Here is a 144,179-nt window from a genome sequence, read left to right on the forward strand (position 1 = left end):
ATCCTTCACTTTGAGAGGCTGGTCTCTCCATTTCTTCCTCATCTTGGCTTTAAGACATCCCGACTAGCATAGGCTTTCTCTCTTTAGATTGTTGGCTACCCTTGCTCTACGCTTAATTAAATAGTGAACAACTTTATCAAAACATCTAGTATATTGGTCAGAACTCAAGCACACGGTGAATATTAATTTATTTGACTTGAAACAATGTCTTATTTCGATTTTAAATAAAAGGTTTCTCTGCTAATCAGAGTTTTAAAATGTTTACCCAGATTATGTGTCAGCTTTAAAAAAGAAATTTCATGGACTGGAGGCATTTGAGAAGTTGGAAGGAACTTTAGAAAGCCAGGGCATGAGACTGTGAGCCAAGTTCAGCCTGTAGACATGTTTTATTTGGCCCCTGTGGTATTTTAAAACTATTTCGATTAGTTGCCAACATTGAAAAATCAAGCAGTTTCACATAAAAATCTGGATTTCTGGCTTTTCTTGGAAAAATAAAAAATAAAGGGGTAAACCTGGCCATGTTAGGCCTGCACAACAGCATGGCACATGTGGGGGCAGGCACACCTCAGGTTGTCAAAGCTACAGGAGCCCCTGACCCTCCCAGCTCCCACCACCACCAGGCCTTTGAGTCTATGATTCCTGAATACATTCAGTCCTTGTGAGATTTTTCTAAAGAAATCATTACTGCTCCAAATTCAACAACTGACTAGTTATCAATTTCTCAATTGTTTTGACTCAAATGCCAAAAATATTATTTATCAAACAGAGCTAATTACTTTAAAATTTCAGAAGCTTGGGCAGCCCCGTGGCTCAGCGGTTTAGTGCCACCTTCAGCCTGGGGTGTGGTCCTGGAGACCTGGTATCGAGTCCCACGTCGGGCTCCCTGCATGGAGCCTGCTTCTCCCTCTGCCTCTCTCTCTCTCTCTCTCTCTCTCTCTCTCTCTGTGTGTGTGTCTCTCATAAATAAATAAATAAAATCTTTTTAAAAAATTTCAGAAGCTTTTCTGGTTTGATGGCCTTCTCATGATGTACTTAGGCTTTTTAAATATGATTAACCGAGAGAGGAGCTAGAGGAACTACAGTTGAACAAAGACCAATCATATCTAAAAACAAGAAAATGAGCTCTGAATCATCATTCTTATTTTTTATTTTATTTTTTAAAGATTTTTTTTTTATTTTTAGGGAGACAGAGACAGAGAGAGAACAAGCAGGGAAGGGCAGAAGGAGAGGGCAAGAGAGAACCTCAAGCAGGCTCCACACCTAGCACCAAGGCCGATGTGGGGAGGGCTCTATCTCACGACCCTGAGATCATGACCTGAGTTGAAACCAAGAGTCGGTTGCTTGACCAACTGAGCCACCCAGGTGCCCCTCAACTGAGAGATAGGTTTTAAAAAATGATGATTCAGGGGTGTCTGGGCTCCAGCCCTGCATCAGACTTCATGCTCAGCGAGGATTCTCCTTAAGGATTCTCTCTCCCTCTCCCTCTACCCCTCCCCCAGCTTGCACACATGTGCTCGCTCTCTCTTTCTCTCTCACTCAAATAAATAAGCCTCAAAAAACAATCTCCCAGTTGAACTCTGACTTCCTCTTTAAAATTTTTTTTCAGGGGCACCTGGGTGGCTCAATCAGTTAAGCCTCTGCCTTTGGCTCAGATCATGATCCTGGGGTCTTGGATCGAGCCCTGCATCAGGCTCCCTGCTCAGTGGGGAGCCTACTTCTCCCTCTGCCTCTGCTGCTCCTCCAGCTTGTGCCCTTTCTCTTTGTCAAATAAAGAAATAAAATATTAAAATAAAAGAAAATTTTCTTTCATTTCTCTCTTTTTCTTTGGAACCCCTGTGATTTACTTACATGTCAGGGTAACAAGTAAGTTAGCACTTAATCATTTATTCATTCAATCAATATTTATTTGAGCACTTGGTAGATGCCAGGGGCTGTTCTAGGCATTTGGGAGAGCACAGAGAACGAAGGAAACAAAAACTCCTTGTGCAGCTCACATTCTCGGGGGAGAAAGAGACAATAAGCAAATGAACAAAATTAGTTTTAATAGTTACAGTCACTGTGAAAATATAAAAGGAAGATCTGTGACAGTGACCTGAGGCTGGGTACTATTGAGATTGGGTGCTTAGAGAAGACTTGATGGGAAGGGACCAGCTATATGAGGTTGTAGAGGAAGATTGTTCTGGGCAGAGAGAAAAGCAAGTGCAAAATCCCTGAGGTAAGCTAAGCTTATTGCGTTTGGTGAAAGAAAGGCCAGTATAGCTGAACCACAGGGAGAGGGGGAAGCTGGTAGGAGCTGTGATGGGGAAGGGAGGCAAGGGCCAGACATGCAACGCCTTGTAGGTCATGGCAAAGGGTTCAGATTTTATCCTGCTTTAGAAGCCATTGGAGGATTTTCTATTACATCGGTCATGCCTTTAATTTTTTAAGTCTTTTGCAGAAGATTGCACAGTGCTAAGCATATAGTAGTAGCAAGTGAATAAATACTGATTCATCGACTAATTAGTTATAATAATATTATAATAGCATTGTATTGTGACTACACTTATCATGGTGAGCATTGAGTAATGGGTAGAATTGTTGCATCACTATGTTGTACATCTGAAACATCAACTATACTTCAATAATAAAGAAAATAAATATGTAAATTTTGAAATGAAAAATAGCCAACAACAGCAAAAAACTGAAGTGATTCCACTGAGATCTGCAGGCTGCCCTCTCAGAGTTCTAAACTTCCCATTCACTGATTTATTAAAAGTGACAGGTTCAAGAAAATCCTGCCCATCTATGATCAAACATCCCCCTCAAACGATGACATAAGTCAATGGTGAATCATGACCCAACACCTCTAAAAACATTGTATGAGGGGCACCTCATATGAGGGTGACTCAGTGGAGCATCCGACTCTTCATTTGGGCGCAGGTCATGACCTCAAGGGGATGAGATCAAACCCCCTGCTCCAGTCAGGCTGTGTGCTCAGTGTGCAATCTGCTTGTCCTTCTCACTCCCCCTGCTTTTACTTACTCTCTCTCTCTAATAAATAAATAAAATCTTTTTTTAAATAAATAAAATCTTAAGAAAGAATATTATATGCAACAATGAGGAACACGGAAACAAAAAGAGATCTATCTATGCCAGCACAGTGGAGTCTGAGTGCCTGGGCTTAAATACTCACCACCTCCACTTTTTTTCCCCAGAACCTTCTACAGGTTTATTTGTACAAATAGCACAGGAGGACAGCAGACCCATGCAGAAGAAGCCCAGGGGTTACAGCAGTCCTTCCATCCTTACACTGGCAGACAGAAGTGTCTACACTGGAGTCTTTGCGGGGGGCCTGGGCACCGTTGGGAGCCGACGCTGCAGCTGGAGTAGGAACCAGAGCAGGAGTCACAGATGTGGCCTGAGACTTAGTTTGAGCCTTGGCCTTGGACTTTGGCCGGCAGAGCCTGAGACACTTAGCAATGCGGGCACCAGCACATTTCCCTAGCTTGGGGTGAGCAATGTAGGCAAGTCAATTGAGCTTGCAGCTGCCACCCTTTGAAATCTTGGGCCTAATCTCCTTGGACTTGACGAGGGTCTTGATCACCTCGGCAGGTTCATTCATGGCCTTGGCGTTGAGCAGGTTGGCATTGAGTCGTCACTGTATGACCCTTAGGAAGTGGCTTAACTTCTGTGAACCTTCAGTTTCATCATCTATGAGACAGGATCATATACTACCTTCTTCATAGGGTTACTGCAAAGTTTCAATGAGATGATCCATGTAAAGTTCTTAAAACAACGCCAGGCACAGGGTAGTCAACAAACATGAACTATTCTTCTTTCCTCCTTATTCCTGCCTTGCTTTAAAAAAAAAAAAAGAAAAAAAAAACAGGGTGCCTGGGTGGCTCAGTGGTTGAGCATGTGCTTTAGGCTCAGGTCGTGATCCCGGGGTCCTGGGATCGAGTCCTGCATCAGACTCCCCACAGGGAGCCTGCTTATACCTCTGCCTGTCTCTGTCTCTCTCTGTGTCTCAAATAAATAAATAAATAAATAAATAAATAAATAAATAAAATATTTAAAAATAAATAAATAAGCCGGCAACCTCAGCCTCCCTCCTGAGTGTGGGAGGCCGCATTTGGGAGGAGAAAAAAATGTTTTGCAGCTCTCACGGGCATTCAGGTCTGAAGGAGCCGAAACATGGTTGACCGCGCCATCTTAATATTCTGAACATGCCTGTGTTGTTGTTGGGAACTGCTCTCTCTACAGTGACATTGTTGGTGCTTCGGCCGGGAACAACTGCAATATTAATGGCTGAGGAGTCATGTTTAATTAACTTGCCTTTATCAGACACAGTGTCCACGGCTATATTTAGTGACTGAACTCATACAGAAAGCTGCTATGGAATTAGTCAGCACATCAGCCTGCAAAATATCAAAGAGCAGAGGAGGCCTTTTGTCTCAGCGTTGAACCAGAGGCTGAAAATGCATCCAATTTTAGCATTTCCAGATGAGGATAAGAAGACGGCAAACACTGTAATCAGGAAAAATGTCACGCGCGGCCTAAGGACACATCCATCAGGGGACAAATGTGGGAAGGGTGACCACATAAGTAAGCAGTCTGCCCGGAAGCCAAGAGTGACCATCACAAGTGAATTCCTGCAGATAATGCACCATGAAAAAAAAATCCAAGACTCCTGGCTACATAAGAGGTCTTAGGGAGTAATACAGAATACGGACTGGGTGGCAGGGTTGGGTTTTGGTTTTGTTTTTGCCCTTGGCTTCCAGTGGAAGGATTCAGGGAATAAAGGAAAAGCTTTTCTTCTCAGGGTGAGTTTTTGTTTTCGATAAGAAAGCTTCTTTTATTTTGAGAGTGTATATTCAGGTAGAGGTGAGGAAGGACGAAATGGGTGAGGTGAGCCCTCCTTCGAAAGATCCTAGCAATCCTAATGTATTTGAAAGGTTTTGCTGGACACAATACACATTTTTAATTACAAAACATAAAGTAAGACGAACGTGAGCTTTGACTATGACAATTTCTTATTTATTTGGGTGTCCGGAGACCCTGGACCAGGGCTTGGCACATGGTAGTTCTCAATAAATATTCATTGAACAAATGAAGGTATGGTTCATGTCAAGATTGTGAAGCAAACACACACACAAAATTCTCCCCCACGCTATTCCAAACAAACAGGAATGATCCATAAGGTCTTTAAAGATTTATTTAAAAGTACCTAACAATCGGGACGCCTGGGTGGCTCAGCAGTTGAGCATCTACCTTTGGCTCAGAGTGTGATCCCAGGATCCTGGGATTGAGTCCCGCATTAGCTCCCACAGGGAGCCTGCTTCTCCCTCTGCCTATGTCTCTGTCTCTATCTGTGTGTCTCTCATGAATAAATAAATAAAATCGTTAAAAAAATAAAAGTACATAACAATCAAATGCGTGGACCCAAACAGAAAAGCAAACTACAGTGGTTAAGCCATGAGGGGTTGGGACCAGGACTTCAAGTCCACGGGGCAATGGAGCCAGACTTGCTCAATATGTGATATAGGATTGGAACCAGGATCCCAGTGTGAGGCCAAGGCCACACTTTCTCCCTGAGATCAATGGCTGAAAGATCTCCGCCTACCCACCAGGATGGGGCCAGGATCTCCCGCCTGCTTCCGGCAACAGCTGAATCAGGAAACTCTATGTTACATGACACCCATGTATAAGTTTGTAGCATGTGGATATGGGTCTTAGAGCTGTTAAATCTTATAGAAAGAATCCTTGAGCTGAGCTGGAGGCTAACTTGAGAGGCCAGGCCTGAGACAACTGAGAAACCCCTCTCACAGGGGTGGGTGTGCAAGAAGAAAACTCCCATAGACAATCAGCTCCCAAACCAAACCTGTGACATTTATGGGAAGTTGGGCACCATGACAAGTGGTCAACAGACCCAATATCTGAAAAATAGAGACAGCAGAACAATTGAAAAACGACTTTCAAGTAACCTGTATTATATCTTCACAGACTATATCGTGTTTGTGAGATGCAAAATACCATCTGCAGTATGCTACCTTTTGTGTAAAAAAAGGGGGGATACATATTTTTCTGCTAATGTCTGCAAAATATATTTTGCAGGAAGGATAAACCAGAAATCAAGAAAATTGATCACCTAAAGGGAGTAGATGCAAAGAGAATGCAAGAAAGGGCAATGGGACTCTTCTGAGTATATTTTTGTATGTCTTATCTGTTGATTACATTTATATTTTATATATTCAAAAAATGGATTTAAATGAATGAGGAAAAAAGCCCTAAAATTCAATATAAACAAATAAATTAACCCAACTTCACAACACATTGAAGACATGTACTCAGCAGAAGAAAAAAAATTTAGTCCAATAACTTTTGACACGGTACTCTCACTGTATGCCTTCAGTGGGATATATTATATAGATTTTTAAAAATAGCTGTAAAGCAATCTTGAAAAATTGTATTAGGTTTATGACCGGTAATATATTGCTGTAACAATTCTGAAGCTGTTTTGTGTGTTTAATTAGATGGAGCAAATAATTCAGTAATTTGGAAACAAGTACATACATTGGGTGTCAGGGTTGTCACCATGGGTAAAGGGAAATACAAACTATATCATGGGGAAAGGAGAGGAAGAACCATGTGCTGTTAGATCAAACACAGCTATTAGCATTAACTCATGATTTAAAAATATTATATGTCTATTAAAAGGTCCTGGAAGCAATGGCATCCCAGTTGCCATGAGCACAGAGAACCTAGATCTTGTATACTAAATACCACATGCCTCAAGTTGGGTTCTCTGGACACAATGCTGGCATGGAGTTTGAAGTACAGGATATTTACAAGGCTGGACACCTGGGTGGCTCTGTGGTTGAGCATCTTCCTTTGGCTCAGGTCATGATCCTGGGGTCCTGGGATCAAGTCCCACATCAGGATCCCCACAGGGAGCCTGCTTCTTCCTCTACCTATGTCTCTGCCTCTCTGTGTCTCTCATGAATAAATAAATAAAATATTTTTTAAAAGAAAGATATTTACTAGGGCTCAACAAATGAATGAAGATGGAGAAGGAATCAGGATTGAGAAGAGAAACAAGATTCAGGCCTGAGAAAGAAAGCTTCCATCAACCCAGCAGGTAGCTCTGGAGCTGCATTTTGCCCTCACAGAAGGTCCTACATTAAGTTGAAGAGCCAGGTCTTCATACCACAGTCTCAATGATCAATGGACCTGGGTTGCCCCAGGACGGGAATGCAGTTAGGTGAAATGGTTCTGCATCTGAGGCGAACCCTGGAGGAGCTGACAGCTGGAGGCACCCCACTGACCACACTCCCTACAGTTGGGCAGCAATTCCTCCTGGGCAGCAAGTCCTTTCCTTTCCTTTTGTTTTAAAAGTAAGCTCCAAGCTCAGCGCAGAGCCCAACGTGGGGCTCAAACTCACAACCATGAGATCAAGACCTGAGCGGAGATCAAGAGTTGGATGCTCAATAAACTGAGCCCCCTAGGTGTCCCAATGAGTCCTTTCCTGAAGGGTGATCTGTACATGTCCATGTCTACCATACTCTTCCCCACTAAAAGGGGCTAGATCTCCTTAGACAACTGACTCATTCTCTGTCCAGGGCAAGGAAAGAATGAACGGAGCCTGGAGTATCTTCTTATGTCAGAAAGCAAGGAAATGCTCAGAAATCGATAGACTATGTAATGAAGACATAGGAGCCAGAGGGAAGGGGCCTCCACTAGATGCATTTGGGATAATTTGAGCATCAAAATGAATAAGGACAGGAATGGATTGTAACACACTGAATAATAATAAAGAAAGAACCCATGAGTTCATACAGATACTGAAAAAAAGCCAAAAAAAAAAAAAAAAAGTGGGAGGAGAAGGGAAAGCTCTTATCTATAGGAGAATTCCAGCTAAGAAATGTGGAAGATGGGGCACCCTGGGTGGCTCAGCGGTTTAGCGTCACCTTCAGCCCAGGGCCTGATCCTGAAGACTGAGGGTGGAGTCCCACGTCAGGCTCCCTGCATGGAGCCTGCTTCTCCCTCTGCTTGTGTCTCTGCCACTCTCTTTCTCTCTGTGTCTCTCATGAATAAATAAAATCTTTAAAAAAACAAAAAGAAATGTAGAAGAGATGACAGAAATAGAAAAATCACCATTTTATAACGACCACGGTAATAACTGACTTGGGTGAAATTCATCAGTGGATGTGAAAGCTGTCGAGTGAAAGCAGGTTGAGGAATAAATAAGGTGTTCACACAGTCTCAAAATATAGCTTCACAGATGCCTTACTAATTACAAGGGGGGAAGGGTACCCCTACAATGGAGAAGTCTGCTGAAAACCACCTGAGCCAAGTGATCAAACCTCACATTACAATAACTGGACAATCTGACATCAAGTGCCTTCTGATATAATGCCCTAAGGACACATCTGTTGCATACTTTCCAATATGTAAATGGTCAGACAAATCCAAATTGAGGGACTTTCTAAGAAGGATAACTGATCTGGACTCTTCAAACTGTCAATATCATGAAAGCAAAAAAAAAAAAAAAAAAGGCGGTGAAATTATTCTAGATCACAGCAGACCAAAGAGACACGGCAGGCAAGGATTAATTCTCGATGGGATTCTGATTTAAAAACAGCTCTAGGGGTGCCCCGCTGCTCAGTAGAGCACGTAACTCATGATCTTGGGGTTATAAGTTCGAGCCCCACGTTGAGTGTAGCAATTACTTAAGAATAAAATCTTGAAAAAAGTCTTTAACATGGGCACTTGGATGGCTCAGTCAGTTAAGCATCTGCCTTCAGCTCAGGTCATGATCTCAGGGTCCTGGGATCGAGCCCTACATTAGGCTCCCTGCTCAGCGAGGAGTCTGCTTCTCCCTCTCCCCTGCTCTCTCTCTTGCTCACTCTCTCTCAAATAATTAAACAAAAATACTTTTTAAAAAAGTCTTTAACAGGGACAACCGGGTGGCTCAGCAGTTAAGCATCGACCTTAAGCTCAGGTTGTGATCCTGGAGTCCCAGGATCAAGTCCCACATCAGGCTCCCTGCATGGAGCCTACTTCTCCCTCTGCCTCTGTCTCTGCCTCTCTCTGTGTGTCTCTCATTAATAAATAAAATCTTTTAAAAAATATAAATAAATACAAATAAAAAGTCTTTAACAAAATAAATAAATACAAACAGCTCTAAAGGACATTATTGGGACAACTAGGGAAATTTGATTATGGATGCAAATTAAATGATATTATTATATCAATATTAAATTTCCCAAGCGTGATCTTTATACAATGGTTATGTGAGCATATGCCCTAGAGTTTAGGAAATGCATGTTTGAGGAATTTAAGGGTGAAGTGCCATGTCATCTGCAACTATAACTATCAAAAAGTTCAGATAGATAGATACATAGGAAGGTATAGATATAGACATCCATACACAGGTAAAGCAAATGTGGAAAAATAATAACAATAGATGAATCTAGGTGAAGGGTATATGAGTTTTCACGATAGTGTTCTTGCAGTTTTTCTAGAGGTTTGAAATATTTCAAAATAAAAAGTTGAGGGAAACAAAAATAAGGACAAAAGATATAATTTCAAAAGATAAAAAATGAAAATTAGCACATAAAATTTTAATAGATTATGAGACAGGAACATATAATAAGAAATCAATTGAAAAAAAGAAGAATCCAATTGGATAAAGATCAGAAAAACAATACAACCAAAAAAAAGTTGTTTCTTTGAAATGAAAATATCCATACAATTCACAAGCCTTTTGTGAGACTATCCAAGGGAAAAACAGAGAAGACTCAGATTACTAAAATCATAAATGAATGAAGGCACATCACTACTGATTTTGTAGAAATTACAAGGATTATAAGTGAATTCCTATAAAGACACAAACTACTGAAACTGACTCAAGAAAAAATAGAATATCTGAATAGAGCTATAATAAGAGATTAATAATTTTTAAATTCCACACAAAAAAAAGTCCAGGACCATATGGCTTCAATGGTGGATTTCATCAAACATTTAAAGAATTAATATAAATTCTTCACAAACTCTTCCAAAAAACAGAAGATGAGGAAATTCTCCCTAACTCAATCAAGCCAGTACCCTGATAACTGATACCAAAGCCAAACAAAGACACTGCAAGAAACCTATAATCAATGGCTCTTAGGAATGTAGATGCAAAAATCCTCAACATAATACTAGCAAACTGAATCTAGCAACATATAAACATATAAGAAATATTAGACATCTGACCGAGTGGGATTTATTCCAGGAATGCAAGGATAATTTAACATCAGAAAAACAATATACTACAACATATCAGCAGGACTGATGTAGAGTATCTGTATCAAAAGAATAAAGGACACATGATCACCTTAATACACTCAGAAAAAGTATTTGACAAAATTCAACATCTCTGCATGATAAAAACACTCAACAAACTAGTAACAGAGAGGACCGTCCTCAACACAAATCTACAGCTAACATTACACTGAATGGTGAAAACCTGGAATCTTTCCCTCTAAGCTTAGATACAGGACAAGGATGTCTATTCTTACCACTCTGACTCAACATTGTTCTGGAGGTTCTAGCCAGTGCATCAGGCAAGAAAAAGAAATCAAAGGCATCCAGACTGGAAAGAAAAGAAAGAAAAGAAAGAAAAGAAAGAAAAGAAAGAAAGAAAGAAAGAAAGAAAGAAAGAAAACTAACTCTACTTGCAGTTGATTTTGTGTATGAAAGATCCTACAGAACCCACAAATAAGCTTACCAGAACTAATAAATGAGGCCAACAAAGCTGGGGGTACATGATCAATATGTAAAAATCAAATGTAATTCTACACACTAACAGTGAACAATCTACTGGTGAAATTAAGAAAACAATTCCATTTATAACAGCATCAAAAAAACACTCAGGAATAAATTTAACAAAAAAAAGCATAAAACCTATACTCTGTAAACTATAAAACATTGTTTAAAGAAGGCCTAAAGAAATTGAAAGACATCCTACGTTCATGCATTAGAAGACTTAATTTGTGAAGATGACAATATTCTCCAAATTGATCTACAAGCTCAGTGCAATCCCTATCAAAATCCCAGCTTGTTTTTTTGCAGAAATTGACAAACATCATTAGTCACCAGGGGGAAAATGCAAAATCTACAATTAAATACCACTTCACACACATCAGCATGGCTCTACTAAAAAAGACAGACACGTGTTGATGAGGATATGGAGAAATTCGAACCCTTATACATTTCTGTCAGGAGTGTAAAATTTTAGGGCAGCTACTTTGGAAAACAGTTTGGCAGATTCCCCAAAGCTTAAAGATATAGTTACCATTTGACCCAGCAACTCCCCTCCTAGATATGTATTTGTTAACCGTAAAAATAAAACTGCCAGTTATTTTACCAGCAAACATGGGTTTCTTCAGGAATAGCACAGAGTTGCAATCCCAGAGGAGCAAGTTATGAGGAAACCATAGGCAAGCCCAGAGAACAAAGTAGAAGGAGGCTGTTTTATAGAAGAGAGGGGGCTGTTGTAAACAAAAGGGAGGGCTGTTGTAAACAAAAAGTCCATTGGAGGAAACTTGGAATTCCTAGTATTGTGACTTCTCATTGGCTGGGCTGTTTCCGGGGTGAGGAGGAAGCCTCCTTTTCTCCTGCTAAGGTAGTACCCTTATGCAAGGTTCCTCTCTTTCTGTTGGGCCTACACCTGACAATGACAAATGACTCCGTTCTAAAGAAGGTTTCCGTTATTAATTTCCACATATCCAGGAGAGCTGAGACATGTCCATACAACAGCTTTTATACAAATATTTATAGCAGCATTATGCATAATGGCCAAAAAGTAGAAACGACTCAAATGCCCTTCAACTGATGAATGGATAAACAAAATGGAATGGACAAACAAGATATCCATGGGATGGCCTGTTGTTCTGCAATATAAAGGATGAACCTTGAAAATATTGTATAATCTCATTTCTATGAAACATCCAGAATAGGCAAATGCATGGGGAAAGGAAGTAGGTTAGTGGTTGCTGGAGCTGGGAAGGAGGCGGGAAATGGAGAGACTGACCACCAGTGGGGTTTCTTTTTGGATGATAAATGTCCTGAAATTAGACAGTGGTGATGGTTGCACAGCTCCGTAAATATGCTGAAAATGAGTTAAACACTCAAGGATGAATTTTATGGTAAGTGAAGTACATCTCAATTTAAAAACAAACAGGTGTTAGCCAGGCTCCCATGGCAATCATGTTGCAATATGTAAATGTATCAAATCAACATGTGGTACAAAAACAGAACAAAAAACTGGAACTAAAGTCACAAACTACAAAAACATCCAAGTTGGGGGTGGGCGTGGGAGACATTGGGAGAAGGACAGAGAGACCTCTTACATGGGACTAAGTGATATAAATAGTATGTATGACTTCTAAACATTATGGTGGCGGGAAGGAGAGGACTATATAAAGCCATGATAGGGATCCCTGGGTGGGGCAGCGGTTTGGCGCCTGCCTTTGGCCCAGGGCGCGATCCTGGAGACCCAGGATCGAATCCCACATCAGGCTCCCAGTGCATGGAGCCTGCTTCTCCCTCTGCCTATGTCTCTGCCTCTCTCTCTCTCTCTCTCTGTGACTATCATAAAATTAAAAAAAAATAAAAAAAATTTTAAAAAAAGCCATGATATTGAGTCAAATAGAAAAACAAATACAAGTCGCAGTAAGATATATACTAATGGTACCACTAATGTACATTAAACGTAAAATCATAAAACAAAAGTAACTCATAATACTGGTTGACGCAGGAGAGAGAAGGGGCTAGGACTGACGTCAATGGCCAATATTAAATATTTATCTATAATATTTAATTCCTTTGTTTCTCAAAAGAGAGACTTAGAGTAAATGTAAACTGTTATCTGCTGTTAATTCTGAGTAATGGAAGCATGAATGTTCTTATTCTTTGTTTTTTTCCCACGTCCCACGTCGGGCTCCCTGCATGGAGCCTGCTTCTCCCTCTGCCTGTGTCTCTGCCTCTCTGTGTGTGTGTGTGTGTGTGTGTGTGTGTGTGTTGCTCATGAATAAATAAAATCTTTAAAAAAAACTAAAAAATAAATAAATAAAAATGTCTGAAAGTTAAAAATAATGCACAGGGTAATGTCCTGAATTGGATTTTCAGCCCACTTTTATTGATTTCATGTGTCATCTTGGCCACATGACATTTTTAAAACACGCTTTTTAGACTGTAAAAAAAAGGATTATCAAGGGTGCTTGTGTAAAAACGGGCATGTCGAGGTGGAAAGGTGGGGGAGGAAACTAATATTTGCTGAGTATCTATCTACACCACGTCTGACCTTGTGCTAGGTGCTTTACACGCAATGTGTAATTTAATTCCATCCTCACATTAATCCTGTGAGTCAGGTAACACCAGTCCCAAATTGCAGCTGTGGAAACTGGGATGAGGTAAATTAAGTTAAACTAGGTCACGAATATCAATGGGTATACGTGAAGAATTGCCCAGGAGTCCCTGGGCACATTCCGTTGTAAAGAAATCAATTTCTGGACTAAAATTGATCTCCTGAGAACATGGAGTCTCTGCCAGGTGGATTCTCTTTCTCACCTCTTCTGGCTCAAAGCCTTTCTCCCATTTTACAAAAGAAAGACAATCCTGCCCGCCCACCCCTGTTGCTAATCTGACTTTGGTGCATAGCCTATGGGGTGGGTGGTTGGGGGGCAGAAACCTCCCAGTACCAACCAAAGGGTACAGCCAAAATCAGGGTGTTGGTGTGGAAGAATGAATGACCCTAATCACCGCCTAACAAGCCCTTTTGCAACACAGGTGGTTTCTAATTCTTTGCTTTCAACAAAACTGCTGAAGGTGCTAATGGAATTGTCAGCTAATAAATCATTAAAATTAATTTTTGATGATAGATCGCAATGGAATTTTTGGTACATAACTCAGAAGAAATACAAATAACTGTGTGACTATGCCATGAGAAAAACATTTCATTACATTCTACCTATTTCTGTGAACAAAACTTCTTAGCATTTCTGTTTTTAAAGAGTGAAAAAAATGGATCAAAATAAAATCAATACCGAATTCTGTCTCATTCTAGTAATAGGTCATATTTATCCACAGACGCACAAACTAATTGAAAAACATCTCATCTATCTCTAGGGATACATTTTTAAAACATTCTTTGCATTGTATATTTAGATTATTTTTCAGACTTTATAAAATATTTGTTCTTTTGTCAATTGTGTACTAAGGCTAACTCTACCCAGAAAACTTTTTTTTTTTAACACATAGAGCTTTATGATGATAAGAAATTTTAAAAGTTAATTTGAACTGTCCTGGCTATATTGGTGGAATGAAAATTTGTGCAGCCATTATAAAAATAGTATGGAGATTCCTCAAAAAAAAATTAAAAATAGGGGCGCCTGGGTGGCTCAGTAGGTTAAAAGTCTGCCTTTGGCCTGGGTCATGATCTCAGGTCATTACTCTGAGCCCCAAGTCAGGCTCTCTACTCATTGGGGAGTCTCCCTCTCAAGTGAATAAATAAAAAAATTAAAAATAGAACTACCATATGATTCAGTAATTCCGCTTCTGGGAGTTAAACTGAAAACACTAACTTGAAAAGATATCTGCACCCTTATGTTCATTGTGACATTATTTACAATAGTCAATGTTTGGAAACAACCTAAGTGTCCATCAACAGAGGAATGGATAAAGAAATTCTGGTATCAAACGGAATATATGGAATAAAATGAAATATTACTCGGTCATAAAAAAAGGATGAAATCTTGCCATTTGAGACAACATACATGGACCCCATGCGCATTATGCTAAGTGAAATAAGAGAAAGACACTGTATGATCTCTCTTATATGGCAAATCTAAACAAACAAAAAACACCCCAAACCCATATATACAGAGAACTGATTGGTGGTTGCCAGAGGCAGGAGTAAGGGGTGGAGTGATGGTAGTGGTGGAGATTTTAATTTATGTTCATATTTTTGTCACAGAGAAGTACAGAGTGATCAAAAATAGACTTATAAGCATAAAATATATTACATTAGGACAACATTTTATGTGAGAAGTGGAAAGGGGAAAAGGGGAATGATGTACAATTTCCAACTGTTAAAGATCTTAATCATGTATTTTTAAAATAGCTAATGGTGTGTATGAAATGGACATTGTATTCAGATTCAATTGGACAGACTCAGAAAAGTGATGTAACCATTTTATTTTAGAATATCGATATTTACTATATACTAAAAATAACCTCCTTTGTAACTACAAGGATGAAAAAATTTAGATATCTTAGGGAGCGTGAGAGCAAAAGCAGTTTTTGTTTTTTGTTTTGTTTTAAGTTTTTTTTTTCCTTCTTGGTATAGTCACCAGCAAAATACTTTGAAGACACCTGAGTATGTAATTTGCCCTGGACCACACAACCATCAGGTGGCCAAGCTCGAATGCATGTCTGCAAGATTCCAAAGCGTTTGGTCCTTTCACTGTACCTGAGGGAGACAAAGGATTCTGTGAATGTTGGTCTCAATTAAACTTCATTCAGTTTAGAAATAATTTATTTGGTTGTTTAATAGGGGCAAGGCGCTGTGCTTGGTGCCAGTAGATATACAACAATGATGATGAAGGTATATTACTGACTTCATGGAGCTAAAAACATTACAGGAGAAATAAGCTGTCTTCACAAAATCTTTAATATAAGACTAAATGTAATAAGAGTAATAGCTATTTTGAAAAATGTTATGAGACAAGGGAGAGATTGTGTTTAGCTGGGGTATCAGAGGGGAGCTCGAGCAGATTCTGGCATCAGCTAGATGGGTCTTTGTAAAAAGGGTAGAATTTGGACCAAGTGAAGATGTGTTAGTGAGAGAAAGTAGGGAGCATTCTTTCATTCATTTATTTGTCCATGCATCCATTCATCTAAGAGGCATTGACTAGAGACATCAACCAAATATAATAAATGAGGCTTTAAAAATGTCCTGGTTGGAATAAATAAACTGTAAAAAACATTTGGGAGACATTTGGGGAATTCTGAATCTTGACTGGGTATTTGCTGATATTAAGGAATTTTAGTTAATTGCTCTGGGGTGTGATAATGACATTGCACTTCTGTTTAAAAAAAAAAAAAGAAGAAAGTTGGGGATGACTGGCTGGCTCAGTCAGCGGAGAATGCAACTCTTGATCTCAGGGTTGTAAGTTCCAGCCTCACTTTGGGTGCAGAGAATACTTAAAATAAAATCTTCAGGGCAGCCCCGGTGGCTTAGTGGTTTAGCGCTGCCTTCAGCCCAGGGCAGGATCCTGGAGACCCGGGATCAAGTCCCACATCGGGCTCCCTGCATGGAGCCTGCTTCTCCTTCTGCCTATCTGTGTCTCTTATGAATAAATAAATAAAATCTTAAAATAATAAAAATTTTATTTTTTAAATATTTTTTTACCCATTTATTAGAGACAGAGAGAGAGAGAGAGAGGCAGAGACAATTATCTCTGGATGGAATATGATGCGCTGCATTTGCTTTAAAATAGTCCAGTGTGGGGATACCTGGGTGGGTGGCACACCATCAGTGAAGACAAGGAATGTGAGAAACAGGCCAGGGTGTGGGCAGGTAGGGGGAGATGTCTAGAAGTTGCTGAAATGGTGTCAGCAAAGGAACTGCAGGAACAAAATTTTCTAGAGAGGAGGGCCCAGGATGTATTTCAAGCTCCTCCTAGACCCCAGGCTGCTGGCCCACTGAGTCTGAGGGGGAAGAAGTAGGAGGTAAGGCTGACCAGAGAGGCAGATGTGCTCACTGGAAGGTGAGCCAGGTTCCATCATGGCTACCATGTGTGATGATCATGAAATGGAGCGATCATCTGTAGGCTTGAGGTCCTGGTGGACCAAGACACTTCAATCTCATGGATTTCATTGATAGGGAAAAGTCATTGAGATGCAGGACTCGGCATTACTTTGGAAAAAAGAATCACTGACCAGAAAGAATCAGCCACTTTGGATGACCATAGTAAAAGCAATGAACTCTCTCCTGCTTCATGGTTTTGGAAATATAGTATACTGCTTTGGACTCTGGGGTCTGGAGCCATGCTGCTTGGTTTGAAGTCCTCACCCCAAAGTTGCTGAACCTCTTTGAGCGTCAGTCTTCTCATCTGTATAGAGTGGGGATGAGTATCTAATGTGAAGAGCAAATAAAATGAGGACCAAATAAAAGGACGCATATAAACTGTCTGGTAGAGGGACCTGTTGGTGGCGCAGCAGTTGAGCATGTCTGCTCATGATCAAGTCCCACACCTGGCTCCTAGGGGGGAACCTGCTTCTCTTTCTGCCTGTGTCCCTGCCCCTCTCTCTCTCTGTCTTTTATGAATAATAAACTGTCTGGTAGAATAATACACTGGTATAGTAATACCCACTTGAGGACTTAGAATCATTAGTTATAGTGGCACTTTCTGAAGAGAAGGCAAAGGACTTGATTATTTTGTATGCTTATAAATGCTTCATATTTCCTTCCAAAGGTGTTTTAAATTCTGTTGAAATCTAAGACCCTTCTCGTCTGGCCTGTTTCTTTACTAAAACAAAAATTTAAAAGATCAGATCTGAGATCATACCATCTGATTTTAGTCTGTGTAATTTATTTTTGCTTCTTAATGCTGCAAAACATTACCAGAATGTAGCACACAAGTTCAGTTTGGGCAACCTTTCTCCTTTTATTCATTTTGCTTATTCTGCAACAGTCTCCTACATATTTTAAGTGGAACAATGTGTTTCCATGACCCACGAAAGCTGAGTTCAAATCCAAGGAGATGAAGTGTTAAGAGGCAGACAGGACCCAGCCAGGGCAATGTGGGAGATCTGTGCCTTGTGCCTACAAGGAGCACATCATGAGTATCTGTGGAAGGAAGGAAGGGGGGAAGGACATGGGGAGAGGTGGGAAAGAAGGTTGGGGGCAGGAAGTAAGGGGAAGGAAAGAAGGAAAGATGGAGAAAGGGAAGGGATGAACAAAGAGATCTGGTGAAAAATGAACCATAAATAACACCAATTGAGTGCCAAAGGCTGGCCAGGAGGTTCTTGGGAGAGGGCCCTCCATTCAGAGCCCTCCATCTTTCGGTGCCTCTTGGCTACTTTTGGGCTGGATGCCCAGCCGGTATTCCATTCTGGGAACTTCCTGATTATTCAGAGCCTTCTGGGGATCAGAGTGGGGCAGATCAGCTTCTTCTTTTCCTAGCAAGTGTGAAGCTAGAGCCTCTTCTGCCATCCAGAAAGACCAAACCTTAGTGCTTCAGAGGGCTTAGAATGGGAAAAGTGAAGGCCCAAGCCACTGGTGACAGGAAGACAGAAGGGAACTTTGCAAGGGCTTATGGTCTCTCCTAAGGGAGGCCAGCACCCAGTTCGTGCACCGTGGGAGAAAACAGAAGTCGTTAGACTGGATTTGCTTGATCTATAGGTACAGGCAGCTGCTCCTACCCAGCCCCCCATCAGCACGTACCTCCATGGTCTTACAGTGGAGACCGCAGTTGAGCAGGTCGAGGGCCCATCCTCTGCCTGGTATCCAGCTCTCATTTCATCTTGTCTGGGCAGGGACTTTGGGGAGCACTTCTCTTATCAGCAGTGCCTCCCTCCTGCTTATTCCTAAACATGCACTCACCTCTTCAAATTCAAAAGAGAGATGTGACAACCTTCTGTCCTCCCAACTTGTCCCTCCTGTTTTACTCGACTTCTGTTCCCCTTTACGGTGAAAGGTCTCAAAACAATTGTCCCCACCATGCTGTCTCTACTTGAATTCCAATTTCCTCTACAAATCTGTTCCATCGAGTCCAAAATCAAGGCGATCTTTTAAAAATATAAATCACAATGGAATATTACTCAGCCATTAAAAACGACAAATACCCACCATTTGCTTCGACGTGGATGGAACTGGAGGGTATTATGCTGAGTGAAATAAGTCAATCGGAGAAGGACAAACATTATATGGTCTCATTCATTTGGGGAATATAAAAAACAGTGAAAGGGAATAAAGGGGAAAGGAGAAAAAATGAGTGGGAAATATCAGAAAGGGAGACAGAACATGAGAGACTCCTAACTCTGGGAAACGAACTAGGGGTGGTGGAAGGGGAGGTGGACGGGGGTTGGGGGTGACTGGGTGACGGGCACTGAGGGGGGCACTTGATAGGATGAGCACTGGGTGTTATTCTATATGTTGGCAAATTGAACACCAATAAAAAATAAATTTAAATAAATAAATAAAATATATATACATAAATGATATCCAGAATATTACTCAGCAGTAAAAAAGAAAGAGTGATGGATACACGCAACAATGTGGATGAAGCTCAAGAGAATTAAGCTGAGGGGGGAAAAAGCCAATCCCTGAAGGTTACATACTGTATGATTCATCTACATAACATTCAAGAAATAACAAAATTATAGAAATGGAGGGCAGAGTAATGGTTGCCCGTAGGGAAGGACCTGGGTGGGGGGAGGACTAGGGCAGTGGGTATGGCTATAAAGGAGCAACAGGACCCATCCTTGTAATGATGGAACTATTTTGTATTTTGATTGTGGTGGTGAATACATGAGCTTACACCTGTGATAAAATTGTATAGAATTAAAGCACACACCCACGAGTCAGAGTAAAAACAGGGAAATCTTAGTAAGATTAGTAGATTGTACTAATGTCAATGTTGTGGTTGTGATCTCGTACTGTAGTTCTGCAGTGGGGTAAGCTGTACATAGCATTTGTCTGTATTAGTTCTTAGAAATATATGTGAATTTATAATTATTCCAAAGAGAAAGAAATGTAAAATAAATATAAATGAAATTATGTCATGCCCTGGGATAAAGCCATTCATTCATTCATTTAAAGGTCTTCCCATTGTTTTTGGAATAAAACTGTCTGCCCATCGCCTAGGACACAGTACGAGATCTGGTCCTTGCCAATCTGTCCTTTCCAGCTTTATATTATGCTTCTCTCCGGGGCTCTGCTAGTGCCAATCACAACATCTCTTAATCCCAAGGCATCAAGATTTGCATCTTCCTACTGGCCTTCATACACCTGCTCCCTCTTTCAGGAAGGCTTTTCCTTGGATCTTTCTATGGTTGCTTCTGTCCTGTCACGGTTCCCCTTAAACGTCACCTCGTCTTTTCCTAACCACACAATCTGCAAACTCTTCTTTTCCTGCACAGGCCTTATCCCAAATTTGATTATTTTCTCACTTCTCTATCATGTCTCCCCCACTAGATTGCCAGCTCCCAGAGCAGGGTGGATGGTGTTCCGCATGACTCTGCGCTGTAGCCTCAGCATCTGGCACAGTGCTTGGCACGTGGTGAGGGCTCAGTAAACCAAATGTTGGGTGAATGAAATGAGTAGCCACGTGCCGCTTTGCCATCAGTGCTTTTCTGAGTCATGGAAAGCCCTCTGGATGGTGGCATCAGGCTTATAGATGGAGCTCCTTTCGCTCCCACCAGCTAGTCACTAAGCGGAAGGGTCGCCGGTGGGTGCTCCGACAGCGGTCAGAGTGTTCGGCAGTCCGGGGCCCAAACCGGGCGCACCCTGGACCCCGACCGCTGGGCAGGGAGTGCGCGGGTTAGCGGAGGCCCTTGGTGAGGCCACCTTCGCTAGACTCTTTGTTGCTCCCACCTCCCCGGCCCTGGCCCCGGCTGCCTGCAGTGACTCGTGACTCCCCGCGGGCCTCGAGGGCTGCAGCGCGAGGGTGGGGAGAGGAGGGCCCCGAGCGCCCCCTGCTCGCTCTCCCTGCGGGCTCCAGGCCTGAGCCGCCCTTCACGGGGGTGAGGGGAGCGCTCGCCTCCGCCTCCCCGCAGCCACCTTCCCCCGCGCGCCCGCGCCGCGCCTGCACCCCAGCCGCTCCCGAAGCGGGACACGTGGCCGCGCGGGGTGCGTGGCACCCCCGCCCCGAACCGGGCAAACTCCCGCGCGCGCGCCGCGCCCCGCAACCCCCGCGGACAGAGCCCGGGCAGGCGCGCGCCGCGCCCCGCCCCCGCGCGCGCGCCCGCCCCCTCCCCGCCTCCCCCGTGCGCCCCTCCCCTCGCGCCCCTCCCGCGCCCTACATCCAGCGCCCGGCCCAGGGGGCTCAGTCCGCAGCCGCCGCCGCCGCCGCCGCGCCTCGGCCTCGGTGCAGGCAGCGGCCGACGCTGAGACAGCTGCGCGGGCGAGCATCGCCAGGCAGTAAGCCCGCTTTCTCTCTGCGTGTGCGTGCGTGCGTGTGTGCCTCCTGCCCGCCGGCCCGCTGCACGGGAGAGCGGCCGCCCTCTTGCCCCGCCGCCGCCGCCTCGGCCGCCTCGCCTGCCGCGGCGGGTACCTGCGGCCTCGGGCCTCGGCCTTCCGGCGGGGGTGGGGGGCCGCGGGGTCCCCTCGGGTGCATGCTTCGGCCGCCCTGGGCCGGCGCCACCGGAGTGGCGGGCGTGGGGATGGAGAGCGACTGGGGAGGGAGTGGCGTGGGGGCGGGGGAGCGGGCGTGCCAGGGGGGCTCCCGGTGCTTTCTCCGCTGACGATGAGGAGCGGGGGCCCGGGGTGGGTTGGGGAAGCGACCCCTGGTTTTCCTACGGAGGCAGGCGGGCCGTGGGGGGCGGGACAAGGTGGGGCTTGTTCTCAGCCTGGATGCCGGGGCGGGGGGCGGGCTCGGAGGAAGGCGAGGCGGGGGGGGGGGGCCCTGGGCGTGCTCCCCCGGGGTGGCGGGGTTGGGGCGGGAGCGAGGGGGGGACCTTCAGGGCTTGGCACAACGCAGAGGACAGGGGTGAGGACGAACGGGCTGTGGAAGTGAGCGGCTCGCTAGGGTTTTCTCGACGGAGATGCTGGGGGGCGGCTGGAGGAGTTGAGGGTGGGGTGTAGAGAGACTATGGGGGGGCGGGGAGGGTCCGCAGCGCTTCTTCCTACTGAGGGGATGACTCGGGGGTTGGGGTTGGCGAATGGGGGTGGGGAGAGTGGGGGATTTCAGCTCCAGCGTGGAAGCTAGAGAAGCAAGAGGAAGGTTCTGTCACGTGGGTTGAGCTTTAGAAGGTGGATTTTCAAGACTGCAGGGTGTGACCTTTGCGTCTCGAAAAGCGTGAGATCCCTACAAGGTGCTGTCCATTCTAGGTTCTGGGAGGGAGGTTTCTGCTTTCGAAGTTTCTGGTTCTCTTCCATTCCTGGTGGCCTCTTCTCAGCCGTCTAGGACTAGGTAGAGGTTTGCAAATGAGCAAGGATAGACTGTGTGGTTCGTGTTCAGTGCTATGTTATTTTCTGCACTGGGGACCGTGCGAGTTTCTCAGGTTTATTTGGTTTGCCCTTTACAATAAAAACCCTGTGCCAGGGAGACCCCTTGGGAAAAGAAGAGAGAACAAGGTTTATAAGGGAGACCCCAGGTTTGTTTTTTTTAATTTCCTGAAGAGCATGAGATAAGTCGTGGTAGCATTTTGCTTGGCTTCTAGAAGAGGTAGAAATAGAATAAACGTATGTCTTTGCTGGAAGTCCTCTATATTTGTTTAAATTATTCCATCGGGATTATCTGAGGCCCCTTTGATTTGAATTTGGAATAGATCCAGTTTTCCTAATTGGAGCCATCATTTTGTAATTGCCTGTAATTCTTCCTGGGTTATCAAATCAATGGCAAGCTTATAGAGCAGCAGGAATAATTTTTTTCGTTATCTTGATTAAGACAGTTCTAATGTAGATTTGATGTTATTCCTTGGAAATGTGAACGTTTGCAGAATAGTCCCTTGGAGTCCCTTGGAATTTTGCAAAGCCTTTCCCTCCCTAGCTTATCTTCTCCAGGAACAGAACCCTCCCCGTTCTTTACACTGAAGAAGCAAGGGCTTCTGGGATGGTAGCTTTGCCTTTGGAAACTCATGCTCATATTTTCTTAAAAAGAATACATACTAAAAAGACATACGCTTTTAATGTGGTGAGGCTATATGTGCTTTGCCATTTTGGTTACATAAGGTTCCAATCTAGCCTTTACCTTCAGTCTTTAAAAATGGTTATTTAACATTTTTAAGAGCAAATATAATCTTTATGCAACAGGAAATTGGTCAGATAGCCCATGATTTGTGCAAACTGCCTCGGAATAAGTATGTAGTGGAAGGCTACTCTATAGGATCTGTAACCATATATGGGTTTTGAAATTCTATGCTTCCATTCCCCATTGGATTTTTGGAGAAGGAAAGCGTTGTGTGTGTGTGTGTGTGTGTGTGTTTTAACCAAGTCTATATTTTTGAGTGAAACTTTCAAAAAATTTGTGTAAGATTTAAATTGGTAAAATTTTTCTTGTATGGCCAGCTCATTGGAGCTAATTTAGTATCTACCAAATGAATGAACCAGTTAAATAATTATTTGTTTACTGGAAATACAAAACTGGAAATGTTTTAAGTGGAAATAGAGATTCTGGTCTCAGATTGATAAAAATGTGTTTAAATAAGCACTATATATGCACCACCTCTAACACTACCGTGAAGCACATTCTATATACAGGCAACAGTCTAAAACTAGTGCATTTTAAAAATACAATTTAAGTCTGATTGTTTTCTCTCTTATGAGTAGAACGCCACCGAGAAGGGTAAAATCTTTTACAGAAGGAAACCTATTGATGGGTGGTGGAGACTTCAGTTTCTCCAGACAAAAGGAGTAAATGGATGTCTTTACTCAGCTTTTTGAGAACCCGTTGTTTGCCCTGCAGGACTGGAGAGGGGGAGAAAAGGTGAAGAAACCTCAGAAATTCACAAAAATATTATCAAATATCTTTCTAGGTATTCTTAAAGATCTTGCTTATAGCCATTTGAAGAATAATTTGCAAATCGAGCCTTTGCATAAGAAATTGACCCTCACCGCTAAAGCTTTGACATTAAAAAAAAAATAACAGTTTGTTGAAAGAATGGAAGCCAACCTTCAGAGGCTGATGCCTGTTTTCCTGCTCTCCACCTCCTGGTTCCCTTCTGCCCCACACCCCTCCCCTTCTCCCCCTCTGGTGCCAGCAACATTGGGAGTTGAACAAATGTTTGTGCTTGCTTGAACTTTAGGCCTTATCTATTTGGCTGCTTTCCCCAACTTTTGCCTACAAAATTTTTTTGGTTAATTGAACTTTCCAGTTGTTTGGATTTGGGGTAAAAGGGAGTAGACTATAATTATTTTCTCTTAAAAAGATCTTTTCTTTCAGCTCCTGTTGAACGAGAGCAAAGAAAGGTTCTTTTTTTCTTTTTCTTTCTTTTTCTTTTTTGTCAATGGAGTACTTAATTAAGCAGAATATATGACCATTCACTTATTCAACAAACATTTACTGAGTTGCGGGCTGTGTTGGAGGCTCTGTGCTAGGTGCAGGGATACACAGTGGATAAAAAATGGTTCCCGCCTTCTGAGACAGTTATTAAAACAAAAAGCAGACTGTGAATTTGTTGTGGATAGTCAAGAGGTGTCCAGAGTCTTTTGGGCATCAGCATAGCACTTTATGTGCATCAAACATGCTTCAACCATGCACACAGTGTAGTCATTTCTTGCCAGAGAAATATTCATTGTATAAATAGTGCTTCACCTTCCCAACTAAGACATACTTTTTCATTTTGGGTCAAAACATGATTTATAAGTCATCTTAAGGGTCTTAAGGTTAACGGCCTTTTTAAAAAAGAGTAGGTTTCATGTAAAGTACATAGGACATAAGAGACTTCCTGATATTGAAGTTCAGGATTTTATATCACATCGTGCGGTAGTGAGACAGCAGCCAGGCCAGTGTCCCTGCCTGTGACTTAAAAGCATCTTATGACAGCAAATGAGGCCAAGCTAAATTATTCTTCTGTGGTCAGCTTTGGATTACGGATAATGGATGGTGGAACCCAGAAGAGTAAAGGATACTGAATAGTGGCTCTAATAAACCTTCACCCTCCTGCTGAGTTACCTTCTGAGATTTTTGTGCATTGCCCTGTTTGTGGATAGTGCTAGATCAGTGGTTTTCAACTGGGGCAGTCCCCCCCTCCCCGCCACGGGACATTGAACAATGTCTGGAGACATTTTTGGCTGGGATGAATTGGGATGCGGCATGCTGTCTAGCAGGTAGAGGCCAAGGATTTTGTTTCAACAGTCTAGGTCACCCGGGGCAGCCCCCACAACATAGAATTACCTGACGCAAAATGTCAGTAGTGTTGAGGTTGATGGAATTCCCTCCACTCAATGCAGTAAAGTGTCATTTCAGGAAGAGTAGAAAGCAGTAACTGTCTTGACGTGACATTGAATGTTTGCTGAGCTCACCCGATCAGTCTTAAAAGCGACTGGTCCTAGTACATCGACCTGAATAATTAAAAGACCAGTAAGAGGACTTTCTACGGGACTATCTACGGGACTTGCTCTGTGCCTGGCACTTCTATACATTCTATATTCTTTTCACTTTATAAATGAGGAACCAGGCTCAGAGAGGCAAAGCAACTTGCTTTAGGTCTTACAGCTGGTCAGGGTTGCAAGCAGACATCAAAATTAAGATCATCTTACCTCTCAGAAGTTCATGGTTTTTTGAGCGCAACGTCGTCGTCCCATCTCCCTTGTGGCATGCGCCATTCAAAAGGTCACTTGACAAAGTTAAAATTACTACATGTCCTATATAACCATTGAGTTTGCTTGAGAGTAATTAAAACCATGAATGTTAAATTTGATCATAACTTGGAAGTAAGTGGCCAGGAGTAGGGGGAGAAAGGGAACTGACATAACTTGAAGGCCTGCTATAGTTCTAGAAAATACACTAGTTGAATTTATACCCACTGTGTAATACAATCCTCCAGCAGCTCTGCAGTGTAATGATGCACATTTCACAGATGAGGTTAGCAAAGTAACTTGTCTAAGATTGCACAAGTTAAGTGGCAGAGTTGGGATTTGAACATAAGTCCCATGACTAAGCCACTGTGCCTTGCAGCTTTCTCTATCTTGGGATTGGTGAAGGGGGTGAGTTGTGCATGCTGTGGAAAGGTGAGTAGTAACTGGTCCTGGATAAAAAGAGATTTCAGAGGTAGTGTGTCAGATGCTTGATTATATTCAGGTAGAGAGTAGGGAGGTGAATCACTGTGCTTTACTCCACTGATGAGATTTAAGTTCAGGGAATTTGTTCTCAGGATCTACCCAAACTAAGCCTATAATTGTCCTTTTGGAGAACTTCATTTGCTATCTTACTTGAATTTTTCTTTTTCTTTTTTTCCTTTTAAAAAATATTTTATTTATTTATTCATGAGAGACACAGAAAGAGAGAGGCAGAGACATAGGCAGAGGGGGAAGCAGGCTCCCTGTGGGGAGCCCGACGTGGGACTCAATCCCAGGACTCCAGGATCACAACCTGAGCCGAAGGCAGATGCTCAATCCCTGAGCCACTCAGGTGTCCGTTACTTGAATTTTTCAAATGCTGTTTTGATAACCATGAAACTGGAAGTAACCTAATTGTATCTATATTCTCTTTTTTTAAGATTTTATTTATTTATTTATGACAGACACAGAGAGGCAGAGACATAGGCAGAGGGAAAAGCAGGCTCCTCGCAGGGAGCCCGATGTGGGACTTGATCCCGGGACTGGGATCATGCCCTGAGCCAAAGACAGCCACTCAACAGCTGAGCCACCCAGGTGTCCCTGTTTATACTCTTTCTACAGCTCACCTTCTACCTTTCCTAGGACTATTGTATAGAACTTAGTAATGACGGCGTTTGGTTTTGTCATCTTTTTAAACAATTTAAATATTTGTTTTTGCTGTGGAAGTTGTTTTTATAATTAACGTCATCAAACTCATACTTGTGTTTTCCATATGGGGGTGTGTGTTTTGTTTTGACAGCTAAATATTTATTTTAACTTTTGATGTGTTGTGATTTCAAGCATAACAAGAGGAAAAATAAAAAACAGCCCGATAGCAATCATATTCTGTCTGGCAAGCAGTTCCCCCCCCCCCCGTGGGTAGGAGGAGGACTTCATGTTTCATTTCATTTACTTTAAATTGGAAAAGAATTTTAACCATGATTCTCAAGGGCCAGGATGCTGGGGGGAAAAAAGAAATGTTATTTAGATAAAATATATGTTTTGATTTCCACATAGGTCTGAGAGCCATAGATTCTGATCATAATAATAATGTCGTGACTGGACTATAGCCAGCAACTACTGGGATGATCAGCCACTGGATATGGGCACACATTGTGATATGGATTTTGTAAAAAAAAAAACCCCATCATTTATTTTTATTTTTTTATATTTTTTTTATGATAATCACAGAGAGAGAGAGGCAGAGGGAGAAGCAGGCTCCATGCACCGGGAGCCCAACGTGGGATTCGATCCCGGGTCTCCAGGATCGCGCCCTGGGCCCAAGGCAGGCGCTAAACCGCTGCGCCACCCAGGGATCCCCCCCCATCATTTTAGAGTAGACTTGAGAGATCTGATAAAACTTGCAAGAATGCGCTAATCCTTTCAAAAAACCAATTTTTTAATGGCAGTAGTGGTACTTTTTCAATGTAGGGAAATACAGAATAGCCTCAAGAAGAATAGAAAAGTCAGTTATAACCCACCACCCAGAAATTAGTGACAGTGTTTTATATTTCTTTTTTAAATACAGTGGTGAGTTCGAGTCTGCTGCAAGATCTCCAACTTATAAATGTAGCCTAAGCTATTACTTTAAAAACTTAACAGAAAAATTTTCTGAGTTACTATTGCATCTGTAGAGAGAAGTCATGGTCCTAAGGAGTGAAATGGAAAGAGTGCCAGGGAGTTGGAGAACTATCACATAAGCTCCTTAAAATTTCTCCCCCTCCAGAATATAAAAAATAGTGAAAGAGAATAAAGGGGAAAGGAGAAAAAATAAGTGAGAAATATCAGAAAGAGAGACAGAACATGAGAGACTCCTAATTCTGGGAAACAAACAAGGGGTGGTAGAAAGGGAAGTGGGCAGGGAGTGGGGGTGACTGGGTGATGGACACTGAGGGGGGTACTTGATGGGATGAGCACTGGGTGTTATTCTATATGTTGGCAAATTGAACACCAAAAAAAAATAAATTAAAAAAAATTTCTCCCCCTCCAAATTGAGTAATAGAATTCCCATGCCAGAAAGGGCTGGCAGGACCCACTCCCCCTCATTTTATGGACAAGAAAACTGAGGCTCAAAGAGGTCGAGCATCTGCTCCTAGGTGATATAACGTGTTAACGTTGGAGTTCCAGTTTGACGTTTTAAGTTCTCTGTACATAGATAAGTTTTTATTTAAAAACTCTTCACAGTCACGAACTTTTTGTTGGCCTGTCCCTCAAAAGAACAGACTTTTATGGTGGAAGTATATTGACTATACTAAAGGATACCAAAAAGGCCAGGTATTTCCTAATTCCAGAAAATGGTCAAAACAGTCGGGAGCAAGGGTGCCTAGCTGGCTCAGTCAGTAGAGCCTGCGGCTCTTGATCTCGGGGTTGTGAGTTCAAGCCCCACACTGGGCATAGAGAGAACTGAAAAAAATACAACAGCAAAGACTTTACCAAAAAAAAAAAAAAAAAAAACTGGGAGCATTACAGGAATTTGTCCTCTTGTTTGCTTGATTGAAATTGAGTGTTAGTGGCGGGAACCGCTCCTGTGCATCTAGACCTCAGTTTAATTTCCCCTGGCTTATGGGGCAAGTAGCAAGTACTAAGGCACATCAGATCTGCCTATAGTTGCAGAAATGAAAAATGACTTTATAAGAGTTTTTCCACGTGGTAGTTTGGAAGACCACAGCAATTGTTGCATGCAAGTATTTTTTCCTTTATAAAATGGAATGTCTCTGTTAAAATCATGGGAAAAACATTTTAAAGATTCCATGTGCTTCCAGATTTAAGTAGGAAGTTAGCAAATTATAGCAAATGCTGGCAGTATGGGATCCTTAAAACAGGTACACAGAGTCCTCTTGTTAATCCGGTGCTAATACCTCCCCAAGCTTCCCTGTCTTTCGTCTCTTTCTTCCCCTGCCCTTCTTCGTTTCTTCCTGTTAGCTCCCTAGCTCTCAGTCTCTCTCTTTCTCTCTCTCTCTGTGTGTCTCCTTTGTCTGCATGTCTTTCACTCTTGGGGTTACTCTCTTTGCTGTCCAGCTGACTGCCCCCTTGCCCTTTGCTGGGCCCTCTGTATAGCCACCTCGTCCCATTCATCCACTGCTGGGTCTTCCCCTGACCCCACTTGCCAGTATTAAAGTTGCCCCACCCCGGGCGGGCCAGGTCCTTTCTGCCTGCTACGGGCCAGGCTGGGAAGCTGCTCCCCAGAGCAAGTGTCAGGTAAGGAGAGCTGGTGTCACTTGATAGAGCAGAGTCACTGGTCAACTAGAATTCCACCTGCGATGCGCAGAGGTTCCGAGGGCTGCATATACACACAAACCAGCAAGCAGGACATCCTCCCTTCTTCACAGCCAGGGCCCCAGCAAAGCTTAGAGCTACGTGAGATAATGAATATGGATTGGATACTCACTGCCAAGGGCTTACCATTTGAACAAATGAGAAAATTGTACCCTTGCCTAGGGGTGTGTTAAGTAGTTTTTTTGTGGCTGTTCCTCATTATTGCTTGCTAATGAGTGTGTGCATTGTCACTGAGCAAGCAGCTCTTCCCAGCTTCTTGGAGGACACCATATTTCTCTTCTGAAAATGGGTTTTCCTCTGTATTCAAGGCACTGAGATTTGCTTGCACTTCATCTTCAAATTGCTGTAGATATAAAATGCACAGAAAGATACATGTGTACTGGTTTCTCAATGCGGCGAAACCTAGCAAAAAGAACAATCAGAATAAGTCTTTGTTGTCAGCACTTTGGTGCTTGTCGAATTCATAATTTATTTACCCACATAAAAACTCTCTGAGTCTTATGTATATGTTCCAAGACAGAAAACGTTCCATACACACTGTAATCACAAGAATTTGTGATACCTGCAAGGGTTTAAATTGAATTTTCAGTACTAAGAAAATGATAGCTGGGAATACACAAGTTTTATTACTGAGATGATTTTGATGAGGATGGTACAAAACTAAATTTCTATATTTGATTAATTAAGACTTGTTCACTTTCAGTTTGAGAGTGTAGCTAAGGCTGCTTGACTCCTGTCAAATTTGAAAGGTGTGATTTATTAGGAAGACATCGAGGTTTGGTTTTTCAGTAAATTGCTGCCAGATCTGGTTTTACACATCATTCGTGTTTGTGAAGCTGATTGCCAGTGTCTGCCTAGGTATAATCAATCATCTGCACTTTTATGTGGCCAGGTGAAGGGAAGTAACAGGTGTCCCCCCTATGTTTCTTAGAGACCAAAGAGTACCCACAGGCACACACATACGAATCATAAAGTCCAAACTTTCTGTATCACTAAGCCAGAGTGGTGGACTCAAGACATTTGAATTAACAATTTAATGTTTTTCAACAACTTCTAAGAAATAGACTGTAAATAACTGTAGTTTCAAGTAACTACAATGATAAATTCCTTAGTGAGATAGCTTCTGGAAGCTAACGGGACACTAAGTTCCTTGTCAACAGTTCTGCATCTCCAGATGCCAGGGTCAGTTCAAATTTTCGAATTCTAGGCCCTGCTCTTCTAGACTACAAAAGAAGCTCTGCCTCTTTTAAGGAAGGAACTGGGAAGGAGTTTTGCAATATAGTAAGCACACCTAACCATTCTGAGGAAAGAAACCAAGCAGCCAAACTAATAGGAGGCAAACGTTTATACTTGCATTGACAGATCAAGCTGTCTGCCTTTGTTAGAGCCCTCCCTTTGTTCAGCTAGAACCTTTTTTAGTATAGAATTTTTTCCCTACTTTATTAAGGAATAATCAAATTTTGTATGTTTAAAGGAAACCACGTGGTGATGTGATGTACGTGTACATTGTGGAATGATCCAGATAACTTAAAGTCAACTTTATTGATTATCATTTATATACGATAAACTGCATCCACTTAAGGCATACAGTTTGATGAGTTTGGGCAGATTTATGTGCCCATGGAACCACTGCCACCATCAGGATGTAGGATATTTTTATTACTCCCTCAAAACTTTCCTTGTGCTCCTTTGACTGCACATTCTTCCCTCTGCCTCCATCCTCAGGCAACCACTGATCTGCTCTTGTGTGAGAGCCACTTTGTAAACTTAGATCCCTGCCAAGAAAGAAACAATTATGATAAAAAACAGAAAAGTGGTCTCTGTTTCTTCTGAAATAGTTACAGTATGCTGTCACATCCCCCAAAAACAGGACAAATAAAAATGGTTTGAATTTTGCTTCACACTTAAAGTAAAAATGAAAAAACGAGAGTATTTTGCATCTCTATATACTTACACCTCTAACTTGGGTATGTACATAATCAATATACAGGAAGAAATGCCTTGAGAAATGGGGTTTCAGAGGGCACTTTCTGTGAGTGGATGGTGCACCATCTTTCCATGCTCATGTGCAAAACAAGCTTTTCATATGCTAAATGTTACTTTCCCATTGACATATTGAGATGAAAGAATAATTAGGCAATATAAGGACCAGAGTACTGAGATGCACTGTGTCCCTTCATCATTTACCCCCTCGAAAAGAGTCCACGTCACTGTTCTTCCATGTAGCTGGCAGTCTGCTTCATTGCTATCGCTCTGTCCACGTAGTGTCCATCTGCCACTCATGACTGCCACTGTGTCTGCCCTGCCCCATCTTCTCTCCCCATTTTCTTCTTCCACATCTTTCCCATCTCCTGATGCTACTGCTCTTACACTGCTCATAACAAAGCTGTTTTTATAAACATCTCCAGACTGACTTGTCAACAGACTGATTAATTCCAACATGTCAGATACCATTTCAGAGGCTGTTTTTCTTACTTTTCTCTTTGTGGTACAATAATTTCTTCAGCCGCCTTTCAAGTTTGGGGCCAGGCTGGAGGTTAGAGAGTCGTGAACAGTGGGTTTTCGGATAACCAGACTTGGATGTGTTTATGAGCTATGGTAGAGATGGGCTCTGAAACCATGAAATCATTAAAAAGAAATGAATGATTGGTATTATGATCCTAGGAAACTTCCTTTTACAAAGCTAAAGCAATTACAGTCGTCTTGAGCTAAGGTAGGTAGGTACTTACTGACTTCTCAGCATGTACTGTGAAGGGTTGAAAATGTTCAACATTTGTCAACATCTTGTCAAATGCACCACACTAATGGAAACTATGGACTTTCAGGAACAGTAGTGAATATTGGCTTATCAGTTTTAACAAACTTACTATGGTAATACAAAATGTTAACAGAGGAAGTTGGGAGGGAGGTGTTAAGGAGGTATATGGAAACTGCTACTTTCTGCTCAATTTCTCTGCAAACCTAAAACTGCCCCAAAAATCTATTTAAAAATCCTTTAGAATTCAGAAATATAAAGAATATATAAAAGAAGAATATATCAGCCACTTTTTACTGTTAACTTGCAGGTAGAGGTACAGTGTTTGTTTTTCAGCTCTAGTAACATAAAGGAAGTGCTTCTCCTGGAATGATGTAATTAGTATCCTGCCCCCGCCCCCAAAAAGTGGAAGGTTCTACTAACCACTGGCTGGTTATTGGGCTGGGGCTTGCTTTATTTGCCACCATTGGGACATCATGCCATCTTTGCAGTGGAGAGGGGCCCCAGACTTAAATTCCCTGCCCTACAACCCAATGATCCCTTCTTTGACCATTGTATTTATGGTGTCACTAGCAACAGTGACAATTGGTGAGCTCATGCCAACTCTGAGCCAATATCCAGGTCAGAGTTTGATTGCTTTGGGCCAAAGGCTATCACATGGCTTGTAATAACATGGACCTAACACCAGAACCTCCATGCAGTTATTCATTTTGGCCAGCTCTCTAGGAAACCCGGGTGAAAAGGTTATGGTTTTTAAAGTCTTATAATTGGTTTCTGTATATTGAAACCGGGTGCTTATTATGAGCAACTGCAAGTATGTGTTGCATTCTTGAGTTGGCTATAAAAACAGAACATTCTAAGGGCACCTAAGCCGGCTCATCGGCTTGGTGGAGCATGTGACTCTTGCTCTCAGGGTCATGAGTTCGAGCCCTGTGTTGGGGATAGAGTTTACTGAAAAACAAAAACCCACAGAACATGTTATGGCAGGTGGTAGTAAGCAGAGGTCAGGGGACGGGTTATGAAAGGGGCATTGAGACTGAGGTAGATTAGAAGAGAAACAACTGATAAGACATCAAGGATTAGAACACAAATGAAGGTGACCACCCAAGGAATGGATACCTTAGGGATGTGGTTACCAACCACATCTATTATCAATAGAATGTATCCCATTTGGGATATGGTTGCTCATAGAACGTGTCCCATTGGGTCTATGGTTAGACTCAGAGTGAAAAGCTCCAGAGCTCCAGAGTTACTTGAAAAAAATATGAATAAAGGAGACGGTTGGTTATAGAGCTCACCTATTTAAAGCCTATTTATTTTATATATCAGAAGTAATTTTTTTAAGAAAACCATAGCTGGGGGAATCACAATGCCAGATTTCAGGTTGTACTACAAAGCTGTGGTCATCAAGACAATGTGGTACTGGCACAAAAACAGACACATAGATCCATGGAACAGAATAGAGAATCCAGAAGTGGACCCTCAACATTATGGTCAACTAATATTCGACAAAGCAGGAAAGACTATCCACTGGAAGAAAGACAGTCTCTTCAATAAGTGGTGCTGGGAAAATTGGACATCCACATGCAGAAGAATGAAACTAGACCACTCTCTTTCACCATACACAAAGATAAACTCAAAATGGATGAAAGATCTAAATGTGAGACAAGAGTCCATAAAAATCCTAGAGGAGAACAAAGGCAACACCCTTTTTGAACTTGGCCACAGCAATGTCTTGCAAGATACATCCATGAAGGTAAGAGAAACAAAAGCAAAAATGAATTATTGGGACTTCATCAAGATAACAAGCTTCTGCACAGCAAAAGAAACAGTCAACAAAACTCAATGACAACCTACCGAATGGGAGAAGATATTTGCAAATGACGTATCAGATAAAGGGCTAGTTTCCAAGATCTATAAAGAACTTATTAAACTCAACACCAAAGAAACAAACAATGCAATCATGAAATGGGCAAAAAAACATGAACAGAAATTTCACAGAGCAAGGCATAGACATGGCCAACAAGCCCATGAGAGAATGCTCCGCATCACTTGTCATCAGGGAAATACAAATCAAAACCACAATGAGATACCACCTCAGACCAATGAGAATGGTGAAAATTCACAAGACAGGAAACAACAAATGTTGGAGAGGATGCGGAGAAAGGGGAACCCTCTTGCATTGTTGGTGGGAATGTGAACTGGTGCAGCCACTCTGGAAAACTGTGTGGAGGTTCCTCAAAGACTTAAAAATAGATCTGCCCTATGACCCAGCAATTGCACTGCTGGGAATTTACCCCAAAGATACAGATGCAGTGAAACACCAGAACACCTGCACCCCAATGTTTATAGCAACAATGTCCACAATAGCCAAACTGTGGAGGGAGCCTCGGTGTCCATCGAAAGATGAATGGATAAAGAAGCTGTGGTCTATGTATACAATGGAATATTCCTCAGCCATTAGAAACGACAAATACCCACCATTTGCTTCAACGTGGATGGAACTGGAGGGTATTATGCTGAGTGAAATAAGTCAATCGGAGAAGGACAAACATTATATGGTCTCATTCATTTGGGGAATATAAAAAATATTGAGAAGGAATAAAGGGGAAAGGAGAAAAAAATGAGTGGGAAATATCAGAAAGGGAAACAGAACATGAGAGACTCCTAACTCTGGGAAATGAACAAGGGGTGGTAGAAAGGGAGGTGGGTGGGGGGTGGGGGTGACTGGGTGACAGGCACTGAGGGGGGCACTTGATGGGATGAGCACTGGATGTTATGCTATATGTTGGCAAATTGAACTCCAATAAAAAATTAATTAATTAATTAATGAAAGGGAATAAAGGGAAAGGAGAGAAAATGAGTGGGAAATATCAGAAAGGCAGACAAAACATGAGAGACCCCTAACTCTGGGAAACCAACAAGGATTAGTGGAAAGGGAGGTGGGTGGGGGGTTGGGGTGACTGGGTGATGGGCACTGAGTGGGGGGGCACTTGGCAGGATGAGCACTGGGTGTTATGCTATATGTTGGCAAATTGAACTCCAATAAAAAAATAAATAATAAAGTAATTTTTATGTATGGATCTGTTACATATACTCATCATTACACCTGTTATTAGATAAACTTATATATATGTTTTCTTGATGTCACTACATGGTTTCACTGATTGACCATACCTGTGCTCCTGCCTCTGTGAGGAGTGGCAGATTTTAGACAAGGTAGGGGAGGGCACAGAAATAAGCTCTCCCCTGAGTCCAGTCCATGGCAAGCCTTGGGGATTCCAGTGCACGATCACAGGTTAGTCTCTGCCAGTGGTGGACCAAATGAATGCACAGCCCACGCATGCCTTGTGGTCACCATCACCATTGATACCATGTTCTGCCGCTGACCTGACCGTACAGAAATTCCTGTCCATCGTAGACATGGTAAAAAAAAAAAAAACATCCAACCACGTTGCAGTGTATTTGTGTCATAGGTAGAGACAGGCTTGGTGAGTCCCGAGGCCTCTGATAACCTTGTTCCTCCCACTTGAGCTGTGGGGAAAGAGCTGGAAGGCCCTTTGGCCCCTCATCTTCTCTTTCCCCCCAACTCCTCTCTCCCTGTCATTCAGTTACTTGTGGATTTTCTGTTATGGAAAAAGGAGGACCTCAGCACAAAAACCTTGGGGGACTGTTGGCGCAGGTGTTCACACTAGCAGAGCAATGGACTTGAGACTTCCCTGACTGCTGGGTCTTCACTGCCGCCCTGGGTTGTGAGATGGGCAGTGGAGCCCAGGGGTACCGTATAAACATTTTTTTTTACCTCCACTTTGAAAGTTGAATTGGGTTCCCTTATGAAGTGACCATTCCTTCCACTTTTCACAGCCCCTGTAATTTTCTTTGGCGCATTCACGCTTGTGCTTGTAGTGGGTTCCAGCAGAGGGCATGCTGCCGGGAAGGAGTGACTCTGTGGCCTGCTGCTTGGAGCAGGGCTGCCCGGTTGCCCACATGTGAGGGAACCGTGCCCGGACGGCCAAACCCAGCTTAGAAAGTAGGAGCCAGGGCGCCTGGGTGGCTCAGTGGTTGAGCATCTACCTTCGGCTCAGGTCATGATTCTGGGATCATGGGATCAAGTCCCTCATTGGACTCCCTGCACAGAGCCTGCTTCTCCCTCTGCCTGTGTCTCTGCCTTTCTCTGTGTCTCTCTCATGAATGAATAAATAAAAAGAAAGAAAGAAAGAAAGAAAGAAAGAAAGAAAGAAAGAAAGAAAGAAAGAAAGTAAGTAAGTAGGAGCCAGAGAACTTCATGAAATGAGATCAGCAGATGCTTGCTGAGGGCTTACTCTATGTTCAGGGCACTTTGCTAAGCCTGCTAGTTGCTGTTGGGAGTTATTAATAACAGAAGTGATCTCTCAAGCATGGAACTTCTAATCGGAAAAGCTGTTGGAGACACACGAAGGCTGTGGTGGAGAGCATTGAACCCAGTGAGGGAGGGAGGAGGACAGAGTCAGGAGTGTTGACTCCTAGCCCAAGTGTGCCATTCATGGAAGAGATTCCAGAAGGTGGTACATTCTCCTTTGCCAAATGTAGTGTGCATGCGATATGTAGACACTACATATCTGTACTATATCATCATACTAATTTTAACTACTGACCACTATTCCTCCAGGTGGGGTTTTTGGACTGGCAGCATCAGCATCACTTGGGAGCTTGTTAGAAATACAGATTCATGGGCTCACCCCAGACCTAGTGCATCAGAAACACAGGGGTTGGGGCCCAACACTTTGTGTTTTAACAGCTCTCACCACCCCTCCCTGAGACTCTTGGTTGCACCCTAAACTTAATGCACAGTTATGGGCTATGGAAATTTGGGGTAGTGGGTATTCAAATTTGCTTGCACATATTAGATTCATCAGAGGGAACTCAGTTGGGGGGGCACCCAGACGTCACTAGTGGCTCTGCAGGTGCAGCCAGAATTAGAATCTCTGGTTTAAGAGGAGGATGGCATGAGCCAAAGGACCTGTTCTTCTCCAGTGGAGACAAATGTCAGAGGCTAGGAGTCTGCCAAAGCCAGAATTGAGAATGGGGGAAGGTGAAAAGTGGGTCTGATGGGAAGGCCTTGAATTTCAGGCTAGAAATTTGGCCTTTAGATTAAATTGGAGGAAGGTGTAGGGTAAAGGGAGTGATGCATTCAAGGTGGTACATTTGAAAAATAATTCTGGCAGCTCTATGAAGAAGGGGGCATGTCTGATGAAGTAGTGTAGATGTGAAGTGAAAATGGGCCAAATTGGGGTTGCAGAAATGAGCTTATAAGGAAAAGGTCTGGAGACTCTTTTGCAGGACAAATAGACATGATTGGGTAATGGCTTGTAGGAGTGAGGGTGGTATTAGTAAGCCTTTAGCTCAGTACTTCCTCTCAAACTTCTGAGACAGCCAGCACTCTCTAGTTGCTTCTATCAGAATTGTCCCATTCTGTGGATCTAGGCTCATCCTTAGTCCGTCATTGCTTTGATTTAGGGAGCTGGTATTCCCCAGTGAGTTATGTAAGAATACAGAACTGTAGTTACCCAGAAAGCTACCCACAGTCATCATGGCAGAGGAAACAATCCTGTTTCTTAACGAAAGAATGCTTGGAGTTGTGGGAAAGTTGTAAACTTGGCAGTGACTAACTCGAGCCTATCAGTCAATTAAGTGAGTTTTTATTTTATCATTTGTTTTATTTGGGTGCTGTTGTACTAGTCACTGAAAGGACATCAATCTTCATATTTTTAAAACAAAACAAAAATACCATTGAACATTAGGGCAAAGGACAAGAATTTGGTTTTACCTTTTGACTTTAGCAAATATTTGCCACTCCATTTTTCTTGCTGGATTTCACCATTTGACTTGTTTTGTTTTGCATTGTTCCCATTTCTTCCTGATGCCTGATAGGTTTAGAGTCCCCCTACTCTGTTATTGATGGCTTGTTTATTCTTTAGTATTCTTTTTTTTTAAGATTTTTATTAATTTATTTGAGAGAGAAAGAGATAGCAAGCACAGGGAGCAGCAGAGGGAGAGGGAGAAGCAGGCTCCCCACTAAGCAGGGATCCTGATGCGGGGCTGGATCCAAGGACTCTGAGATCATGACCTGAGCCAGCTGAGCCACCCCCCAGGTGCCCGAACCTTTTTTTTTTTTTTTTTAAGATTCCACACATTATATGTGGGATCGTTTGGTACTGTCTTTCTCTGACTTAGTGCTCTGTCATTGCAAGTGGCAGGATTCTATTCTTTTTAATGGCTGTGTAATAATATTCTATGATGCACCCACACCACATCGTCTTTATCTGTTCATCCATCGATGGATACCTATGTTGTTTCCATGTCTTGGCTGTTGTGGATAATGCTGCAATAAATGTGGGGGCGCAGATATCTTTTCAAGGTAGTGTTTTCGTTTTCTTTGGATAAATACCCAGAAATGGAATAGCTGGATTAGATGTATTGAGGTACCTCCACCTCAATTTTTAATGTATTGAGGCACCTCAAACCTATCCCACAGTGGCTGTACCAGTTTACATTCCTATACATAACGCACAAGGGCCCCCTTTTCTCCGCACCCCCACCAGCACTTGTTTTTGCATGCTTTGTTCCTAATGGCCATTCTGCCTGCTGTGGGTGAAAGCTCACTGTGGTTTGGAGTCACATTTCCCTGATGATGAATGGTGTTGAACATCTTTCCGTGTACCTGTTGGCCAGGATTTGGATGTCTTCTTTGGAAAAATGTCTCTTGAGATCCTCTGCCCGTCTTTTTACTGGATTGTTTGGTTTTGGCCCTGGAGCCATAAGTGTACTTTCTGTATTGGATCTCATCAGATATATGATTTGTACATATTTTCTCCCATTCAGTAGGCTGCCTTTTCATTTCGTTGATGGTCTCCTTTGCTGCACTCAAGGATTTTAGTATGATGTAGTCCCCTTGTTTATTTTTGGTTTTGTTGTAGAAGTTTTCTTAATGTTTTGTTATCCCAGTCAAAAAATAAGGGGCACCTGGGTGGCTGAGTCGATTAAGCATCGCATCTGCCTTTGGCTCAGATCATGATCCCGAGGTCCTGGGATTGAGCCCCGTGTTGGGCTCCCTGCTTGGTGAGGAGTCTGCTTCTCCCTCTGCCTGTGCCTCTCTTTCCAGCTTGTGTTCTGTCTCTCTCTCTCAAATAAAATTTTAAAATCTTTTTAAAAATAAGACAATATATTTTTATTTAATATCCCCTCCTTTATGACCAAAAACTTCTTTAAATTTGCATCCAGCAATGGCCCATGGAAAGAGCTTCTTCGTGTTTATTTGGGGCATGGTGGGGGCTCTGCACACCTTTCCATCTTTTGTTAGTTTATAGGTTATACAGTATCTGGAAGGAAAGGCACATTTTCTTAGTTTGGGAACCTATAAAAGCGAATTCAATATTTTAAAGTGTTACATATATTACGTGCAAGGTTTAAAAATGGCTTTTCGTTCTACCTTTGGTAAAGCTGTACACTGTTTAGTTTTCTGAAGGAACTATAAAAATCTAGGAAAAATCTAGAGTGATCACAGCTTTAAATGTGTACTATATCTAGTAGATATCTTTTAAAAATATAGCCTTTCTTTTCTGGAAGTGAGTAAGGATCAAAGCTTTCTGTTTCCAAGTTGTGGAGAATAATGGTGAGCCCAGCCTAACATATAGACTTATTGAATCACTATGTTGTATGCCTGAAGCTAATGTAACATTGTATGTCAACCATACTCAAAAAATAAAAATAATAAAAATCGAAATAAAGTAGGGCACCTGGGTGTCTCAGTTGACCAAGACTCTTGATTTGGGCTCAGGTCATGATCTCGGTGTTGTGAGATCGAGCCCCATAGCATGGTGCCTGCTTGGGATTCTCTCCCTCTCCCTCTGCCCCCCCCACTCACTCATGCATTCTCTCTCTCTGTCTCCCCCCCCCAAAAAAAGCCAGACCTAGTTAAAAAAATTTAAAAATTTTTTAAAATAAAGTTACAATAGTACTCCCATAAAATGGACTATCAAGCAGCCATTTAAAAATGAGGGAGCTCTGTATATGCCAATATGGAATGATCTTCAGAATCAGATTTTTTCAAAAAAATTGTGAAGAATATTATGATTGTATCATATAAAATGAAGATTAGAAACTTGTGTGGTGGGCAGCCTGGGTGGCTCAGCAGTTTAGCGCCACCTTCAGCCCGGGGCCTGATCCTGGAGACCCGGGATCGAGTCCCACGTCAGGCTGCCTGCAAGGAGCCTGCTTCTCCCTCTGTCTCTCAATCTCTCCTCCTCTCTCTCTCTCTGTGTCTCTCATGAATAAATAAATAAAATTTAAAAAAGAAACATGTGGAATAAATAAATGATCTTCCAGAGTATGTTTTGTGATGTACTTTATACTAAATCGTAATATAAGGACACAAAATTAGATTTTTTTGTATTTCAGTCATGTAACTTCCTTCGGTCTTTATTAAATTAATATATTGTTAAAGACTTGATGATGTTACAGGTGTTGGTTATGTTGAAATTACTACAAACGAGGCACCTTTCTTCTGTGTTGATTTTTTTTTTTTACCAATAAATTATTTTGCTGAATGAGAGCCAGTTTATCAGTTCTTCTGCTAAAGGAAATGAGCCCATAGGTCATTTGTATTTATTGCATTTATGGTAACATTTAAAATGTGTTTTGAATGTGCAGATGCCAGTGTTTCTGACTACCAAAATATTGTGAGCACTTGAATAAAAGTAGGAAAAATGAGATGTCTGAGCTGCCCATTGCCATGCTAAGTGTACCTTGTTTGGGGTTCACTGCTCTATGGTTTCTTAGGTAAGAGAGGATAGATAGTCTGAAGAGCATGATTATAAGGAATGGTTACCATGACAATCACATTACAGAGAATTTAGGAGAGACAATGAATCCGTGGAGCTCATCCGTTTTGATTGATTCAACAGCCACCATTCAAATAGCTGCTGGCTCTGGATTTTATTTTTTTGCATAATTCACCCAGTGGATTGGTGATTTGGGTATCATTTAGGCTTGGCTGTCACTAGTGACAGGGTCACGACTATCTTTGACTGTGATACTATCATTAAACCTGCGGGAAAATGATCATGTATGTTAAATGTCACTAGAACATAGCTACTGGCTTCTTCTGGAACCATATAAATGGTTTGTCTAATTTCACTTATTAATGCTGTCAGGGTGGGATGAGATTAACATGATTTATTTTAAAGCATGACTAACCCTAAAGTGTTTGGATTTTACTTTGCTGTCATCACATTTTATCCAGGGTGTTTGGCTGCTGTTCGGTGTTTATTCCTTGACTTGTGCACAATCGTCAACACGGTTTGTATTATTATGTCTGGAGGCATGGCGTTCTAGTTCTTGATGGTGAAAGCGTGAACCGTGGCACTGCAGACTCGGGGTAGGGAGGGGTTGGGGAGCTGAGGTGGCCCCCAAGGCTTAGAGGGCTACCTGCCCAGCCTTTGGGCCTTTCTCTCTTCTGCCCTCTGGAGGCCATGTGGGAACATGACATGCAAGGATTCCCTGTGAAAAGGAGAGCCAAGGTCTCGCTGTGGTTACTAGAAGACAAGTCTTTAGCCCCTGCCCCCAGCCTCCCAAAGCCTGAACTTGTAGAGGTGGGGAGCAGACCAAGAAGGCAGGAAGGTACTAGCAGGGTCGGGTGTGAGGGAGGAGGCTCTTCCAGTTCCTCAAGCGCAGAACCTATTTTCTTAGAGCCCAGGATGCATTAAATCCCACCTCCCGGAAAGATCAATCCCAGAAGGGTGAGAGTAAAATGAAATAGTCTATTAAGGCTAGTGTGTGGGGGATGGGTTCGGGTTGGAAGTTTAAGTTGGGTTGACACGGAACTGGGGTGCCCAAGCATTTGTGACAGTGCACAAAATCGTTCTCCAAGTTTGATAACATTTTAACTGCACCTGCCCTGCTAGCAGTGATAATGGTCTGTCTCCTGTTCAGTGAGTACCTCATGTGTGTGAGGCCCTGGTGAGTGCTTTTACACGCGCTGCCCTCTTGCTCACCATTTTGAGGCTCAGAGAGGTTTTACAGCTGATATGAGGCAGGGCAGGTGTTGAAGCCCAGGCAGTCTGACTCTGGACCCCTCGTGTGAACAGCTGTGCCATGCTGTGTTCTCACTACGGTTGTATGAGAGGGTGTGGCACCTTCTAGAAACAGGGAGTTCCGTGAGACTTGGTTATGGGTGGTGGGAAAGGAGACTGGGCGATGCCTTTTGTGTGTATGTGTACATGCCCTGCTGAGTACCATCAGGAAAGAAAGGTGGGTTTCTGTCCCTGCCACGGAGACAAAGACACTTCAGGTTCTGCAGGACAAGTGAGATACAACACGAAATAAGTCATATATATTCATAGGACAGAATGTGAAAATACTGGCTCCAGGTAAATAGAGGTGGGAAGAGGACTAGAAAGTGTCTTTTGGAAGTTCATCACTTTCAGACATGTGCTTTCTTGAAAGCTAGCTCTGGGCTTTTGATCTGGCAGACAGGAACCTGTCCCGTAGTCAGCATACTTGTCCAGCTTGAGTTCCGAAACGTTGTCTTCAACATGACAGTTATCATTAAGATCTCTACACAGATGAACCCATCAGCCTATTGAACTAACTGGACTAGCTACTTATTTTCCAGCACGCTCTTTCCAAAATCTCTCACCCCTTCCTGTTTGGTAATCAGCCCAGAAATGATTGGTTGGGGGCGGGAGGTGGACATTCATGAGCCTGGTTATAATCCATGGTTTATGTTTGCCATGCCTTGTTTCATAGATACTTCTTTTAAAAAAAGAAAAACCTTATTTATTTATTTGTTTGTTTGTTTTAGAGAATTCAGGGGGAGAAGCAGAAAGAGAGGGAGAGAGAGCCCTGTGTCAGACCCCCGCCCCAAATCTTGATCTCATGACCCTGAGATCCCGACCCAAGCCCAAACCGAGAGTTGGAGGCTTAGCCAACTGTGCCACCCAGACATCACTCCATAGATAGTTCTTGAGAGCCACCTGGGTGTTGACCAGGCACTGTTCCAGGCATGGAGCTAGAGGAGTGAACAGACCAGATGGGGGCCCTCCTCTCAGGGAGCCATTGTTTTCTCACATCTCATTTGCTCATGTACATGTCACAGTTGATGTACAAGGGCTCTTGGTCTGAGTTTCAGGATTTCACACACCTCCTTTCTCCTTAGCCCTAGCCCACCCTTCTGAATTGGGGGCAGGGATAAGGCATTGAGTTGCCTCTCGGGAGGCCTCAAGGGTACAGCCAGGGCAGCATGTCAGAGGACTGCCTTTGCTTGGGTGATGGGAAAAGCACTGGGCACACCTGTTTCCTAGTGATGTGGTGGGGGGGCCCTCCGCGCTGGGCAGGGCACAAGCCTGCTGCCAGCCCTCATCCTAATGTGGTTGTTGATTGGAGTTAACTTAAGTGGTCACATGGCACCTCGTCTCCATGGCAACACCTCTAAATATTCCTCTGGTGACTTGTGCTCTACATTCTGCCTGGATCTGAGCCCTCCTGTGGCAAAATATTCTAAAGATGTTAAAAGAGGGGGGGGAAAGGCTCAACTAATAAATCTATTCTAAACGACTGAATCATTTGTTTTGATTACCCGGATGATTGCCAAATGTTAATTTAAAACTGAAATAGGCCATGAGCTCACTGTGCTAACAATGCTGAGTGTTTGAGCTAATACAGCCTGATGATGAGGGGGCCAGATCCACCGCTGGTGCGAATGTTATATGATAAACAGACATTGGGGAAATATGCGGAACATCTTGGCAGTTTAAGGGTTGTAAATACAAAGTAGAATGTGTTACTGTGAGCCATTTCAAAGGAATTAGACTTGGGTTGATTTTGTTTTGTTTTTTGCTAGGTTTTTTTTGAGGGGTGTTGTTTTGTTTTGTTTTTAGAATTTCTTAACTTTTCTTCTGAAATGGTAACTTTGTGTCTTGCTTCTCATTTTTTCCTAACTTAGGCACATTGGAACTTGTCCACTGTGTCGAGCCCTTGCTGACTACATCCCAGCCTCCACACATCCAGTGTGAGGTAAGCTTTACTGATTGCCACAAATTTGAACACTGATCTTCAGCCTTCCGATTGACAATGTTGGGGTCGATGCTGTATTTTTTTAAAAATTATATTTGTATAGTAGATTGAAGAGGATTCATTTTAACTGACCTAACCAGTATCCCTGCTTATCCTAAATATTAGCTCACTGAGGAATGTCTTTTCGAGGGGGGGAAATTCTCATTTGCTTTTAATTTGGGGGGGCACGAAAAGTGAATGTGCCAAGCACAGCAGAACTGTTGGAAGGTCTGCCTGAGGATAAAGAAGTGCTCATGCCCCAGCGTGGACAGTAGGGAGCAGGGAAGCTCCATGGAGCCGAAGTGGCATTGAGGAAGGAGATCGCTGCCCAGGCAACCACGTGAGAGGGTCAGGCTGACCCAGTCAGCCGTCCCCAGTCAGCCATCCAGGATCTTTGTGCCCCAGAGTGCAAAGAGCCAAGGTGTGCACTGCCCCCGCGAGATCTGGGGTAGATCTGGGATAGGAGCGCCAGAGAGGGCTTCCATGTGAACAGCCAGATTGAGCAACCCCTTCACTTAGCAAATGTCTGATGGGTGTCCCGGGTCTTCTTCATTTAGCCACAGGGCTTGCGCAGGACTGTGATGATTTAGGATTCCTCGGCACTCTCCCAGAGAGGCGGAACATTCAACGTTGTGAATCTCAAAAGATGGTTCATCCAGGCCCAGCCAGGCCTAGCATCAGGGTTCCTGGACTTTCTGCCCTCCCCTTCTCTCCACTCCACTCCTCTCCCTGCTCATCTCACATTTGATGTGGGCCCTTGATTTCCATGAGGGTCAAGGCTCACTAGCTGGCTGTAGTTGTTCCTCTCACACCTACTTGATGCAGAATGCTTCACATGTTTTGAAATATATGAATTCATACCTTAAAGGATAAAAAAAAAAAAGTAGGATGGATTTTTCAGAGTGTTTAATCTGAATTTTGTCAGTTTCCTCAATTACATAGAAGCTGGAAGCTCTTCCCAGGGCCTGGAGCTTCCAACTGACCCAAAGACAAAAGCTTCAGCAGTGTCTCAGCCGGGAGTGCTTCACTCTGCCTTCCAAGGGCTTAGACTCTGCCACCTGAGGGTCTCAGCCCTGCTGTGCCTGTCACCTATAGCCTTTACCTAAAATGGTGGTTTTCAAACTTTTTTTTTTTTTTTGGAATGATAGAAACCTGTCTTCAGGGGCACCTGGGTGGCTCAGTGGTTGAGTGTCTGCCTTTGGCTCAGGTCGTGATCCCTGGGTCCCAGGATCAAGTCCCACATTGGGCTCCCCATAGGGAGCCTGCTTCTCCTTCTGCCTGTGTCTCTGCCTCTCTCTGTGTCTCTCATGAATAAATAAATAAAATCTTTTTTTAAAAAAGTTTAAAAAAAGGACGCCTGGATGGCTCAGCGGTTGAGCGTCTGCCTTCAGCGCAGGGCGTGATCCCAGAATCTGGGATCGAGTCCTACATTGGGCTCCCTGCGAGGAGCCTGCTTCTCTCTCTGCCTGTCTCTCTCTCCCTGTGTGTGTGTGTGTGTGTGTGTGTGTGTGTGTGTGTCTCATGAATAAATAAATAAAATCTGTAAAAAAAAAAGTTTTAAGAAAAAGGAACCTGTCTTCAAATAAAATCTTAGGCCTTCCCCCCAGTAGAGAACACCAGAGCAGAGCCGTGACCCTCACCATCCTCTGAGGAACCCGAGGGCAGCTGGAAGCAGGGTGCTCTGTCTAAAGAGCAGAGATAACAGCCCTGTAGCCCCTTCACAGTCCTTGCCTGTATTTTCCCACACCAACAGAGACTAGATTGTTTAAGGAGGTCCACAGAGGGGCCTATCCCATCAACTTGGTGGGCAGTCTACAACTCTTACACACTTCATCAGTAGGAAGCTTCTGTAGAAGTGATGTGTATTCTCAGAATGATCCATTTGCATTGGAGGTGTTTGAGTACATACTTCAAGTGGTTTTGTGATATTAAACCATCCCAGTGACATCTTTAATTTAACCTCAACTTACCACCCGTAGGTTTCCTTTGAGAGCAGTGAGTTTCTCAGGTGACTCAATGGAATGTGTTGAATGCGGTTTCCCTGTGGTGGGAGTCTATAGGCTTGACATGAAGCCATGCCACAGTCACGATGCAGCTGTATCTTGTGACCGTCCTTCATTTCTCCAGCCCTACTATGTATTAGGCCAGAAATGTAGGCGTGGGTCAAAGAAAAAGAATAATACTCTTTAAGTGTAGGAAGGACATCCCTAGTTGTTTTTCCTATTTGCAGATGGAGAAGCCAAAAATTGATTTTCCTTTTTTAATTAGATTACCCAGCGTTGAGTAGGCTCAGATGGGTTCAGGGGCACAGTTCAGACCTGTCGCCAGTCTGCTCTTTGAGCCTGTGATTTATGCCAACCTCTGGCTAGGCATGTGCAAATAATGAAGTATGTGAGCGTAGTCCCGGGGATACAGCTGAGCCTGGAACCCACATGCCTACAAAATGAAAGCAAATGTAAATTATGTATTTCGTACTCTATTTCTTTTTAAGTTTGCTTGAACAGTTGAACAGTTTAGGAAAATGGACTTAGTGGCTTTCACAGGAGGATATTTTATTTCCTAAATGATAATGAATCCTAACTTAGGTATATTACAGCATTTATCACAGGTAAACTTTATCATTCAAGAACTTGAAATTATTTCACTTGGCCACCTTTTAATTATGTAATTAACTTGGAACAAAAACTTAAACCCAACATAATTCTTTTTTTAAAAGTATTTATTTATTTATTCATTCACTCATGTATTCAAGTCATCTCTACACCCAGCATGGGGCTTGAACTCACAACCTAGAGATCAAGAGTCACACACTCCTCTGACTGAGCCAGCCAGGTGCCCTGAACCCAACATAATTCTTAACACACCCATCTGCTGGGTATTCTATGTGTTTGTTTCTGTAGTAGTGACAATGTTGTTAATGAATTAAACATGTATTTCACATCTAGGAAATATTTGTATCACTGACATATGGTCACTCTCATTATTGATTTGGCAGTTTGTAATATTCACAAAACAAAAATTTAAAATATAGTAGTCATAGTGATTTGGTTTGTACCATTTATATTGATGTGACCTCTCTTCTTGGTACACTAGCAAGTAAGCATGAAAATCAGCACAGATGGGTTACACAAGCTTAAAGAATTTGGAAATCATCAGTCTAGAGCCAAGGTCTCAAACTGGTGGGCTGAATCTGGCACACAGAGGTGTTCTTTTAAAATTTTAAGTGAATTGCCAGCATTTAAAAATTGAGAGATTTCACATGTTTTAAAAACCCAGACTTGCAGCTTCTCTTGAAATATCAGAAGATCTGGCAACATTGAGCCTGCATTCCTGTTGGGCAACACTCAGCTGAAGAGCCAAGTAGCTGCTGTGTCTTCAGACAGAGCACGAACTCTGAATTTTGTCATAAACCCCACCACTCTCTAAGGACAGGGGTTGGTGGCCGTTATCTGAATGTTTTGCTCATTTTTAAGACCTGCTTGCCTCTTAAAGGCATGTGAGTTTTCACCCTCAGGTATATAGAAATTGAGGCTACAGTCTTAGAGCTATCCTTTCTCTCAAAGTACTAGCTTTTCATTTTCAGGTATATGATGTTGGGTGATACTCATTTTAACTTAAGTATGTGCATTAAGAGGGTTGAACTTTGGAGCGCCTGGCTGGTTCAGTCAGTAGAGCATGGGACTCTTGATCTTGGATGAGTCTGAGCCCCATGTTGGGTGTAGAGATCGTTTCCAGAAAAAGGGTTGAGGCTAAACATTTGAGGAAAGAGCTACCTTCTGATGGTTTCTGATTAAGAGAAGGAGCATCAACAGAGTTAGGAGGATTCCTGTGGTCTTTACCCCAGCTTTTCTCAAACTTTCATGTGTGGCTTCTAACACAGGAGGTCTGGTGTTGGGCCTGAGATTGCACAATTGCAATAAGGGCTGAATTATATCACTGCTAGTCTGAGGACCCACGTCCCTTTGAGTAGCAAGGGGACTCAAACCTAAAGCAGTTCTAAGAAAAAGCAGTCATGCACTGATGTTTCTACATATCTTTTTCTTTGGCTTCTTTGAGAAGCAGATCTTAGGCAGGCTATTTGTGGTCAATAGGTAAACCTGAGTTCACTTCTATCTAGTTCATGTCTACCAGTAGGGTAAGTTTAGAAAGTCGGTTTGTTTGTTTGTTTGTTTGTTTGTTTATTAGAGATGAGGAGGGGCAGAAGAGAGGGACAGAATCCCAAGTAGACTCCCTGCTGAGTGTGGAGCCTGACACAGGGCTTGATGTGGGGCTTGATCTTCCAGTGCTGCGATCACTACCCTAGCTGAAATCGAGCTGGATGCTCAACTGACTGAGCAACCCAGGCATTGCAAAAGCCAATTATTTTTAATGCAACATAGCCATTGAAAAGATAAATTTAATTTTAATTTTAAAACTTGCTTTAGGACAGCCCAGGTGGTTCAGCGGTTTGGCGCCGCCTTCGGTCCAGTGTATGATCCTGGAGACCTGGGATCGAGTCCCGTGTTGGGCTCCCTGCATGGAGCCTGCTTCTCCCTCTGTCTATGTCTCTGCCTCTCTCTGTCCTCTCTGTCTCTCATGAATAAATAAATAAAATGTTAAAAAAAGTAAAAAATAAAACTTGCTTTAAATGAAGTAGAGTAAAACAGCTACACATGTTTTTTTAAGATTATTTTTATTTATTCATAGAGACACACAAACTCCTTTTTTTTTTTAAGATTTTATTTATTCATGAGAGACACAGAGAGAGAGGCAGATACATAGGTAGAAGGAGAAGCAGGCTCCCTGCAGGAACCCGATGTGGGACTCAATGCCAGGACCCCGGGATCATGATCTGATCCCAATGCACACACTCAACCGCTGAGCCACCCAGGCGCCCCACCATACTTTCTCTCTACCAATTTTCCACTATTTTCAATTTATGAGGAGCCTCAAAAAACAGAAGTGGCCTTATTAAGGAAGGAATGTCAAGGGGTCAAGGGAAATTTGGTAGTTGCTAGTAGAGTGTGGCCAGCATCCTGCCTGTTTCCCTCCCAATACCCCCCACCCCCCACCTCCATCTAGTGTCTTTGAATGTCTGTGGTATGAGGGGAGCTCTGGGGCTAAGCTGTGGCCCTCAGAGGTGCTTCCGCAGCATGACAGTCTGAGCCAGCCTGGATGCCCCGGTTTCCTCTGTGGCTGGTCAGCATGGTGCCCCAACTGGTGACTCAGGCAGGAGGGACTTGGCCCCGCCCGCCCCCCAAGGTGGTGGCTGCTGTGGATTGTCCCGCCCCCTGCAGCCTGAGGTGGGCAGTGACGAGGTGCTCAGTTCAGGGAGAAGTCCGCCACTGTTCAGCTCACAGTGTATATGCATGTCAAATCATTATGTTGCTTACCTTCAGTGTGTACAATTTTTGTTAATTAAACCTCAGTAGCGTTGGGGCAAAAATAATGAAAACATACCAGGAAAAATTTGTGATGCATTTGATAAGATAATTAATTTCCATATTATGCACAGAGCTCATATAGGTTGTAAAGCCTGGTGCTTGCCTGGAGTATGGTAGATGCCGCCTAGCTGTTGGCTGAATGTATTCTCCAGTAGGTAGAAGGGTAAAAGATGTGCACGTTATATCACAAAGTGAATGAATAAACGCATGGAAAAATGTTCAGCCCCATTGGTATGCAAAGATAAAGCATATTCAGACATAAAGAAGGTAGGTATATTTTTCATCTAATTAAGTTGACAGGAAAGGAAGCCTAGTACTAATATGGCTGGTTACCTTGAAATGGAGAAATCCTTCTTCACTGCTGGTAGCACTGTAAGTTGGAAATGAGCCTTTTGGAACAGTATTTGGCAATTTATGGCCAAAGTCACAAAGATTGGTACCACTTGACCCAGTAATCCTATTTTGGGAAATGTTTTCTAAGAAGCAAATTGTTCTAAGAGAAGAAAACAAAAGCTATATGTTACAGGTATTTATCATGGTGGAATTTGCATGGACAATAGGTTAGAAAGAATTTAAGTGTGTCCAACATAAGAAAAGTGCTTTGTGTACTCTAGAAAGATTCTTGGTTATGTAATTATGATATATCTATGTGGTGGAATTCCATGAATCTGCTCACAATTATCATCTTGATGCTTGCAGACCAGATGAAAGAATTGTATAATATGGCCTTGCCAAAAGATGCACAATGCAAAATTGTTTATGTGCTATGATGACAGCCTTGTCAAGTGCCGTGTGCATGTGGACAAGAGCTAGATGTAACACTTCCTTGGAGGTTTTAAACTATATTATGGTCCTGTGGATTGTACGTTGTACCAGAAGTCTGTGGCTCACTCAGGGATTGAGACCTTCAGCTTTTACCGCCTCACCTTCATGTCACCAGTGGTTGGTGTTGAGTAAATGACTATGAGACAATGAGACGTGACAAGGACTCCAGCCTGGAGCTTAGACCAGATGATAGAATTCCTACTTATTCCTTGGTTCTAGTTCCTACTTGCTCCTTGGTTCCATTATCCTGAGCTCCCTTTTTTCTTCTCTTTCCCCATTTTTCTTCTGTGTTCTGTGGTTGATAGAAAGGCATTGTGGCGTCCCACATGACAAAGTGTAAATCTTTGTCTCCAAGGTTTTCCTTAACATGTAGTAGTGGCCAGGGATGAACCTCTGTCTGAAGGCACTATGCACACTCAGGTAGTGCCTTGTGGAGCCATAATGCAAGGGCAATGCCAATTTCATCTTCTGGTGGCATTTAACCAGGTAACCAAAATCTCTTCTCTTGTCCTGAGCCTTTGTACAGCATCTCCTCCCCTCCAGCTCTTTTTCCTGTGTCAGATATACTTGTTTCCCTGCTGTAAGTATACTTTTCGCCTTTAATTAGGTCAGTTACTTCATGTCTGTTTTTCTTTTCTGACATGGTTTCCTCTGGCCTGAGCGCCACATATTTTCCCCATATGTCATTGCCTCTGGAGCTTCATGTTGCAATCATCGTTCAAGGGGAACAGAGAGCACATTACTGGGGGCGGGGGGGGGGAGGTGGTTAGCTCTTGACTCTCTGCCTGCCCTTTGCCTGTATGAGCATTCCTGTTTCTTTCAGGCCCAGTTCTGTTTGGTTTTGTAGTCTTCCTTGTTAGTTATGTTTGGATGGAGAGATACTTAAGTAAAAATAATGGTAAGTCAGAGATATGTCTGGCAAAGGTGCAACCCATTTGTTAAGGTTACTGGTTTATTTATCTCCCCTGTCTCTATGGTGACTAAGTCCGGCACTGGGATTTAATGGACTTAATTTTGACCTCTTGTACATGGCCTAGCTTTCCCAGCCTCCGACATAGAAGGAATTCATTTTTGCTGGAGGAGAGAAACTGCCTCACTTAGAGGAAGGGTCCTCTCGGGACTCTTGAAAAGTGGAATCCTCCAGAGCCTTGAATTCCTTGGCCATCTTAATCGGAGTTCATCTAGCACTCGTAAAGAAAGCTGAGAAGTCTTCTGGAGAAACCCGCACATACACACAACATTACTGATGGCCCCGGGAAATCATTTTCTTTTCATTGAAATAAAGTATTATGTAGTTAATGGGAATGAGTGGTCTGTAAGAACGTTTTATTAGAGAACCATGTGTAAGAATAATAAACCAATGGGAAGAAATGTGGGTGGGATGTGACACATTTTTTGTTTTAAAAAGTACGTGTATGCATGTTTAAACCATATTTCAGAGTTTAAGCATATTTAACAGAAGTCCATAAGAAAGGTTAGGTTTGACAAGGATTCCCATGAAAGAAGCCAGATTTGGACACTGAAATTCAAGTCTAGCATTCCATTTGTATCCAGTTGATGTGAAATGAAGGCATGGGGTGTCTGACCACCAAGGTAGCTGGTGCCAAATAATCTTGGACTAAAGTTGGTTAAGGTGACCCATTAAAACTTTTGATCCTTTCCCATAGGATGCTTTGAGATTTAGAAGGACACTCTAGTTTTAGGAAGCCTAATGATTTATCTGTAATCCTGTCAGAGTGCTTAACTTTATTTAAGGCTTGTGTATACTGCCTTACACAGGCTTCTCATGGAGAATTCACCTGTTTGCAAGTCTTCATCTTCTCTAGGAACAAACTCATGTAAGTGAATTCTCTTTAAGACCAAAGCAAAGCAGCCCATCAGTGACTAACAAGCATTGCATGTAGGCTGAGGTGGGAAGCATCAGACGTGTGTTGCATCCTTATTCCTCAACGAAATATTAGGGTTCAGATCTGTCATCAAATTCAGTTCAAGCCACATAGAAACTTGTGAACACTTGTGTTTTTATTAAGATTTTTTAACGTTCTAAAACACCATGGATGTGGAAGTTGTTTTAAGACTTTCTCCATCATCAACTCATCTATTAATAGGACAAAGACTTGAGAAGCCAACAACAGATGCTCGCCTGTAAAGAGATCCATACTTGGGAGATGAAAGTTGGATAGTCACTAAATCCTAGGTTTGGAACTTCTTAAATTAAGGTCACAGCTCAATTATGTACATTTTATCATGGTTAGTACAATAAGCACAGCTGAGGTTAAAGCTTTGCAGACCTCAAACCCTGGAGGCTGAAACCCTTGATAATGCTGTTGAGAAAGAGTAGCACTTTTATCCTCCTCATTATCGCTGTCACCATCATTCTTACCCTATCAACCTTATATGATGAAAGCCCAGCATGGAGAACCATGCTAATACTAGTCATAATTTATTTTATTATTTCTTTCATTGTTAATATTTCCACTTTTGTTTAAACAGTGCTAGGCATCAAATCAATTTAGCTAAAAAGGATGAACTCCAAAAATGTATTTAGAATAGCTGCCTCACTCTCCTACCTGGTGAGCCAGGTGAGCTTCATGGCTCATATAGCATATCTTGGTGAGGGATATCCAGGTAGCAGGTGAAGAGTTCGTTCTGTAACACTTCTTCCCCTAAGGAGTAAAGCAGTGCTCCTTAGGAAGTCCGTGGCCATCTCTTAAACCATGTGATATGTGTATATGGTAGGATCACTTTTATACATTCTTCAGGGCTCTGAAATAGTAATTTACTTAAGATATACCCAGTGTTTCTTTTCCGGAACCAGTGGAGCTTTTTCTGTGGATTCTGGTGATGGGTTTGTGTACACAGTTGTCAGTGGACATGTGGTAGGGGATTCATAATTGATAGTGTCTTCTCCTCACTGAGGTGGTTCAAATGCTCATGAATTGAAGATGGTGAGTTCCACTCTTGGCATTGGGGTCACATGACAGGTTTGATCCCAGAGACAGTACAGTGTGTTTCATCATTTTAGCCCTTTCATTATGTACCCATAGAGGCATTTGACTTTACGTGGGACCTTGTCCAACTCCCTTGATCCCCTCCTGGGTGTTTTCCCTTTTTGTTACTGGGACGATTGAAGGCACAAAGAGGGTCAAGGATTTGACTGGGGCTGCCATCTAGTACGGTAGCTCCCCGTTACCTGTGGTTTCGCTTTCTGGGGTTTCTGTTACCTACAGTCAGCCATGGCCTAGAAGCAGGTGGTCCTCCTCCTGACATAGCATCAGAAGGCCAGAAGTAGCCTGATGCCCCATCATGGTGTTGTCTCTGCCCTTCGCCTTGCTTCATCTCAACGCAGAGGCATTTGACCTCACATCAGCAGCACACAGAGGAAGAGTGCACCACGGACCACATTCACGTAACCTTTATGACAGTATATTGTTATAATCGGTCTATTTTATTAGTAGTTTACTATTAGTTCTTGTTCATCTCTTACTTTGCCTAATTTACAAATGAAACTTTATCAAAGGTGTGTCCATCCAGGAAAGAACACTGCATCGTGATTGGTATTGTCAGCGGCTTCAGGCATCCACAGGGGATCCTTGGAAGGGATCCCCCTGGGAGTGAGGGGGCACAGCTGTCCTCTGCTTTCCCCAGGAGACTGGAAGCTCCTTTGCAGTGGCAATACTGATGTTTTCTCTGATGTCCTCTGTGTCGTCTGTGATTCAGTGCTTAAAGGCTTTGCAAGCAGTCACTAGAGAAACAGTTACTTGAATGAAGGCTCTTCACGAATTAGAAACGGTAGAGAGCATGACCATGTTATCACTGGGGATTGCCCCAGGATCGTTGTTTGACTTCCTGTTCCTCTGATACCAGTATTCCTGATGTCACTGGAGCAGATTCTCAAATAGAACAGTCCCTCCTACCTCATTATAGCATGGCACCATTGTTTCCGACATTTTGGTATGCAGTGCTTCAAATAGGCAGAAAAGTGGAAGCCAAAGTTGAAGGAGATGTTTTTATGCCCACTACCCAGATTCTACAATTTAACATTTCACTGTGTGTGCTGTTTGACATATTCTTCCATGCATTAGGCTATCTTCATTTTTGGATGCATTTCAGAGTAAACCACCAGCATCCATATACTTCACCCCTGAACACTTCAGTGTGCACGCCATTATGTGGTTTCAGTTTTGACCTTCTTAGAGCTGCTTTCAGATTTTTTTTAAAGATTTATTTATTTATTCATGAGAGATAGAGAGAGAGGCAAAGACCCAGGCAGAGGGAGAAGCAGGCTCCATGCAGGGAGCCTGATGTGGGACTCGATCCTGGGTCTCCAGGATCAGGCCCTGGGCTGAAGGCGTCGCTTAAACCACTGAGCCACCCAGGCTGCCCTGCTTTCAGAATTTTAAGGTTCTGGCATTTGTGTTGGTGAAGGCTAAGAAGAGATGGTAAGCTGAATGTGAAATAAGCTCCCTTTTCAGACTTAGGTGTCTCTGTTGTTTTCTAACTATAGTGAGCATACAAACATGTACATATCACTGCCCCCTCTCCCCCACATTACACAGTCACATTATTTGTATATGAGATGTGGAATGCTAGCCGAGGACATAGAGTTGTGGGTCTCCTTTATATGAGGGAAAACTGGAGAATTGGGGTTGAGGAGAGTGGGGCAAAAGGTTAGAGCTAGGTCTGACAAGGGAAGGAGAAAGAGGTTCATTACCAGGAAGTGAGCAGTGCGCTACCACTTGCACAGTCTAAGGAAGGCTCAGTGGCCATGTATATGACTCAGGAGGCCATGGATTTCATAAACCCTAATGATACAAGTACAATGTCTTTCCGTTCTATGTTTTTCCAAGATTTTATTTTTAAGTAGTCTCTATGCCCAGTGTGGAGCTCACTCACAACCTTGAGGTCAAGAGTCGTATGCTTTGGCGATTGAGTCAGCCAAGTGCCCGATGGGTGTTTGTCTATTCCAGTGGTTTTCATATTATATTCCATGGAACCCTAGAATTCATAAAGATGTTGAGAGGTTTCACCAATGTTGGAATTATACTTTCCAAGGTGTATTGAACTATTAAAAAAAAAAAAGCAACAGACATATTCAGTGGTGCTTTATAGTAGATTTTAATATATTGGAGAACACATAATGATTGACTTAAAAATAAGTAAAGGTTATTCATGTCAACCTAAAATAAAATTTTGGATAACACCTATCTGTCATCCATCAAAGCCAAGGTAATATTTCTGTTACGGGAATAAAGACAAAAGGTCTTCAGCAAGACCATTCCACTAAAGCCATGGTGTTAAGGCATTGGCCCGAGAAAGCTGAAGTTACAGTTTGGTTTCCAATTACCATGAGTGCTTAGCCATCTGTTATATTTAGATTTTTTTTTCCAGTACCTTTAGGAATCTGGAAACAGATGAGTATATGCTTTCAACTTGCAATGGCCATAAAAGGGGAAAGGTAGTTAAGTGACTGAAGGCTGGCTCCTGTGTCATCCCTTAGTTGGGGCCATGCGAGTGGATTGGGGAACCTTCTAGCTTAAACCCAAGTCTGGAGATGTACATGTGGAATATTTCCATTCGTTAGGAGATGTTCAGGGCTTCTTGAATTATGCCCGAAAAGCTTTACAATAACTTTGGCAGATTTCCTTCAGATGGAGGCTACGGTAGTAACTTTAGTCCACTCATTCTGGATTGTAGCACATTCTGTGCTTGTAGTCTAAAGTACCTTTTGGAAGCCAGCACCTGCCTGTGTGTGGTTGCAGTTGTGTTTTAAAATGTTTGCTTCTCTATATTTTATTCTCCCCTAACATCTTTTGATGAAGATTTCCAAAGTTGAAGTGATTTTTGTGGTGCACACCTACGTACCCATCATCTAGAATCTACCATTGACATTTTACTGTGTTTGTTTGATCACCATATCTACCCATCCCTCTGTCTATCCGTAAATTCATATTCTTTCTGGATGCATTTCAAAGTCAATGCAGTAGATTTCACTAGTTAAGTAGCTTTATATAATTTACACACTTGGAGTCTGGCTTTTTGAACGCTACACAAATGTGCATTAAATTGGCATAGAGTCCTATGAAAGATGTAAAATAAATGCTCAGTTTTACTGGGGAAAATTTTAGAAGACTTATTTTAAAAGTAACAGATTTTCTGGAATTCTGGCATGGTGTTGGAAAAGAATACTGGTGTATTTTTAAATCTGAACTTTCTCGTGACTCAGACATCACTGACCCCTAATAAAGAGGAGGGGGGTTATCCCTGTAAATTTTGTTTTCATTGTTGAGACAGGAGCCAGATAACTTCCACTTCTTATAGAGAGGCAGGATCATCTTTAAAAATGTTATAAACAGCAAGTGTTGGTCCCTCCAACAAAATATATTTTATTTGGAAAGCAGAGAGAGGCAGTTAACCAAAGACCAAATTGGTCTATGCTGGATCTGATCCCAAGCCCTGGTGTCAAGGTGTTAAGTGCAAATTATTAAAAAAAAAAAAAACATTCTTGTTACAATTGGAGCAGTAAGACCAGGATGGAGATGAAAGATTTGACTGAATGGCTTTTGCCCCTATTTGTACAGAAAGCACTCTACATTCTTGCAAAGCTGGGTTGTCATTCCCTTTATTCTCAATCCCTAGAATCATGTCCAAACACTCTCCCTTGGTCCAGGGGGTTGGCTGGGTATATTTCCTTCTGGAAGTCTTCACTTGCACTCTTGCATTAGCTGGCAGATCCTTAAAAGCATTTCCAAGCAGCTTTTCCCACTCCCCACAGGGGCTAATCCTGTAGCTTCCACTTCAGTTCCAACTGCTGTGTCCCTCATCTCTGACCTTCCAAGAAAAGTTAGTGTAGAAGAACAAAGAAAACTTAGGATAGAAGATCTTTGGGGCAGGGAGTAGGTGTGAGGTGTGGGCGGAGAACTGGGTGGTTAAATGCATTGAAAATGTGTCAGTAGACCACAAATAGGACCAAATGATGCATAGGGAGTTGTGAGAACTTGACCAAGCTCCTCGAAGGGTTATGGGTAGGGCACACGACCCTTCGAAACCCATGACAACTCATTGGCACCATAGAACAACATGTGTACTTTGGTCTCAGAAGAGACCATTAAGTCACAGAGGTTCAGATTCTTCTCTACCACTGACTTTGCTATTTGACTTCAGAATGTGACTGGCCTGTTTGCTGCTGGTGGCATAAACACCCATCATGTAGCTGATGAACTGTCTGTGGTGTAACAGAACAGGTTACAACCCTATCTAGTTTTTGTTACAGCCCTAGCCTTTGAACACTTCATTAACATTTAGCTACTATCATGAGTCAGGTTTAATTTTTGAAAAGGGTTGCTCTGTGTACAAGTACATTATGTTCTGTGGCTCACGTGTGTAGTACCATCTTAATTAAATATTTCCACAGATCCATTGAGAAGATACATTTTTCTTCCTGCAAAATATATGTTTAAAACACATCGAAATTGAGGGTGCCTGGGTGGCTCAGTCAGTTAAGCGTCTGCCTTTGGCTCAGGTCATGATCTCAGAGTCCTGGGATCAAGCCCCACATTGGGCTCCCTGCTCAGCAGGGAGTCTGCTTCTTCCTCTCCCTCTGCCCCTCCCTGTTGCTTGGGGTTTTTTTTTCTCCCTCTCTCTCAAAATCTTTTTAAAAAACACATCGAAATTGATTAGACTATGTAATTATTGCTAGCAGGAAGGTGGACAGTTGTCTGGATTTATGATTAGGACAGGTGATAGGACTTGAGTTTCTATTCTTGGTTTGACCTCGCCCCTCTCACTTAAGGCAAGACACTTAATCTTTTTAATGTCTCGGTTTATCCCTGTATAACACCTGTAGCCTTCTTTCACGAAAACAGTACCTGGTTTATAGCTGATGGCATTTGAGGATGTGATACAGAATGTGGCATTGAGGTTCAAATGACCATGTAGAAATTATTTGTATGTTGAATGATGATCTTGACAAATTACTGCTTACTACATTTAGAAAGTTACAGCTCTGGAGGGAATTGATATTTGATATTGTTGTCCTGTGTGTTCTAAGTTACCATCATAACAGTAGGAAATAAACCCTGTCTTGGCTGTGGCACAAAGAGATTAACTCACTTCTTCAAGTTGTTTCTAAACCTCCATCCCATTCCACAACAGAAATAAAAAGTTCTCCTTGTTTCCTTTACTTTTTCCAGGATAGAAGTCTTCAAACTAACCTTGGGGTAAATTTTTCTTTTGTTGAGTGTTTTCCAAATTACTCTCTTTGTGGAGATGGGAGGGTAAACCATGTCACTGACTTAAAGCAACCAAAATTGTCCCTCTACACATGTGCAGAGGGGTATGCCTTTCATTTGTAGATCAAAGCAAAGGGCCAAGATTATGTGGAGCTTGCCTATCATAAATTTGTTCCCAGCTCCCTGTGTCTTTGCAGAGAATGAAATCGAAACAAAATACAAGAGGATTAAAGAGTTAGACCCTAAGTAAAAAGTGAAATACCCATATGACTAGTTTCTAAATTCTCTATCCTGGGAAGCATGGGCTAACAAGCAAGAGAATCCCTGTCACAGAGGCCGTCAGTCTTTCCTCGATGATCTGCTCCTAGATTTTATGATGCGTGGTCAATGGGTGTATGTTTTTTTGTGACACTCGTAAGGTGTGAGTCTTATGAGAACTTAGATCCACTTGAAAAAGGAGGAGACGCTACCTGCTTGGTTCCAAAGCCTGATATAAGTCCGTATTTTTCTTTTCTTTTTGACAAATCTGTCATTTCGATGTTACTTTTTGGTTCATACAGTACCAGGGCACAGATAATTTAGTTTGGTTCCTACCACAATCCAATCGGAATAGCCAGACAGGATTAATTGGTTAGGATTAATGTCCCCATCGTACCGATGAGGAAAGAAGATGCCAAGGATTCTCTCTGGGATTTCTGATTCCACGTCTGTTGTTCGTTCCTTGAGTTACAAAACAGTAAAGTCAACAAAACATTCCCTCGTCTTTTCATTAAGTGGAAGTTTAAAATTAATTTCACTTTTATACTGTTGTTCCTGTTTTTACAAAGTTAACTTGTAATTGGCTTTGCACTGGCTGAGTTCCTGAATTAATCTCTTCTCCACCCATTTCCTTACCAATACGATCATTTATGATCATTTATATGGGCCTCAGCATTGCTTTGTGCCATTGAGTAGATAGTTTGAAGCAAATGAAAATCAGTTTGGTTTTATAATTCTTTTAATGTTCCTGGTTTGCCACACTGAGTTGCCACAGTGGTGTGACTGAGGATCCCTGTTTTAACATCTAACAAAAATAGCTGGCAGGTGTACTTCTTACATCTATTTGCATATATTATGCTGATTTATAAATATCAGCCCTTTTTCCTGAAATCCCAAAAAGTTCACTTTGGAAGTGTGTGGTGTGAGATTGGAGTGCGGTACTGTGACATTTCTTTTTCCCATTTGGCCATAGCAGCGGGGAGGTGCGGTCTTAGGTTGGTAAGTCAGTGACAAGTAGAATACGCATCACTTGGCCTGTGTGAGTTATGTGACTTTGGAAAAACAAGCACCGGTTTCAGAAAAGACTGAATTTTTTTTTTAAAAAAAAAGACTGACTTTTTTTGAGACTCCAGACATTGAGCTGCTCTCCTCCTTCAAAGAAGTACTCAGAGGGTTCATTTAAAACCCTACTGCAGACAGTTGAAAAATCTCTGACAGATTTCTGTAACAAACGAGGATGGTGTTTTGTTTTCCCAGCATGCAGTGTGAAGGTCAGACCTGTGACTCAGAGCTGGGCACGGTGGGAGTGGTATGCACCAGTGACATGTTCCCAGTCCAATCATCTGCCAAGGGTTTGTGCCTGGCTCAGGTCACTCCATTATAACCCCCAGCTGAGCAACCACTTTTCCTTTTTAAAAAGAGATAAAGAGGAGAACATGAACATTTGAAAACCAAATGCCATGTGTACTTTATGGCTTTTCAGCCTAAAGATTCAATGGACACTAAACACTTCCTCTGTGCTGGGACGCACACCCTCAGTAGCCACTCAACTAGCATAGCGTGGCACTGTGTGAGCATATATGTATGTTGTCCGGATAAGTGCTTGACTCAGTTTCTTGTTTTGTAATTCACTGGCGAGGCATCATGGTTTGGTGCAAAGAGCAGTAGACTTGGAATCACAAGCCACTTCCTGTCTGGGTGGCTTACTAACTCAGGGTAACCTTAGCATAGTTGGCTTGGGATTTCCAGACAGCATCTTCTCTGCCCGGACCAAAATAATCTGCCATTTCAGTAAGCTTTGATGGGTGCCACCCAATCCACTTGAGATCCTTTCATGGTTTTCCTTTCTCCCTCTTGCTCCCTCTAGTCCCTTGTAAAATCACAAGTCTTCCATGCATCCGACCTCTGCTGGGTATGAGAGGACGGCAATCTGATGGAAGTAATTTATGAGTTTTATTAGTTGGTTCATTGTTCGTAATAACAGCCTGGAAACAGAGTGTCTGCCAACGAGGGACTGACTGAGAATTGGGGGTATCTACACACTTGAACCCAGTGTACGTTATATAAAAGTAGGAAGCTCTTTATGAACTACCACGCAAAATTCTCAAAAATGTATTAAATCCAAAAGGCAAGGTATAGAAGGGTGTGTATGGTACATCACCATTATGTTTTTTAAAAGGGACAAAGAAAAACATACACAGTTACCTCTTTTCCTGGGCCCAGTGTCTCTGGAACTATAAGAAGACACTGGTACCATTGTTTACTAATGGAGGGAGGGAAGTAGGGGCCTGGGGATGGGCAGGAGAGGAAGACTTTTCACTATATACTCTTTTGTACCTTTCAGAAAAGCATTATAATATTTAAAAAATAAAATAAATCCATACAGAAAAAAGGATGTTCAGCGGCAGCATTATTCATAATAGCAAAAAAATAGAAACCGCTCCTTGTGGGCCAATGAATGGGTGAATAAACAGGGTGTGGTGTATCCACACAATGGAATACGATCCGGCAGTAAAATACAATGAATGACTATACCTGTTACAACATGGCTGGAACTTTAAAAGAGCAGGCTTATCGAAAAGAAGGCAGGCACAAAAGGTCACACACATTATATGGTCCCATTTGTATGAAGTGTCTAGAATAAGCAGAAAGTAGCAGAGTGGATGCCAGGGGCCTGGAGGAAAGGAGGGGTAGGGAGTGACTGCTGATGGCCTCAGGGTGTCTTTCTTGGTGATTAACATGTTCTGGAATCAGATGAGGGTGATGGTTGCACAACTTTATGAAGATGCCACAAACCACCAAAATGTATACTCTGCAAGAGTCAGTTTTATGGTGTATAAATCGTATCTTAATGCATAAAATGGAAAGCAACTTGGCAGAGTCATGAACATGGAAACTTCAAGAAGCCATGTGAACATATAAAACAATGGACGAGGGCAGCCCAGGTGGCTCAGTGGTTTAGCACCGCCTTCAGCCCAGGGTGTGATCCTAGAGGCCCGGAATCGAGTCCCACGTCGGGCTCCCTGCATGGAGCCTGCTTCTCCCTCTGCCTTGTCTGTGCCTCTCTCTCTGTGTGTCTCTCATGAATAAATAACATCTTAAAAAAATAAAACAATAAATGACTTCCTTAACATGTCCCCCCTAAGAAATAGTTGCATTGTTAAATATTTCACATAGTGTCACTGATGACACCAGAGGACTTCCTGCTCTTTAGCTACTTTCACTGACACTCGCTGGTGATCTCATTTCATCGGGGAATGTTGGAAACCCAGATGAGGGAAGCCCTGATGGATATTAAGGACTTTCGGTATGTGGGATTGAGATGTTGTGACAGCTTTGAAAGGAGCCTCAGAGAATCATTTGGACCAGTCTGCCCTTTTTCTCCTATGCTCACTCAAGCCAAGTCTCCCCACACACCATCTTTCCTTGGGTCAGCTGCTGAGCCCTTCCTCTGAGTGGCCTAGTAAGATAAGGCTTTTAAAATATTTTATTTATTTATTTGAGAGAGAGAGCGGAGTGGGAAGGAGACAATCCAAAGACTCCCTGCTGAGTGTGGAGCCTGATGCAGGGCTCAATCCTATGACCCTGAGATCACAACTTCACCCAAAACCCAGAGTTAAGTGCTTAACCAACTAAGCCACCCAGGCACCCCAAAGATAGGTCTTTGAGATCCATGCCCTTGGCATTCATTCAGAATCAACTCACATAATATATACAGAACTAACCTATGTTATGGCCAGAGCTACTGTTTCTGATGGTATAGGTAGCCTCTTCTTGTTGTTGATCTCCACAGGCCAACTAAAAATCAGAGATGCAATCCTTGGTGGCCTGCCTCATTAAATAGTCCCATCAAAGCCAGCCTTTATTTGTTGTGTTGGAAAGTCTAATCATCCATTGGGTTCACTGGGCCCTCACTTGGTTGGAGAGATATAGGGAAAATCCATCCCTGTTCCAAGACTGAGCAGGTGACCTAGACCCTAGGAGGTCTTTTATTTTCACTAGAGGATCAAGAGAGCAAACTTGTTCCCCCTAGGAGTCCATCATCTGTTCCTAAACTGTCTGCGTCCATGCAGGACATGCAGCTCTGTCTTCTGGGCTGTCATGCTGCTAGAGGCTGAGTCCTCTGAATCCCTAGGATATGTAGAATTGTCCTAGTGGAGACAACTCATGCCCGTAACTCTTATAGTTGGGCTCTACCTCTTTTCCACATGTCCTCTGTGAACTGGTAAACTCAGAAAGAAATTTCTCTTTTGCAGGCATCTGCTGCCTAGGAATGCTCACCTGTAGAGTATAATTGGATAAATAGCAACATATCGTGCTTACAACAACCCTGTTAACATAGGTGCCCCTGTTATCCCCATTCTGCAGAGGAGCAAACTGAATCACAGAGAAGTTAAGGGGAATTTTCTGGTGCACAACCAGTATGTGGTCCATACAGGATTTCATTCTAGACGTTCTGGCTCAGGAGTCTGTGCCCCTTAACCATTACACTGTTCCCTTGAAACTTGAGAAAATAGATACACCTGTCTTAAACTCAGGGCCAATCCCATGCCGTCTATCTTTGTTTTTTTTTTTTTTTTTAATTTTTATTTTTATTTTTTATTTTTTATTTTTTTTTCCATGCCGTCTATCTTTGAATGATGTTAGTTGTTCAGGCAGTCTCACACAAAAATTAAGATTTGAATATCTTGCGCAGAAGCCCTCAGAAATCGTTACAGGCCTGTCTACACCCATTTGATCTGCATTCCATCAAATGCGGTGGAGTCCTCGCCCTGGCTCCCGGTTTCCTCCTCCACACCTGAGACTGGCTGGCCTTATCTACTTGGTACATATTCACATGTTTGTTCGCCTTGATCACACTGCTTGAAAAGGAACAAGAAAGGTTGGGATTTGGGGCAAGGGGGATGTGATCTTTCCAAGTGTGTGACCTTCGGTGGCTTCTGCCATTCTAGCTGCAGAGTCCTTCTCGTGTTCTGCTTGCCGAACTCTGTGTTCCTGTCATTCTGTTCACATAGCCGCTGCCTGGCATGGGAGCGCATCACTTGCCTTCAAGAGCTTTGGAAGCGGTCACTTGTGCTCCTTGAGCGTCAGCTGTTGTAGGTGGACCCTTGGCCCCTCCATTGACCTGGACCTTCCCTCTCCTGGCCCGTCATCAGAGGCTCCTTCCCAGTCGCCTCAGCCAAAGTGTCTGGTCTGTGCCCAGACTCTTGCTGCAGCATGAGAGGATCTGTAGGGTGTTTCACCTGCAAATCACACATCTGTCCCTGAGTCTTGAGGTCCATCACCCAGACACCCAGCCTCTGCCGATGACTCTCTGAAGTCAAGGGGCCATAAACTGTGGTCCCAAGTTTTACAGTGTCATGAGTAAGGAACCCTTGCTGGAAGCAGCCTGATGTGCAAGGGGCGAGGCGTCACGGTTCTGGGTGCTTGGGTTCTAGATGTGGAGCTACTGATAAGGCAGTGAGGCAGGTCATGTCCCATCTCAAGGCTTTAGTTTTGCCGTCTGTCAAAGGGGGTTGGCTGGGCCAGGTGGTTTGTAAGGTGGTTTCCAACACTGTCTTTATGGCATTTTGTGAAGGTGGCATCTCGCACAGACCCTGCCTGTAGCCTCTGTCCTCACCATGGACAGACTGACAGAGAAAATAAGCTGCCCTTTGGGGCGGTAAGGTCACACCAGGGCACCGGCAAGATCACACTGGCCTTTACTCTGGTCCTGCTGTGATGTTTTCAAGGCATAAGGCCTGGCCTTCCAAACAGAATAGCTCTTTCCACTGAAAGCCATTCATGTTTGCTCTCTCAGACATGGATCGCTGGGGCCCACCACCCTCCCGAGTCTGCCTGTAATGTATGCTTCAAATCCGGATTGCGACACCACTCAGGCAGAAGGATCATGGCCCTCGGGAAAATCGACAGGTGGGGGCCAAGCGAGGCTTTCACCTTTCATGTCCTTTCACCCCTCCAGAAACCTGAGTTGCCCTCTCTGTCAACCCTGTTAACTACCGAAATGTAGACTTCCCGAGTGACCCCCTGGGACCCCGTGTTATCTCTTTCCTCCTGTGCTCCCACTGCCACTCTGTGCCCCATGACCAAACCTCCCAGAGCCACTCAGAAGGTGTCTGACCTTTGCCCTGAATTCCAGGGCCGCGCCAATGCATAATAAGGTAGTGTGGTAATTGCAGTCTTTTGGTAAATGAAAACAGATTACATGTTAGTAGGTGAACTGTCACATAAGGAGGCAGGGTTCATGAGGTACTGTCATGACGCCTCTGGTCAAGGTAGTCGATCCCAGTTAGCAGCTTATTCAAGGTCCTGTCCTTTCCTGTTACAGATATTAATCAGCTGGGTAAATTATAGACTAGGGTCACAGAATGTTTAGCCCTTGAGCATCTATCAGAGGCTTGAAATGTCCATAACAGGTGGGCTTGGTGAATGCCAGGACTTAGCATGATTGAAAGGGTGTTTTGAGTCACGGCACATGGCAACATGGAAATAAAACAGATATATCACAAGTGGGTGGTAGAAATAGACTGGAAGAGAATTTTAACACCTAAAATATGACAAAGATTTATCCCTACTAGCTTCTCAGTTTCATGAAACATTTATTTTCATCTGATCTGAGATTCTACATTCACATTACATATTTCCTTCTAAAACTCTCTGATTTCTGTTCCTTTGCTTCTATGTTTTTCTCTTTATTTTCTCTTTTAAGTGCTGCTTCATTTTTTTTTAATCTGAGGTCATCATAGTGTCTTACTTTGAAAATCATTTGTATAGCGTTGTCCTGATGGTGCTTTCTGGTTAGAGGCCCATAAAAATATCTATAGGCTGTAGTTGGGACCGTTCCTACATCTTGGTGAGAGTCTAGGAGGTGGCAGATGCTGGGGGCAGGAGACATTTAAAACTCCCTAATCATAGAATGACCTTTGCAAAAATCAAATGGCGCAGGCCATAGCACGTGTTTAAATTCTTCATCTCGGGGGTGCCTGGGTGGCTCAGTCGGTTGGGCATCTGCCTTCGGCTCAGGGCATGATCCCAGAGTCCTGGGATACAGCCACATGTCAGGATCCCCACTCATCAGGGAGTCTGCTTCTTCCTCTGTCCCTCCTCCCTGCTTATGTTCTCTCACACACACTCTCTCTCTCTCTCAAATAAATAAAATCTTAAAAAATTAAAAGTGAATAAATTCTTCATTTCCAAATGAGTATCACAAGGAAACTATGTAAGCCCTGGTTAATCATGAGGTGGACAGGTCTTCTATTGTGTGATGAGCCTTTTCAAGGTTCTTGGCTCAGTTACAGGGTCTTCCACTGCCCATAGCTTACCTCATTGGTGGCAGTCCTTCCCCTTTCCCAGGCCTCCTTTTCCTTGGCCCTGCAATTCAGAGAGCCTTTGGGGAGGCACAGTTCTGAGAGTTTGCTTTCATTTGGATATTGCAGGATGAAGTCACCCCCCATGTGGTTCTGGGGGGTGGCTCCTTCATTTTACTCCTTGATGCATATGCCCTGAATTGTGACACTTCAGCACAGTGACTTTGCAAAATTTGACTTGTCAGAAAAAGTACTCTTCCCACCCTAAAGATTGACAGGAACATGAGATGGCTTAAGCCATACTGGGCCTTTTCTGGCAAGAGCACACAGGACAAGAGATACTCCAGAGAGCCCAACATGGAATCACATCATATCATAGTGCATGACTAGGTGCCTGAATCTCATCGTTGGAGTCACTCAGTGAAATTTCTGGCCAAGGGCCTAGTGACCAGACAGAGTTATATGGAAGAAAAACCCTTTAGAGTGTGTTAATTAGTGATGGGCAAAGGGAGAACGAGGGGGATGAGAGAAGTGGTGAGGATGAAAGCACTGGTGTAGACACAGAGTCCATTCCACTTGGTTGCCAGGCTCTTGCCTCTGGCTGTGACGAGTGGCACTGATTGTCTGAAGAAGTTTTCAACCATTTTGAAATTTCTTTGGTAAAAGGAAAACTATAGCTTTACCTCGCTAAAATAGGTAAGGGAGGAGGGTGCCCACAAGCCGGTTACAAGATGAGATTCTGAGGAACCTCCTGCCAGTGTGGGCCACCCAGGTCCCAAATTGGCCATGCTGGACTTGTAAGTCATACCACTTTGAACTTTGGAAGTCCGATCCCCTCCCTCCACCCTGGGGTATTGGGCGTTCGTGAGGTCAAGAGTACAGGGTTGGGCCTGTGCAGGAATGCCCACAAACGTGACTCTCTCCAGAACCACACAGTCAGGCCCACATCTCTCACCAGGTGGCTTGGATCATCCCATTAAAGGGGGTGAGCCAGTGACATCTTCCACCAGCTCTGCCTCCCAGGTTCCCCCTGGTTGCCCCGATGGCTCCAGACCCTGACCTCTGAGGGCCTGCTACCTCCTGCCCACCAGGCTTCTGTGCCACCACTTCCCGACACCACGCCCCTGTCCCCATGAGGCTGTACCCTGCCTTTGCTCTTGCTGCACCTTCCCTTGCAACGACCCTCATTTCCATTCTTTCAGGGACCAGGTCACATGTCTTGACATCCATCAAGTCTTATCTGAGCCCACACGCAGATGTGTGCCTGTTATAAGACCCAATGCCCCTCACATCTGCGGGGGTAGCTGCCCTCCCCTGCCTCCTGCCGATGCTCGTTCGCGCATTGATGTCCATGAGCTTGGAAGAAAGGACCGCATCGTACTCTCGGTGACCAGAATAATATCTTGTGTCACATAGTAGGACATCTGTTCAGTGTTTACGTTGTAAAGTAAATGAAGGGAGGGGATGGGATTATCTGCGGGTGGAGCCTCAAAGTAGGTCACAACTTAACTGCAGAGTCGTAGGAAGGCAAGAGCATCCAGAGAGATGAGCTCCGAAGTGAGTGGTTCTCAGAGTACCACATCCGAGAGGAAGCTCGGGGCTTTTGATGCCTCACACCCACTGAGAAATCATCCTGACGCACAATGGAGTGTGCCTTCAGACAGCAGAGAGGTTTGTGCATCACACGGCAGCCAGCCCCACCAACAGTAAATGAAGGAAGGTGCTTTGTAAACACTACAGTGGTTATTAAGGAGATTATTAAACATCATGCTGTTCATGTGTAATGAAGCTGGCTTGCATGCTAGCGAAAGCAGCGGCTATTCTGGAGCCTGGAGCTAAATAACTGCCAGGGTCTAGAACTGCTGATCCCCCAGCAGGGCAGTGACCAGCCCTCCTTAGGAGGAATTGTCTATCACCTTACCAGAGGGCCTTTCTCTTGGTTTTGTGAGAGTTGCAGTTCTAACTCGAGGCCACAGGTGCTGGGGAACCTCCCCCCCCCCCCACACACACACACCGAGCAGGCAGGGTTCATAATTCCTGAGGTTGGAGAAGGAAGGTGGGGTGTGGCAGGATGGGGGAGTGATGTGCGGGGTGGGGAGGGCAGTGAGGCAGGAGTGGGGAACAGGTGGAATGACCAGGCTCCCACTCACAGCACCTTGTCCTCGGCCACTGACTAATTCGGGGCCGCAAAGCAGCTCTCTGGGTTATGCGTTTTCTCCTGTGTTTTGACAAAATTTTTGTGTGTTTGCTAACTTGCTGAGGCTGTCCAGCTGTCCATCTGTCTATATTCTGTAGGGACTGCTCGGAACACTAACAGGGCCCCTGCACTTGCTGAAAAAATACACCCCCTGATGCAGGGCTTGAAGCCAGAACTGACTTATCTCGGGAAAGCTCCACCTTAGAAGGCACCTCGCTAAAATCTGGTTTCCTGTTGGTCAAGGTGAATCATCTCATACAGTCCCCACATTTCTGCCGTGCAAGACACGGAGCTTTATTTCAGGGGTGCTGTGGCATCCCAACTGGCCAGCCCCTCTGTAGCATTTAGTCGGGCCGCTGAGAAAGGGGCTGCGGCAGGTTGGAAGGCACAGTGTCACCCGCCTTTTCCCAGACTGAGGCCTGGACGCAACATAGGACAAATTTGCCTGTGACATCCCAGCTTTTGTTGCTCTGTCATTTCTGGCTAACCAAAGGTTACAATTTCAGTCATCTTTTACTTTTTAAATTGTTTTTAAAATTTTCAAAATTCTCTTATTTATTTTTAAAGATTTTATTTATTTGACAGAGAGCCTGCACACAAACAGGCTCCCCACTGAGCAGGGAGCCCGATCTGGGGCTCAATCCCAGGACCCCAGGATCATGACCTGAGCCAAAGTTAGATGCTTCACCGACTGAGCCACCCAGGCACCCCTCAGCCATCTTTTAGAATGACTTTTTCAGGGGCGCCTGGGTGGCATAGTCTGTTAAGCGTTCAACTTTTAATTTTGGCTCAGGTCGTGATCTCAGAGTCATGAGATCTACCCCTCATCAGGCTCTGTGCTCAGCCGGGAGGCTACTCGAGACTGTCTCTCCCTCTCCCCCACCCCTTCCCGCCTTGTTGTGTACACTCTCTTTTGTTAAGATGTATTTATCTATTTGAGAGAGAGGGCGAGTGAGGGGAAGGGGCAGAGGCAGAGGGAAAGAGAGAAGACGACTCCTTGCTTTGCAGGGAGCCTGCCACAGGGTTCGATCTCACAACCATGAGATCAAGACCTGAGCCAAAACCAAGTCAGATGCTTAACCGACTGCACCACCCAGGTGCCCCAAGAATAACTTTTTCATTAGACAGTTGAAGAGCATAAGAACTATAAAAGTCATTCATCCATGTATCCATGAAGCATTTCTGGCCCGGCCCCCAGCCTGCTAGGGGAGGTGCAGAACTGGGCTGAAACCGGTGACATACATAAGACAAGGCAGTGTCTATAAGGTATTGATCCTGGGGCCTGCCCCTGAGTGAAGCTCGGATGCCTTCCTTGACATTCAGTGGCCAAAGACACTCTCTGGGTTCCAGGTGGGACTCTGTTTTGGTTTTATATGGGACCCAATGAATACTTTTTTGCCTCTTTTCGTCATTTTTCAATAGATAGTTATGGTGGGAAATAAATTGGGGGAGCGAGTACAGAGTGGGGACAGGGAGCATGGTTGCAGTTTTCAGTAGGGTGGTCCAGGGAGCAAAACTCAGAAAGAAGTAGAGGAGCACCCGCAAGAGGCGCTGTGCTGGGGGAACACGTGCTGGGGCCCGAGGTGGGGCATGTCTACAGGATGTAGAAGCCAGCGAAGAGGTCGGCGTGAGGCTGGAGTGAAGGGCATGAGGATGCAGCCAGAGAAGGAGCGGGCGCAGGGTCATGGAGGGCCTTACAGGCCCTCCTCCAGCTGTTACAACATATTATGTTGCCCTCTTCATTTTCATCCATATTTTGACTTTTGTTGTGCCCAACTCCAAAAAGCAGGAGATTTCACTTGTGGGGCAAAGTATGTTCCCTGTGTAAATAGCGGGTATGTCATCTGACACTAAGAGGATGTATGGCTAGAATCGCTCTTTCAGGGTCCTGTTCGGGTCTGGTCCATAGCAAGGCGGATGTAGATGAAGCCCTATATCTCTGTATTCCTCAGGTCTAATGCCTTTTCCTTATACTGGGTGACACTAGTCTGTCCCTTACAGTGACTTCTATCATTAGCAGCACAAAAACGTCTTCATAGGGCCCGGTGCAAGCCATTTCGGCATATAAAGTGGATTAATAAGGATGGCTCAGCGTTAAGCTATGCCAGAGCCGAGTCCAAATTTTATTCCGGTACAGGGATGACTTTCTATGTGGCCTCTCTGGCTCTGGAGCTAATTTGGATGGTGAGTAGCCCCACAGGTATTTATATGTAGTGTTTGGTATTTTTACTGGGTCCTATTCTTCTCCCTTGGATCACCTAAAATGGTTAAGAATTTTCTAGTGGGATTAAGGTTGTGATCTCTGGGGAGGGGTGGGCCATCTGCTCCTGGTTATTTTTGTGTTAGCCACTTCCCCTTAAATGTATGTTCACAAATGAGCCACAGCCGTATCAGCTGGGGTCAAAGGAAGACGGATCTAGGTGCTGCTCCTGAACTTGGTCTGTGAGCCATGGCTTCCCATAGACACTCAGGTAAAGCTTCACGTTCTTTATCTTGCATCGAGCACGATTTTGTTGGGGCAGTGAATCCGCCAGCCAACTCAAAGATAACTTTTTGACGAAATGATTTCGGGCTCGTCGAAATAGTAAGTCACTCCTAGCTCGTCTGTGTTGCATCCTGCCTTCTGCTGCTGTGGCAAAGACAAGAGGCCGTTTGGGTGGCTTGTTTTGTAAAAATCTAAACTTACTACTATAGTTCACATTTTTCAGGGCATCCTGTGAAATGACAAGAGATTGTGTGAGGGAAGATTTTTATTGGGGCAGGGGGATGTGTTAGCAGTTCTTTGTTATTTATAGGATATGGACGTTCACCTTGACTGCTTTAAATTGAATTTAAGGTACGTTAGGAAACGTCAACTAAATATGGAGCCTGAGGGAGAAAGTCCATAATGTCTCACCACGTCTTCCCTCCCCTGACTGATAGGTTCAGTCCATCCAAAGAGAAGCAACTATGATCCTCTCAATGTGGCACATCGGCTAGGAATTGTTCATATCCGAAAAGGGGGCAAATTAGACCATCATTTCCATGAGAGTTGTCTCTTTGTTTTGTAAGCTGGCATGAAGGAAGCCCTTGGGCTGTGGCCAGACACCCCCAGGACAGGGGCTGAAGGGCTGAACAACAGACCACCTTCCCCAGAAGGCCTGGCTCTCTGAAGTCACCCTGCTGCCTGTCTCTCCTCCAGAGCCAAGAATGTCATCGTGGCTCTTTTGCCCTCTGCCTAAATAACGGTCCCCTCTCTCAGAAACAGGCACTTTTGGCCTGTCTCCCAGCTTTCAGACAAAGTAATTTGGGGTGGCAGTCTTTGAGAAAAATAGTTCTCAAATTTTTGTAACAGCTCATCAAAATATATTTTTAAAAGATTTTATTTATTTACTTGAGGGGGGCGGAGAGCACAGGAGAGGGAAAAATTGATTCCTTGCTGAGCAAAGAGCCCAATGTGGAGTTCTGTCCCAGGACCCCCAAGATCATGACCTGAGCTGAAGACAGATGTTCAACCACTGAGCCACACAGGCGTTTTGCCCATCAAAATTTAAATAATGAAAGTACTTTTGGAAATTTCTCTCAGGTGTTTTATTTTATTTTTTTAAGATTATATTTATTCATGAGAGAGAGAGAGAGAGAGGCAGAGACAGGCAGAGGGAGAAGCAGGCTCCCTGTGAGGAACCCGATGTGGGACTCGATCCCAGCATTCTGGGATCATGTCCTGAGCCGAAGGCAGATGCTAAACCAGCCACCCAGGTGCCCCATCCTCAGGTGTTTTAAAACAAATGCACTGCAATGGCATTCCCTGCTTTAATGAATTAATATGCAATGTCTGTCTTGTTCCCAAATGTTGAAGAGCTGTCTCTGTTTTTCCCAAAACCCCCCAGGAACCATTTTACAAACATGGTACTGCATACCTGAGATTGTGGTAATCAGCCAACATACACATTCTCTGGGTGCAGGCAAACTATTCACCTGCACCAGTTGTTCCAATGGACCTTGACCAAGCATGTGAACTGGTAGAGTAACTCCCCATTTTATTTTGATTAAATGACAGAATAGGGAAATACATTTAAAAAGTCACCTATTTACAATATACCCAACCTCTGGCTTTACTTTGCACCAAATCCGGACATGATTCTTGCTTCTATAAATCTGGAAACAAGAACTGTGACCAAATTAGGTTATTGACAGCTCTTCGATGATTCTTAAAATGAGGGGCTAGCTTTTTATATTGCATTAGAAGTTTATAGCTCTGTGAAAGTAGACGGGAGAGGAGGCCTCACAAAAAAAAAAATGCATGTTGCCCTGAAATGAGTTTTGTATGGACAAATTAGAGGTTCAGATCATTGGATCAGGATCCATTTTTAGTGACTATCCCTATACCCAGAGGACATTCCAAGGACAAGATTTTATACTTTTGTTATTGAACACTTTCAGTCTGCAAGATGATTATGTAGATTGGGTTCCTTTAACCTTAGTCTTGCAAGTTGAGGGCCCAGGTGGGGGTGTGGATGGGAGGCTGGGGGTGTGGATGGGGAGGGAAGTAAGACCATTTGTCATGTTATGTAGCCATTAATTCCCTTTGCCAGCCACTGCCCAGTGGATCTCACACACCCAGCAGTATTTTTGGGGTGCAGGGACAGAAAATTGAATGGTGGGGTGAGCGAGTCATCAAACTGGGTTGGGTTCTTAAAATAACTGACCAGTCAGGAGACTTGGTCAAGGGTAAACCTTGAGTGTTTTATACTTCTAATGACCACCAAACAACCGCCAACTACTTGACCACAACTAGAAAAACTAAAGAACATGTGGTCTGTTGCTGCCAGGTTGGAAGCACTTGTTTTCCCATGCAAAAGATGGAGGGTGCTCACCTACTGTGTGCAATGTTAAGAAGAGCTTTGTATACTGACAGAATAGTCCTGGGATGGAATCTGGCCTGGTGGAAGTTCAGTGGCACATCAGTTTTTGTTCAATTACTTCTATCCAACCCTCTCATCACCAGACATAATCTAAACCTGTACACCACTGACCCAAAAGAGATCTATGAGCTTTTTTAAATGGAGTGTACAGGCAAAGTTGCAAATCGCATTGAATCACTTCATACATGTTCTGTTTTTAAGGGAAAAAAACACTCTGATTTTCTATGAGATTCTGTGAAAGACTACTTTTCAGCCATGACTCATGAGCTCCGTCTCATTGCAGCAAGTTAGGTATTTATTCTCAAATGTCTGACGACACCTCCAGGTGCCTTAGCAAGTCTGCCATACAAGCGTCCTATTCATCGGCTAAGGCTTCGCCCCATTTGTTGAATGTTCTCAGGAAAGCAATCTGCCCTTTCTTTGGAAGCCAATATTTATTCATGGAGTGACTAACGAACTGGTATGTTGGACTTAGCAATTAACAGACCAGAAATAACCTGGATTTCTTTTTCCATCTGGGTTGATGTTCATTGTTTATACTGTACGTTCTGCCACTCAGGGGAAGCACATCGAAGAATGATTCTTTGCCCTAAGATTCACTGATTCCTTAAATCTTCCTATTTTGAGTCACTCGGGCATGAGGGGGTGGAAATGGACATTAGCAAGAAATACTGGAGAAAATCCATATAAAAACACAAGCAGAGGACGTCTGAGTGGCTCAGTGGTTGAGCATCTGCCTTTGGCTCAGGGCGTGATCCTGGAGACCTGGGATCGAGTCCCACATGGGGCTCCCTGCATGGAGCCTGCTTCTCCCTCGGCCTGTGTCTCTGCCTCTCTGTGTGTGTCTCTCATGAATAAATACATAAAATTCTTTTAAAAAGGTAAGTCGATCCTTAAAAAAAAAAAACACAAGCAGGGTTATTGAATACAAATTGAATCTTCTCTAATGAAAGATTTACAGTTCAAAAAGAAATGTTGCAATATCACGTTTCTCCGACAGACTGGCATCAAAAGCCAAGACTTTTTTTGAGATACTAAAGTTGATGTAGAGCACCCCCCTTTAGCATGTTGGATGTCATTCAGGAATTTTCTGAAAGAGGAAACTTGTTTATTAAGTGAAGAATGATGTGTCTTTTGAAGCAGGCACAGCAAGAGAATCAGACTACCATCTTGGAATAAATATCTAAAATATGATCAACCAGTCACATTTCCATCTGCATTTGAGCCTGCTCTATCTGTAAAGGACCAAGGGTCGGACATCAGCATGTTAGGGTGGCAGGAGCTGTGCCCTGGTTTTTAAAAACAAGTATTTGTCATAAAATGCTTTTAATGAAAGAGGTTTTAGGAGCTTCGTGGCAGTGACCTATCTCTTCCATCTGCCAATCAACAGGCACATACTGTGTGCTAGTGGAGACAGAGGCCCCGGCTCAGGTCCCCAGGACTCCTGGTGTATTTGCAAACTTCTTCTGTGCTAGAGAAGCCTCATTTCTGTCTACGAGACTCGAGACTCGGAGGCTAAGATTAGTCAAAGAGCTGCCACCTGAGGGCAGAGACCGACAGGAAAGGAAGTACCTTTGTATCCAGTGCTTTGTGCGATGATGGATGGGGCGCCCTTTCCCAGATAACAGCAGCGAGTCAGGGGAACCAGATCTGGAAGTTGTGGAAGGTTAGAAGGCTTTGCATTTTGTGTCCTTAGAAATGGGTAAGGGGTAAGAAAAAGAAAAAGTATCCCCTAAACGATAAATGCCTTATGTAATTCAGTAAGATTAAGGAGAGCCCCCAAAGAAGGGGTAAAATGTGATCTTCATTTTTCTTGATTCTCTTATTTCTAACAAAGGGGAAACAGAGAGGTGCCAGACTTTTCTCTTCCTGTGAAGTCAGATTTTCACCGTGGCTCATGGTGCTGGAGCCCACGAATCAGAGCACAGGCTATCTTTTTAGGAGCCTCCATGCCTCTCAGCACTGTCCTGAGTAGCATAACTGCTCTGAAGGTGAAGAGTAACAGAATGATCTTGCCCTCACATGCCTTCATACTTGGTGCAGAATTCTGACATGGGAACTATCTCATCAGCAGGAGTGGCTACCACTCTGGCTTCCTGCTCAAGCATACGGCCGTGAAGGTTTCATATAGTTTGGGACGAAATAGTCCTAAGTTTAGAAAAAACATGAGGTAAGCTCATTTCAGGTTGCCCAGAGTTCGACTTCAGTGGAATTATTGCACACACACACACACACACACGTACTAAAGTTCACGAATTTGACCTCAGCGTTGTTAACATGCTTTAAGTGTTTCCAGCCCATTTACTTATTAGGCAATAAAGCTAGCATTCCTAGAAGGGCCTATTTTATCTTGACAACTAAGTGTTTCCACACACGTGCAAAAAGGCTTGAGTCAGCTGTGGCAGTCAGCCTTAGGAGGACATGATACGCCCTTTGAAATCTGTCCATCTGGGTGCAGACTCTCAGGGTTTCAGTGTACAGTGTGGAGGAATGGAAGATGACCCTGAGGTCTTCATACTACAGAAATAAAAACTTATATTGCCTAAAAGCTAGGACTTGAAAACCCTAAGTAAGTGGCACGCTCCAACAGTGGTACCATTAACTCGGGGTGACCTGCTTAGTTTCCCTTGGCTTGGCTCAAGACCCTATGCTAGAAGAGACCACAGCATGGGGAGCAGCTGCATTGATGGGACTCTACTTTCAAACACACCCTGGGACTTGCATGATCTGCTGGTGAGCCCTGGATTCTTTCATCGGCTGGGTGCATAGGCACCCTGAGCGTGTCGGGTTCTAGAACTCTAAAAGTAACCAGTGCCCACCTTGGCATTGGTAAAGTGACACTTTGAAAGTATGTGGCTTTAAAGTGAGAAAGGCTTGGCGGGTGAGATCTCTCTGCCTGCTCCCCAGAGCTCCAAATACCTACACAGACCTCACTGTGCTTTCTGGTGGTGGCTGTCTGTGTGACACCAACACCTATGTTTTTTGGGTTTTTTATTATCTTATTTATTTCTTCATGAGATGCATAGAGAGGCAGAGACATAGGCAGAGGGGGAAGCGGGCTCCATGCAGGGAGCCCGATGTGGGACTCGACCCCTGGACCCCGAGATCACAGCCTGAGCCAAAGGCAGACCCGCTCAACCACCAAGCCAGCCAGGCACCCCCCAATGCCTGTGTTTTTACAACAAAGCCAAGACTTGGAAAGAGCCTGAGGTGAAACTCCATATGGTACTTGCGCACAGAAATATTTGGAAGCCATTTTTCCTTCGAAAGACATAAAAAAAAAAAAGCAATAGGAAAAGGACTGTGGCTCCAAGTTCTGTTCTAAACAGACACTTTGGTGAGGGAGGAGGGGGATGTTCCACCCTGGTCCAGGAAGATAGGCTCTGAAGGCCTCAGGCAGCCATGATTCCTGGCCACGCAGGAAGCCAGGCTGTCTAATCTTACAAATTCTGATTTCCTGCCAAATGGCCTTTAGGAGCCACTAATAATTGAATTTCCTGGCATTTACCGTTGCTGGAGATTGATTTGGTTTCTCTATTCTGCTCCGCACAAGAAAGTAAATTTTTGTTGGGGGCACAATTTGGGGATGGAAAAGCTAATAAGACAAGAATTTTATGTGACGTGTGAACGAACAGCAAGAATGAATGAGGGGAGTGATTTTCAGCGGCTGTCACTGTGGCGGGCGCTCTTTGTCTGTCTGCGCCGATGCTGGTGGCACTTTAAAAGCTGCCTTATGCAAACTGTGCAGTTCAAGGAGCTAGACCTCAGTTTCAGTCTGTCTCTCCTTCTCCTCTCTAACCCAGTTACGTAAGGGAACATCCCGATTTTCTTTTTGGGGAGAAAGTGCCACTAAGAACCATTCTCTGGTCTCAAGGCACCTCCAAACTGTGACACAACTGTCTTGGGCAACTGAAAATGGCACCCACTCACTTCAGTTGTCCACTCCTTGGAGATGAGGGGGTCTGTCAGAGGGCCTGCCTAGGCAGGCAGGGCTGCAGCTGGCCCAGAACATTCTGCCCATCTGTGGTGCGATGCACTTTGTCTGGAGGCTGGCTCCCGAAATGCTCCCAGTTCTGAGTGAGGGTTCACCAGCCTCGGCCGAGGCGGGCTCGGAGACGCAGGGTGTGGTTTCCTTAGCTCACTCTCTGCTATTTGGTTGCCTGTGGCAACAGGATCCAAACAACTTGGACATGTGTTTGTATAAAAAAAACTGGGAATGGGACCCAAAGTGGGAGTCTGGGGCTGCTCAGCTAGTGGAAGAGCCGCGGTGAGTACTGGACAGCTACTCTCGTTCTGTCTCTAGTTTACCCTGGGATGTTTGTTAGCACAATAGCCGTGTTTGTGAGCAGTTGGAGAAAATTCTCTCCATTCTTGTGTTTCCTGTGCAAATTAAACAATAGCTATCTATTTACCCACGTATGTTTCTCTTTCAGGGGGAACATGGAAAATGAGCGTATGTTTAAAAAAGTTGGAAGCTAATAGAAACTCACGTTTGGTACCTTTTTGGTGGCAGGATGAACAGAGTGCCTTAGTGCTAGCGATTGCAGACATGCAGTCTGGGGCCTGGGCTTGGGGGGCCTTGGGGACAAGGGGAGTTATTTCCTGTGAAGGCAGTGGAAGGGGTTCTTGGAATGATCAGCTTAACACGTTTTAAAGCCTTTTTCCTCCCACCCCCAACCCAAACCGCAAATGTCCTAAGTAGTAATACGTCATTGACTGTGGATCCTTGCTTGCTCGAACAGCGGGGCAACTTGATTTTGGCATGTCACGGAACAGCACATCGCTGTGACCAGTGGGCATAGTTGTAGACCTTGCCAGTACCAACGGAGAATGCCATTGTTAGTAGTCCTCTCTGGCAGGACACCTGGGTGGCTCAGCGGTTGAGTGTCTGCCTTTGGCCCAGGGCGTGATCCCGGGATGAGTCCCACATCAGGCTCCCTGAATGGAGCCTGCTTCTCTCTCTGCCCATGTCTCTGCGCCTCTCTCTCTCTCTCTCTCTCTCTCTCTGTCTCTCATGAATAAATAAAATCTTAAAAAAAAAAAAAAGTTCTCTCCGGGGTGATGGCTCAGGCCTCAGTCCGGGAACTATGTTGGATGGAACTCTCTGGGATCTGTTTGGGATTTAAAAGTGTTCTGCCAGATTTGAAGGATTAGATGCAGGCATTTTGCACAGATCCATAAGGATGGCTCACATGGGCAGCAGGGAGCCGGGTCAGAGGCGCTGACTTCTGCAGAAGGAGGGAGTGGAGCTTGGGAGGAAGAGCCAGAGCCTGGCAGGGAGGGCCCAATCACTGTCTAGAAGGCGGATGGGGAGCCTAGCAGCGGCTCCGGGCATGCCTCCTCCTCCTCCTCCTCAGGCTGCCAAGCAGTTTGCCATCAGGAGCTGTCGCTGGCACTGAGCCCAACCTGTGTGCCCCTTTGCGTGAAACCCCCCTTCTCTTGCCTGCACCCATTCACCTCACTGCTCGAAGCCACCCTACCTTGCCAGAAGCCCTGTGAGATCAACGCAAGCCCTGACCCGCTTGTACCCCCCACCAGACCCTGGCACCCCCCTGAAGGCAGGGGTTGGGGGGGCTGTTTCTTCCCAGGGTCCTAGTGAAGTGCCTATGGTCGGTCGTGGCGCCTGAGGCCAGCCAGGCTGGGCAGCAGCTGGTACCCGGCCTCTGGGCCCTGGTGGCACTATGCCACTGACCCCCAGGGCCTCAGTGGCAGCACACTCCTAGCGTCCCAGGGCTCATTGGCTCTGCCTGCTTGCCCCCCACAGGTCCCTCCAGCTACAAGGTGGGCACCATGACTGAAAAGTTCGACTGCCACTACTGCAGGGACTCCCTCCAGGGGAAGAAGTATGTGCAGAAGGACGGCCACCACTGCTGCCTGAAATGCTTTGACAAGTTCTGCGCCAATACCTGCGTAGAGTGCCGGAAGCCCATTGGGGCAGACTCCAAGGTAGGGCCGCTGGCCCCGGGGTGGGGAGTGGGAGCAGGGGGATGGGCGTACAGGGGAGGGATACCCACGCAAGGCAGGGGGGACAGGGCTGTGGCAGTAAGGGAACAGAAGCCCTGGCTTCCTGGGCCAATGCCCAGCACCTCCCCACCAGTGTGAGGCTCCCCAGGTATCCGATGCAGGACTTGCACAGGATGGGCCTTTCTTGCTCATGTTCCTTCCTCGCCTTGGCGTCTCCTTGTGTGACTCACAGAAACGCTCACCGCAGGTGTAGTCCGCCCCCAGAAACCTCAGTCTGGATGGGAGGGCCACTGCCTCCCACCCCATGCCTCCAGCGCCACTCACAGCAACCCATCCCCTTGTGCTTGGTCTCCAGGAGGTGCACTATAAGAACCGCTACTGGCATGACACGTGCTTCCGCTGCGCCAAGTGCCTTCACCCCTTGGCCAACGAGACCTTTGTGGCCAAGGACAACAAGATCCTGTGCAACAAGTGCACCACCCGGGAGGACTCACCCAAGTGCAAGGGGTGCTTCAAGCCAATCGTGGCAGGTAGTGCCCCCTCTCCCCCCCGGGGCAGCCAGGGAGGAGGCCCCCCAGGGCGGAGATGATGCTGGGGGCTCGCGGTGGTAGGGTCATGCTGCTGCGAGCCGTGCTCAGGTTTTAGCGTATATATGCACGCATATATATACACGTATATCTGCGTACACATATATGCTCGCACACACGCACACACTCGGCAACTAAAGAACGCTGGACAGAGCAGTCTGTGGCAAGAGAAAGAAGTGAAAAGTATGTAGCGCTTTCTCATTTGGGTAGAGTGAGTGATCAAAGCATGCGTCCTCCTGAGGGTGGAATTCTGGGCCAGGCAGTCCCCTCACCCACCCACTCCCAGTGAGTCTCCAGGTCAGGGCCATGGGGGCGGGGCAGGGCTTCAGGCATCTGGTCCTGAAATACTACCTCTGGGGTCCCCTACCCTGGCACAATCTGGGTCAGCACAACCCCAGCTAGGATGGTGGAGAGGGGCCCCCACATGGGAAGCGTGAGGCCAATGACTGCAGGGCCTGCATTCCCTCCCCTCTGGAGGGGCCTGGGCGGGGGTGAGTGGATGCAGTCCCCTGCAGGGGACTGCCAGTGGGGCTATCGGATGGCTTCCCCCCTCCGCAGGAGATCAAAACGTGGAGTACAAGAAGACCGTGTGGCACAAAGATTGCTTCACCTGCAGCAACTGCAAGCAAGTCATCGGGACTGGAAGCTTCTTCCCTAAAGGGGAGGACTTCTACTGCGTGACTTGCCATGAGACCAAATTTGCCAAGCACTGCGTGAAGTGCAACAAGGTATGTTGCCAAGGGAGTCGTGCATTGACCGTTGTTTCTAGAAGCGTTTGACAGTTTGGCAGAGCACTTGCACACACACTATCCCATTCCATCCTCACGACAGCCCTGCGATGTAGGAATTCTTATTCTTGGGTTGCAGATGAGGAGAGTGGGGTAGGAGCAGGCAGTGCCCGGGCCAAGTCTGGCTGTCCAGGGGCACGCTCAGCCCTGGCCCTGGAGGCCTGCCTCCTTCACCTGGTTGCTGTGCACCCTCCCGCAGGGGCTCGCCTTCTCTGAGCCTCAGTGTCTTCGTCTGTAACTCGGGGATAATCATTGCACCTGCCTCCCATGGCCGTTGTGGCGATTAAATGAGATACTGTATACCAAAGCGCCCAGCACAGTGCCTGGCACGTAGTAGGCATTCAACAAAATGGTTGTTGAATCTGAATCCGGTGCTACACTCCCTGGTCTAGGCCATCACATCTGGAGGAATCACTTACCAGGATCAGCCCTGGCATGCCGAGTGCTTTGTGTGTGTTACCTGCTCTAAGAAGCTGGCTGGGCAGCGTTTCACCGCTGTGGAGGACCAGTATTACTGCGTGGATTGCTACAAGAACTTTGTGGCCAAGAAGTGTGCTGGATGCAAGAACCCCATCACTGGTAGGCTAAAGAGTCCTTGCTAAGTCTGCCAGGCTAGGTCTTGCGCATGGTAACCATCTCTCATTTTCCTAAGTCGTCGGTGTCATCCACAAAGGCCCCAGAGAATGTCCTCTCCCCCTGCCATTGCGGTCCCGAAGGCCCCCTCCCAATAGTCTGGATCCTCCCCCAGGCCAGCTTAGCCTTTGCAATACAGAACACCTCCTGACTACTGCTGACTAACTAACGATGCTGCCGGAGTTTCACGAGCCTGAGACCCACGGCCACGGCCACGGGCGGGCAGGCAGGCACTGCGCGTGGCGTGCGCGGAGGGGAACAGCGGGGAGGGCGGGGGAGCAAGGGGTCCGGCGGGGGAAGGGAGAGGACTGGGGGGGGGCGGGGGAGGAGGCGGAGGGGAGGAGGGCTGGCGAGCGGCAAGCTGGGATTAGAAGGCCCCTAGTGGCAGGCTAGCTCAGAGGTAGCTGCGGGCAGCATTTTTTGCGATCAGAAGCAGAGCTGATCACTTCATTCCTCATCTCGCGGCCGCGATCCACGTGCCCTGGGCCCTTTCCCCGGGGAGCCTTGAAATGTACATTTGAGAAGACTTTTGCCATCCTCAGGGAAAAGGACTGTGTCAAGAGTGAGCCACCCAGTCTCTAAAGCTAGGAAGCCCCCAGTGTGCCACGGGAAACGCTTGCCTCTCACCCTGTTTCCCAGCGCCAACCTCCGGGGCAGGCATCCGGGTGGAGAGAGGACTTGTCCCTCGTGGGTGGTGGTTCTTTATAGAAAAAATCGAAGCTTAGCAGCTCCTCGAGGCCCGGTAAGTGCATACCCCGCGAACAGCCCAAGTTTGCCTCCTGGTGGCCACTTTGATGCCATGGCCCTGACCTAAATCAAAGACACTGGTTATGCTGGGAGGTCGGTGCGCGTCACAGGGCGATAGCAGTGGCATGGGAATGTGGGTCCGTGGCCAAGCTCTGGCATCTTCTCAGGTCCTGGAGAAGCCGTGGCAGGGTGGCGGCGGCGCGGGGGCCAGCGCGTGGTGGAGGGCGGCCAGGGGCTGGGCAAATGCTGCCCCTGTGCTCTGGTCGGCTCCGTGAACGGGCGAGGCGGCGGCCTGCCTCTCCCGCGGCGCCACTCAGCTTGCTCCTCTGTTTGCTTTTGTTGTCTCCCCAGGGTTTGGTAAAGGCTCCAGTGTGGTGGCCTATGAAGGACAATCCTGGCACGACTACTGCTTCCACTGCAAAAAATGCTCCATGAATCTGGCCAACAAGCGCTTTGTTTTCCATGAGGAGCAAGTGTATTGCCCCGACTGTGCCAAAAAGCTGTAAAGTGACAGGGGCTCCTGTCCTGTAAAATGGAATTGAGTCTTGTTCTCTGTGTCCTCGCCCTCTGCCCTGCACCACCCCTAGGGCCAGAGCGGCCTCTCACCTCTGAAGTTCTTCTGGCTTTGCTCCCATTTTACAGTATTACTCACATAAGGGCACACAGTGATCATTACTAGGATTTAGCAGCAAAGTTCACTTCTCTCCATAGCTGCAGTGAGAAAACAAACACTTAGATAGATTGACTCTTCTGCATGTTTTACAATAGGGCAGAAAAGTGCTAATAACCAATTTAGTTGCTTAGTGACGTAAGCAAGAAGCGTAACACACAAAGCCCCCACTGAGATGCGTCTCGTGGCTCAGCTGGGACCCACCGTGTCCTCAGGACACACAAGAGTTGCAGCGGCTGCTCCAACTCGGCTGCTCACCTGTTCCGTGAGCAGAAATCGAACTTACCGAAATGCATGGTTGAACTTCCTCATCAAAATCTCCTTCTGTTCTTTTGTGCTTTCAAACGACTAATACGAATTTCCAGAAAGTCAACATTTGAACTTAGCTGTAATTCTAAACTGACCTTCCCCCCACCCCCGTACTAACCTTCAATTTTCCCCGTGTGGCGTGTTTTCTGAACGTTCCTACTTTCAAGCATGGAACATGCAGGTGATTTGCAAAGTGTAGGCAGACCCAAGAAAACGAGCCTGTTTCACAGGAACATCGCCACAGCGAATATTTCTGGAAGCTTAACAAAACTAACCCAGCTGCCCTTTTGCTTTTTTTTGTTGTTGTTGTTGGTGGTGGTGGTGGGTTTTTTTTTTTTTTTGAATCTTTCATTTTAATGAATAGTAACATAGTTTATGGGTTTGGAGACTTGCATGTCAATATTTTCGCCCCCTTCAAACGTTCCTGCCGTTTTGAAATTCATCCTACAGAAGTAGCCCGTAACACTCTAGAGGGGTAGCTGAGCAGGCGCCAGGATGGTCCTTGACACAGATAGGACATTTCCAAGCAGTGGCGAGTGGAATACCTTGTAATATAGTAGTTGCCTGCTCTTGGTCCATGTGCTGGAGGCCAGCCGAGTCCCTTCTCTTGTGATTCTTAGGAACATCCCTCAGAGCCTCTCGATCTCTGGGGGAGCGGCCACCACCGTCACAGGCAGAACCAGACTTCCAAATAGTGCTCACCTGAGATGCAGGCTCACCTACTGGCTGTACTCCCATCGACATTGTTATAGGACATAGTATAATGAGACAGTATCAAAAGTAAACATGTAATGACAGTGCATATTAACATTCTCGTAGGAGTGGTTAGCGAAGCCAATGCCTCCTTTCTATGTTTTGTCATTAGCTATTATCCTCTAACGTTTCAGTGTATCCTTACAGAAATAAAGCAGCATATAAATAACTGGCCTGGTCTCTTTACTTCTGCCCGTGGGGTTGCGATAGGGGGACCCTACTGATGCCAGAACCGCAGTGACTGTTTTTCCTTCCTTCGAGCGTGGACTCTGTCTGGTGCCATGGTGCAGATGGCACAGAGGAATTCTAAGCAAGATAAAATCTGCAATGGCACTTGGATCTAGTTACAAACAACAAAAACCCACTGACTCCAAATAAGCATTTCACAGCCATTTGCATCACTTAAGGGCACTGGTTTTCTTTGGCCAGAGAGCAGGGGTGGGAACGGAGTAGCAGCTAAAGGGTGTCAGAGCATCACAGTCCCCTTTTTGTTGGCCTCGCTTTCCTGGTGCCCTGTGGAGTGTGGGTATGTGGGACCTCTGCTGTCAGGCGCTGCTCCCTCCATGCTTCTGAGCCTGGAGGAGAGGGCGACAGTCCTATGAGCATCAGGACCACAGTAATAAAAACAAAGAGCAGGACCCCGTTAGTGCTAACACTGACCTGAGCACGTTAGCAGGGAATCAAAGCCCGTCAGCAAAAAACCATGGGCATTTTTTAAGGTCTTTATTTATTAGCATAAGCAGGGGAGGCGAGAGGCAGAGGGAGAAGACTCCCCAATGAGCAGGGAGCCCCATGTGGGACTCCATCCCAGGACCCTGGGATCATGATCTGAGCCGAAGACAGACACCCAATCACTGAGCCACCCAGGTGTGCCCAAACCATGGGCATTTTTATGAACAGGTGACCTCCCTTGTCTGTTTCCTAGAGAGATTAGCGGTTAAAACCACAAAAAGGGTCTGTCTGATCCATCTGGGGCCCAAGGTTGCAGGGGTGGGGTAGGGAATTGGGATGGCACTGCTCTGCTTCCCAAGGGAGCCACCAGGTTTCAGACATTGCGGCAGCAAGGGCCAGAGCCCAGAGGAGACCAGCCTGGGACCGAGAGGGGACTACATTCAGGATGCTTCCTCAGGGTGAGACCACGACACACCTCCACTTGGTCTCCACCCCAGCAGACGCTGGGCCTTTGGGTGTCCCCAAGCAGCTCCTTCTGGCGGGGGTGCCCCACTCATTCCCACTGAGCTGGTGCTTGGCTCCCAGCTCCTTCCCTCCCTAACATCCCTCATCTGCCCTACATGCCATGCCTGTCCTTAATCCTGTGTGACACTTGGGCCTGCCTTATCCTACTTGGCCGGCAGAACTCCAGGGCACACCAGGGCAAGGTGTGCCTCGAAAAGGCTGCACTGCTGCTGCCCCTGCCAGCGCCACACAGGCCAGGCCGCTGCCTCCTCCGTACCTCACAGGAAAACAGGTCCGGCTCTACGGCTTGCACTATCGCCCCAGTTTTCCAGGTTAGAAAACCCAAGTTCAGAGAGGTTGAGAGGTCTGCCAGAGGTCACACCACTAAGGAGTGACTGACCTCCAGCCTGTCCCTTAGGACCAGACATTGCCATAGAAACAGTGGGCCTCTGCAGGGTAGAGCCAGTGTCTGATGCATCACAATGAGGAACCCATCAGGTCTCTGCTTAGTAGTTTGAAGTGAGGAAGTAGGGGAGATTCCTAGTTAGCAACTTTTCATCAGATAACCCCATTCTCCCTTGTAATTGGGGATGGGACTATCCAAAACATACTGGTAGTTAACAGTGTGCATTCTGGAGTGACTGCCAGGGTTCAAATCCCAGCTGCTCTGCCACTCCCTATGCCACTGAGACCACGGGGAAGTTTACCTGACCTGAGCTTGTTTCTTTGCCTATAAAATGAGAATTCCTACCTCCCAGAATCACATGCAGATTACATGAGTGCTTAGCAGGACTACTGACACCCAGTAAAAACACCATCGATTCATCTGTACTTCCAGCACCAAGATGGTCTGTTAACCTAGTATGGAAGCTGCGAGACACCACTCACAAAGCAGGATGGGGTGTTGGCTTTACAATCAGACTTGAATTTGAACATCAGCTCTGCTTCTTCCTAATTGTATGATGTTGAACAACTGCCAATCTCCACAAATCTGTGTTCTCCTAGGTAAAAACAAATACCCACCCTCACAGGGTTTAAAACAATGCCTAATAAAGTCCCTGGCATATGGCACGTGTAAATGTAACTACACTTATTATGAGACTTGGGGAACCCTTGCACACATCCCTCCAGAAACCCTGGAACTGTATTGGTGGGAAGGGAGACCAACAGCAAGGTAGCCTCTCCCTGCCTGCTTCAACAAACCACATCGGCACGGCCCGGGGGCATCCAACAGGCCACAGGGAATTGACCCCTGACAAAATGTGACAGCTAGCCTACCTCCGGACTTTGGCTTCTTGGTACCAGCTCCTGCTGCTCTGTCTTATTTCCTGATCCTCTGGCTCTCACCACAAGGAATGATTCCTCAGGACTAAAAGGGGCTCCAATTGTAGCACAAAGTCACACAAAAACGCACATGAGGAATGCCTAGGTGGCTCAGCAGTTGAGCATCTGCCTTTGGCTCAGTCCCCGGATTGAGTCCCACATGGGGCTTCCTGCCTGGAGCCTGCTTCTCCCTCTGCCTGTATCTCTCATGAATAAATAAAACATTTTTTTAAAAACGCACATGAAGTCACACAGCAAGCTCACAGCAAGCTCACAGCCACCTCAGCTAAGGCTTGGGACTGTTAAGTCCCTGTCTGGCATCCTTTATGGTATCCCACACCGCACTGCTGTGGTTGCCAAGGTTTGGAGCTGTTCACAGGCTCTGTGCCTGCACAAGAGGACACAGGTGTAGGAAATGTGCTCCTATGCAGAACCCACCAGCAGAAGCTAGAGAACTGTCCCTTAGGGTCAGGGACACCAAGGGACTACCCAGACAGGAAGGAAAACTGAAGGCAATCCATGCCTCACATACCCTTAACAGGTTCAAGGGCACTGGCTCCAGAGACGAGGAGGCTCTGCCAGCATCCACCACCTCGGAGCTATGGGCAGGGGAGTTGTGAGTGTGCTGTAGGTTGTGTGCACACCACAGAACATCCCAGGTCAACAGCTGCAACAGCCAGACCAATGATATGGAATGCCAAGTGGGGACGGCTGTCACTATTCTCAGAAGCACCAGACCCCAAAGACAGAATCAACAGGGACCTCGCCTGACCCAAAACAAAACCTAGCAGAACAGGCCTTAAGGTTGGAGACTACGTATTTACAGGCAGATCAGAACATCTGTTTTAGCCAGGCACAGGAGTGGTGAGGTCACAAAGATAGTGTGCATGTAACAGCACAATCACAGCCTGTGTGGTGTGCACACTCAGGCTCGAGAAAGCCAAGTGTTTGTGGTAGGCACAAGGGAGGCCCCTCAAGGAGCTGCGGAGAGGTTTGGGGAATGACTGCATAAAGGTACAGGTGTTAAAAAAAAAGGTACAGGTGTTTTGAGGGTGATGAAAAGGTTCTGGAGCCAGATACAGGTAGTGGTTGCACAACACTGAATGGACCGAATGCCAACAAACTGGAATATGTTAGGTGAATTTCACCACAGTAAACAGAAAAGACACCTTATAACCACTGGCCTCAAGGAAAAGTCGAGAGCCACCAGTGGCAAGAGTAAGATACACTAAACCGGGCACAGGATTTGAAAATTCACACCATAATGTCCCACATCACCAAGTAGCTGAAGGGGGGCATCAGAGGATTTGCTTACCTTCTATTGAACCTGTCACTTGCCTATTGTTCAAAGGTTGGTTAACCATTAGGGTCTCCTTTATACCACCAGCAATCCGTTTGTTGTTTTTTGTTATTATAATGAAAAAGAAAACTTGCTTTATCTGCAAAGTTTATTTCACAGAGCACACATATAAATGCAGGTTTGACAGTGTTCCAACATGTGACATTGGTGCAGACAAATACCAGAAATTCATTTGTTACGATGATTGTCTCTGCCTTCTATATGAAAGAGCTCCTGTATAAAAATAGTTTTCGAATCTAAGGCACCAAGCTCTAATCTATAACAATGGTACAGTACTTTGAATGGCAAAGAGCTAAGGAATCAGAAAGAAGGCCTTTCTTTTGCTAATCCAAGGCTGGTGGCTAGAAAGGAACATGGACTTGCTTCAAACTCCTTTATATTCACCAGAAAACTATTAGCAGTAGGACAACTGCTGTGCATTCAAGTTTTAGTCAAGGGCGTGTATTAAGCAGAATTTGACGGACGTCAGGAAACCTATCCCATGTGTGTGTATGTGCGTACAAACGTGTGTATGCAAATGCGTGTGCACGTGTGTACATGTGCATCCAAGTGTGCGCACCTCTCTATCGTGGGGCCCAAAGAATGGCACTATTCCTGTGTTCACTTGCAGCCAGCAGCTAGAGAAAGGCAAGCAAATCGGCTCCACATGCCAAGGCCGAGTGTGCACTGCAGGGCAGGGCTGGCAAGCACAAGGATAAATAGACGGCACACTGTGAACTGGGGAAATGGCACGTGCCCCGCCAGACAACAGCCAGGTACTGCTTTAGGTACAATCAAAACACTATGCATGTTTGAAAACAAACCCCAAAGTGCACTTTAAAAGGTGATGGTGATGAGCACGAAGGGTGCTACAACTGTCCCAAGATCACACATTCTAACACTCCTAGCATGTGGGGGTGTCAGGGCTTGTGCGCTCAGGTGATGGCACAGTTGAACATATGCATACCTAATGGTTAACATGTAACTTAACGGTATTTTGCAGCCTCTCCTTTGCTTATTAGAGACAATCCAGCAAAGCTCTTGTGAGCAATCCTGAGTCCCTCGCACACCCCATGTGTCCTCTATGAGATTGAATGTCAGCTTTGAATTGCTAGAGTGACATAGCTGTTAAACAGAATAAGCATTATTTTAAGAGAGGAAATTACTCCTTGGTTTACAAGCTCAAGAGTTACCACTTCATAAAGGCACCCTTGATGTGCACTCACACACCCTGGCTGGAAAACAAGAACGAGACAGTGGAAGTATTTACAGGAAAACAAAAATGACTTTTTACTCAGAATCCTTGCTGTGGGCAAGAGTCAAGATGGTAAGTACATCTTCTGAGATACATGTTAAGGTGTCTGTCTGATGTTTTCCCTTTTTTTGATGATCATTTTCTTGGCCAGGTTCAAATTAGTGGCAGAAAGACTAGGGGAGATGGGAGAAGTGGAGATCCACAGCAGACGATGAATTCTTTTCTGGGCTGTGCGAAGTTTACATATCTGACCAGAGGGAAAAAGAAAAAGAACAGTGAAGATGCTGGTCTCACTGCCACCGGGCACCAGCCTCTCTTTGTGGTAGGTCCGGGACCTTTGAAAACCCCTCCCCAACCCAATGCAGCTGACACACTGGTGCACCCAGAACCCCAGCCATCAAACAGGCCCAAGCTGTCTCTCAATTTTGAAGAAAGCTTCCTAAAGGAAAGAAAAGCAAAGGCCTTTTGGCTTCGGAAAGTCAGATGGAGAGACTAAATCCAAAAGGATCACGAATCCTGTGCCCTAAACAATTATCTGCCTGCCGTAAAGCAGCTGATGGATCAGAGGGGCTGACAAGAACCGACTTTGTGTATCTGGTAGGAAATGCAGGGCGTCAAACTAGAATCAAGTCATTTGTTCTCAAAACCAACTTAAATGGAAGACTCTTTGATATGAAGGTAGCCTTTAGACCCACCACCATCTCCCTACTTGCCTCAAAGTTACAGGATGCCAAGAAGGCCCTGCAAGAGCCAGAAGCAGGAGGGTTCGTGGCCAACTGCCTTTCAAGCAAGGTGAAAATAGGAGGAGGCCTTACCCGGTGGAGCAGGAACAGATTTGTTTTTCTTGTCGTCTAAAGGCAACTGGGGACTCTGGTGGAATGTCATGGAACCTTTCAGATGGTATTTTCGACTATCAGGAGGGATACTGGACATAAGGGGCTCTGCCTCATTTCTGATGTCAATAATCTTGTCACAGATCCACTCCTGTGCCTCTGGATATAAACTCTTGGAAGGTCCCACGGTGTTACAGTTTTCACTTGCCTTTCTGGTTTTTGCTGCACGGCTGGTCATTCTTTTGGTGGACGATCTGGAAAGAAAGGCTTGTGTTAGAATCCGGACTATCCACAGACCAAAGTTTTGTCCCAAATAAAGCTTTATCCTTTAATTAACTTCTAAGAGAGATCTTGGAAGTAACTTATCCTTCAGAATCCTAGTATGGAAAGGCTGGAAGGGACCCTGGAGATCACAGAACATACTAGTTTCCAAATTGTGTCCTACAAAGTCCCAGGGTTCAGCGAACACTAAGCAGGGCTGGGAGCAGCTAAGCACGCAGGGTTCCAGAAGCCCTGTTCCCCACTTCATGCTGACATGGGATGCCACCAGAACAGTCATCTGAGGACGAATGTGGCTTTCCTAGCTCCGGTGCTCAGCTCAGCCCATCACTGTGCTTCTTAGTCCATTGTGTTCCAGTGGGCCTTGTAGGTTTGTGTCTTTTTAGGCAATCCCCAGGGAGCCTTCCTAAGAATCTACTCACTCTTCAAACCTAACTTCTGACTCTCAGTTTCACTATATATAAAATGACATCTGTATTGAAGTCAGAGTTGCAATTAGAATTAAAATAAATAGGCAACATAAAACACCTGGTATGCAGCAGTCACTCAATGTCCCCCCCTTTCCGGATTTTATGAGCAGATGCTAACCACTGTGCACAAAAGCACAGCTTAGAGCCAGATGTACCTGGTTTGAATGTGGGCTCTGCCCTTTCACAATGGGATGTTGGGCAAATAAGGCCCTTAATCTCTCCGTGCCTCAGTTTCCTCGTCTGTAAAAGTGAAGTTGATAGCCCTTACCTAGCAAGGCTGCTGTGGGGATTGGTTTACTTCTGGAAGTACTTGACCCAGTGCTTGGTCCAAACTAAGAGCTCAGTCAATAATCTTGTGTATGACTCCCACCAAGTTTATTCTGATAAGCTCGCTGAGCAACTCACCTGGTACCCTTCGCCTGAGCCAAAGGGTCTTTCGCACTTTTTTGTCTGAAGGTTTTCATGTCGTCATTAAAAAATGTTTTTGTCTCTCTATGGACTTGGCCAGAAGTGGCATCTAAAAACACCAGCTTGGGAGTGTTCTTCTTCATGTTTTTAAAATGTGTTTTGAGTTTTGTGGATGAATCCATGCCATTTATAAAGGCTTGGAAAACAAAAGGAAGAAGATTAAAACTGGAGTTTTGACAACGGAGACAACAGAATGTGAAGGCTGTGATTGTGGTAGGCCAGGGCACAGCCAGCCGCCTCAAGGCAGGGAGGGCCATGCAGTGGGATTGTGGGGTACAAGGTGCTGCCCGGTGCACATGCCTGCTCTGGTCTCAAAGCACAAAGGGGCCATCTCTAAGGAACCTGACCTCTTTGGCAAAAGTGGTAGGCCAGAGGGCAGCGGGCAACAGGCAGCAAGCTTCTTACCCCTCCTCCTGACTACCCGCCTGTCCAATCCCACCTCTTCTTTTAGCCTCAATCCCAGTGCTATCTCCTACCTTCACCTTTCCTCAGTGCCTGAAGCAGACCCTGCACCTAGCCCTGCTCCTACCGCTCTGTTCTCACTGCATTTGGGCCAACCAGCTTGTGGCAATATCACTGTTTGCTCCTCAGTTTCCCCAAGGCCTCCCTTGAGGCTATGTTTCCTCCTTTCTGTATCTCTGCTATCCCTACAGAGAGCCTGACTTGCGTGTTCATATCCGTTTGTGGGATAAAGAATGGACAACAGTGTTTTCTCAGTGCCTGGTACTGCTGCCAGAAAGTGGTTCCTTCTCATGAGGGACTCAGCCTTCCATTTCAGAGGGCTCTCATATCACAAGAGGTGTTGTGTTTCTCCCAGTGAGGTGGGAAACGGTATTCTACCTGTGTGTATTCATTCATGAAAGCCGCATAAGGCTAGGAGCTAGGAAATGCTAGTAAGCCTCACATTCTGGTAAGAGCTACTACCTACAGCCTAACGTCACAACCTGTACAAGAATAATATTTGCCACTGTAGTGGGCTTTACTGAGAGTTGTTTATGCGTCAGGTACTATTCTTAGCATGACATGAATCAGCCCATGGCAATCTCGTGCTACCTTAAGAGGACCACATTAGCTTCCCCTTTTTCAGGTAGGAAAACTGAGTACAGAGAGGTTCAGTAAGTTGCCCAAAGCCACACAGCTCAGAAGCAAAGGAGCCCCTAGATGAACTCAGACAGTCCAGATCCTATATGGTGACTAATAGAACTCAAAAGGCAAGCAAACCTGATGGATGCGGGTCATCAAAAGAACCATCGTCACTTTCCGACTCATCCTCATCATCTGCCTCGTCCTCCTCGTATGTGTTGTCAACAAATGTTTCTGCAGCCTAGGATGAGAAAAGGAGTCATGATTGCATCTAATATTCCATCAGCCTGACTTGGTCATTTCAAAGAAAATAGGTTCATGCTGGACTGATTGATGGCTATTTTTCATCACTTTAATTAAAGGTTAAAAAAAATCTAACCTCTAACAGGTGGCTCTCATTGTCTTTCAGTTAGGGAGATACTCAAGAATGAAAAACTTATCTGAGTGAGCAGATGGCAATGGTTTTGGGTTGGCATGTGGCCTTTGTTGCTGAGAGTCCAAACTAAGCCATAGTAGGGCCAATTGATGAACAGCTAAAAAAAATTCACAGCTGTCTCGAGGGGAGGCCACTTCTCAGGCCAGTGGGCTAAATGATCTTTGTCTCTCCACACTTTCCAGAAATGACAGTTCTATTTTAAATTTTCATGATATTAATGACCACACATGAGAACTGGAAAGAGCCAAAATACCAGTTTGGTAACACAAAGGGTTAAGAGTCCAGAATCTGGAGGGAAAAGGCCTTCTAGAGGCACGTGACACATCAAAAGACAGGATGCTGGGGTAGAAAATACTTGTGAAATAGACCCCAAAAGCAGCTACCATAAAGGAGAAAAAAAATGCTCAATTTGAAGTTCATGAAAATGAACTTCTGTTCAACAAAAGGCCTTATGAGAGAAGCAAACTATAGCAATACCTACATATCTGTAGGGCTCAAGCAGAGCAGGTAAAAAAAAACTCCTACACATCACTAAGGAGGCCAACCACCAAACAGAAACATGGACAAAGAACTTGACAAGGCACTTCACAAAAGTAGATCTCAAATGGCCAAAAAGCAGATGAAAAGGCACTCAAGTTCGTTAATCATCAAAAACTACTAAACAGTTCAGTAGTGTGCATATTAAGAACTTCTATCCAGCAGCAGACCAAGTTAGGATAGGCTATGAACTGGGAGATCTATGCAGCACAAACGAGCAAGAAAAGTAATATCATCCAGAACAGTGAAGAACCACAAGTCAGTGCGAAAAGAGAAGTATCAACCCAAAGGCTTTGGGCACAGACTCGAACAAGCATCTCACACAAGAAAAAACAGGATAGCTAATTAAAGATGAGAGAACGTGCTCCATTTTTTTCATAATCAGGGACAAGGGAGAATGATGCTTAAGTTACATCATCAAGATGTAACCTTCATCTTGATGTAACCTTCATCAAGAAGGTGAAGCTACAGAAATTCTTATGTACTGCCGGCAGGGACACACAGAGTACCTTTGATGTATTTGAATCTGTCTTCCTCGTCCGCTTCATTATTTCCTCAATTCTCTATTTCAAGAAAAATAAAAATTCAAACACAAAAACGGATTAAAAACAAACCCACAATCCTGAAGAAGTTGATTTTGTTTTCCACAAGCAGACAGCATCAGTACTGCTCCCAAGCCACAGATTTAACCACCTTGAGACCTTGGGTGAGCAGCCACGCATCCTCCCAACCCCAGTATCAGTCATCTGGACAACATCTTGAGTGGTAGGTAGTAGCTAATGTTTTAGTCTGAACAGACCATGACTGAAGCAAATATTAATGAAAAGAATGCACCAAATGATGTGACACTGACAAAAGTCTGTTGCTGGGAAGAGTACACACATGGGAGGGAAATAATTTTTCTCCCCTATGCACATCTCCTTCCCTGGTGTGAGAGAGGCCTTGTAGCCTGGATGGGGGCCTCCTCTGATGCCAGAGGAGCCCAATGAGTTGCACAAAGTGAGGTCCCATCTGATGAACAGCCCACACCACGGACTTCGAGAGAAGCCTGAACCTGCCACTCCCTCCCACTAAGCAGTTTCCAGCCCAGTTTGGAAGAAACTAACTTCTGCCAACCCCTCCCTGTGACTGGAGGGATTCTTTCAAAGGAGCTTTTTTCTCAGAGGTTTGTGATATTGAGGTGTCACTATAGTGGTCACCAGTGGTCCATGATAGATAAGGTCAATAAGGGGAGACCCTTCCATAGTAGGGGGGAGATCCTTAGATAAAGAAGAGAGTTGCAGTGGGAAAACTACCAGAGGCTAGCATGCCACTTACTTGTGATTTTCAAGAACATGTTTTGATATCATGTGCCCAATGTTATTTTCGAAAAGAACCAAACCCCCAAAATAGAATGAAAGAGTACCTTCTTCCTTTCTAATCGCTCTTGCAAATTCTGTAACATAATTCTCTCCTGCTCCTTCTTGCGTTTGTCAGCCTCCTCCTGAGCTTTTATCTTGGCGTCCCCTTTCTAGAAAATTTGCATAAAGATACCATTTATTCTCAATATATGAGTGATAACTGAAAACAATAGTTGAAAAAGTTAAATAGTTAAATGTTATCCAGCATAAAAGAATGTAACCTGAATGACAGCACCTATACACACCACATTCATGAATTACCAGTTTTCAAAGCATTAACTAAAAATGCACAAAAACTAGGCTATCATCTTGAGGATTTAGAAGCAACGTCAGTCCCCTCCAGGACCTCAGGGTTATCATTATACTGGTTATCAGGCCACTACAGTTTCAAAGTAAGTGATTATTTAGCTATCCATCAACACAGCAACAGGAGCCAAAAGTCTTACACCTTTCAAAAGCACGGGGAGGTTCCTTAAAGGTAGCTTCCTGAGGAATGCAAACGTACACAACCACTTACACAACATATAAGTGATTAAGTGATATACTAAAACTGGAACGAATATTAAGTAGGCTAGGCAGTGTTAATAATTCAAACTGAGTGTAGTCTGAGCTCAGTTTATAGATTTATTTACCAGGTGATTTGAATTTGCATGGATAAGACATTCTTACTGGGGAACTGGAGGACTTTAAACTTTTTGAGGCATTCATAATTTTTATTGTCTATGTTGGAGTTTAAGGAGTGCAGCTGTGAGCGTTGCCACAGAATGCAAGATTGGGAAAACTCACATAGGACATTTATTTAATCTGTGTGAGCAATGGGATTTCCTGAAACCAAGCTGCAATGTTGGTTTATGTAGACAAAATAAAAAACTACTAATCTATAATTCTCAGCTTTCTCTTTCTGTTTCACTTGGAAAATATTCTATGATTTTGCCAAGGGTGGATGGGAATGACTTGTAGTAGCTTTGGGTAGCAGCTAGACTATAATGGAAAAACACAGCCAGAGAAGGCTACATATCTGTTCACCATCTTTCTTGGAGAGACAGATTTTTGCCTTGGGTTTCCAATGAATTTTAGAATCTGCTTCTCAGCCCCTGATAGAGAGCCAACAAACCTGTAGCAGCACTTTCCAGTCTTCTGGATCTGGATATTCTTTTTTCTTTATTTCCTTCTGCTGTTGCCCATCTTCCAGTTTTAAGAACTCCTCTTGTTGGCCTTCAATTGCTTTCTCTGCCATGTCCTTCAATTTGCTAATGACACAACACATTTAAACAACTTAGTATTTGTCTCAGTCTCTACCATATACAGCTTGCTATATATATATAGTACATGCATTTTTTTAAGTCATCTCTACATCCAACATGGGGCTCGAACTCCTGACCCCAAGATCAAGAGTTGCATGCTCCTCTGATTGAGCCAGCCACATACTCACTGTACATGCATTTTTTTAAAAAAAGATTTACTTACGGGATACCTGGGTGGCTCAGCAGTTGAGCGTCTGCCTTTGGCTCAGGGCATGATCCCAGAGTCCTGGGATTGAGTCCCACATTGGTCTCTCTACATGGAACCTGCTCCTCCCTCTGCCTGTCTCTGCCTCTCTCTGCATCTCAAATGAATGAATGAATGAATCTTTTTTAAAAAATAAATAAAAAATTTAAAATACGTACTTATTTGAGAGAGAGAGAGGGAAGGAGCGGGGGGGGGGGGGAGAGAGAGAATATGCTGGGTGGGGGAGGGACAGAAGGAAAGAGGAAATCCCAAGCAAAACACGAGGCTCAATCCCAGGACCCGAGATCTGACCTGAGCCGAAAGCAAGACTGTGCCACCCAAGCACCCTTGTACATGTTTTTTTAATAGTGAAACTGCTTCTGTATAGAACACAACTTATACTTACACAGATTCACTGCATTTTCTATGTTATTGCACAGAATTTACATAATTTCACACTTTTATTTATTTTAGAAATTCTGAGTGTGCACATGTGTGCAAGTTGGAGGCAGAGGGAAAGGGAAAGAAGCAAAATTCCTGCTGAGCGCAGAGCCTCAAGCAGGGCTCAATGCAGGGCTTGATGCAGGGCCTAATCCCATAAACCCGAGATCATGACCCGAGCCGAAACCAGGAGTCAGATGCTCAACCGAGCCACCTAGGTACCCCAATTTTACCCTTTTTAAGTGGGGGAAACTAGCTCTTGGGAGTAAAAAAGATTTCTATCAGTTAGTGGGCTACTCTGTATCTTAAAAGGAAACAGAAAAGAATAGCACTCCTTAACTGTATTAAATATATGGGACCCTCCAAAAGGCCTTATTTTTACATACATTCACACCCAATCTCACACGTAATCATTTAAAAGAAGGCCTGGTGGTGCCCAGAGGAAAGCCATGTCAACCAGTATGCAGGGCTTTTAAAATGTTAAGTTAGGGGTGTCTGGGTGGCTCCATTGGTTAAGTGTTAAGTCTGCCTTCGGCTCAGGGCATGATCCTGGGATGTGGTCTCTCTCTCTCAAGTAGATAAAATCTTTAAGAAAATAAAATATTAAATTAGCTGTTTACATGAATCATTGATGTTTAAGTTAACATGTTATTTTTGCTATTCACAACATCCCCTTTCTCCTCTCTTCCAAACCCATATAAAGTGTACTAAAAGCATATGATTACATTTCAAACACTTACTACTTAAAAACAAACTCAGGACTGTAGTTATTCTGTGCAGGCAGTGGACAGAGGTTTATATTCCAAAGCCCTAAATCAGGTTAGCTTCAAGAAACCTTGAGATGGAATTAGAATGAACATGAGTGTACATGAGGTTTGCTGCCCACAGGCAAGCCTTCCAGCAAGGACTGATGAGAATGACATGTCACAAAGGTCACTGGAAGCACCCCAAGCAAAACAGGAGGAAGTACGCTTTCCAGGTTTACAAATTCCAAAGTTACAAAATGAAGAAAGGGGCTAACCCTAGTGAATGCCAACAGAAATGGTCTGCCATGATCACTCAAGTGTTCCTGCTGAGATATGGGAACCTTATGGGGAGGGGGTCTCCTTATGAATCTTAATGGCACAACTTAACAACACATGATGCATGGATACCAAAGACAGCTATACCAGCTATCTAAAGACCAGTGTCCTCTCTGCTGGAGATGCTTGCCACATTTGTTTCGAAGGCAATGAGTCATTTCTGATTCACACTAAAGGAAAAGTCAGTTACTCTTTGAGTATTGGAAATACATCTAACCTGAAGGTACATTTTTGACTTTCAAAATCTGGGCCCTAGCCAAGATAGAGTATAGAAAGAGTGGGTTGGTGCCAACCTTTGCTCCATTTCCTTTTGTTGCCTTTCTTCCTTCTCTCTTTGTTCACGAGCAAGGCGTCGTTTTTCTGCCAAAATTTTTGTTGCCTCCTCAGCATTCATAGTCCCTGGTGTGCTTTTATTACCAGACTCTAGTTGAAATTAACATGTAAAACAGTTAGCTTAGGGAACTTAACACCCTTAAGTCCAATAAAGAGGTACAAGACAACCAATGATATTAAAAACCCCAACAATATGCACATGGTCTAAAATTTATAAATAACAAGCAATCTATAAGTAAGTGATTACAGATTTGGTTCAAACCCCGAACCCCACTCCCAGTAACAGAAGAAACAGTTTGTCTCTTTTTAACAACTACTTGCTCCAAAATAAAATAATGTACTCCTACTTGGTTTAGCCATTTTGAGAGATGTGATATTTTTCCTTATGGGAAAAAAGATTAAGACACACTAAATATAGAGGAAGACAAACACCCAGGCATCCCCCAACCAGTTACTTTTAACATCAGTTCCAAAAATGGATGTTCCAAAACAAGGGGGTAAGGGTAAGAAGCTCTGGCAAGAAAAAGTAAATAGTGTGCCAATGATTGGTTTAATTCTTTATCAAAAGAAGGCTCACTCCCTAAAGTTCTCAGAATTGGGGAATAAAATAAAGGCAACTATTCCCAAAGTACCTTAAGATTTTCTGGGTTGCCTAAATAAACTTAGTGAAAGAACTTACCTTCATAGACCATCTGCTTGTGGCTCATAGCCTCAGAGCTGTTAGAAGGTTTAGGCATTCCTTCTCTTTTCTTACCAAGAGTACCTAATGCATTTTGCGCAAATAGGCTACGCTGAACAGGAATTATTTTATAAGAAAGAGAAGAATGTGACAGTTTTGACATGACGGGTGAAGGTGATGGGGGGCGATTCTTTTGCAATTGCCTGCTGGGAAAAAGTAACCATTAATGGGGGAAATCTGATAGGATTTTGTAATATATATGTGCTAATTAGTTTATAATGTGCCATTTCATAAAATATATTGTCTTGATATTATGATAATATTTTATGATATGTTATTCCATCTTTAAAGGCTTTTTTATGTTATGATGCATTTTCTATATTTATGTTTGATGTTATTTCATTTATGAAACACTCGTGGAATTTATCATGGTAAAATACTTATCAGGAACAGCTGCAAATAAGCTACTTACTTTGCACTGATAGGAGAAGGTGGACGCCATGCACTTGCAGGAGAAGATGGCCATTTATAACATGGTATGTGTGATGATGAGCGCTTTTTGGCAGTAGGATTTGAGGCGTGTTTGTCCATTTCTGATTTCTGAACAGAGTAATTTGATCAGATTAAGAATTAGCATTTACTTTACTGCAGCTGACTTTTTTAAGACAAAAATACCCTGAATATAATACAATTATAGCTCCTTAAACTCCCAATTTTCCTTTTAAGCATAAGAATTAGGTACACAGATATGTTCTTCTAGGCTACCAATTCAGATTACAAAATTCAAGATCACAGAAATAATTATCTTAAAAAATCTTTCACTTCAAATTCTATTTCTAAATCCTGATTAAAAGTTTTGCATTATTTCTCAAAAAGCTTTTCTTCACATTTTAGAAACAGTTCATGTAAAAGTTATTCCCTTCTACTAAAAAATTAATCTATCTTCGAGGGGAAACTGGTACAATGAATATCAGAATTTTAAATCGTTGAAGTTATCCTATTTTACTAATTTTATTACAGAATGCTATAAATATGAACACGTTGCTTATGCTGTGAAACCTGACCTATCATAACTTACACAAGTAAACATGCAGATTTTAACAGAAAATTTTTCAATAAAAGGCATCTAACAAACCTTTGCAGAGTCTCTCACTTTCACCTTCGAAGATGTTTCTGGGCTCACCTCAGGGGATGCCTTGGGGGATGCTTCCGCACTCTCCCTGGGGAGTACTTTCACACTAGTCTCAGGTGACGCTTCCACACTGGCCTCAGGTGACGCTTCCACACTGGCCTCGGGGGACACTCCCACACTAGTCTTGGGTGATGCCTCCACACTTGCCTCAGATGATGCTTCCATGCTTACATCAGGGGATGCATCCATGCTCACCTCGGGAGATGAATCCACGCTCACCTCGGGGGACGGGTCCACGCTCACCTCAGGGGACACGTTCACGCTCACCGAAGGGGACGGATCTACGCTCACCGTGGGGGATGGGTCCACGCTCACCTCGGGGGACATGTCCACACTCACTTCAGGTGATGTTTCCATGCTCTCAGGGAGTGCTTCCACTTCTGCTTCACATGATGTTTCCATGCTCCCTTTAGGGGACCCTTCCATGTTCACCTTGGAGGTTGCTTCTATATTCACCTTGGGAGCGGGAGCTGCTTTCACATTCACCTCAGGGGCTGCTTCCACACACACTGTGGCAGCCCCTTCCACGTTCACATTGGGGGCCACTTCTGCCTTTGCCTGGGGGGCAACTTCTGCCTTTGCCTTGGGGGCAGCTTCCACTTTTGGCTTGGGTGATGATTCTGCACTCACCTCACAGAGTGCTTCTTCTTTTTTCTGGGGAGGCACTACCTCGGAAGGCACTACTACTGATGACTTGTGAAGTACTACGTTACTCTTCAATTCGTCACTGCTCTGGCTACACAATGGCACGTTTATATTCTGGACTAAAGTACTGCGGGTGCCTGTGGGTGAATGAGAACAGAATGAAACTGCACACACTTAGAAACCTGACAAGACAGTATCGCACCACATGACAGTATAAGAACAGGAAGAGAAAAGAGACTACGTTCATTAGTAAACTGCAGGGATTACACACAACACTGAAGTGTTTAGTGAAATGGATCACAGATACAGGACAAAAACATCGCGAAGTTGGTACTTCAGAAGCGCCACCATCAAAGAGGTGTTGTGAAAGCAATAGTCTACTACAGATGAAGAGAGGATGCTTTTCCAAAGTTGATATTTATAATAAGCCATTTCTCTTTTAATCATACTATAGTTCTGAATGATTTTCATAAAACATTACAAGATATCCAACACTTTTTAAAAGTAATCTAAAACAACTTCACCAGGGCCAGAGATTGTTACCATTACAAGTCACGCAAGGGGTGGGGCAGAGGGAAAGGGACAAGGAGACTCCCTGCTGAGTGGGGACCCCAATGCAGGACTTGTTCCCTGGACCCCGAGATCATGACCTGAGTCGAAGTCAGATGCTTATCCAACTGAGCCACCCAGGTGCCCCAGAAAATGGTATATATTGAGTTTAAACAAAAGCAGGTCAAAAAATTATTTTTAAAAAAGTATTTGGTGGTAGCTTTCATAAGACTTGGTAAATTTGTCATCTCCTCTTTAAATCTGGGTAGTAAATTTTTACATGATCTCATCAAATAATCAAAACAAATTACCAAAGACTGACTACTCATGAATAAACAATTTGAATATTTTTTAGTTCCCCCATTTTTGGTGGAAAAAGTATTTTATTTACACATCTGTATGTACCTAAACAGTCACATTATTTAACACTGACAGTTTGCACTATAAAAAATATATTAAGTATAGCTATAGAAATTTAAGATAAAATGTTATATTTTTGATGGAAGTAATAGATTATTAAACAGGAATGAAAGTTAATACAAAAAATATCTCACAGTAGACTGGGGAGAGACTGGCATAAAATAATCTGACATACATATATAATGGGGGAAAAGCAAAGTCAGGAATATAAACTAAAAGAAGGCTGCACTACCAAAAAGGCTCTGATAGCACAAATTTCTTTTAATAATCATACGAACATTAACAGAAGAAAAAATAAAGATGGTGGGATAAATTTTGGAAAGAAAAAAGTAGAGGAAAAAAGAAGAATGAAGAGAATTGTGCATTTGAGGCACACTCCACTACTGAGGACTTCTTACTACCCACAGGTTTGTCTAATACTCTGTGTGACCTGTAAGTGAGAAAATCCACATAAGCCTGAATATTGGTTTTATTTTACTAACAAAAAAAAGTTGAAGAGCAGCTCAATGTTATTCTTCCATATTTTAGGGAAAAAAGGAGGGTGGAGTAGGAAACTTTCTCCTTTGATATTATAAAAATTTTCTGATACTTTTAACATCCAGTACTTTTTACAGTACAGAAGCACAGGCCAAGAAACCCATAGATCTTTAAAAATTTAGAGGCAGGGTACCTGGGTGGCTCAGTTGGTTGAGCCTCCAACTCTTGATTTCAGCCCAAGTCATGATCTCAGAGTCATGAGATTGAGCTGCGTAGTACTAGGCTCTTCGAGATCAGAGAGAAGTCTGCTTATCCCTCTCTCCCAATCCCCAATTTGCATGCTCTCTCTTCCTCTCATTCATTCATAATGAACGAATAAATAAATAACTTTTAAAAAGTTAGGGATGCCTGGTTGGCTCAGTCAGTAGAGCATGCAACTCTTGATCTCTCGGTCAGAAGTTTGAGCCCCATATGTTGGGTATAGAGATTACTTTAAAAAATCTTTTTAAAAAATCATTTAAGGGGCCCCTGGGTGGCTCAACTGGTTAAGTGTCTGCCTTCAGCTTAGGTCATAGTCATGGGTCTATGTCATAGTCATTCCAGGGTCCTGGCATCAAGCCCTATGTCAGGCTCCCTGTTCAGTAGGGAGTCTGCTTCTCCCTCTGCCCCTCCCCCTGCTCATGCTTTCTCTCAATAAATAAATACAATCCTTTAAAAAAATCATTTAAAAATTTAACAAAATAAATAAATAAATAAAAATAAAAATTTAACAAAATTAACTATTACCCAAATAACTAATCTAGCACAACAGAAGGCATAAAATAAATATACAACATAAAAGGATGGGTAAAATCAGTCATTTGGAATACTGATGCAAATTATTTTTATGCCTTACTGCAACAAATTAAATGATATAATCTATTTTTTAAATTTTTATTTATTTTTATATTTTTAAAGATTTTATGTATTTACTTATTTGACAGTGAGAAGCATGAGTGGAGAGGGGCAAAGGAAGAGAGAAGCAGGCTCCCTGAGTGCAGAGCCTGACACGGGCCCGATCCCAGGATTCCTGGAGGATTATGACCGGAGCCGAAGGCAGAGAGCAGATGCTCAACCGATGGAGCCACCCAGGCACCCTAACCTGCTTTTTAAGTGCAAATACTAACACTTTCAGGCTTTCTTCCCTATGCCTGTTACCTGGAGTATCTTTCCCAGGGACTGATAAAGAAGCAGCACTTTTGCTCCTGGCTATTGATGCTTTTGTAGGAACGAGGAGGCGAGTGATTAAATTACTCTCCCGAAGACTGGTATACGGGGGACGAGCTAAATAAGAACAAACAAAAAGGATTCAAGTTGAGGTCTCACAAATAAATGTGAAGCAAGAAAGAGCAATGTGAACTGCTGCAAATGAGAACTTTCCCAGCCTGAAAGTAGAAGCAATGAGAACATATATATAATGGGAGTGAACACTGCCACGGGATCAGATTGCCTTGCTATGGAAGAGATCACCCGAATTAAGGGTCAAAGGCCCCAGCATACACAATAACTCCAATAAAGAAATCTAGATAACATATTTAACAGAACACTATCCAATGTATAGTCTCTATGGAGGAACTCACATATGGAGAAAGAAGTTGTATGTGACAAAGCAACTTTGACATGGATTTCTACAGATATATGCCACTGACAGTCATACTGGTCAAGTTCATTACCAAAAGCTCCAAGGAACTTGACTGATTTCTTTTGTTAAAAAAGTGCATCTTGTAAATAACTTGCTCCAAACATTTTTATATTCATAAAGATCTCTATGACAATGGCATTTGTTAATAATAGGATTCAGCCTGAATCAAAGAACTGGAGAGTATTCTGTAAGTGAATGGTTTGGTATAAAACAAAAAGCAACAATCATGTTTGACTGAGACAAACATGAGTTGGGGTGAGGGGGAAGCTGTTAGAAACTATTTTTTTAAGATTTTATTTACTTATTTGAGAGAGTGAGATAGCAAGAGACAGCACAAGCAAGGGGAGAGGGAGAAGGAAAAGCAGACTCCCTAAGGAGCAGGGAGCCCAATGGATCACCTTGGGATCATTACTTGAGCTGGAGGCAGGCGCTTAACCAATAGAACACCACTCAGGTGCCCCAGAAAGAAACTACTTTAAATAAAGAAGTACTACTCAGTAGTAAGTATCAAATTCTGTGTATAATAATCAGCAGTGAATACATGCACAAAGGTTAGATGTGGGTAATCCCTGAAGCAACATAGCAAAGCTCTGAAGTTCAAATTATGACCAATAACTTAGAACTTCTAAACACCAACTGATGAAATCTTTGAAGAGAATTAAGTCCTCCAGCACAAAATCTCTACACCAACACTCTGTGATCTAGTCCCTCAGCTTCATTATAAATGTCTTGCTCAGATGACAGCAGAATTACGTATTTCATTTGAAGACACACTCTTAGCTTCAGTCAAATAAGTATGGCATCAAAGTACATTTTTAAAGAAGGGATATTCTGGCTCCCAATTTTAGGAACAACTTCTCAAGTGACCAAATGTTAATACAGATTTGTTTTTTGAGAGAAAGAGACAGAGAATGCAGCATGGTGCAGGGGAGGGGAGGCAGTGCAGGGAAAGAGAAACTCAAGCAGACTCCTTGCTGAGTCCTATGCAGGGCTCGATCTCCCGACCCTGAGATCATGACCTGAGCCAAAATCAGAAGTCAGAAGTTCAACCAACTGAGCCCCGCCAACCCTCAGGTGCTCCAAGAGATCTCTTAAACTACCACTTAAGATTGGCACTTAGAAAGAACTAACCACCTGGTTTTTCTTCTACGTGGTCAGTTTCCGCAGGTGCCTGCAGTTTGCCAGATCTTCTAGTCAAAGACGAGCTTCTCTTCTTTTCTGTTTTTTCTGGAGATCGACAGCAAAAGAATATCATTTTTTAGAAATTATTTAAATATATTATTTCAGGAGTCAGTCACTTCTCTTTTCAAATATTGTTTACCTTCTCTACTCTTGCTTATAAAAATTTAAATTTCAAATCTCACGTAGAGATTCTACATCCCCAAACTTAAAACTAGTTTATTCTAAGTTATTTGGAAAATAAATTAAGAAAAAAAAAGTTAAAACTTAGGAGGAAAATGTCAAATACTACCTGACAAATCAATATTCCCAAACTGGGAATATATAACCTTTAATTTTGGACACAATCCATGACATCTATTACTAAACTAATGTATACTTTAGTTATAATGGTTACTTTTTTAAACAAAAATGATCATTAACATTTGGCACAGATGTCACAATTTTAGCAACCTAATGAAAAATATGGTTTGTGTAGACACTTTCCCATTTCACTTGAAATACTCTCTGGCTCAGGATACTGAGGAGTGTCTGTTTAAAGAATAACTTCTCTTTTGGGAACCTATAAATTAAATTGGGGACCTGTACATATTGACAACATAGCATCATCTGAAAATGCCTGAATTGATAATGTAATTGAACAGCATGATGCAGAGGTATAATCAATTCAATCATGTGATTAAATCACATATCCTTTATTTTCATACTGCAAGAAATGACAGGATATTGTGAACAGTTATTATGAGTCAGCAATGAGCAGAAGAAAAATAGGCAATTTGAATCAGCCAAGCTTTAAAACAGAGCTACTTAAAATATTACAGGATATTAGATTATGTACTTCATTTAAGCATGAAATGTTCATCTCTCTGGATCAAACAGGTTTCATTTCAATTTGAAGAGATTTTACAAAGGTAAGCCACTGCCAATACAGATTTTATTTTCCCTGACATCATTAATTAAAACATTCAGTGTTTCAGAGTGTGCAATATACTATACCTTTAAGTATGTTATTTCACAAAGTATCTTCTACACATACTTTCTTGTATTAAAAACTAGTAAAAAAAATCATTTAAAAAGTTACTTGGAATTGCTCTTTCAGTGCAATTATTATCCTGAAATTCATTACCTGTTCCTCCTCTTTACAAGTCTCATTAATAATACAGCAAGAGGCTTATTAAGGAAAGCATACTAGTATTTTCTCATTATACTAAAAATGTCATACATGTCTGCAGAAGCAATATTTGCTAACTCCTCAAAGCAATTAGACAGTGAAACAGAGTGAATGCTTGTGAAACAATTAAGATATATCAAAATGAAAAATTATATATATAAAAGCAAAGTATATAAATATAACATTGTAATGAATGCTATTTAATTTTTCTAAAAGATTGTATCAGTGAATAAATTAATTTTATTATATAAGTAAATCACTAGAGAAAACCTTCCCACATTAATCTACAAAAAAACCCAGGCTACACATAAATGTTCTGGGAAAGCCTATCAAGGGTTAGGGTGGTAAGTGGATCAACTTTTGTTAGACCATTAAAAGAAAAAAAGTGACCATAAATGTTCTGGGAAAGCCTATCAAGGGTTAGGGTGGTAAGTGGATCAACTTTTGTTAGACCATTAAAAGAAAAAAAGTGATAACCCAAGACTGACAAAAAGTCTCTCAAGCTCATCAATGGAAACTCAGAGTCCTTCCTAAAAGTACAACTAATGTAAGTATGAACAAAACAAAAATCCCTTTCAACATTTTAAAACTGTAATATTTAGATAAAAATGAAAATCTTTCCCACTAAGTTAACTACTGCTACAATTAATTATACTTTAAATGAGATCCAGAACTTCTGCTGCACTGCAATTTTATAGCATTGCTCAAAAATAGGTCAAGGTACCTACTAATACAAAAAGATCTTTAAATTCAAACCATAATTATGCCCTTCTTTTTTCAATTTATAAGGCACAAAAGTGGGAATGATGTGGAATATGTTTGCCATGTCTTCTCGCCAAAATCACATCCATTTTTGCCTCCGGAAATGATTTATTTATTTATTTTTTGGATTGATGGATATGGTTGCCTAATCCATTTCAATCATCAGTGAAAAAGAAGCACCATGTGCAACAAGTCAGAAATGATCACTGACAGGTAGGTGAAGGATTTTTTAAAAAGGAACACTAATTAAAAGGGCAAACACCAGAAGCAAGACGTATTTAAAGTAGTCATAGCAGGGCAGCCCCGGTGGCTCAGTGGTTAAGCGTCTGCCTTCAGCCCAGGGTATGACCCTGGAGACCCAGGATCGAGTCCCATGTCGGGCTCCCTGCATGGAGCCTGCCTCTCTCTCTCTCTCTCTGTGTCCCTCATTAATAAATAAATTTAAATTTTTTTTAAAAAATAAAGTAGTCGTAGTAGTCATTTGCTTTTTAAAGAACACCACATTGGGATCCCTGGGTGGCGCAGTGGTTTAGTGCCTGCCTTTGGCCCAGGGCGCGATCCTGGTGGAGACCCGGGATCGAGTCCCACGTCGGGCTCCCGGTGCATGGAGCCTGCTTCTCCCTCTGCCTGTGTCTCTGCCTCTCCCTCTCTCTCTCTCTCTCTCTGACTATCATAAATAAATAAATAAAGAACACCACATTAGCACTATGAAGAGTTCTAAAGTGGAGGTTAGCAATGCTTTGCTCATTGAACACGGGACCACTTTCTTTGAAGGAAAACATAGGCTTATTACTGAAAAGTACAATTTCAACATCATGACCTGCTTATCAAATGACCAAAATATAAGCCATAAATAAGCATGATAGAGTGAAAAGCACTGAATTTCTTGGGGTCTTAACTATAAAGCCAGGTAGGTAATTACATTTGCCTGTCACCTTTACAAGGTTGTCATAAGTAACAAATAGGACATATGTGAAGCAGATCAACCTGTCCACTGCTGTATATATGCTAACATTTTCCTTAAATGAGGTGATATTCATGAAACTTAATAAAATCCGAATGACCAATCTAGCTACTCTATAGAGAAAGGATTTCACTTACCAGTTAGGTAGAAATATGAATTATTTTTGTAACAAATTACTGAGCCACTTAACGGCAATGTCTTTTGGTTAAAGTATGTTTCAGTTTGGGCCACCTGAACTCAGCAAATCCATCTGATTCATATGCAAATCATGAATAAAGGATTAATACTGATGAAAATACAAAATAGTAATGACCATCTCTGCTGTAAAACAAGGTGGTTCTCTTCTGAAATAAATCTAAATGTTCCACCATCTAAAGGGTAAGTAGTACTATGAAAAGATATAAAAAGAATTTATGTCATTGGTTTAAAATTCAGTAGAATATATGAAATAACTACTTACTCTTGGCGATAGAGTTCTGAAGACCTGCAGATGACAAAGACATTTGTTTGTGTAAACCAGAAGCCCTCTGCTCAAGTTTTTCAGTTGATACGGAATCTTTATTAACTGAGAAAAGATACAGAATTTACTGTATTCCTAAAGCATCATTAACTGAAATAAAGAGTTCATGATGCAGTTTGACAGAGTACACGCATTAATTAGATGCTCAATGTTCCCTGTCATTCCTCACAAATTATATAAATTTAAGTTTTATGAAACGGTAGAATTATATTCATCTACAGGAAAATTTATGGTACCCTCCACAGTAAACGGGCAGACTTAATTTATTTTTGAAATATTCATTAGATAAAGCTGTATAAAGCTTAATTATTAATCATTTTTACAGAGATTACAAAATATGAACATAAATGAACCTAAAGTTTAACAATTGTATTAATTACCAGTTTTAGTCTCAGGGTTCACGGCTGTAGAGCCCTCCCAAGACCATCTTTTTTGATGACAATCGACACGGCTGCTCCGTTCCAGTGTTCGATAGAGAACAGCTTTGAACCTCTCCTATTTAAAATAAATGCCAACAAATTTTTACATATTAATTTTGTCAGTATAATTTAAATCTGTGGGTTAGAAAACCACCCCATTATCAAATTTTTGTATCATGCAAAATGTTGGGGAGGCATCAGGTAATAGTTAAAAATAACTGAAGACCAAACAAACAAATAATTGAAGACCATGTCTCTGGTATCAATCAATGTCAATGCTTCTCTTCAATAACAGGCTTTAATCTTATGAATATGAAATGAGGAATGGACTGTGCTTCCCTCTTTGCTTATATCATTAGGAAATTTAGAACCAAATTTGTTGCTCATTTCTAGCAACTAAACAAAAACCAAGGAGTGCTTTTTTTTTTTTAAATGTATGCTAAGCATACTTACATTTTAGCATTTTCCGTCATCAATTTTCCCCTGTGATTTATCCCCTCAATCATTTATTTTATTTCCTGGATGCAATATGTGGGGTTTAAATTTTTTTTTTATTTATTCATTTGAGAGGGAGAAGCAGACTCCCCACTGAGCAGTGAGCCCAAAGTGGGGCTCGATCCTAGGACCCTGAGATCATGACCTGACCTAAAGGCAGATGCTTAATGGACCAAGCCACCAAGGAGCCCCTGTGGTTCGGTTTTTTATTTTTTATTTTTTTTAATTTTTATTTATTCATTCATGAGAGACAGAGAGAGAGAGAGACAGAGAGAGAGAGACAGAGACACAGGCAGAGGGAGAAGCAGGCTCCATTCAGGGAGCCTGATGTGGGACTCGATCCCGGGTCTCTAGGATCACGACCTGGGCTGAAGGCAACGCTAAACCGCTGAGCCACCCAGGCTGCCCGTGGTGGTTTTTTTTTTTTTTGTTTTTTGTTTTGGTTTTGTTTTTTTAATACACCTTAAGTGGTGCCTGGATGGTGCAGCCAGTTAAGCGTCCAACTCTTGATTTTGGCTCAGGTCATGATCTCAGGATCATGGGACTGAACCCAACACTGGTCTCTGCACTCCACATAGAGTCTGTGTGGGATTCTCTTTCCCTCTCTCTCTGCCCCTCCCCCCCAATAAGTAAATAAAATCTTTAAAAAATAAAATTAAATACACCTTAAATTCTTTGTAGAATGAGGCAAAAAAAAAATCAACTTACATATAAGTGAAATCTATGCCAGAATCATCTATAATACTCATTTATAACATCTTTAATTCTAGTAATAAAGTTAAATAAAAAAGATAATTGATGTGTTTGTCTTGACCTCAACATTAAGTTTTCTTTTTTTAAGTCATTTCTGCCCAATGTGGGGTTCCAACTCAAAAGATCAAGAGTGCATGCTCTTCTGACTGAGCCAGCCAAACACCCCTGGACCTCAACTTTAATCGCAAGGGCTCAGGATAATAGCTATTCAATTGTAAATACCACACTGTGGCAAAACAATCCCACTGCCAGAAATGAGGGGCTGGCATAGTTTTCCTTTCTGATATTTCAAGTCCTTGTGATGTAACAGACCATGGACTATACTCAGGTAAGCAAATCAACTGCAGGGCCAGGAAGCTTTCTACTCTTCCCTGACAACAACCGTTTCATAGCAACATCATCCTTACAATGCCCCCACCATTTCTCTGAGAGAAAAGATAAACATACAAGGAAAATGGAGAGTCCTCCATATCCTCTCAGGAGAAAAGCAACTGCAATTCTTAAAATGTATCTAATGGCAATATTTGAATAAGGTGCTCAAATTACTAAAAACCCAGAAAGTATAATCAAGACTGAAAACAGTGATTCATCTTGTGTTGCTGAAACATTTGTGATTCCTAAGCATTCTATCCCCCTGCTTCCAAATGCACTGGCCGTCTGTCCTCTCAGGCTCCCCTTGCACCTGTGGCTCCTACAGGTCTCCTGTCTACACTCAGCCCTCTTCAGTACCACCTCCTACTCTAATGAATTATTCTGTTTATCTATGTGCAGGGTGCTCACAGTGTCCCATGGACCCTTCCTAGTCTGTCAGGGTTCACCCCTACCCCATCACACTAGTTTTGTGAGGTTGGTTCTCTTTTGCCCCTTTTCTCTTTGTCCTCCTGCTTCTTTTCTCCCACTGCACCCCTGGCTCCCTGCCTCTCTGCAGTGCCATTTTGTTATGCTTTCTCTGGGTTCTCTCTGAGGTTCTCCTTTCTTTAAGATGGTCTTTTTCTCTCAGTCCTTGGGAGTCTCTCCTCTCCAGGGACCCTCCCCCACTCTGCAGTGTTCTGCATTACTTTCTTTCAGTCTCTTAGTTCAGATCACTCTATGTCTGGCCTTCATTCTCTTCACCACAGAAGTCAATTAAGGAGCTTTCACAAAGGAAGATGGTGATAGAAATCCTGGATGGGAGTTCATCAAATACTGGAATATGAAAAAAACAGCATAAACAACCACAGAAAAAGGCAGAGAGAGAGGGGGAAAAATGTAGTGGACCATGGGTGGGGAAGAAATGGCAGGCAAACAGTCCTAGAATAAGGAAGATACACACACAGGGCAGGGGCTGAGGGTGAGGCATGTGAGAGCAATCGTGTGCACAAGGAGGAAGAGAGAGCACCAGAGAAGCCTCATGAGGACAAATGGAACCAATAAGAATATTTAAGGGTGCCTGGGTGGCTCAGTAAGTTAAGTATCTGATTCTTGGTTTTGGCTCAGGTCCCAATCTCATGGATCCTGAGATTGAGCCCTGTCATGGGCTCTGCACTTGGCAGGGAGCCTGCTTGGAGATTCTCTCCCTCTGCCCTTCCCCCAACTCGTGCTACTCACTGTCTTGCGTGTGCTTTCTCTCTCAAATAAATAATAAGTGAATCTTAAAAAAAAATAAGAGCAATAGAGGTGCCTGGGTGGCTTGGTTGGTTAAAGGTCTGCCTCAACTCAGGTTATGATCTCAGGGTCTTGAGATCAAGTCCTGCGTTGGGCTCCCAGATCAGTGAAGAGTCTGCTTCTCCCTCTCCCTGCTGTTCTGCCTACTTGTGCTCTCTCTGTGTCAAATAAAATCTTTAAAAATAAAAAATACATTAAAAAAATAAGAGCAACAGTAGAAAAGCAGGAGAGATAAAAACACACACACGGAGAGAATAGGCAGAAAGCCCAAAGACGGAGAGAAAAGCTAAGACAATGAGGAATGAAAAGTGAGGCACTTCTGGCAGAAAAAGGTCACAGTCAGATGGAGAACCTGAGACAAAGACTGAGTTAGGGACACTTGAGAATCAGTGAAATAAAGAAAAAGAAAAAAATGTCAGCAAGAAAGAGGATGGTGGGGCAGCCCCAGTGGCGCCTGCAGCCCAGGGAGTGATCCTGGAGACCCTAGATGGAGTCCCACGTCAGGCTCTCTGTATGATGCCTGCTTCTCCCTCTGCCTATGTCTCTGCCTCTCTCTCTCTCTCTCTCTCTCTCATGAATAGATGGATAAAATCTTAAAAAAAAAAAAAGAAAGAGGATGGTGTCCCAGAGAGCATGGCAGATTCACAAGGAGTCAAGGATCCTCAATGTGAAGTAGTAGAATGACCTACAGGAGTAAAATCTGGTGTTGGAGTCAGACAGAACAGGACAGGTAGCCAAATGCCCAAGTATGGACACTCGAAAGACCAATTAATTGATTGAAGGAGGACAGAAGGCAGTGACTCATACCGACAGCATCAGACAGCAAAAGAGTCCAGGAAGGTAAAGAGAGAGACAGGGCCACAGCACAGCAGGGAGGAAGAGCACACACAGGAGAAAGGCAGAGGAAGCCAGAAGGGAGAGCAAGTGCTGTCATCTGACCAGCATGCACTCAAGCAGTCAGAGGAGCTGCCGTGAGAAGTAAGATGGGGGCCTATTGGTGGCTTTGTGAACACTAAGGCCGCTGGGATAGAGCTCAGAGCAAACCCTGGGCTGCAGGCACCTGTGGGCCACATCCCAGACGGCGGAAGGGCTCTCTTCCTGGGCCTGCAAGGCTCCTTTTTATCTCAGCTAGCAGTTCAAAACTCAGAGATCCGAGAGGACAGGGCCAAAGAGGCTCTACCACTGAAGGGAAGGAGAGAGAACTGGGACTGGGTCCTTTGGTGGTGGCGGCAGCGGGGGCGGGGGGGTGGGCAGGAAAGGTGGTGAAGGACTAAGAAGTATTCCAACACAGCGTGGCATCTGATTAACAGGCTATGAAACATGTACCGTACCCTTTCCTCCTGTAGTTTTTGCTTCCTTTTTTCTTCAGCTGATATTCTCCGTTGCTCATCCTTTTCTTTTTGTTCTTTCAGCTTTCGTTGTTTCTCCTCCATTTGCCTCTCATATTGGATCCTGGACTTTCTTTCCTTTTCAAGGATCTGGGTTTCTTTGTTGGCTGAAATATTTCAAATACATTTTCAAGGTATAAGAGCCAAGAAAATATTTAAGTTTTCCACAGTACTCACAAAGGAGAAAGTTAATATATCTCCTCTTTCTTAAAAATAACACAACCTATAAAAAAGTATTTTTTTAAGATTTTATTTATTAGTTCATGAGACAGAGACAGAGAAAGAGAGAGAGAGAGACAGAGAGAAAGAGACACATAGGCAGAGGGAGAAGCAGGCTCCATGCAAGGAGCCCGATATGAGACTCGATTCCAGGACCCCGGGATCATGCCCTGAGCTGAAAAGGCTGATGCTCAACCGCTGAGCCACCCAGGCGTCCCAACCGATAAAAAATTATATAAGTGAACGAGAATGGCCACTAAGTCACTAAAGAATCATTTGCACTGGGTGTTCATTTAACCCCAGATAATGGAGATGGCCTAGATGACCCTCATAATCCTGTCCAAACTAAAATTACATATTAAAAACAAATATTTTGGGGATCCCTGGGTGGCTCAGCGGTTTGGCGCCTGCCTTTGGTCCAGGGCACGATCCTGGAGTCCTGGGATCGAGTCCCGCATCAGGCTTCCGGCATGGAGCCTGCTTCTCCCTCTGCCTGTGTCTCTGCCTCTCTCTCTGATTGTGTGTGTGTGTGTCTATCATGAATAAATAAAGAAAGAAAGAAAACCTTTACTATCATTAAAAAAAAAAAATATTTTCAGGGTGCCTGGGTGGCTCAGTAGGTTAAGCATCTGCCTTTGGCTCTGGTCATGATCCCAGGGTCCTGAGATAGAGCCCAGAGTTGGGCTCTCTGCTCAATGGGGAGCCTGCTTCACCCTCAGCTCTGCTTGTCACTCCCCCTGCTTGGGCTTTCTCTCTGTGTCAAATAAATAAATAAATAAAATATTTTCTTTCATGTGCTATTTCCACTGATTTGAGCTGAAGTTAAACCCCATCAGATTAACACACTACATACATTAAAATAAAAATGTAAAAGAAAACACATGCCCAGGGATGCCTGAGTGGCTCAGTGGTTGAGTGTCTGCCTTTGGCTCAGGGCTTGATCCTGGAGTCCCAGTATCAAGTCCCACATCGGGCTCCCTGCATGGAGCCTGCTTCTCCCTCTGCCTATGTGTCTCTCTCTCTCTGTCTCTCTCTCTGTCTCTCTCTCTCTCTCTGTCTCTCTCTCATGAACTAATAAATAAAATCTTAAAAAAAAATAGAAAACACATGGCCAGAATGCTTTTCTTCCTTCTTCTTTCTAAGGTCTCATCTATACAGACCACATTAAACATGCCAGTTTTACACCACATTATAGTACAACATGATGTTTTCCTATTTCAAATTTCCCCTCACTAAAGCCTGGAGAACATCTATGCAGTTCTAAAATACTCTCCTGAAGAGTTCCAAGAAGAAACAGCTCCTCACTGAAACAAAGACAAATGATCTCCATTTGAATAAGGCTGAGCACAAGTTTTGTCAGGGAATTTCAAAGACCAAAGAAAAATGCAGTAGTTGAAAAAATCCTTCTCTTTAGGTGTAAAAAGATTATTCTTTTAGATCCTAACTTACACTGGAGAAGCCTGTTATGATTATTAGCAACTTCATTTTCCTTTTAAGAGTCATTTTTATTGAAACCCTCATTCTGCTTGTTTCTACAAATGTTGAAGTTTTCATACCTCAGTTTTCAGAAAATTAGAACTAACAGAAACTACTACTTCAAAAATTAAACATTTTAATCAAATATTTTTCACAAGCCTTCTTTATCTGCCTTAGTATAATTACTGAATCCAGGGGCAGCCCCGGTGGCTCAGAGGTTTAGCGCCAGGGCTCAGGATGTGATCCTGGGGACCGGGGATCCAGTTCCATGTCAGGCTCCCTGCCTGGAGCCTTCTTCTCCCTCTGCCTGTGCCTCTGCCTCTCTCACTCTCTCTCTCTCTCTCATGAATGAATAAATAAATAAATAAATAAAATCTTTTTTAAAAGTTAATGAATCCAATATAATGCTTCCTAGAAAAAAATGTAATCTATGATATAAACAGATCAGGAAAAGTAAGTAAAACCACTTTGGAAATACATAACCTTGACAGAAAATTCATTCATCCTGATTTATTTAAAGTCTAAAATATACCTTCTTGTTGTCTCTTCTTTTCTTCTCTGCGCTCCTTCGCCAATCTCTGCTTCACATCATTTTTAAGTACGGATCCATCGATGACTAAAAACAAAAAAGAATATAATAAGACATTAATAGATCAGATTTTCATGATGTGGCACTTTGACATCAGTCAAAAAGTGTTCTAGAAATTACACCTGGTCTAAATGTTGATCTTATATTTGAGGACTGTGATGGAAGAGAGCAGAGACCACTCTGATTCCGTCTTTCTTCAGCAAGGGCATGAGCTGCAGCAACTAGAATACAAGGAAGTAAAGGGAAGGGATCAGATACTACAAACAGGTAACACAGAGGAAGTAAAGCACAAGCAATTTTCCTTGAAGATAAAGGATAGTATCTTGCATCTGTAAGGCAAAAATCATGACATAATCCGGGTCAACAATAAAAAGACATACTGAGTACTTATGATGTTCAACACTTTAAGAAGGAATTAAAGCTGTTTACTGTGGATGTGCCAACCTATCTGTGGACAGAGTTGTTAGTGGGAGCGATAGCACGAGCTTGTGGATGAGTAGGACCTAATGATTAATAGCTTTCAAAAATGCCTCGGACAGGGACGCCTGGGTGGCTCAGTGGTTGAGCTTCTGCCTTTGGCTTGGGGTATGATCCTGGGGTCCCAGGATCGAGTCCCACATGGCACTGCACTCGAGGAGCCTGCCTCTTCCTCTGCCTATGTCTCTGCCTCTCTCCCTATGTCTCTCATGAATACATAAAATCCTTTTAAAAAATGCCTCGGACAAGACATTACACCAAGTACTAGAAAAACTGAGCTGGCATAGAACTGGAAAAACTGTTTCGCCATAAACTGAGAATTTAGAAAAGACTTGGTGTTTATGGATCTGAATTTGGAAGCAGAAGTATTGACAGGTCAACAGTGAGATCCTCAGAGATTAGCCCCGATATTAAAAAGTACATTTAGGGATGCCTGGATGGCTCAGCAGTTAAGCATCTGCCTTCAGCCCAGGGCGTGATCCTGGGGTCCTTGGATCAAGTCCTGTATCAGGCTTCCCACAGGGAGCCTGCTTCTCCCTCTACCTAGGTCTCTGCCCCTCTCTCTGTGTCTCTCATGTATAAATAAATAAAATCTTTTTTTAAAAAAAGTACATTTATGGGACGCCTGAGTGGCTCAGTTGGCTAAGCGTCTGCCTTCAGATCAGGTCATGATCTCAGGGGCCTGGGATCCAGTGCCATGGTGGGCTCCCTGCTCAGCAAGGAGTCTGCTTCTCCCTCTCCCTTCCCCCCACCCCCACTCATGCTCTCTCCTGCTCACACTCTCTCTCAATAAATAAAGTCTTTAAAAAAATTTTAAGTACATTTATAAATCACGTAGACGTGGGCTTTTCTATCCTGGCTGCACACTAGGGTTACCCTAAGTTGCCTGCCTTTCCCCGCCCCCAGTCTCTGGGGTGGAGGCCCAGGCATTTCCAGTTGCTAAAAGCTCTATTCTAATGCAGTGAAGGTGGAGAAGCACCCAAGGAATTTCCATTGACATAGTATTATTCCAGGTAGAAAAATATCAGGCAAACAAAGATAAATTTACACATGCCTTGTAAAACAGGTCCAAAAGTGGTAAATAAACTTCAATAAGGGTAAAATAAAATATAAGATTAGGGGAGCACAATTAGAGGGAGAGTAAGAAAAACAAATGCCAGGATGATACATACACCAATTACCATATATTCCTGAGCCCTTGAATTCCATGTATGGTTGTATCTAAAATGCCCCACAATGCTGGGCATCTTCAGGAAGGATCTGGAGATTAACAGTGAAAATTCTCTACCCTTGTGAAAGCACAGGAAATATGCCCCTGGGATACCACATACAATTGTTTTCTATATATCAGGAAATAATATAACAGCTGAAGATGGGCAATTAAAATAATCAAAGGAACAGAGTGACTGTCATTGTCCTTGTCATCCATTGACTTTGAGATGTTCCTTGCTACTGAGGAAAGATATCTGGGAGTCATTTAACAGAGTAACCTTGAAAGTGACATCATAATTGCTTCCATAGGGACCACCATCTCAAAAAAGGAAAGAGTCACAGGACTCTTAATGTCCAGGTGGTGTGTTTGAGCCCCACCGTGTATACAGAGATCATCAAAAAATAAACTTAAAACAAAAAAACTCCTCAAAGATAGCATGTCTTAAATTACAGTTTCCTATCATTCAGAGATGTCTACTTGGAAAAATATTAAGCTATTGGAATACACATTCAAGTTGTAGAAGCTGCCCAGGATTTTATACCTGGGACTCTGGGTGCCAGGCTTGAGAAACTTAAGGTTTCTCCAGCTCTAAAATTCCATGATCTGACTCAATCTTAGTAGCTTTTTCTGTGTTTGTTGAAAGGATTCTAAGTAATTTATCGTAAACTTAGAAATCACTTGTGAATTTGGAAAACAAGAAAGGTGATAAGCCAGTGGCAAAGTTTCTTATGCTCATCTGGTTGAAATATTTGCATATTATTTTAAAACAATTAAAATATAAAACACATGTTTTGTTAAAAGAAGTGTATTTCTTCAGTGTGCTACAACCTTAGCACAGTCCTAGGCACAGAAAACAATTCAATGAATGCACATAATTCATGTACCCAAAGAAGTTATTTATTCAGGACAATGTTTTAACTCTTGGAGCCAGGCTCCCAGCAGGAAATGAAATGGACCAGATTAATAGAATAAAAAGAAGCAACTGTCACAGTGGCATTTAATTTGCCACAAATTGGCAAAACATTTCAATGACTCCTTGTCCCACTTCGGAAAACGCTGGGACCATGAGGGCAAATCTAGTTAAGCTGGTACTGTGTGAAAAGTCTAACATATAACATGTGATGTTTTCAATTCCTAATATGAAATGGGCAGCAAGGAAGTCAGGGTTCTAGGTTAAGCCCTTTTTGCATGACTAAGGTTTTGGCTTGAAATATTGTGAATTCAAGCAACTGTCTCATACAAGATTATAAAACACTTCACAACATTCAATACCCAAAAATGCTTTTTTTTTGGGGGGGGGGTATTGTCCAGAATGCTGGTTAATTTAAATGACTGAAATAAACCAGTGGCAGGGAGCCTTAGGTGTCAACAAGCAGTAAAACAATCCGAATTTACTGTAAATTCTTTCTAGGTGAAGGAAAATAAGCTAGAAACAGAAGGGGTTCTCTTCCCAAGTAAAGATCAAGGTGTACTTGCTTCTGATACACTGGGGAGTTGCAGTATTCTGAAGTAACAGAAAGCCTCCCAAACGCAGTCAACTTCAACTGCAAATTTCTAAGGATTTCAATATAATCAATTAAAATCGTTTTATTCAAGTTCTTAACAGGGAGCTAGTTTGAGAACAGCACGTAACCTCACACCAAGCGAGAAATACCTTTTCACTAAGCTAGCGGAGCAGTTTCCTGGGCCAAGCAATGCGCTGCCAAATTCTATAAAATTAACGATGGGGGGGGGGGCATTTTGGCGGTGGGGCCAGTTTAGGAAAAAAGCACTTTGAAGTGCTGCTTTCCGTTCATTGCAGCCTAGGGTCTGCAAGTTGTCCCACGGAAGGTGACATCTTGGCGAAGTCATGTGCCACAGCAGGCAAATCAGGAGGAGCTGAGAAGCAAGTTTCTTCCCAACTTTCAAAGCAACATGCCCCCAAGGCTCCGTCCTCACCGGACCTCGACTGGGAAGGTGCGGGATATTAAGTCCTTGGGAGAGGGAACGAGTGCGACTGTGGGAGAGGGTGTGACCGCTAGCGCCGCGCGCACAGGGAAAACTCCCGGCTCTGCGCCTGGAAGGGCTGCCCCAGCGCGCGGGGTCTGGGCGGGCGCCCGCACATCCCGGACCGGGGCGCGTCCTTTCGGTGGCCGCGCGGGCGTCCACCGGCCCCCTAACCGCCGGCGGAGCTCAGGACCGTCTGCGGGGTCCCGGGTCCCAGGCCCCTCCACCCCCCGCGCCCGTTAGTTCCCTCGCGCCCCGCCCCCGAGGTCCAGCCGCTAGCGGCGACCGTTGGGCCGTTGGGCCGTTGGCCGCGGGACTTCTGCCGTCGGTGATGCTGGCCGGCCGCCCCCCCCGCCTGTCCCACAACGGTTCCCTGTCCCGTTTAGGGGAACTCCGTGTCGCGTGAGGGGTGGACCGGACGGCGCGAGGCCACCCCGGAGTAAAGTTTTCTGGCACCCTCTGCACCGCCCCAACAGTCCCCGGGGCCGCGAGAAGCCCGCCTCCCGCACGGGCCCGGGCTCCCCCGGGAGCCTCCGGGCCGCTCACCCATCCGTTCGCGCAGCCCCCTGAGGGATGTGCTGCCGCCGGCGCGCTCCGCCATCTTCGAGCCGCCGAGTGGAGAACCTCTGGAGGCGCTGGGGACCCAGTGCGCAGGCTCCGGCGTGACCGTCTCGCCAGCCTTGGTGGCGGCGCCGGGGGGGGGGGGGGGGGGGGGCGGGGCCCGAAGAGAAGCCGCTCCCTCCGGGTCCCGCAAACTCTGCAGCGCTGCTCCCTAGGCACCACGTCGGGACCTGCAGGGCAGGGACCTCCTGGGGCTAAAGAAACCCTCCCCCGCATTCCGTGCTTTCCCGCATCCCGTGCGGGGAGCCATCCAACACTCCTTTTTTCCTTTCATCCCAATCTACCTAGCAATGCAGTTAAGATTCCTTCCTTGCTTGCTTTACCAAGCATTATACTGAGCGCCTCCTGGGTGCGCTTGTATCAGGAGTTTACTACTCTTTCAAACACTACAGACAGGTCCAAGTTACAGGGAAGAGGCCCAGAGACAGGTTGAGGGGGTGAGAGGCTCTTGTGACATGCTAGGGGCCCAATCTAAGAGTACACCCTTTCTTTAAAAATTGCTGCAAAATAAATCATGACACTCTTAGGTCTCAAAATTGCATGAATTATCTCTAGGGTGTTTGTGGGTCTTTACAACGAAGGAGGGCTTGCTGGCATTAATCTCTTAGGTTTTGGAGGAGAGGTCCTTCAAGATTGCAAAATGTTTTTTTCCCATTCACGAGGGAAAACAATTCACCTGATGCGTCTTTGAGGGGCAGAAATCACTTCCTGGGTGCTTGCCTATACAAGCTCGAGGCACCCCTGTTATTAGTGTGGTGTAGCACATGGTTGTAGCAAAGCAGTTTATGATGAGGCCATAGGTATGGGACAGGAGGCCACTTGTGGGACGTGTACTTTGATGAACCCACCGCATTTCAAAATTACATGGGAGCTGTAAAATGGAAGAAGCTAGTAAGAGCAAACATTTATTGACTCTTACTATGTGCCAGGCACTGTTCGCATTACCTATCTATATTCATTCATTTAATTCCCCTGCTACCCGACAAAGTAGGTACCGTTATCACTCCCATCTCACAGATAAGGAAACTAAAGCAGAGAGAAGTTAAATTATTCACAGTCACATAGTTACTATCAGAACTGGAATTTGAACCCAAAATGTCTGACCAGTAGTCTCCGGTGCTTAGCCTTAAGCGATATTGTTTCATGAAAGTGGAGATTTATGTAGATACAGTTCACAAATGATTAGCATCCAGAATGCATAAAGATCTAAAAATACATAAGGAAAAGACAATCTCCAAGAAATGAACCAAAGGCATAAACAGGTCTCCCACAGAAGAAAAATCACAAATGATCAATAAACATATGAAGAAATCCTCAAACTCTTTAGCAGTCAAGAAAACGCAAACAAAACCCACAAGATATCATGTTACACATACAGATTTAGTCAATTTTTAAAAATGGACAATAAGTGTTGGTAAAGTCATAGATTAATACTGGGGATGGAGGGGGAAAAAATACTGGGGGTGGGGGTGGGGTAGGAGTGGGTTGGGAAAGGTTCGGCATTATAAAGTACCCAAAGCCTGCATATACACAGAGACCAATGTTGTGCATGATGCACAAGATGGTAGCCACGATTGTTAATATGACACGTGTGTGATTTAGGCACCAGCAAAGCACATACACATAAATTCAGCTTTGATGAATTTACCTGGAACGTCACAAACGGACAATGTAGGAAAATGCAATATCACTTTTATATCTCCTGCAAAAATGTTCAAAATATTGAATCCACTGTGAGATGTTGAACCCATCTACTAACGTGGAAAATTCAGACAAATCCAGATTGTGGCACACTCTATGCAACAATTGGCCTAGATGTTTCAAAATGTTAACATCATGAAAGATTAAAAGTAAACATCAGGGCAGTCCGGGTGGCTCAGCGGTTTAGCGCCGCCTTCAGCCCAGGGCGTGGTCCTGGAGACCCGGGATCAGGATTTCAGGATCTCAGGATTGAGTCCCACCTCGGGCTCCCTGCATGGAGCCTGATTCTCCCTCTGCCTGTGTCTCTACCTCTCTCTCTCTCTCTCTCTCTCTCTCTCTGTCTCTAATGAATAAATAAATAATAAATATCCTAAAAATAAAAAAATAGGGACACCTGGGTGGCTCAGCGGTTGAGAACCTGCCCCTGGCTCAGGGTGTGATCCGTGGTCTCAGGATCGAGTCCCACATCAGGCTCCCTCCCTGGAGCCTGCTTCTCCCTCTGCCTACATCTCTGCCTTTCTCTCTGTGTGTCTTTCATGAATAAATAAATAAAATCTTTTTTAAAAATTAAAAAAAATAAAAATAAACATCAGAGAAGTGTTCTGGATCAGAGGAGGCTAAAGAGACTAATGTGAAGCACAGTCCTTGATTAGAAACTAGATCTTTAGGGTACCTGAGTGGCTCAGTGGTTGAGCATCTGCCTTCTGCTCAGGTGGTGATCCTGGAGACCTGGGGATCAAGTCCTACATCGGTCTCCCTGCAGGGACCCTGCTTCTCCCTCTGCCTGTGTCTCTCTGCCTCTCTCTCTGTGCATCTCTCGTGAATAAATAAAATCTTTTAAAAATATATTTAAAAAAGATACTAGATCTTTATTTTTTTTGTTTTTTTTTTTGTTTTTTTTTTAGATCTTTAAAAATAGCATTCATTGTTGGAGCAACTGGGAAAATTAGAATATGAACCATGTATTAGATAATACTGTATCAAGGTCAAACTTCTTGGGCGTGAGAATGATACTGTGGAAAATGTCCTTTGTCTTAAAGAAATAAATGCTGAAAAGTTTAGGGGCAAAGCATTTTAGTGTCTGAAATTTACTATCAAGCAGTTCAGAGGAAAAACCAGAGCAAATATCACAAAATGTTAAAAATCATGGCTCTAGATGGTTATATAGATGTTTGTTTTACCATTCTTTCAGCTCTTCTGTGGGTTTGAAATTTTTCACAATAAGAAGTTGGAGAATTATTTTTTTCAATTTAGAAAGTATGGTCTCAGCTGACTTGTAAATACCATCACTTTGAATAAAATAAAATTTGATTTGAAAATACATATGGGGAAGCACCCTCCTTGATCTTTTCAGCATTTAGAGCCTTTAAATGCCTCAATCCCACCCAGGTGTGGTGGGGAGGAGCAGGGAGGAGGGGAAGTAAGAGGTCTACAGAAAAAAAACTAATAGGCAGTGTTTTCTGGGAGCTGGGTGAGTAATCAAATGTGTTCCAAGAGCTCAGAGGGATGAAAAATCACTTCTGGTTAGGGTGTTCAAAGAAGCCTTCATGAAGAATTGGCACTTATTTCTGAACTTGAGGACCAAAAGAGAGCAATCACACCTTCATCCCAGCCTGTGGGGGGCCACATCTTCCCATTTTTCAAAATAAGCTGGAAATCTGGATTTTAAATTATTTTAATTTTTTTAGATTCATTTATTATTTGAGTGAGAGAGTGCATAACTGACTGAGCCACCCAGGTGCCCCTGAAAATCTCGATTTTAATGTAAAATTTCTTATTGTAAAAATGATGGCAACATTAAAAACTTTGGAAAACACAGTGCAAGGCAAATAAAATGATCAGCTATCTCATCAGTGGTCAACTTTCCCAATTGTCTCCTTTTCTATGTTTGAATAAAAATCCAGGCAAGGTCCACACATGGCATAAGTCTCTTTTAATCTTCAGATAACCCTTCTTTCTCATTCATTCCATAGGTGGAGTCACTGTAACTTCCAGACCACCCACTCTGTGTCTGGCAGGATGGAGAGAGACAGGGAAGGAGCCCCGCCTCCATTGATTCCTTGGTGACTATTAGAGGTCAGGGCCTCCTTTAGGGGTTTCCTTGGGGCTAGAGCAGCTCTCTAAGGAGCCCCACAAAACTGTATATTTCTCAGAAAAATATTGGAACTAGATAGTCTATTCTTCTGGAGCCAACCCAGACTCAGCTGGGAAAGAAGGCAGGCGGCTCCTCTCCTCCTGTGTTTGGAAAGTCTATGTTCCCCAGTGAGGAAAAAAAGAACTGCAATGCTGCTCACTTTTTTCCTCACTTGGTTATTTTCCCCCCTTAAACCTGACACAAGCAGGAAGAACATTCAGAAACCACAGTCACAATAGGTGTAGGATCTGTCCTATTTTTTCCTACAAAATGATGAAGCTTTTAAAAGTTGAATTCACATGTAATAAACACTCGGTGGACTTACCAAGTCTAACAAATTTGCCTTGAAACTGTCACCATCACAGCACTGAACTGTGCATTTTAAGCTTCACAGCCATGAGATGGCTCTTCCTCTCCATCCATGAATTACCTGTCAGATTGACCTATCAGGCACACAGAGGAGACAGGGATCTAGTTCCTCCACCTCTCATTTCTGACTCTTACCTCCCCATCTGTTGTTGCAGCTTGGCTGTGATGCAGTTGGGGGTGGGGGGTAGTGAGGTTTCATTCTGGACTCCTCTCTTGCCAAATCTACTCGCATTTTCCTTTCTTTTCCCAAATCTTCACTTTCCCCACCCCCTCCTTAGTAACAGGCTTACCTCAGAGTGGTCATTTCTCAAAGCTTTCCAAGCTCTAGAATTCCCACCCCAGCAGCACCCTCCCCCACCTGTGCTCTGACCCTTCACAGACCCCCCCCCACCCCTCTTCCCCCTTTCTCTTTGCCTAGAGAACCAGGATGACCTTGCTCTTTGTACCTTCTCCTTTTGAGGGAGTCCCTGGCCCTTCCTGGGGTGGTCTGGGGGGCTGATTGTCATGGCCTGATTTCACCAGGGTGGGGGCAGTGAGCTTCTGAGGAAAGGAAGAAGAGGCCACCACTCTGGTTTGGAGGGTACTTCCCCTCCAAACTGGAAATTCAGACAAACCTCAGAGGGGAAAGCTGTGGTGGCAGTGGTGGCCCTCTACTCAGAATAGTAGGTGAGTCTTGGATACTTAGGGTGGATAGTGAGAGCTGTCATTTGTCCAGTGTCTACTCAATGGCAGGTACTGTGCTAAATGCTTTGCATGGATCACTTCACATAATTCTCACCATAATTTTATGAGATAGCCTCTATTCTCATCCTCATTTTAAGATGAAGAAGAGGGCAGCCTGGGTGGCTCAGCGGTTTGGCACCACCTTCAGCCCAGGGCGTGATCCTAGAGACCCAGGATCGAGTCCCGCGTCGGGCTCCCTGTGTGGAACCTGCTTTTCCCTCTGCCTATGTCTCTGCCTCTCTCTCTCTCTGTGTCTCTCATGAATGAATGAGAAGGTCTTAAAAAAATAAGATGAAGAAGAGTGAGGGGTTCACTAATCTGCCCATGGTTAGCACAATTAGCATGTGGTGGAGCCAGCACTCAAGTCCATGTACATCTAGTAATCCTTCCTCTGTGTCTCACAGTTTAGAAGATGATGATCTCTAGTTCACTCTTAATTCCTAGTCTGTCTTCCAGTTTTTCATTGATCCAGTCCTCATACTCAGGCTACTGAGCCTTTTCAAAGTTGCACTTTCTATAGTTGGCAGTCTTCCTACAACTACATATCCCAACCCAGGTGTCTGTAGCTGTCATAAGCCTTTAATAGAATTTTCCCAGGGCACCTGGGTGACACAGTCACTTAAATGGCTGACTCTTGGTTTCAGCCCAGGTTGTGATCTCTGGGTTATGAGATCAAGCCCCACCTGTGTCGGCTATTGGGCTCTAGCACAGAGCCTGCTTAAGTTTCTCTCTCTCTCTCCCTCTGCCCCTCCCTGACACGTGCTTTCTCTCTAAAATAAATAAATTGTTAAAAAATTTTGACTCAGGGCAGCACTGGTGGCTCAACGGTTTAGGGCCGCCTTCAGCCCAGGGTGTGATCCTGGAGACCCAGGATCAAGTCCCATGTCAGGCTCCCTGCACGAAGCCTGCTTCTCCCTCTGCCTGTGTCTCTGCCTCTATCTCTCTCTCTCTGTGTCTCTCATGAATAAATAAATAAAATATTTAAAAAAATTTTTTTTACTCAGACTCTTAAATAAGAAATCATTGGAGGGACACCTGCATTGCCCAGCGGTTGAGCATCTGCCTTTGGCACAGGGCCTGATCCCGGGGTCCTGGAATTGAGTCCTACGAGTCCTTGTAGGGAGCCTGCTTCTCCCTCTGCCTATGTCTCTGCCTCTCTCTCTCTCTGAGTGTCTCTCATGAATAAATAAAATATTTTAAAAAGAAAAAAAAAAGAAACCATTGGAAATGGGTGTCTAATATAGGTCTTGCAGTGGAGATCAATAGGACTCTTCTTTTTTTTTTTTTAATTTATGATAGGCAGAGAGAGAGAGAGAGAGATGACGAAGGGGATGTCATCCTTCAGAATGCATCGCAATAAGACTCACACATAGTGCTGCCACTGTGGCTCTAAGGCCTACCACCTTCAAAAGTCCACCTGCGGCAAGTGTGGCTACCCTGCCAAGTGGAAGAGAAAGTATAACTGGAGTGCCAAGGCTGAAAGATGAAATACCACTGGGACTGGTCGAATGAGGCACCAAAATTGTATACTGCAGATTCAGGCATGGATTCTGTGAAGGAACGACACCTAAGACCAAGAGGGCAGCTGTTGCAGCATCCAGTTCATCTTAAGGATTTCAACAATTAGTCAAAATAAACGTTCTGGGGCAGCCCCGGTGGCGCAGCGGTTTAGCACCGCCTGCAGCCCGGGGTGTGATCCTGGGGACCCTGGATCGAGTCCCATGTCGGGCTCCCTGCATCTAGCCTGCTTCTCCCTCTGCCTGTGCCTCTGCCCCCCTCTCTCTCTGTGTCTCTATGAATAAATAAATAAAATCTTTAAAAAAAATAAATAAACGTTCTGGTTTTAAAAAATTTTTAAAAAGAAAGTATTAAAGGGCAATAAAATGTCCTTTTCTCCTCCCTTAACTTCAAATAAAGTAGAGCAAACATGGGCTGGGCCTTCTCATTCTAAATACAGGCCTGTAATATAAAGGAAGCTTCAGATGATGCCAAAAAGCATAAAATATCAAGGAATGCCCTTTACAGACACTTTGGAATTTCTAATAGAGCTAAAAAATGGTGAAATCCAGATGGGAGAAAATGAGAAGAAAAGAGGAGTCAGGATGGTTTGTTAAAACGCAGATTGCTGGGCCACATTCCCAGAATTTCTGATACTATAAGTGTTATTAGTTGTGTAACATGTACCTCTAGGGAAATATACCAAATAACGTTTAGTGTGATGTCAAGTACACCTGAGTACTTAATGTTCTTTCGCTTTGATGATGATAAGTATGAAAAATTCCAATACATACCTAGTATCTCCTAGTTTGTGATACTTAATATTTTTTTTTAATAAGGCAGGCAGATAGCTTTGCCCTACGGTGCACTGAAAGCCAAGGTATTGTCATGGCAACGCCTGGAAGCATCACACAGGGAATGGCATCACAGTGGAGGGAGAGGCATCACACACTAGGAGATATGGCAGGGATGCCAGAGGGCATTTTGTACCACAGTTTCCTGTGCCACAGTCTGATACAACACACAACATACTCAGTTTCCCTTCTCTTTCCCTCCACTACACAGCACAGTGTACACACATATGCACCTACATTTTAAAAGGAGTTAGTTGGAAGACCAAGGGGAGACACATCCAGATCACACACAGGAAGTGAAATGCAAAAAACAACAACAACAACAAAAAAAAAAACACAACACTCCTCTCCTGAAGAGAGACAGACAGACAGAGAGAGACGTTTCCCAGGGAACTTTGGTTAGATTTAGGGTGGATCTTGTCCCTTTACCCACTATACTCAGCCCCTAATTCATTGTGTGCTAAACTCATACCTTTGCAGCAGAGGGAATGGCTTGTTGCTTTGGGTTTGATCTAGACATTTGAAAGTTATGCAGATGGAAGGAATCTCACCCATATTTATATACTGCACTTCATTAATCATCAAGCTGTATTTAGGACTACAATACTGTTCTAAAATCTCTTAGGTCTTTAAGACTTTGAGACTCAGGGTTGTGAGATCAAGCCTCCTGTTGGGCTCTGCACTGCACGTGGATCCTGCTTAAGATTCTCTCTCCCTCTCCTTCTCCCTCTCCCTCTGCCTCTGCCCTCTCTCTCTCTCTACCTCTCTAAAAAAAATGCCATCTTTATTCTGGCTCTTCTTGAGAATTTCCCTTGGCAGGGGTTGGGGGTGTGTGTGCTGGCTGGCTCAGTCGGTAGAGCATACAAACTCTTCATGGGTTTGAGCCCCGCATTCGGTATAGAAATTACTTAAACATTAAAAAAAATCTTAAAAAAATTCTCTTTGCCAAATTCAACTGTCAACAGGCCAATACAGTTATAGTGGAAAGCCTGCACTGTAAACCCCATTGTTCCTTCAGGGCCAGCTCGCAGATCTATTTAGAGAATGTGTACTTTTAGGGGGAGAAAAAAGGGCCCCAGAGTACAAGGGAACCTTGTGTGCACACTCCTTAGGCCACATCGGTCTAGCGGAATGCACACTTGGGCAGCCAAGATCCCAGGAAAGTTTCACCAATGGGTTCTCATCCATGTGTGCTGCTGGGGTGAAGGACTCAGAAACACAGAGCAAAACTTCTCAGGGTCAGATTCACTCAATAGTCAGCCTCTCCAGGCCTCTGAGGAGTGTTTTTGGAGGGTGGATGGGGTGAAGAGAAAATGTGCAGGTTATCCTTGAGGCCAGAAGCTAAATAGACCACAGTTCTCTGCTTTCATGAAAGACACATACCCTTGCCTTTGCTTTTCTGTAGTTTCTAGATACTATTGTCGAGACAGCCACGAAACATGAGAGCTAGGGATGACCAGCAAGGCCACAAAGTTTAGACCTTCACTTCAACTCTAGCTCCCATAGCTGGAATCCTAGCTACTGCTCTTTTCCCCTGCACACACGTAAAAGGCTGTCCAGATAATCTTTTGGAAGGAAAAAAAGTGAGAATTGCTGATCCAGTGCTGGGAACCATTATGTAATCCAGCTGGAATTTGCTCCATATCCTCCCAATGAAACGGGAAAAGGACACGGGAGGGAAACACATTGAGATACAGCAGTGTTGGCAGAGGCGCATGTAAAGGATGTTGAACAAGCGTGATTTTTGTGAAGGGTCCAATGAGTTAGCCCCTGTCTGCTGCTCTGGACTCAATCCTCATTACTTCCTCCTGGGAACTCTTTTCTGCCACAGCAAAACCACACACCTTGGCTCATGAGCACCTCTTTACTCTTCCCCTACACCTCACAGAGGCACAATTCAGATTCAGGCTAATCTGATTCCAGAGTTCTGGAGCTTTCCAGAGGTAGGAGGAGGCAGAGTGTGAGAGAGGGCTGCTAAAAACAGTGCCTGGCAGTCTCTGCCAAGAGCAAAAAGAGTAGCAAAATCGAATTGCTATTTGAATCTGCAGTGGGCGTGGGAACGGGAGATGGGCAAACATCAGCATAGCCTGAGAAGAAGTAACTCTTAGAACTGGGCTGTATAAATGGTTGCCATTTATCGGATGGTAAACTCTTACATATGTGACCCTCAGAACTTGACACACTGTTCTGTGGAGGGTTTGTGTTGTCGTTGATGATATTTATTATGCCTGAAACATACCCAGGTAACTAGTTCTTTTTATGGGAGGAGGAGGGTGTATGCCAAATTCTGGTTCCTTCTGGATGTGTGTACACTGGGATACTGTAGCTGAGCCTGACTTCAGAAGGAAGGTGTGAGATATAAAGCACTGATTTCAATTTTAGTTCTGTAGAAATATTTGGGAAGCCTGCTTGGTGGTGTTTTCATGATTAAAAATGACCCAGTACGTGTGCTTGACAGGAACATGAGCCACAGCAGGCTTGACATATGCTTTTTCCCATCTCCATATGTTTCATTTATATCTTAATCCACGGCCTGCTGGGGAATAGCTGGGTAAGATGGCACTTTGGGGACCACTGTCACTTGGTCTCATGCTATTTTCCTAGCCTATGGTATTCATACATCCCCCACTACGAGCTGGAATTTGGCCCTGGGCCTGTGGAATTGCTATAGGGCTGACTGCAGGGGAAAGAAAATTTAAAATGTGAAATGAATTTGTTCAAATGTGAGTCAGGAATGTGTTCAGTCTGTTTATAGAAGGAGGAAATGACATTTGAAGAAAATTGGTTCTGGGAGAAATGCTGTCATTATATAAGCTTTCAAAATTTAGTGACTGGCTAAGGCGAGTGACAGATGGGCTAACCTGTCAACTACCCAAACATGCCCTTTACCCATTACAGTGCGGTGGCCTGGGTCCCTGGTTCGGCCACCAAAAGACTATTTAACCTGACTCTAAGTTTCTGCATCTGTAAAATGAGGATAAGAACAGTTGCCTACAAGTATTCTGTTGATAAAGTGGATCAGGTACAGTTCTCAGGATGGGCTCAATATAAAATAATTAGTAGTAATAAGAGCTAACATCTTGGAGGCACGTATCACATGCCAGGCACTGAGTTATGTGCGTTTTTCACATTGTCTCACTTATTCTTGACAATTAGGCTACAAGGCCAGTGGAATTACCCCCTCAAATGTCTAATACTATTGATAATGATAAATACAGCACACAGCTCAGATTGGAAAAGACAATTCAGGATCCCTGGGTGGCTCAATGGTTTAGTGCCTGCCTTCAGTCCAGGGCATGATCCTGGAGTCCTGCATCGGGCTTCCTGCATGGGGCCTGCTTCTCCCTCTGCCTGTATCTCTGCCTCTCTGTCTCTCTGTGTCTCTCATGAATAAATAAAATCTAAAAAAAAAAAAAAGGAAAAGACAATTCTACACTTTCTAATCCTGCCTATTCACCTCCCACACCTTTCCCTACTGAGTTTTCATTTGGGCCCAATGAGTTGGCCCCTGTCTGCTGCTCTGGACTGAGGGCTGGATGGACATGTGTCACAATGTGATAGGATAATAAAGACAGGAGACCAAGAGAAGAAGCATTTTTGGAGCTCAAATGCCTGAAGATGGGTTTGCAGTCAGAGAGCAGAGATGGAGTTTTCACGCAAAGAATAATGATTGTGTATAACTCTCTAACAGAGAGGTTTGTTTGGGGGAAACAAACATGGGTATCATTCATTGAATCATTGATTCATTGAAATCTTACAATAAACCAGAACACTAAAGCTTCACAGTGTCACTACCCTTTGCATCACTGCTCCTCACCCTCCTTTCTTCTCTGCTTTCTTCTGCTGTAGGGGACAGGGTAAGGTCTATTCCCTTGAGGTGACTTGCAGTCAGAAACCCTGTCCACCCACCCACAGGCACATCTCCTCGTGGGAGAAGGCACAAGGACAGAACAGATAGAGCCCAAACACATAGATTGCACCCCTAGGATACTGGCACTCCCCTCATTTCTTACCAATGGACACGCCCTTAGTAGATCTTGCAAGAAGAGAACAGTTCTTTTAGGAGAAAGACAAAGAGGGAAGGACATGTGCCTTGAAGAACCTTGGGTCTCTTAGGGTTAACCCAGGTCACACAGCCCTCAATCCATCCTGAAAGACAGCTTGTACATGGGGGACATAGTGTCTCCTCCACGACAAGATTGTTTTAACGCAAAATGAAACCAAAGAAGGTTCAACTTTCCCTTTGACCTTGGGGTTGTCACAAGCACAGAATTTCAACATTGTTCACTTACACTATCTGTGCACAGCTCCAAATTCTTTCTGAGCACATTCCTCACTCCCTGCCATCTCTGCCAATTCTCCAGGCGTGGGATAAAGGAAGCCCTTTCAGTCAGGTCTCCAAAATTCATGGAAATATTAATGGCAGGAATATGATATTTGGAATCGTATGTTGTTGTAAAGTAGGAAAGGCAGTTATATTTTTTTTTCCGGTGGCATTTTTGAAACAAGTTAAAGAACACACCTGGGGATGAGCTTTTCTGAGCTGGGATTCTCAGAAGCACCAGAGACAAAAAAACTCAAATGATGACTTATTTGATAGCTCAAAGGCACTCCCCATTTTGAGAGCTTAGTCAGCTTCCTCTTTATTTTACAAAGGAAACAATTTAGAGGGTGTGACTTGTCCAAGGTCACAGGGCTAGTAAATGGCAGAGTCATGTGTTTAAATGTCCCATCTTCAAAATTCTGTTATACACAATCCAATCCTGGCAGGGGGGCCTTGTTGTGTGTGGAAATTAGTAAGATGATTAGTTGCCGTGAAGATTAAATGAGATGATGTCTGTAAAGTGGAGTGCACCATAGCTACACAAAACTGAATGAATATGTTCTAGCCGTCACACATTTTCTTTCTTTTATATTCACATCCACATATATTTTAGGTTTACATAGTTGTAATGTTTATGTCTATACCACATTGTGATCTTTTTTCATTTAACACAGCCTGCATACTTACCATTTTAATGCCTAAAAAACATTCCATCTGGTCGGTAGACTCTACTTTTTTTAGACACTTTACCATTATTGAACATTTGGGTTGTTTTCAGGTTTTCATCCTTATAAATAGTGGGGCTTAGAGCAATCTTACATAGCTTCCCGCCCTCCCACCCCCGTGCCCCTTTTGGGGTTGTTTCCTTAGAATATGTTCTCAAAAATGGAATGAGACCTAGAAAAAGCTCTCAAACCAGATTGCTCTTTAGAGAAATACCACCAGTTGACTGTGTTTGTGTGCCACCAGCGATGGGAAGATATATTATTGCAAAAAAAAAAAAAAGTGGTTTAACTGTTCTGTCTAGGCATAGAAAAGGAACTTGGGGATTCTTGCAGGAAATTTCCTTTCCCGCCCCCCACCCCCACCCCGCTCACCCCACCCCTGTACCCTTGGCAGTGATAGTGCTCTCTTGGCCTTTTTCTGACTTCCTCCGCCTGCTCAGTGTCTTGGAGCAAAAGTGACCATGCTAATACAGAACAGGATGAACAGTTTTTTATATTAAAATCTAACAAAAGCCTCACAGGGAGCACGGCTATCCCAAGAGCTTCACCCAATCAAATGCTGGGGATTCACTTGTTAATTTGCATCACAAACAAAAAGAGGATTTGGGTTTTAAAGAAAAGTCTGCCATTTCAGAAAGAAAAAATCCAACTGTGGATCTATGTATCTGTGGGCTTAAATTTGAACATTTGGCCCACTGGGCTTGGGATGCCTATTCTGACTTCTGTCACTTACAAATTGTCACTGATTTAATGTTACATTTTCTTTTTTTTTTTTTAAAGATTTTTTTAAGTTTTCTTAAATTTTTATTTATTTATGATAGTCACAGAGAGAGAGAGAGAGAGAGAGAGAGAGAGAGGCAGAGACACAGGCAGAGGGAGAAGCAGGCTCCATGCAGGGAGCCTGAAGTGGGACTCGATCTCCGGTCTCCGGTCTCCAGGATCACGCCCTGGGCTGAAGGCGGCACTAAACCACTGAGCCACCCGGGCTGCCCAATAAGTTACATTTTCGAGTGTCAAGACCCTTTGCCCTCCATGCAGCATTTCTTTAAATACTCAAAACTACCCTTGGAGTGAACACTGTTAACATCCCCATTCTATGGATGAGGAAACGGGAGCTTAGAAAGATATTTAACTTGCCCAGAGTCACACAGCTAGGAACTGCCAGAGTTGTGATATGAACTCAAGATCTGCTTGACTCAAAGGCCTTTGTGCTTGACCTTGTCCTGCCTCTCAAGCTCTCTCTCTCTCTCTCTCTCTCTCTCTCTCTCTCTCTCTCTCTCGTTTATGATCTGGTGACTCATCTGCCACACTGACTTCAATGTTGTTTCAAGGAGCAAATGAGACCAAAATCCCCAAGTGCTTTGTAAAGAGGAGACAAAACATTGTATAAAGTTGGGTAGGTACTTTATCAATGTCAGGCATTATCACTTGGATTGATTTTAGCTGAGGTGACTCTATAGGACTCTAACAGGATCACCTAGCCCCGCCCTAGGCTTTCTGGAGAGACTTGGTGGTGGTTTCTATCCTGAGAGCAGTTTCTGTGGAGTGGATCCCCGATCATATTTACACTATGCTATCTGCAAAGGCAGTGCTTCTCCGTGAGGGACCTGTACATTGCAAGATGAAACTCACCTGAATTGAAGTTCTTGTTTCTTATGGTGTTTTGCATGTTTCAAAAGGATGAGCTAAACAGGAGGTGGTACTCAGAGACTCATCTTCTGAGCAAGCTGGTCTTATTGTAGTGGGCAAATGACAAAGTTAGGGGGTGAGAATGGAAGAAGTCACAGTCCCACTTCTTTTCCTAAGAGGAGAAATCGAGAGTTAGACACAGTTCATCTTCATACTGAATCAGAGACTGTCAGGAGACTTTGGAAGAGGCCTTGAACATCCTCTCCCATTCCTAATTTCTTGAGGATGGCTTTACTGCTTTTGTCAGAAATGTATGCACTGTCCTGTGTAGCAGACTCTGTCATGGGGGAAATTTGGGAACAGAATGTCTTCAGGGATACCTGGGTATGACACATCTGCCTGTGACATGTCTCCAAGAGTGTGATGTGCCTCTGTCCCTTACATGCATGGTCTCGAATTCTTTTTTTTTTTTTTTAATTTCCTTAAGTCATCACTACACCTAACACGTGGCTTCAACTCAAGACCCCGAGATCAAGAGTCACATGCTTCACTGACTGAGCTGGCCAGGCGCCCCTGGTGTCTAATTCTTGTACAATCCTAGGAAGTCGATACTATTCTTAAAGGCCTTATTACAGATGAGGAACTCCAGGCTCAGAGGTTAACTAATCTACCTCAGGGTTCACCATTGCTAAATGAAACCACTGGGCATATTTATCTCCCCAAAGAAGGAAACTGGAAGAGATTGGAATGGAGTTAAGAGGCTGGAGTTCTAGTTCCTACTCTGCCACTTCACCTTACAGGTATGACCTTGGCCAGAGCCCTTTCTACCTCTACAAGTTAAAGGGTCCTGTCCAGTTATTGCTTTGGTTCTTTTATGGCTTTCCTCCCTCCGAAACCTGTGCCAAAATAAAAATAGAAATAGAAACAGAAAGTATGGCGATGTTCCCAAATCAAACATTAAATGATAGAGATCTTCATGCAAGTGACAATAGACCCTTTTCCTATTTGACAAAGCTAAGTGTTGCTGCCACCTAGTGAAGAAAAGGAGCATGGCCTCTGGGCCAGGTCTGGTCCTGTATTGGCCTAGGGAAAAACTGGCAGAAATCATTCAACTGACTGGCTACTTTATGGGATTTCACAGATATGTTAAACCTTACTATGTTTCTGGAAGCCAATATCTTTGAGGTTAGGGCAGCCCAGGTGGCTCAGCGGTTTAGAGCCTCCTTCAGCCCAGGGCGTGATCCTGGAGATGCCGGATGGAGTCCCACCTCAGGCTCCCTGCATGGAGCCTGCTTCTCCCTTTGCCTCTGTCTATTCCTCTGTGTGTGTGTGTGTGTGTGTGTGTGTGTGTGTGTGTGTGTGTGTCTCATGAATAAACAAATAAAATCTTTAAAAAAATAAAATAAAATGAGGTTGGGAGGATGACTGGGTAGCTCAGCGGTTGAGCATCTGCCTTTGGCTCACGAGATCCATCATAGAGTCCCTGCGTCAGGCTCCCAGGGGGAAGCCTCTCTCTTGCTCTCGCTCTCTTTCTGTGTCTCTCATGAATAAATAGAGGCAGAGACCTAGGCAGAGGGAGAAGCAGGCTCCATGCAAGGAGCCCGATGTGGGACTCGGTCCTGGATCCCGAGATCACGTCCTGAGCCAAAGGCAGACGCTCAACCGCTGAGCCACCCAAGCGTCCTGATCTTTAAAAAGATTTTTTTTTTTAAATAAAATGAGGTTAGGGGGATCCCTGGGTGGCTCAGCGGTTGAGCGCCTGCCTTTGGCCCAGGGCGCGATCCTGGAGTCCCCGGATCGAGTCTCACATCAGGCTCCCTGCATGGAGCCTGCTTCTCCCTTTGCTGTGTCTCTGCCTCTTTCTCCCCCTATGTCTATCATGAATAAATAAATAAAATCTTTAATAAAATAAAATAAAATAAATAAAATAAAATAAAATAAGGTTAGGAGAGGGGCTCCTGGGTGGCTCAGTCCGTTAAGCCACTGAGTCTTGATTTGGGCTTAGGTCATGATCTTGGGGTCCTGAGATCGAGCCCCATTCACAGGCTTGGAGCCTGCTTAAGATTTTCTCCTCCTTCTCCCTCTGCTCCTTCTCTCTCTCTCTCTCTCTCTCTCTCTCTCAAAAAAAAAATTAGCTTTAAAAACAAATAAAATTAGGTAGGAGAGGAGCTTCTCTGGGCCATATTATTAAGTACTCATGACCCATCTCTGGCCTCCTTCAAGTGTACCTATCCTATGTCCTTTCCCACACCCACACTCCCACTATAATCCTAGAACCCTAAATCTGAGCAGGTAGGACCCATCCTCTGAGAATTTCTATGGCAACCTATGTCACAGTACAGAGGACAAGGGTTTCCACTGAGGTCACATAGGTAGTTAACGTAGGCAGTGGTGACAATAGCATATTCCCAGAATTCCGAAAGGTGGTCTGATAAAATCCGCCCAGAAGGGATGAGATTAAATTATTTGCAAAATCACTTTCCCAAGAGAATAGCTCCCAGGCCTGGAGCAAGGTTTGGAGATGTAATCAATGATATTTACATATTTAAAGAAAGCCTGAGTAGTTCCGGTGGGGAAGAGAGGATGGTCAGACCAGAAACCCCAGGAACCCTCCCTTATAGCAGCTTTAAGCCCCACAGGATGTTCCATGTTAAAGGAAGTGCTCCCTGGGACTCCCTGAGGCTCCCAGCCTGGAATCTCCATTTCCTGAGAGACATTCCCACCCCAGGGCTCCCAAGGCACCAGGTGTAGCTTTCCCCTATGCCTGCGGAAAAGAGTTCTTAGAAGTAAGAATGAAAGCATTGGCTATTACAGGGTAACCTGCATCTGCTAGAATGTATTTTAAACAAAAGTTTTTAGAAAGATGACAATAAATCACTTGCATCTAGTTGAGGGGATCCACTTACTCTTGTACTACTTCCTTGTACAATCAACAATCTTAAACATTAAGGCAAAATGGCTGACATCAGCAAGGGCATCCACTGAGTCAGGGGCTTTGCATTGTCTCATTTCCATCTGACAGCAGTCCAATGAGGTAACAATGATTATACAACTGAGTAAGCTGAGGCTCAGAGAACAGTGTACCCAGAGCCCCACAGCTCCCCCTGCCTTTCTCAGCCCCTGATTACTACCCTGTACCACCCTCCTCCCTGCCAGCTCTAGGGAGTGGCAGCAGGAGGTGCGCGTGTGCACTCTGGCTAGTGGACACGCACATTTCCAACTCGTAGAAAGGAGTCTGTCCTCACCAGCCCATCCCAACCCCCTGCAAACCCCACCGGAGACCAGGGCAGGGGCATTCTGGTGATCCAGCCTCTCCTTGGGGAACTGATCCACTGGTTTGCTGGCTAGTTGCCTGTAGGGGGAGAGATTACCTCGGGAAAACATTTTCCCTAATTTACAACAAATGTTTGCTGGGCGCGGGTGAAGGGGGAGACAGACTGTAGGAGGACAGGTGACTAAGGGAAAGAATTTTTGATTATCTGTTGTTTCAGTTTATCAGAGCAATTGCTTCTCTCTCTTAACGTGGATAATTAAGAATTGACCGTGTAGTTAAGTGATTCAAACCTTCCTCGCTCACATAAAATTATCTTTGGTAATAAACAAGCATGCGCAGAATTATTCCCTGAAAAGGATGGACTTCCTTCCAGTGTTTGTTGGCAGATATGATCCCGTCCTCCTCCCATTAAATTATCAATTAGGCGAAGAGCTTCCTTAAACAATAACATCTACCTATCATCCATCTCTCTAATACATATACATCTCTGTAATTTGAACAGAATAGGCACAATAGTAATTTTACCCTCGCCCCACCTCTCCCCACACTTTTGACTCTTTTTGGTTCCTTAAGCTAAGAATACGTGCTAAGGCTTATAGAACATTTTACGCTGTCTCTGTATAGTTTTTTTAAGGCGGGGAATAATAAGGGCATTTGGAAAATGTGAACAGGAAACAGTTGAACACAAGCTGAGAATGCTGTTAAAAAGAGGAAGTGAGTCAGAGACTAAAGGAAACTTTGTGTTGGGAGGGTCATCAAAAAAGACCTTTTTTTTTTTTTTTTTTTTTTTTTTTTTAAAGAGGCCATGCGTCTCATGCCTAGGCCCCATGCACCAAGTCTGGACTATAAGCAGAATTTTCAGCGGTTTCCTGAAATAAGCCCAAGGTATATTGACCACAAATTGTTTTCCTGGGGTTGAGATTATCTCACATTTCATTAAATCACCCCCGCCCCCGGTTTTCTAGCCTAGTTTTAGCATGTTTTAGATGCTCAATAAATATTGAGTCAAAATGTAATCAGGTTCCAGGCTTCAAGAATCAAGTGGCTTTCTTCTTGTTAAACAGCAAAAGAAATGAGGAACTTTCTGAGTGTAAAGGGGAGGCTGTAAAGAGAGTAAATGTTCTCATCTTATTTTATATGAATCATAGCTGTAATAATGCAGCCAGCCACAGCATGGGCAGCTCTTCAGTGGCTGTTTACAGCCACCTTCCAATCCAGCCGTCTACCTGTAGGGTACAATTCACGGAAACAACTGTTTAATTAAAAAGAGAAGACTGCATGTGTGTGTGTGTGTGTGTGTGTGTGTGTGTGTGTGTGTGTGTGTGTTTAATGCAGAGAAGCTAGAATTGAAAAGAATTTTTAGTATGGAAAAGAATTTTTAGAATTAGGACAATTCTTACTACCAGGAGGCTGTGCTTACTTACGTGGTGTGTGAGAAGACACCCCTTTATCTCTCTAGCTCCCCCCAAAGCCTTCCTCCTACCGCCTTGTGACAGCTACTTAAAACCCCCAGTGGGGAGCTAAAATCTGGTCTCTAGTGGCCTCTGTTAAAATCGTGCATTTGGAAGGAAGAGGGTAGAAACCACCTGAAATCTTGGCAGGGAGCAATTATTATGTGCCAAGCATAATGCTGGCAAACATGCATATGAAAAGATGCTCGACCTCATTAGTCATGAAGGAAATGCAAATTAAAGCCACAGTGAGATACCACTGCATACCGGATCAGGTTGACTAAAATAGAAACAAAGCAAAAACAAAACTGATACTATCAAAATGCTCACAAGGATGCAGATTATTTGGACCCCTGGAATATTGCTCGTGAGAGGAGAAATCTTCAAGGAGAACAAGATGAAAACGTGTACTAATTTCGTCTCTTGTCTAGAATGGACCTTTTCCTGTTGAGGGCTAAAATAAAGTATTATAAGCAGGTCCTGACTGGGGCAGTAGCTAAAAAGAGTAGTGGCCACGTGTTATGTAGTGACTGGATCATTCCAGAGTAAAATGAAGAACTCTGGAGAAACACTTAAGTTCCTGGTCTCAGCCCAAAGACGGGAAGTTTATTTGACATTCTCTCTATTAGAATTACATACTTCTGGAAAACTAATTTTTTAAAAGATTTTATTTTTAAGTAATCTACATCCAACAAGGGGCCACAACCCTGAGATCAAGACTTGCGTGCTCCACTGACTGAGCCAGCCGGATGCCCCTGGAAAGCTTTTTTTTAAGATTTTTAAAAATTTACTTTATTTTATTTTATTTTTTTAAGTAAGCTCTATGCCCAACGTGGGGCTTGAATTCACCACCCTGTGATCAAGAGTTGCATGCTCTACCAACTGAGCCAGTCAAGCACTCCTCTGGAAACCTAATTTCCACCATTGAGACAATACAGGTCTCCTTTCAATTTTAAGAAATTGGTCACTTCTTTTTAGTTTTTTAAAAATATTTTATTTATTCATTTGAGAGAGAGACAGAGACAGAGCATGAGCAGCGGGGAGGAGGCAGAGGGAGAGGGAGAACCCTGCTCAGCAGGGAGCCTGATATGGGGCTGATCCCAGGACCTTGAGATCATGACCCCAGAAGGCAAACACTCAACTGACTGAGATACCCAGGAGCCCCAGGAATTGATCACTTCTTGGGGTGGTGTCTGGGTGTCTCAGTGGGTTGAACATCTGCCTTCCTCTTGGGTCATGATCCCAGGGTCCTGGGATGGAGCCCAGCATGGAGCTCTCTACTCAGCGGGGAGCCTGCTTCTCCCTCTCCCTCTGCTGTTCCCTTCTTATGCTCTCTGGTGCTCTCTCTCTCTGTTAAGTAAATAAAATCTTTTTATTTTTTTTAAAAGATTTTATTTATTTATTCATAGACACAGAGAGAAAGAGGCAGAGACACAGGCAGAGGGAGAAGCAGGCTCCATGCAGGGAACCCGATGTGGGACTCGATCCCGGGTCCCCAGGATCACACCACAGGTTGCAGGCGGCGCCAAACCGCTGAGCCACCGGGGCTGCCCAATAAAATCTTAAAAAGAGAAATTGGGATGCCTAGGTGGCTCAGTTGTTGAGTCTGCCTTCGGCTCACGGCCTGATTCCAGGGTCCTGGGATCAAGTCCAGCATTGGGCTCCTCACAGGGAGCCTGCTTCTTTCTCCCTCTGCCTCCCTCTGTGTGTCTCTCATGAATAGATAAATTAAATATTTTTTAAAAATAAGAATAAATTAAAAAGAAACTGATCACTTCTATAGATTGCTTTTAATAGGGAGAAGTTTGTAGAATTGGGGGTGGGTGGGAGGGACAAACGGAGGGAGGGTGCTCTGCTCCCTTTGCAGAGCTTCTGGGTGTCTGGTTGAATTCAGTTCTACCTCTGACTGCCTCCTGCAGCCTTTTAGCCCTCAGGTTTACCTACAGATTTACTGTGTTGCAAATGAGTCCCAGCAACCTAAGCTTCCTAGGATTGGTGACCCTTGGAAACCATTTCCTGATAAGGGGATGCACGTGGCCCCAGGATTTACTGTACCTTTCTCAATCAATACTAATTACTTCCCTGCATTAATGGCTTCTGCTTTCAGCAAGACTAGGGCACCTCCTCAGTTCTGCCATTTCCCTGACAACGATGAATTACAGTCAAGGTTATGCTCTTATCTCCACCGGACTCAAATCACCCTCCTGGCTTGAGAGCTCCGGGCAGCTTTCTAGACAGATGTTGCCATGGTTCTGTTTGCTGGACTACCTGCCAATTTGGTTAATGTAGGTAAATACACTTATGCTCTCTGCCTTTTACCTCTGGAGGGGACCTGTCTGCAGTTAATTGAAATAAGGAAGGCCAAATAATCTGAATAAATATACATTGTGTTACACAGGGCAACTAAATCAAGCTGAAGAGTCAGTCTAAAGTGATGACTACTGTAGAGAAGCAAGAAGCAAGAGTGTGTTGTCATTACGTGCCTGAATTGCTCATGTGGAGGTCATTTTTTTAGACTAGAAAATGACCAATGATTGTGCAATCAATAGGGTTGCCAGCTGGTTGATTTCATTCCGGTTAGTTTGGCCAAATACCATTGACCAGAAAACAATCCATCTGACTGTGATCATTTCTAATTGTTCTGACAGAATTGATTGATTGAGGATTTTTTCACCCATGGAAACATACTTGTTTTTGTATGGTTTTAATATTTAGGAATTTGGAGCCCTTTCCCTCTATAAATGATTCAAAGGTTCCATTCCTTTTTTTAGACAAAACATACATCTGCCTAATGGAGCCAATTACTTGCATAATTAAATCACCAAACACTCTGGAAATGACTTACCTTTTTGCCCCAAGTCCTGCAGCATCTTGGGGGTGACGTTCATATCTATTATCTAGAACACTCTGACTCCTGGCATCTCCCAACACTTATAGGGCCCCGTTCAAATGAGAAGCCCTAAAGCTGACCTGAAGCTTCATGAGCTGTTTTAAATTTATAGTAAAATTCCTTCTATAAAGCACCTATCTTAGTTTTGAGTTGTTAAATCATTAACATGTCTATTTTATTAATATCTTCCTCCCCTAGTAGATTGTCCTGTGAAATCGGGGACCATGTTTAACTTTGCCGATCAAAGGCACTCAATAAATATTTCTTTGCCTAGCACAGTGCCTGATGGGGCTCAGTGCTGGGCTGAATGGAACAGTTAGGAGAGGCCCTACCATTCCCTCACCTTCTGTAGGCAGAATGCCAACCTCCAAATAGTTGATGTAAACAAAGCTGGCTGGGTATACTTATGAGAGGGGAAGAATGGGGAAGGAAGCTGGCCTAGACTGGGAAGCTGGGGGTTGTTGGTATGAGTGGGGCTGGGCCTGCTTTAGCTCCTACTGTTACCCTTCGAAGCCTCAGGGGGGATGGGCAGGAGGCTGTGCACAACAGCAAATACAAGGGAAAAGGTGCAGGAAATCAGAAAGCAGTCATTGAGCATCATTAGAATGAGCTAGTAACAATCATAATAACTACCATTTACCAAGTTCCAAGCCCCATGCTCCATACTTTGCCATACATTATCTCATATCTTACTCATAATGAGTCTGTAAGAGAGGTATCTCCATTTCGTGCTGTGGAAACTAAGACTCATGTTGATACAGAGTTTGGCAGTATTCCCATGGAGGTCCAAGGCACTCTAACCCTGGTCTTTCTGAGTTCGGAGCCAGAACTCCCTTTTAACCACTGCACCATTAGCCAGAAGAAGAGTGTAGAAACATGCAGAGCCTTCAGTGAGTGGGGGGTCAAAGTAGCTTCCAGGGTACAGTTTGATCAGTTGCTAGAGAGCCAGATGGAACAGATTTATTGCCGACTGGGCAGGGGACCTGTAAGAAGAGGATTTGGCCTGAGCCACGACTAGGCTGGAAGCTGGTGGGCCCAGAAAGAATGAGACCAATAGCAATTAAAGGGAAATATCCAGCACCTAGGAGAGCTCCAGGCTTGCTTCCCCTGCATGGGGCAAAGCTAGACCTGGCAATACTATTGGTCCTCTCCTTGGCCCAAAGAGCTCCCCCAGGTCAAGCAATTTACTCAGGGATGTGACAGGGTGGCATGCACTGCTGTGGGCAGCTCACATGTAGGAGCTGTGTGTTAAGGAGACGAGCTGTATGTCAGACTTCTAAGTTGTAGCCTAGCTGTGTCCCTTAACCCAGACCCTGCTCTGAATTCTCCAGCAGTGGAACAGCAGTGACAGCTGTGAAAACAAGCAGGCTTGCTCATCTTGGCATTGAGTTATAGAGCACATCATCATTATGGAGGGAGTCAGTAACATCTGTCTTTCCTGGCCTTTATTTAACTTATTCTACTTAGGAAGCCTCTCCATGTTCCCACTCTGTAACTACTGTAAATGATGCAAAAGAGGAGCAAGAGACAGAGACAAAAAGAGGGAGAGAGAATTAATTTACCACTGGGTGAAATGAAAATGTACTGAAGTGTAATGGAATTTCATTAACTTCGGAAATGATGATGAATGCTGTCCAAATAATTCTTACTAATGCATAATTCACAGCTGAAAATAGAGCCAAACTCTCCTAAAAAGCACATCCATTTATGCCCCTAAATTAATTTGGTATGTTATTCAGGATGGTTGACAGGATAAAAGATCTACTATGAAATGTAATCATCTATTAAGATTGGGAATCTAGGAGTCTTTCTAGTTTAGTAGATGAGGGGAGCTGATAACAAGTGGCATCTTGAGAGGCAGACACCCACAGTCCTCATTCTCATAATTTGAATCTCCCCAAAGACATAATTTCAGACATAACCACGGAGAAGTTAGGATGAGCTTTGAGGTCTCCATAGCAACCACGACCCAGTTCATATATATATCCCAAAAGGAAATTAAAATCCCTTTCAACAAATTTAAATGGGGTCAGGAAAAGGCCCATACCTTTCCTGACTGGCAATGTTTTTACATTATATGTTTATATAATATATAAATTATATAGATCATATATTATATACATTTACATATAATTGTGCAGAAAGGTTTAAAAATTACTTTCCCATTTTGTGTGATACTGTCTTTCCTATTCCACAAACTCTCAATGACATTTATCACTTAATGCCTCAAGACATAATAATCCCTTCATTAAAACCCACTTATGCTTTTTGTATACTCAGGAGAGTGGTAATGGGGGAGAGACCTTTTCACCTTTAGATCTAACACAAACTGTGGTTGGTAGAGAGAGAACATTATTACGAAGGAGGATAGCTATTGGCCCAGCTTCCACCAATGGGAATGCATAGCTTCAGAGGCCAGTCAACATCTCACAATGGAGGCATCATGGCTCTTCGCCCCCTTCAACCAATTAGAGAGAACCTTAGTCAAACATATGAATAGTAATGTCAGGATGACTTCTGGAACCCTCTGAATTCCTTCCCCAGGGTGGATTGTGCTGTGTAGAGGTGGAGGTGTTATGGGAGAAGCACTACCTTCCAAGGTCACCCCTACTTGTCTAAATGGCCAGATCTTATGATTTGAGGTGCTGGGGTGGTAAACAAACACATTGGCTGCTGATACAGGAGCATTTGATTCAGGAGGCAGCCACCATTGGGCAGCATCCACCAATGGGAAGCCTCATTTGTAGGACCATCAACACCTCACAATGGAGGCATCATAGCTTCACCCCACAGTGGGTCCCTTAACCACTCAGAGAGAGTACCTTCTTGCTGACATATGAATAGTGATATCAGGGATGACTAATGCTAACCTTCTCAGGACTTTCTCCTAAGATGAGGTCTAGTGGGTGGAAGTGAATATGTCATGGGGCCTACTACCTTCCAAGGCCACCCCTATTCCTCCTAATGGCTTGACCCTATGATTTGGAATGCTTGGGCGGTAAATGAGCACATTGGCTACTGATACAGTGTTAGTGATTAAGTAGAAGGGTAGCCATTGGGCTGGCTTCCACCTATGGGTGACCTTAGTTTGAGGGGCCATCAACACCTCACAATGGAGGCATCATGACTCCTCCTCCCAACCAGGGGGTCCCCTCAGCCACTCAGAGAGCACCTTGTGCTGACATATGAGTAGTGATGTCAGGAATGACTTAAGATACTTTCTACTCATTCCCATATAACTAGTTTTAGTGTGAAGATGGATGTGTTATGGGGTGGGGGGTCATTAACTTCTAGGGCCATCCCTATTTACCCGAATGGCCCTACCTTGTGATATGGGTACTGAGGTGGGGATCAATCAGTACTGAGGACATGATTAAGTAGGAGGTAGCCATTGGGCCAGCTTCCACCAATGAGATATCTT

General features: G+C 43.9%; 2 protein-coding genes and 1 pseudogene across 14 annotated transcripts; 2 read left to right on the forward strand and 1 right to left on the reverse strand.

Moving 5' to 3' along the window:
• The first annotated feature begins 21,053 nt into the window (after window positions 1-21,053).
• Window positions 21,054-83,894, forward strand: FHL1 (four and a half LIM domains 1). Of its 4 annotated transcripts, none has more exons than XM_041740829.1 (7): window positions 21,054-21,169; window positions 44,020-44,090; window positions 79,039-79,220; window positions 79,594-79,768; window positions 80,384-80,553; window positions 81,006-81,192; window positions 82,345-83,894. In XM_041740829.1, exons 3-7 carry the CDS (start codon window positions 79,065-79,067, stop codon window positions 82,497-82,499), a joined length of 843 nt encoding a protein of 280 aa, XP_041596763.1. In that variant the 5' UTR covers window positions 21,054-21,169; window positions 44,020-44,090; window positions 79,039-79,064; the 3' UTR covers window positions 82,500-83,894. The 4 variants fall into 4 exon arrangements, with proteins under 4 accessions (XP_041596763.1, XP_041596764.1, XP_041596761.1 ...); XM_041740830.1 differs by lacking the exons at window positions 21,054-21,169; window positions 44,020-44,090 and adding exons at window positions 70,681-70,841; window positions 81,789-81,988 and having other exon boundaries at window positions 82,345-82,428; XM_041740827.1 differs by lacking the exons at window positions 21,054-21,169; window positions 44,020-44,090 and adding an exon at window positions 70,686-70,841.
• A 3,764-nt stretch (window positions 83,895-87,658) lies between these two features.
• MAP7D3 (MAP7 domain containing 3) lies at window positions 87,659-119,207 on the reverse strand. 10 transcript variants are annotated; one of them, XM_041741571.1, is made up of 19 exons: window positions 119,113-119,207; window positions 115,013-115,111; window positions 114,834-114,917; window positions 112,550-112,713; window positions 108,288-108,402; window positions 107,848-107,871; window positions 104,446-104,538; window positions 102,828-102,953; window positions 99,483-100,321; window positions 98,820-98,947; window positions 98,348-98,553; window positions 97,629-97,758; window positions 95,439-95,574; window positions 94,330-94,434; window positions 93,434-93,487; window positions 92,090-92,192; window positions 90,806-91,004; window positions 89,860-89,905; window positions 87,659-89,065 (listed from the first exon to the last, which is right to left on the reverse strand). In XM_041741571.1, exons 1-19 carry the CDS (start codon window positions 119,165-119,167, stop codon window positions 88,916-88,918), a joined length of 2,856 nt encoding a protein of 951 aa, XP_041597505.1. In that variant the 5' UTR covers window positions 119,168-119,207; the 3' UTR covers window positions 87,659-88,915. The 10 variants fall into 10 exon arrangements, with proteins under 10 accessions (XP_041597505.1, XP_041597504.1, XP_041597500.1 ...); XM_041741570.1 differs by having other exon boundaries at window positions 104,443-104,538; XM_041741566.1 differs by having other exon boundaries at window positions 107,848-107,952.
• A 6,226-nt stretch (window positions 119,208-125,433) lies between these two features.
• LOC121483465 lies at window positions 125,434-125,725 on the forward strand (annotated as a pseudogene).
• The last annotated feature ends 18,454 nt before the right edge of the window (window positions 125,726-144,179 follow it).

Source organism: Vulpes lagopus, chromosome X (assembly GCF_018345385.1).
Source record: "Vulpes lagopus strain Blue_001 chromosome X, ASM1834538v1, whole genome shotgun sequence".
NCBI lineage: Eukaryota > Metazoa > Chordata > Mammalia > Carnivora > Canidae > Vulpes > Vulpes lagopus.

Bases quoted from the DNA above. Each gene is read 5' to 3' on its own strand.
- FHL1 (XM_041740830.1), top strand. From the start codon at position 70,820: ATGGCTTCCCATAGACACTCAG. The intron at 79,221-79,593 runs GTAGGGCCGCTG...CTTGGTCTCCAG, and splicing joins CCATTGGGGCAGACTCCAAG to GAGGTGCACTATAAGAACCG. The intron at 81,989-82,344 runs GTAAGTGCATAC...TTGTCTCCCCAG, and splicing joins TAGCAGCTCCTCGAGGCCCG to GGTTTGGTAAAGGCTCCAGT.
- MAP7D3 (XM_041741565.1), bottom strand. From the start codon at position 119,167: ATGGCGGAGCGCGCCGGCGGCAGCACATCCCTCAGGGGGCTGCGCGAA. The intron at 95,575-97,628 runs GTTGGCACCAAC...TTGTGTCATTAG, and splicing joins CAAAAGGAAATGGAGCAAAG to CAAATTGAAGGACATGGCAG. The intron at 93,488-94,329 runs GTACTCTTTCAT...TTCTTGAAATAG, and splicing joins AGCGATTAGAAAGGAAGAAG to AGAATTGAGGAAATAATGAA.